General features: G+C 42.9%; 2 protein-coding genes across 2 annotated transcripts; both read right to left on the minus strand.

Annotated features, from left to right (window-relative positions):
- Window positions 1-1,821: 1,821 nt before the first annotated feature.
- Window positions 1,822-33,375, minus strand: ZC2HC1A (zinc finger C2HC-type containing 1A). Its single transcript, XM_056854347.1, has 9 exons — window positions 33,336-33,375; window positions 22,047-22,123; window positions 21,616-21,732; window positions 19,444-19,585; window positions 16,813-16,961; window positions 16,291-16,366; window positions 15,363-15,471; window positions 12,731-12,841; window positions 1,822-2,007 (listed from the first exon to the last, which is right to left on the minus strand). Exons 1-9 carry the CDS (start codon window positions 33,349-33,351, stop codon window positions 1,833-1,835), a joined length of 972 nt encoding a protein of 323 aa, XP_056710325.1. The 5' UTR covers window positions 33,352-33,375; the 3' UTR covers window positions 1,822-1,832.
- Window positions 33,376-52,573: 19,198 nt separating this feature from the next.
- Window positions 52,574-107,526, minus strand: PKIA (cAMP-dependent protein kinase inhibitor alpha). Its single transcript, XM_056854461.1, has 3 exons — window positions 107,487-107,526; window positions 58,781-58,958; window positions 52,574-53,072 (listed from the first exon to the last, which is right to left on the minus strand). Exons 2-3 carry the CDS (start codon window positions 58,929-58,931, stop codon window positions 52,993-52,995), a joined length of 231 nt encoding a protein of 76 aa, XP_056710439.1. The 5' UTR covers window positions 58,932-58,958; window positions 107,487-107,526; the 3' UTR covers window positions 52,574-52,992.
- Between the last annotated feature and the right edge of the window lie 36,653 nt (window positions 107,527-144,179).

Consider the following 144,179-nt stretch of genomic DNA (forward strand, 5'->3'; position numbering starts at 1 on the left):
TGCTACAAAACGGTGAAATTTAGAGTATTTCTGAACTACATTTTTTATATTGCAAATAGACGACGTTTGCTCAGAAGTGAATGCTGCTTACTTTACTATATGCATAGATTAACATACAACCATTGTTACACACAGAACCCCCAAATGCCGCAATAAAACTTTTACAATGAAGTTTTAGAATACATCTGGAAGGATTGCATGAAAGAGAGTTGCAGGATAATGCAAACAATACAGAATGGTGAGAAATGAGCAAAATTCTATACATTTGGTCCCTTCCTACCAGAACTGGTTACGTTCCACCACATCTAGCCACTGCAACACATTGCAATTAAAACTTACCTACTAAATACTACAGTAATCATTTTCTAGAATTAAAACTGGGTCATCTTCACAATGGGGCACTGCAGCTTTTAGAAAAACCTAGGAAATCCACATCAATGAGCTGGTTAATTCTAGGGACCTGCAATTTACCAGCAACCACCTTTATAGAAAGCAGGGAAGAAAAGAATGATCTTGATCTACTAAGTGCATACCAAGTATATATGCAGTTACTATTAGCTACAGTGTATTTGTAATGGGTTTTGAAAATGAAAATGAAATTTTAAGATTGTATTAATAATCATCCAATGGCAGACCGAAATGACTCTTTAAGAGATCAAAAAATTGGTATCCTTGACAATGGATAAGAGGTAAGAAATTGAAACAAATTATCAAAATCATTTTGGGAAAGGCACAATTAAGTAACATTTTCATAGCTTAAATTATTGAAAGAAAAAACCGATGAAGGTTACGGACTTCAGTGGCCCACTCTAATTTTGAAGGCAAGTGAATTTTGGTTTGATCAAAACCAATGCTATAACCAAAAACGTGTTATCTTTTGAAACTCACCTGCTCCATAACCAGTGCAAAAAGAAAAGCATGATTTCTACTACTGTATCTTACTATCTGTGTAAAATGACTTCAGGGCTCTCTATAAGGGCAAGATATTTTTTTTTTTAGAAATTAGTTGAGAACACACTGAACAAACAGTTCAGCCTATGTTTATGATTTTCTTTTTCGGACTAAGGAAGGAGCAGGGATGTACAACAATGGGAAATAACATTATAGGGCAAGGCAGATAGTGAACAAAATGCACTAAGTTCTTACACATGTTCTATTCAATTCCTTGAGGCTCTTATGGGCAGCAGTGAGTTGGTGGATGGGTCTCACAGATGCCTGAAGGAAGGTGAGTTACTTTGAAAAACCATAGATGAATCTAAAAGAAAAAGTGGTTCATTTAAAAAAAATGAATTAAGGATATGTGAAAAACACCAAGGAAAAATATTTTATTTATACACAAAAGAAGTACCTACTCATAAAGACTTCTGCATGCAGATCTAGGAAAAATGCCAATAAGCCAGGAGAACAATTGTTACAAGATTTAGAATGAACTGCTCCAACAAGTAATGTACTGATTTAACATTTTAGCACAAGGAATTCTTTATTCAACATTTCCTTCAGATAAAATTATTTAGGGCTAGTACTTCCGGGGTGTGACAAGAAAGTATGAGTATAATATATAACAGGATTACAAAAGCCCTACTATTTCTTAATATTTTGCTCCATTAAAGAAATTTCCATCAGTGTCTCAGGAGTATCTCCTTGAATGGCACAATTTTAGGTACTTATCATTTATATACAGTATATTTAGATCTATTTATATATAAATTACTTTGCAATGAAAAAGAAGCTCTTGGAAAATGACTATGGTGCTTCAGCATGAGTTCTGATGAGAAGGTATAGATTTCTGTGCAGCCACAGCGATGAAAGAGCTGGTTATCTTTTGAACACACTCACACCACCATTCGCCGAACTCCACATTCGCAGCAGAATTTTGCAGATTCAACTGGGTATTTGGCTCCGCATTCGTAACAGAATTTTGGTAACTGTGCAGGTGAATTTCCCTCACTGCTTTTAGAGCTTCCTCCGTTGATAGAAGATGAACAGTCTCCGCTCTCATATCCAGTCCTTCATCAAGCATTAAAATTCAAAATGAACCATATTACAAGTTTATCTAAACTAGTATGAATAGTTTTAAAACAATTAACAAGGTATTTATACTAATTTTTCTTCATGGACTAGGTTTTCAACAACAATTATTCTAAAAATGTTGACTTCTTACATAAACCAAAACCAAGCTACTTAGCAATAACTAATGTACCACACATTGGGGAATATAAGGCCAACAGACTGAAGTTGGTTTTCCGTGTATTCTTATCTGTTCTACCAGAAGTGAACATGGCTGGAGCCCAATTAGCAGGCACTGTCCCCACACCAAAGAGGATGAAATCTAAGAGTAGGCTTGACTTTCACAAGTCACCTGAGAAGTAGGTTGCAAATGAATATGCAGAGGAAAGGGGCATGATGATGATCACAAAAGCAAAGCCAGAAAATACTAGCTGAATTCTAGATACACCTCAACAGAGTAGGATTCCCATTTCATCAGATGGTGGACCAAGGCAGCTTATTGTTAAAGGACAAATACATGCTGCTTCTACATCAAGGAGGCAGGGTAGGGAAAAGATCCTCCTTTCTCTTCCTGCTTTTCCTCCCTCTGTCTCTGGGAAAGGAACAAATCTGTCTCTGGGAAAGGAACAAATCCTGTGTGCCACACACACCGAGAGGTACATATGTGCCTGACACTAAGATTCATGAAGACTGTACCAAATTGAATACAGCCTAACAACTATGAAGAACATAGAAACAAGGAAATAAGGTAGGTAAATTGAGATCTTAACTCAGTTCAATTAATATTTTGTGGAGGGGAAACTTGGAGAATTGTTTACTTTGTAGGTAGTGAGCCCTTCCACTCAGCGCTTACCTGCAATATCCTCTTACCCAACGACATTAATTCCCTGACTTACAAATGCCCAAGTTGCAAACACCCCAGGCCATACATACAAATGCAGCAGATACCAGGAAGTCAGCTTAGAAGGCAGCGCACAGCTTCCCCCCATGCCATCCCAAGTATTAGGCAGCTTGTGAGGAGGAGCATGGAAGCACCTCTTCCCCCTCCATCTAGTCTTTGGACTCCCATCAGGTGAGGAGCAGAGTCTTTCCCAGGGATATCTGGGCATTTCAATCGGAAAAACAGTGTTTCACTTACCTGTAACTGTTGTTCGAGTGTCTTTGTGCAGGAACACATGGGATCTGCGCAAGCGCAAAGCCAGCCACGGAGAATTTTTTTCCTAGCTTCTAGAAGCCTCAGCTCTGAAGAGCGCTCCTCCCCCCACTCAGCCAGTGCTGTAGTTTCTCACCCAGTCACCTGACCAAGGGGGAGGGGGCGCTCTTCCTCTCAGTTCTCCAACCTGCCGCTGCGGAGACAAAAGGTTAAAACAAAGACACGTCCCACAGCGGGGAAGGAGGGAGGGATGTGTGCCTGCACGAAGACACTCGATGAACAACAGTTACAGGTAAGTGAAACACCGTTTTTCATCGTCGTGTCTTCAGTGCAGTCCCACATGGGAGAATAGCAAGCTCGCTTACCCAGGAGGAGGGTGTGGGACCCCTCTCAACGGAATAACGAATGGAGCACTACTTTCCCCACTGCAGCGTCCCTGCCAGAATCCACATCCATCGCATAGTGTTTGATGAAAGTGAAAGAACTCGACCAAGTCGCTGCTCTGCAGACATCAAGGATGTTCAATCTCGAAGAAAACGCAGCAGAAGCAGCTGGAGCCCTGGTGGAATGGGCTGTAACTTTCAAGGGACAAGGACGTTTCGCCTTTTGGTAGGCCAACGTGACAGCTGAGACAATCCATCGGGATATGGTCTGGGAAGACACTGCTTTGCCCTTATTAGGGCCTTTGAAACAAATAAACAGATTATCTTGACGTCTAAGGTCTATTGTCCTGTTTAAATAAAATAATAAAGCTCTGCGTACATCCAATGTATGGAGAGTCCTGTCCGAATCCGATTGGGGGTTTGGGAAAAACACGGGCAGAACAATGTCCTAAGAAAGGTGGAAGGTAGATACCACCTTAGGGAGTAAATCAAGACTGGGAAGCAGGACAACTCTGTCGGCATGAAATTTGGTGAAGGGGGGGGTCGAATCTTCATGCAGCTACGTTGCTAACCCTCCTTGCAGAGGTGATGGCCAACATAAATGCTGTCTTAAAGGACAAGTAGGAAAGGTCACACGTGGCCAACGGTTCAAAGGGGGAGCCCATTAGCTTACTGAGCACCAACAAAAGGCTCCACTGTGGAACAGGGGTGGAAACTGGAGGGAAAGTATTATTCAACCCTTTCAGGAACCATTTTGAAAACGTATGAGAAAAAAGTGTCTTAGACTCAAACCCAACGTGGAACGAGGATGGCAACCAAATAAACTTTAATAGATGAGTTAGATAAACCCAAATCTTTTAGGACAGTAAAAATTGAAAAACATCAGGAAGGGGGCATGATGTAGGCATAATACCCCTAGCAGTAGCCCACCCAGAAAACCTCCGCCATTTGGCAGCATATGATTTTCTAGTCGAGGGTTTCCTCGAAGACAACAAAACATCTAAAACCCTTTGCGGCCATAGCGTTAAGGCCGGATTCTCCACACTGCCAGGTACATCGATTGTACCTCTGGGTGAACCCACGGGCCCTGAAGGAGGAGATCGTGGGTGGGTCGTAGAAGAGACACGTTCCCCTTGGCCAGTGAAGCCACCAAGGGAAACCAGGGCCGATGTGCCCAAAACGGGGCAATCAATATGCAGTCGGTCCCCTCGTCCCTCAACTTGGCGACCACCCTGCTCGACAGGGGGAATGGTGGGAAGAGGTAAAACAGTGTCCCTTGCCAGGTTAGTTGAAAGGCGTCCCCTAAGGACTTCTGGCCTGCGGCTCCCCTGGAGCAAAATTGAGGGCACATGGCGTTTTTGGCTGTGGAGAAGAGATCTATGGTGGGCATGCCCCACTGGGCAAATATGTCCCGCTGGTAGACCAGGTTCAGGGACCATTCGTGCGGGTCGGGGGACGGCTGCTTAGGGCATCGGCAATAGTCTTAGCAGTGCCTGCGATGTGTATTGAAGTGAGGTATGTGCCGCGTTGAATGGCCCAATGCCAGATCCTGGAAGCTTCTGCAGAGAGGGCCATGGATCCGGTGCCGCCCTGCTTTGCAATATAGAATTTTGCAACCATGTTGTTGGTGGCTATCTGCACCACCCTGCCAGTGACAAGATCTGGAAAAGAAAGCAGAGCTTGCCAAATTGCTTTAAGCTCCAACAGGCTGATATGGAGACGAGATTGGGGCAATGACCAAAGCCCGCTTGCAATAAGGTTGCCATACAAAGCCCCCCAACTGGACAATGATGCATCAGTAGTGATGTACCGTATTTTTCGCTCCATAAGATGCACCTGACCATAAGACGCACCTAGTTTTTAGAGGAGGAAAACAAGAAAAAAATATTCTGAAACAAGTGGTGTACTAAACTATTTAATAAGCTATTAGAATAATATTTCAACCATGTAAAGTGAACAGCAGTCAACAGTGGAATTAAGAACCATCATCACTGTCATTAACAAATGAAGACAGACTTTAAGGTTCGAGTATTCTTCTAGTCTTCTGTGAACCCCAAGAACTCATCATCACTAGAGTCAGAATTTAGGAAGCTCAGTTGCTCACAATCACTGTCATCACTTTCGTCGCTATCTTCATATAAGATATCATCTTCGTGACCATCCAAAGCATTGCTAATGCCACATTTTTTGAATGAGTGGACAACGATTTCCTCCTTCACCGAGTGCCATGATGTTTTCACCCGTTCACAAACTTGAGTGATAGTGGGCCTCTTCATTCGTCCAGTACGTGTCAGATCATGATTACCAGCAGCCATCCATTTGTTCCACTCTTCTCTCATGAAGACCGTAAATGGTTTGTTGAGGGAAATGTTGAGAGGTTGCAACTGGCTGGTAAGACCTCCAGGAATTACAGCTAGATGAGTCTTCACTTCTCTAAAGCACTTTTTTGTAGTTTCACTAATATGTGCCCTAAACTGGTCTAGTACTAATAAGGCAGGTTTTTTCAGAAGCCCTCCAGGACGTCTGGACCACACTTTTTCAACCCATACTCTCATTCCATTTTCGTCCATCCATCCTTTCTCATGAACATGTACAACTCCTCCTCTTGGAATCACTTCTTTTGGAAATGTTTTCCTTTTGAAAATTAGCATGGGTGGCAATTTGGTGCTATCTGCACAGCAAGACAACACAACTGTGTAATGGGTTTTCTCATGTCCGGAGGTTTTCACTGTGATAGTTTTGGCACCTTTCAGATCAACAGTCCTATTAGATGGCACATCAAAGGTTAGCGGGACTTCATCCATATTCCCAATCTGGCCAATTTCAAACCCATATTTCTTCCTAGCATCAATTACAAATTTATGAAAAGACAGAATCTTAGATTCATATTCTTTTGGCATTTTTTGCGCAATTCTGGTTTTGGTGAGCATAGCAAGGCCACATCGCCTCATAAATCTGTAGCACCACGATGGTGATCCAGTAAAATCGTGAATGCCTTTTTCTAAAGCAATGCGTTTGGCTTCATATGTTATCATTTTTGTAGAGACTGAGAGGCCATTATTCCAGTGATGTGTGATCCATTCTTTCATGGCCACGTCTAACTGTGGCCACTTTGCAGCATTTCCACGAAGAGTGTGCTTACTTTTATCTGCTTTTTGCAGCTTATTCTCCTGTTTCCTCCACTCTCTTATCATTTTTTCAGTTGGAGGTGGCCCAAAATGTCTCTCTTCTACTCTGTTTCCATGCTCCTTAGCATATTTTACGACTTCTAGTTTAAAAGGAATCTTATATGCTAATCTCTTCTGCTTTATCATCCTTGTATGTAGAATGGGGGAGGTTTTCTGCAAGAAAATACAGTAATGAAGGAACTGTCAGTAATGTACCGGTATCTCCAATGTTTACCACTGAGTGCTGACCATGGTTTTCAATCAGAAAACACACTCTGGTGGCACAAAGAAAACAAAGAAGCCCCTCTTGCTAAAAGGCAGTGTGTGCTTTCTCTGTGAACAACAGACAGCCCTGCGCATCATGGGAAGAATCCCCCCGGTCCGAGGAATGAGCAGCATGGAAATTCCAGATGCTGTTCCAGATTGACAGAGATGAAATGCCAGATTTCAAAATTTAGAATTTCAAACACAGACAAAATCCTAACTGTTGGAAGACCTGATGGGAGGGAGAGAGAGCGGGTACAGAGCTCAGAGGTTGTCCTCGTCTACTGCCTGTTTCAAACTAGCAATTGGGTTAATAAATCTCAAAATAGTCATAGTGCTTGGCATTTACAGAATGCTCTGAAGAAATGGTCCACATCTACCATGGAACGGAGTATTGTGAAAGATTCTGGGAAGTATTCTCACATAGTTGTTCCAAGTTAGCTGAGAACTGCGCCCAAAGCCTCCCTGCCACAGCAGGTTGTGGGAGCAGATCAGATGGGATGAGCCAACTCTCTTTCAGGAGGTCTCTCCCATTGGAATTGACCTTAACGTTGAGGAATGCTTGATAAGGCAAACCTGGAGTGTTTCAAGTGCTTCCTGTACATTCGCTGTCATTGGTGCAACACCCCTGCAAGGTGCAGTGAGCATGTGGGGGGGGGGGGCAGAGGTGTCCAGGCTAAGATAACAGCGATTTCATAGAATCATAGAGTTGGACAGGACCACCAGGGTCATCTAGTCCAACCCCTTGCACAATGCAGGAAATTCTCAACTACCTCCCCCATACACCCCCAGTGACCCCTACTCCATGCCCAGAAGATGGTTTGTCTAAGGCCTTGTAGTAGGCTTACCATTTTCCCACTGGGGACAGAGTAACCCCTAGCTCCTATTGCCCGCTGCCACTGAGCTGGCCAGCAAGAGGAAATGCCTGGAGAAATGTGGGGGGGGGCACATCCCTAGGCCACCATCCTTTGTGTGTATAATACAGGCAAAATACAGAAATAATAATGCTGCAAAACACCCCCCCCCCAATATTTCTCTTCCCCTTTTCTTTTGCAAGCGCCCCATGAAATCCTTGCCAGAGTTTCAGTGATGCCTTCAAAGTTTCAGGTTGTTAGCGCTCGCGACCTGCTCTACCTGCACGAGGGGGGGGGACGGAGGCGACTTTTCCTTGCACGACCGTCTTCCCCAGCAAAAGCTTTCCTTGCACGACCGTCTTTCCCCACCACGTGCCCCTTGCTGCGCGTGCATTGAGAAACGACAGCCTCCTTCCTGCTCCTCCCAAACCACCCTTTTTCCACGGCTCGGCTCCCTGAGGCGCCTGCGTGTCACGCTCACCCCCTCCCGGCCGCGGGTTTTGCCAGCTGGCTGGCGGAGTCTTGGCCGGCTCCTGGGGCGACCCGGCCCCGCTGCTCTCGGCGGCTGGGAGGGAGGGTCTTGGCTGGCTCCCGGGGCAGCCTGGCCCCGCTGTGCTCGGCGGCTGGGAGGGAGGGTCTTTGCCGGCTCTTGAGGCAACCCGGCCCCGCTGCTCTCGGTGGCTGGGAGAGTCTTGGCTGGCTCCCGGGGCAGCCCAGCCCCGCTGCGCTCAGCAGCGCAGAGGGAGGGTCTTGACCGGTTCCCGGGGCAGCCCGGCCCCACTGCTCTCGGGTGCTGGGAGGGAGGGTCTTGGCTGGCTCCCGGGGTGGCTTGGCGGCTCACAGGGGCCTCCCGCCCCCAGCTGGCTGGCAGTGCCGGGGCGGCCTGGCCCTGCTGCCGCTGTGCTGGGCAGCTGGGAGGGGCCTCCCGCCCCCCAGCTGGCTGGCAGCTTCCTAGCCGGCTCCTGGGTGCGCCAGCTCTGCGCTGGTCTGCCACGGCCGGGCCTCTCCGCAGCTTTGCCCTTCTCCCCGGGGGCCGGATTCCCCCACATTCACTCCATAAGACGCACAGAGATTTCCCCTCACTTTTGAGGAGGAAAAAAGTGCATCTTATGGAGCGAAAAATACGGTACATTTGAGGGGAGGAGATACCAAAGGGAACACCCTCAGACAAGTTAGAAGGGGAGTTCCACCACAGCAGGGACCTCACCATCTGTCTAGGGACTGAAAATTTCTTGGATTGATGACCAAGAAGGGGCCTAAATTTCCTTAAAAACCAATTTTGGAGAGGCCTCATGTGCAGCCTAGCTGTAGAAACTACAGGAATCGTAGATGCCATGAATCCCAACAGTTGTTGTATGTGTAGGCCAGACTGAAACCAGTTAGACTGAAAAAGGTGCACAAGGCGCCGTATGGGCCGGACCCTTTTGGAGGGAAGGAACCCTCTCCCGATAACAGAATCCAGTATCCCTCCAATAAATTCCAACCTTTGGGCAGGCTGAAGGGTGGATTTAGCATAATTGACCACCAACCTAAATCATTTAAGGTGTGAAGGGCAAAGGAGACATGTGCAGACAGCACATCCGGGGAGTCCCCCACAAACAACCAGTCGTCTAGATAGGGGTAGACGATGCAGCCGTGGACAGCCAAGTATTCCACCACCACCGCCAGGCGAGAAAACTCGAGGGGCAGTAGAAAGCCCGAACGGAAGAACATTGAACTGATAACGTTGGTGGCCACATACAAAATGCAGGTATTTTCTACAATCTGTGAATAGGTATGTGAAAGTAGGCGTCTTTCAAATCGACAATACAAAACCAGTTAACAACACGTAGGAGACCTAAGGTGTCAACCAGGGAAACCATTCTGAACTTGTTCACCCGAAGGAACTTATTAAGACCTCTTAGGTTTAAAATCGGCCTTTTACCACCATCGTTTTTGCTTACTAGGAAGTAGCGTGAGTAGTAACACACCCCTTCTCGGCCTCAGGTACCAAAGATATGGCACCTTTCCGGATGAGGGTGGAAACCTCATCGCGCAACACTTGAGGAACGACATGGGAGGTCGTTGGAGGGGGTACATGCGGAGGCAATGATGTGAATTCTAAGAAATAACCAACTTTTATTATTTTCAACACCCATTTGTCACCAAACAGCGAACACCAAACATGGTAAAACTGAGATAACCGGTCTTGGAACATAATACCCTCAATAGGTTGGACTAGTCAGGCATTCTTGCCCTTGTTGAACCTGCCAGGGGACGCCTGAGAACCTTTCTTCCCACGAAACTTAGGTGGGAACCATCTCTCTTGTTGAGGTGGGTTGTAATGGGAACGAAACTGCCCCTGGTTTTGGGACTGGCCTTGGAACCTATAAGGCCTATTAAAGGCCTGGGTGGGTCAGAGAAAATATTTGGGTTTATAGGACGAAGTTTGGGAAGCCGTAATCCCTAGGGATTTTGAGCTGGTTTTTGTTTTCCGGAGTCTGTCTAAAACGACATCCATCTGTTCGCTAAAGAGTTGGGATCCTACAAACAGTAGATCTTCAATGCGAACTTTGGTGTCGTAAGGAAGTGCCGAGGCGCGAAGCCAGGAGTGTCTCCTGATCGCTACTGAGGTAGACATGGCTCTACTTATGCTGTCGGCCACATGCCTGGAACCCATGAGCAGGCTTCTCCCAATGGCCATCCCGTTGGACTGGATAGTTCCAGCTAAGGGTTTAGTAATGTCATCCAAGAGACCAATGTATGGGGACATCTTGTCCCATAGGAAATACTGGTACCGGCTCATAACCGCAATGAAATTTATTATTTTAGCCGACTGTATTGTGGCAGTGTAAATCTTCCTCCCCATCAAATCTAACTTTCTACCTTCCCTGTCCTGAGGGGAGGTATGGGAGCCTGTCTGGAATCATCTCGACATCGAGGGGACTTGCGACGCGGAGAGCGGTCGGAACGATGCCTGGTAGAGGCGGGTCTATCCGCGGCTCTCAACGTCGACGGGATGTCGCCGGAGAAGCGTGACGCCGGGAGGCAGGCGAATACCTTCGTCGTGACGAAGTAGTCGACGTTGAACGACCACGATGTCAACCGCAGCCACAATCATAGCCGCGATAGCGAGAATCTTGAGAAGTATGGTCACGGCGATAGCAGCCTCGGGAACGGGCCGAAGAACAGGACCTTGATCGACGTCGAGGTGACCGTTGTGCCTTAGACCGTGTGCGACGTCGAGATGCAACATCTCGCCCGGGGGAGCGGCTTCGATGCGGCGAAGCATCCACGCACGGGGAGGGTGAATGACACCGAGTGGGTGTAGGCTCGTGCCGAGATGAGTCGTCCCCAGCCAGGAAGGCAGAACAGCTGCAAGGGGGTGTACTGTGGCTGACGGAGACCATACTAGACCCCGAACTGAATGGAACGGACACCCAGCTAAGCACCGAAGGAGACCGAGAGACTGGTGCAGTCGTATGAGTGATCTGCTCTGAAGTCAGCGCGACGTCGTGCTTAGGCGTCGAGTGTCGAGGCGAAGGGGTTCAACGTCGAAGGGGCTCATCTCGACGTGGAGACGGCCCTAAAGGGAGCTGTGTCGACCCCGATGCGGATTGAGATATGACCGACTTCAATCACTTGGAAGACGCTCCTTCAACCGTTCCCGTAGATTTTATCTTGGCCTTCTTCGCACCCCCGGGAGGAAGGGAAGAGGCCTTTCCATGCGAAGACGTCGAGGAAGAACGGGTGCAGAAAGCGGGGCCGAAGCGACCGAAGGGGGTTTAGCAGAGTCAGACGACCCGATCTGGGGCTGTAAGGACTGCTTCCAAAGTGCAGCATTAAGCCTGGTAGCCCACTCTTCACGAGACCGCTTTGGCATTCGGGCACATTCCCAACAGGAAGAAGGGATATGGCCCTCACCAAGGCAAAGGACACACTTGGCATGGCCGTCCTTTTTTGCCATTTTAGATTTGCACTTGGCACACTTTTTGAAGGGGGCCCCAACAGACTTAACTTTGTCCTTCGACTTCTTCCCGTTAGACTTCAGTGGACGTTGAATCCTTCATTTTTACCTCAGAAAGTTATAGAAACCTCTGAGGAAAAACAGAGCTGAAGCTCAACAGGTCCTCTCTCCGTGGCAGCAGAAAGAGAACTGAGGGGAAGAGCGCCCCCTCCCCCTTGGTCAGGTGACTGTTTGGGCAGGAAACTACAGCACTGGCTGAGTGGGGGGAGGAGCGCTCTTCAGAGCTGAGGCTTCTAGAAGCTAGGAAAAAAATTCTCCGTGGCTGGCTTTGTGCTTGCGCAGATCCCATGTGGGACTGCACTGAAGACAGGACGATGAACCTGTCCTTTTTAAGTGTGCCCCCCCCCCCCCCCGCCAGTTAGCTGCTATTCAAAGAATCCAAAAATTGGAAAAACTTTGGTTGGAGTATGAGTTAAAGAAATCTGTGCCCCCCCCTTGTCCCAAAGTGTGATCTTTGGTAAACGTTTTCAGTCTTCTTTAACTAAACGCAAGCCAGCACTAGAATTCAAGGAAAATATTTCTTTAAAATCTTATTCTACTCTTTTCTCTATCTTGTATAAGTACAGCAAACTACTGTATTGTTTTTCTATGTTTCCTATTATAAGCATGCAGTATTTTAGCAGCATTATGGGTTAAATGGGCTTCTCTGAGCTAAAGTGGGAACCAAAATCTATTGCACGGTATCTCTATGGGAAAAATGTTCTACGTTTCAAACATCCACTTTGCAAACAAACTTTTGAAACACGACCTGTTTGAAGCAGGGGACTTACTGTACTCTGCCAAATAATGCAGACATTTCCAAACCCTACCCCATTCATGCAGTTCTAAGTATTCACATTTCCCAAAAACCCAGCATCTTTTTTTAAAAAATTGGGATTATAAGAATTGTTATCCACCTGTTAGAGTTGCTTTCAGTACCATAAGATTTTCTTTTGTTTGCCATTATGCCCATGCCAGTGTTTCGTGCCATACCGGTAGGTGCTCCTGTCCGTGGTTTCATGGGGCCTCTACAAAATAGTATTAATTCAGTAAATTAAAAGGAACAAGCGGGAACCCAAAAAGACTTGCGGGAGGCATATCATTTCCTCCTCCCTATTTCTCCTCTGAAAGCCCTCATAGCTGATCCTTTTTCCTGTGTCCTTTTCTCCTTCCCATCCAACAACCAATCTACCTTTATCAGCCCTTTGTCTTTAGCTTTCCTTCTCCTCCTTCCCAGCAGCCTCTACCTAGGAAAACTATGGCTCGATTGTGTGGTGCCAGCCACTAGGCCAAGACCCTCTTGCATGGTAGAGAACCCGCAAGGACTTGTGGGGTGGCACCTCATTTTCCACAACATCTCCAGGTATTTTACAACCTGGAACTGGCAACCCTAGTCAGGCCTGGCCCCCAAGAGTCCTCCCTCAAAGGCCAAAATAGGCCTGGAAAGGACCCTGCTCTCTCCCCGCCCCCCGTTATATCTTGGATAGACTGTTCATTTGGTCCTTCAAAAGCAGCATCAAGTACTGCATCAGCAGCCTGATGCAGGTAAACCTATGCAGATCTGCAAGGGTGGATCTCTGCCTCCAGAACCCACCCATCGAGACAGAGAGCTATTGATTGCAGTTCTGAACAGAGAAGGCATGAGTGTGAATGTACATGTGGGCCACTCTTGAAGCACAAATGGGGCAGCAACTTTGTTTCTTTAGCAATGGTACCGCATACAGTAATACATACTCATAAACAGCAGCCTTCTCTGAAACAGAAAGTAGCACACACATTTTCAATTATACAAGCAACCTTTTAGCAGCCTCTCTGGCAATGTACTCCAGGTAAGATAACCCAAAGCAACGTTTCATCCATGTTTTCAAACAGCAGCTTTGTGCCCTGTGTGTAAATTCCTCATCTATCAGACATTCCATAATGTAGAGGGTACATGTATCATACTACTGATGGCAAGGGTCAGAAATTCGTTCTGTACACAACTTCTCTTGGCACAGAAGTATCATATCTCAAATGGGATTACACGGGGCATTCGAACCATTGCAGCACCAGTTGCTTTGGCTCAGATACAGAGTTCTAGAGGAGCTCAGATGTGTATTCAAGCTGCCAACTATTACAGGGGTTCTTCATTCATTTGAATGAAAGCCAGTCCAAACATATCGCTCCCTCTCTAGCAGAGCTAGGTCTGTACAGAACCAAACAAAGAAAAACTTGAAAGCATGGTCTCGGACCTGTGTACTTGGTGCTGTCGTATGCATGCTGCGAGCAGGTTGTACTTTGGAATTATGTGTTTCAGTCAGATAACTAGAAATCTATAGTCTCCTCCTTTTCCTTACAGAGATAATACTGGTCCTCTTCTTATTTCCGGGATTTCTGCTTAAAATGACTCTAGTTTCAGTAGCTTCACAGAAACACCTCTATTTTAGATTTGTTTCCCTTTCCCCGTATAAAATGAGAAAATGGCCTTTTATCTGCCCCCATCCATTAAAAGAAATTCAAAATACACAAGCAACACATACATATATTATGGTAGCAATAAAATGTCTTTGATCACAGAATCAGCAATTGTATATTTCCCCCCCCCCACCCCGAATTTTATTTTTAAAAATAAGTTTTATAAAGCCCCAGCGGCTAATTGGTTCCCATGTAGAGTTAAATATTGCCACCTAGAGGGCAAACTGAAAAATATTCTAACTTAAAAAAACCATACTATTTTAGGAGTTAGTTTTGACTACCCATAACAAGATATTCCAGTTGACATCTAGAAGTAAGAGAGCCATGGCAATCAAATCAAGATGTCTCCCTATAACTGCTATGTTTCAAGGGTCATCTTTGCAGTCAGACTAATGCACTTTGCACCTGCACAAAGTTTCAAAACTTCTAGAGGTGAGGTGCACAACATGTGGCCCAGTGGAGCTCTGGATGTCCAGCCGAGCTAGGGCATCCTGTCCCTTTAACAGAAGCTTAATGGGATGTTATTTATCACCATGCCACCATGAAAAGCTTCAACTGCCCATCTGTACATATTAAGCCACTAATGAAGGGGCAGAACATTTTTTTTCTCCTCACTGTTGGCAACTCTAGGCAAGACCCATGGTAACTACTGAAACAAAAAAAAAAAAACACCCTCTTTTTAAAAGGAAAAAAACCCCTGAACTGGTCCCCTAGGTAAAATGGATCAAGGTATATAGGGTATTGGCAACTACATCTATATCCCCAGATTTCAGAATCTGCTTTGAAATTAACAGAGAACCAGTATGGTTGACAACAACCTAGAGAAAGAAAAGTTTTTAGTCCCTTTAACAGAGGCTTAATGTGTGCAAATGGGCAGGTGAAGCTTTTCATACCATGCTTGTAAGTAACATCACCTGGTAAACAGCATCCTATTAAGCCTCAATTAAAGTGAGTTTGTCTCCAAGCAACTCTAAGACCCTGGTTGAAGTGGTTAGTGTTGGGCTAGGGGAGAGCGTACAAAATGAGACCAATGAAGCATATTTGTTAATTATCTAACAATCCACTCACCATACACAGAACTAATTGTGCACTTACCCTGTCTGTGGGCTTGTTGTCCTTACTGAGTTTTTCTGAGCTAGAGATGAACTCTGGATTTTGCTTCCCACAGGCCCACTGGTCGGCAACATTTTGTTTGCAGGTGTACCTTTTGACGCAAGAATGAAAAGATTTTCTGTGTCTAGTAGGTATCTTTTTTTAAAAAAAAAACGTTTTTCACAGATGAACAACTGAGACTTAAATAAATGAAGCACAAGTCATGCATAAGAGAAATTCCATTAAGTGACCCTGGAAATAGTCTCTTGTGCCCTGGATCACCTAGAAGGACTCATGGCTGACTGAGAATTTAAACCCAGGTTTCCCCTCACCTAAGACCCACACTCTAGCAACTGAGCCACACTGGCTCTTATTCTGGAAACTTTCATAGTTTTGAAATTTAATAGTTTTGAAAGGCAACAACACATTTAAGTTAGACTTTCAAAATTTAAAAATCCATTTATTCACATTTCTGCCCCAACAGCTTCTGGTTTCTCTCCTACCACTGTGATATCTTGTTTCCTGTGACACAAACAGAGAAACCCCTTCTTTATTCTGTATCCTTAAATGACAAAGAGAAACAGCCACTGAGGGTTGCACACAGGGAGGCCTGAGAGGCAGTGCATATAGCTGCAATAACACAAAACTTTTTCTAGTCTGATACTCATTTTGGACAAAGAATACTGACAAAGAACACAGCTAGAGCCTCCACCTTGTGGTGAGCCCCACCTGCACCCCACTCACAAAGGGTCCTAACTGAATCAGTTGAAACTTGCAATTTTACAGAAGTGACACGAAAGCCTAAAATTACCAGGATGTCATATGAGTGTTTTAACAACAATGGGCCTTATGAGAACTGCCCCGTGTTGCTATTCATGCATTCCTCTTAAGTAACATCAAATCACATCTGTGATAATTTTATTGATATTACTTGGCTGCGGCAAACGTGATGAGGCTGGCGATGTTATCCCCGTGGAAGGCATCTTCTTTACAGATGGCGACTTGTACTAAAATAAACATAAAACCAAATCAAATAACTCTTTAAATACTTAAGACTCAAACTAGAAAGATAAAGGGGGAAATGAGATGCCCCCTGCAAATCCTTGCTGTTCCCTGCTTGTAGAAAAGTATTTGCTAGCAATTACTGTGCTGATTCAGTCCTTGGACTTGCCCCATACTTTAGGAGCACAAATAGCTTCTTATACATATATTACTCATTTGTAAATACCAACCTTCAAAGCTCTTAAGTAAAACAATAATGCAGTCAAAACTCATAAAATTGTTATTTGTCTGTGTCTCTGTATTCTGTTTTAATTTTTTCTTTTTTAATGTCTTGAGAAACAAAAGTCTAAAGTTAAGTTACTCAGCTGCAAGAAGGTTTTTGACTTCAAAACCTGTTATTGACAAAATGGGTAGGAAAAAACTTTTAGGTTTAGATGGTAGCATAATTTACCTGGGATCTAGTAGGAAGCTTCCCTTTAGCCTCAGTAACCACTTTCCCTTTATTAGCAATACGAGCTGCCTGTTCTTTACAGAAATTTATGTGTCGATCAGCTGCACTTTCACTAAATCTTCTCTGGCAATAAGGGCACTGGATGTAATCTGAATTCAACAACAATCAATGAAACACAAACAAAAAAATAAAGTCAATAAATTAATTTGTGTTGCAGTCTGACTTTTGGTCTGGACTAGATCCAATGGAACAGTTTACAATAAAAACCACATACAAACAATATATCTACTAAAACCACCAGAAATAATATACCCTGAACGTACATGCTAGTAGTGAGGGGTTTGGCAGATCCTGTTGAAGGGAGTGCCTAAGGATGGGTGCTATGATGAAAAATATTTGGTCTCCATAGTCATTAGCTTACTTAACCATGGTTAAGGAACCTGGAAAGGAGAGCCAGCATGGTGTAGCGGTTAAGAGCAGTGGACTCTGATCTGGAGAACCGGGTTTGATTCCCCACTCCTCCACATGAGCGGCGGAAGCTAACCTGGTGAACTGGATTTGTTTCCCCACTCCTACACACGAAGCCAGCTGGGTGACCTTGGGCAAGTCACACTCTCTCAGCCCCACCTAACTCACAGGGTGTCTGTTGTGGGGAGGGGAAGGGAAGGTGACTATAAGCCGGGTTGAGTCTCCCTTAATTGGTAGAGAAAGTAAGCATATAAAAACCAACTCTTCTTCTGAACTGGGTTGGTTTCCCCACTCCTACACATGAAGCCAGCTGGGTGACCTTGGGCTAGTCACAGCACTCTTAAGAGTTCTCAAAGCCCCACCTACCTCACAGGGAGGTAGTTGTCTGTTGTGGGGAGGGGAAGGTGATTGTAAGCTGGTTTAATTCTTCCTTAAGTGGTAGAGAAAGTCAGCATATAAAAGCCAACTGCTGTTCTTCTGAAGATAATGGAATCACATGGAGTGTCTCCTGGAAGTAAACCGGCCTCCAGACCATTTGGAGGTTTAAAGGTAAGAGCCACCACTTTTAATGGTGTCAACCAATGAAATGATTGGAGCAATTTGACCTTAGCAGATATTATAGCAGAACAGTGGCCAGATCACAGTTCCTCAGGATTGGCCCCCATTGGCAAATCAGCTGAAGCAATGGAAAAGGCCGTCCTGGGATGCCACCATCTTGTGCTGCCACGCTGGATCCAAGGGCACCCTTTACTCTTTCAAGGGGAGTGTGAATCCCAGAATAAGCAACCCATCTGATCCTAGTGAGTGACTGAACTGTCAACTATTTCTCTTTGTGTGAATTGAGCCAAGGATTATTAACCCTCAATAAATCCATTACTATCTACATAAAACGATTCAAAGGATAAACTACACAGCTACATGAAACAGAAAAGAGAAGGCAAGAGAAGACTGTCGTCATCATCCTAAAACAACGTACCCAAACTCTTCTCACAATTAGTAGCCCCAGTACCCCCAAACTATGCAGATGAACTTACCCAACCACTACTGTCATCTTCCAAGGCCCTGCTTCAAGTGCCCCTGCCTTCCGAGATTAGGTAGGTGGCTACCAAGGAGAGGGCCTTTTCGGTTATAGCACCAAAACTTTAGAACTCTCTCCCAGAGAAACTCACCGGTCCCCTCTGTTGCCATCTTCTACTAGCATGTGATGATTTTTTTTTTGTTTCATTTGGTGTTCTTTCAGTGATCCCTCCTTCCTGTCTCTTATTTGGTGGTTTTTATGTACGTGTATTTTATTGTATTATACGTGTATTTTAGCCTGGTTTTAAGTGTTTTTGCATGGTTTTAAAGATGTTTTTATTATGTATGTTTTTAATGTTTCCTCTGTGTGTGTAAAGTGCTGTCAAGTCACAGCTGAGTTATGGTAACCCAGTAGGGTTCGCAAAGAAACAGACTAACAGAGGTGGTTTGCTATTGCCTTCTTCTGCATAGTAAAGGTCCCCTGTGCAAGCACCGGGTCATTCCTGACCCATGGGATGACGTCACAACCCAACGTTTACTAGGCAGTGTTTACAGGGTGGTTTGCCAGTGCCTTCCCCAGTCATCTTCCCTTTACCCCCATCGACCTCGGAAGGATGGAAGGCTGAGTCAACCTTGAGCCGGCTACCTGAAACCAACTTCTGTCAGGATTGAACTCCGGTCGTGAACAGAGCTTGGACTGCAGTACAGCAGCTTACCACTCTGCGCCGTGGGGCTCCTCTGCACAACAACCCTGCTATTCCTTGGCAGTCTCCCATCCAAATACTAATCAGGGCTGACCCTGCTTAGCTTCTGAGATCTGACGAGGTTGGGCTAGCCTGGGCCATCCTCTACAGCTCTACTAATCCAAGACATACACACTACTCTAGATGGCATCAGTTGCTAATGAAACAGCTTACAATTTTAAAAGAAGTGCAAAGAAAGCACAAAAATGTACTGTTGATTTGTCTTGGACTGCATGTTATTCAAGTCATACTCAGTCCAGACTTGTGAGACTTTGAAAGGAAGAGTGGATATGTCAGGATATTATCCAAAATAATATTGTTTGGCTAACTAGATTTTGCAGTTCTTGAAAAGTATTTATGAAATAGTTTTTATCTTTTTCACCAAGCATCTCACGTTACTTACCTGGATCATAAGAAGGTGGCGGTGGTGGTGGCAGCTTCCCTCCTTCTTTAAGAACCTGATCAACTCCTTTGGCTGCTCTTATTGCTGCTATGAGCTCCTGATGTTTTCGTCTCCAGTTTGATGGCTTCTTGGGTGGATCTGGCTTAAGAAGCCAATAAGGGAAACACACACATTTGTGTTTTGATACAAATGCATTTCTCAGCTCTGTAACCAACGCTAAACTAGAACCACTAAATATATAATTCTGTTATGTCCTTCCTCAGAAAGAGGATAATAGTTATAAAACCTATATTTAATATGGATGCTCAAACACCTGTTGGCGGCAACTGGTAAGCTTATTTACCCATAGGCTGTTTGGTTGTTTGCAGTCTGTTTTGGTCTATTTGCAGGTATAGGATACTTATTTATTTACATTATTTATAGTCTGCCTTTCTCACTGGGACTCAAGGCAAATTACACAGAGTGAATCAATACAATCAACAAGATGGGACATTCAATAAACAATGAAGTAGGATCCCGGTTGTAATACCAACCAGAAGTCTAAAACACAGAACTGACGCAAAGCATAACATTCACCAGATGCAAATTACACAACAGGATCCAAACCTCAGCAAAGTATACACAGTAGTACAGACCACAGTCCCCAATAACTTATCCAAGTTACCCTGGGAAGCCCTCTCCCATAATACTAGAACACGGGGTCATCTGCTGAAGCTGGAGGGTGAGAGATTCAAAGCAGATAAATGGAACTATTTCTTCACACAAGACATAGTTAAATTGTGGAACTCCCTGCCCCAGGATGTGGTGATGGCTGCCAACTTGGAAGGCTTTAAGAGGGGAGTGGACATGTTCATGGAGAGGGCTATCCATGGCTACTAGTTAAAATGGATACTGGTCATGATGCATAACTATTCTCTCCAGGATCAGATGAGCATGCCTATTATATTAGGTGCTCTGGAACACAGGCAGGATGGTGCTGCTGCAGTTGTCTTGTTTGGGCTTCCTAGAGGCACCTGGTTGGCCACTGTGCATACAGACTGCTGGACTTGATGACCTTTCTTATGTTCTTATGATCTCTACCTCCAAACTTCTCAGTAGATCCCTGCAAGGCCTGAGGCTCAGGAAGATGTTTGGGAGGCTGCTTCTGTTTGGCGTCCATTTGCAGTGTAACAGGTTGGGTGAACAGCTCAGCAGTGTTTGGGACAGCTCATTACGCTCACCACAAGATTCACTGCATTCCTAATATTTAGCTCCTAGGTAGGGGAAGTTACCACATGCCAGATTAATGACCACACTCTCCCTGTCTACCTGCCTTATCATCCTGCTGTTGTTAGGATTGGGGATGCCCAGTCTCTGGGAACTATTCCTGAGCTTTCAGTCATAATTTGATATGTAGTTAGATGTTATTTAGCAACAGCTAGATAATCCATCATATGAAATCTACCCTTGTGGGCATAAGAGTAAACAAGCTTCCGACCATTACTATAAAAATAAGCCATTTTCTGTGCAACCTGAAAACTTCTACATTATCAGAAATTGGTTCAATTTAAGCTTAGTTCTTCTGTGTTTTGTAAACCCTTTCTTGCAAAAGGACAAGTAATCTTCTGGGTAGCAACATGAGTTAGAATCACACATATTTTTTCTCTTCACTGTATTTCAGAAGTTTCCTTGCCACAGAATATGGGTTCAACAGCAAATGTCAAATATAGTAAATATTCACAGTATTACGCTTGATCTTAGCCAAAAGGCTGAGAAGCGATAATATCCACATTAATACATGGCCCTGCATAGAAATTAGCTACTACTATTTAAGGAAAAAAGGCCCTTCAGTATGTGCTTCTGTAGAGTCTCATGTAGTATAAACAGCACTACTTAAATTCAACTATAACTTAATAATCCTAAGGATGTACTACTGAAAAAGAAGTAAAGCTCATGGAAATCAATGGGAATTACTTTTGTGTAAATATGCTTAACATCAGACTGGCAATTTTTTTCTCCTATATTTCGTTTATTTCAAAAATAACATTTTTTGTCAGTTAGTAAATTTGTTCAAGATATATTTCATGACTGACTACACAAATAAACTTTCACCAAAGCCATAACATGCATGTAACTCAACTACATTATCCATGCCTGCCAAAAATTGTCATATTCTAGCATTCCTGTACCTACCCGTGGTTTCAGAGGTTTTACTATGGAAATATCAGTTCCCTCTGCTCTCTGTCTGCTGGAGTCAAACGTTTTCCTTTTCTTAGCAGCAGTTTTTTGGCAAATTGGAACATGTTTTTTCTATTAGTGGGAGGAAAAAGAAATGCAAGTTTGGAATTAGAACAAGATCCCCCCCCCCCCATCACCGCTCTCAAATTACTAGCTATCGATATCATGAAAAATGGTCAAGGAAAATCTGGCAGATTAAATCTTCTATATTTGTTCACTTTATTCTGAATAAGCAAGTCTAAAAAATTAAGAATAAATAAAAGCATCAACATTTAAGTGTATGACTCTACAGAGTGCAAGGAATTGGAAACAACGTGGTATTAACAATTTCCACTTTTAAAAATACATGCTTGCTCTTGATTAAAATCAAACAATTTTCTACTCACTAGTGCATTTGGGAAAAAAGTCCTCCCACAGATCTTGCATGGTAACAAATGTTCAGTTTGCACTGTACTTCCATTACCTTAAAAGAAACATAGACTCAAAATTACCCCACAGATTAGGGCAAAACAATTTCACCATTCATCACTTAACCAGGGACATTATTAATCGACATTCTTGTTCAGTATACCTATAAATGAGAGTACAACAAACTCATGTAATTCATGAAGTGGCTTATAGAGAGAGCATGACACTTTGTCATCCCATAGTCACTTGAGAGAAACCTGTGAAACCACAGTCCTTGGGAATCTAAGTATTGGTTGGGTTCCTGCCCGATTCTATGGCTGTACATGGGGTTCTAACATGAATAATCGAAGAATGTGCACTGTTATGTAAACATGATTTGGAGTTGAAGGATGAAATTTCCTACATCTTGGGACAATCCCTCCCCCAAAATCCCAGCCATTGCAAGGAACCATCTCCTAGTGTACCCAAAATATTAATTACATTAATTCCAAACATATCCAGAATTACTACATCTATTTTCAAAACTTCCAATTCTAATCCTGATTTATAGGCTAACCTAGGAATAGAAAGAAGTCAATGACTTTTTTTATCTAGAACAAGGCCGTATTATATGACCTTTTCCTGTGTTCAAAAGAACAGACTTACCTTGTCAGAATTCAGATCTTTTTAAAAAATCCTTTTAAATACAGCTTAGGAAATTAACTATATGGCCAACACAAAATGCTCAAGTTCTTTGTCTGCAAGCAAATGTCCAAATATTGTCATTCTTATACACTGACTGACACTTAACCACATAATACATTTTCCCAAAGTAAATACCAAGCAAGGGAGGGTGATATGTTCTGGGAGTCTATTCCTCCCAGGAATACGGGGGGTCAATTTGGTGCATGGGTAGAGAATGCTTAATGATTAATGATAAGACAACCGTGGGGGGGGGCATTATTTGTCCCATTGTGCTCCATGTGTACTTTTCAGGTTGGAAAAACAGCTGACATCATCCTTGGGTGCCTCCTGGGTGTCGGGTCCACTTGTCTGCCTGCTGCAGATGGCTTCAGGGGGAAAGAAAACCGGTCCCACCAGGTGTGGGGCTGTCACCATGGCATGTGGTTTGGTCTTAGTAGATTCATTTGGGTAGTGGCTGAGGCACAACAATAAGCTTGAGTATTTGGCGCATTTGATTAACTGGCAACCTTCACTCCCCCTCAGTGCCAAACAACAAAGCTTGGGGAAAAATGTATCATATGGTAGGCCTCAAGACCGAATAAATGGTGGGGGGGGGAAGCTCATGAGGCTTTATTCAAATTTAAGTGACTGGCAAAAGGTATATTATGAAGTATTAAAGCAGCATCACTGAATAGTTCTGTTCCATGTCCTTCCAACTCTATTAAGAGAAACGCAAGGAACATGGAACATAGCCTCACCAGATGTGAGTGAAGAATAGAAGGTAAACTCCAGTCTACCAATGTGTTGCTGGGAATCTTGCAAATGCTGCTCAACTGGAAGGATGTTCAGTGACACATTTGTATTCTTCAGGAAGAGAAAGACTCATGATGAAATGTAAGGCCAAAACTAGTTTACATTTACAAGCTGGTAAACCATAGGAATTCTAAGAAAATAAGGAAAGCAAAACAGGCCCAAACAATATATAAATCAGCATAGCCCTGGTGAAAGAGAAGAGGCTCACACAGGAATGCGTCAGGGAGAAATGCTAACTCAAGAAGGTAGGCCTCCTCAGATCAAGCCACCACTATCAATCCACTATAATCCAGACTAGAAGAAGAAGAGTTGGTTTTTATGTGCCAACTTTCTCTACCACTTAAGGAAGAATCAGACAGGCTTACAATAATCTTCCCTTCCCCTCCCCACAACATACACTGTTAGGTAGGTGAGGCTGAGAGAGCTCTAAGAGAGCTGTGACTAGCCCAAAGTCACCCAGCTGGCTTCATGTGTAGGAGTGAGGATTCACCAGATTAGTTCACCAGATTAGCCTCCACCACTCATGTGGAATAGTGGGGAATCAAACCCACTCCAGATTAGAGTCCACCGCTCTTAACCACTACATCATGCTGGCTCTCCATGGACAGCATCTCACAAACACAATAATCTTTTGATTAAAATTAAACTGAAACAGAATTTTTAAAAAAGGTTAAATGAGGCCTCAAGACAATAATAAGTAGGCTGGCCCCACCCTTTAAATAACCAAGCTCCCCGGAAGACATGCTTCCTAGTATCCTACTGTATGATCAGTAGAACAGCTTAGTAGGTGTGTGCATTTGGATACACAAACACACATTGGAATTTGGGAATATTGATATTTTTTGGGTCCAATATACCCAAATCTGAAAAATACTGGGTTTTTTTGTGCGCATCCCTATGGCTTAGTTTGCTTAACTAGTTGGTTAATTTTCAAAGAATGTGTTAGTAAATAATTTCCCATAAACAGATGCTTCATAGTATTAACACTGATATAAATAAGAAATGTCATCCTTTCAAAAGTTTAATGAATGCTAGTGCCTCTCAGCTGATTAGAGGCACTTGTTATGCACTCATGGAAGAATGGTAATAGACAGTATTGTAGGATACACAACGATTACCTATTGTTAGAACCATAGCAGCACTATATTTCCTTTCAGTGTTCCTATCCTTCCACTATTGATCTGGGCAGATGCCCAGCTGACTGCAATTGTACTTGCCGAAAACAAATAATCACGTTGGAAACTGAATATTTCCCTCTGCATTTCAATTTAACCACTGGGTAGGGGGGAGAGAGAGAGAGTCCTGTTCTTCTTCCAATACTTTTCCCATTACTGATAAAAGATGTGTGCTCTTGAACAAAAAATCTGAACAATGACTTTATGCCCGCAAATATCTTTTCTTTTAACTCAAGGATATAGCAGGAAAACTCTAAACTCTAGTACCTGAAATAATAGTTTTAAGAAATAGTCTTCACTTCAGTTTCCTTCATCAAGTAGTTTCTGTAATGAATATGAAGTAGAAGATCTGAGTCCCCATCTCTAGTAAGAGTATGACTTCCTCTTCTAAGTGCAATATTACCTTCAGGTAATACATTTTACATAATTCAAAACTACATTTCTTATTTAGCCCTTTAAATAACTATTCCAAACTGGAGAAAAACATGGAAGCAGTGCAAGAAATTCGCTTCAGTAATCAGAGGAATAGCAGAACTCAGCTTAGCACCCATCCAATTCACCACTGGGAAATTTTTATATTAAATGTCATTTAAATTAGATTTTGATACCTACAATGTACTTTGAAAGCCAGTGTGGTATAGTGGTTATGTGTGAGACTAGGACCTGGGAAATCCAGGTTCAAATCCCCACTCGTGCCATGGAAGCTTGCTGGGTGACCTTGGGCCAGTCACATTCTCTCAGCCCTAACCCTGGCTAGTAACTGGATGAGAGAACTCCAAGAAATACTAGGGTCATGATGTGGAGGCAGGCAATGGCAAACCACCTCCGAATGTCTCTTGAAAACCCTACGGGGTCGCCATAAGTCAGCTGTGACTTGGCGGCAAAAAAAAGTGCTTTTGGTCTGAAAACAGAATTAAAACTGAAATCCAGGATGTTCGTAGTAACCTCATATGGACATCAGAAGACATAGTTTGTGATATACAATCTTCGCTGGCTTCCACCTGTTCCATGTACAGCTCCCTGATCACATCTGAAAAGGTCACACTTAAGTGGCAGAGCAAATATTCTGCTTGCCTGAAGTCACAAGATTAATCCCAGATATTTCTAAATACTCCAAGAAGCAGGACTGGGAAAGCCTCCTGCTAAAATCTTGGACAGCTGTGTCAATACTAGCATACACTGGACAGCTGAATCAATGCAAAACATATTCTGACTTCCTTACCTGGCTGCCCATTGTTCCTCCTACGCCACCCCAGTCATTTTGTCCAGCATTCCAAGATCTCCCTTTGTCCCACCCTTGCCTGTTATTTTATCTGCCTGTGTGTGGCTGATTTATTTTAGGTGGATGCTTAACCAGCATGTTTTTTCTTTATTCCTGCACAGCATATATTTGGCCCAGATTCTCAAGCCACTTAGGGTCTAACTAAATGAGACTCTGAAAAATATTTTTAAAAGAAATAGCAGGTATACAAGGCCACCATTTTAATTAAGTCATGCAGAACGGGAGTAACCCTTTAACCACCAATGCCACCTACTGAAACTGCCTGTTCCTTATTATTAGCCTTGAAAGGAGAAGATGGGCACCTTTTTTCTTTCTAAGGCTAACCACTTGGTTTCTACTGGCAAAACCAGTAGAGCTTGGGGAGTTACTCCACACTTCCCCAATTCAAATCAGGGTGTCATGTGACTACTACTGCTTTTTTAAAAAACAAAATGCTGGGACATCTAATAATGGAATTCCCTGCATCTAATCTAGCTTGCCCTCAACAATAAATCATTACTGATAACTCAAATCCCCAGTTCGGAGTGGACCTTTGTGAATTCATCAAGCATGTGTTCCAAAGATGGAGCTCAGTGAATGGAAGCAGAGACGAATACGGAAGTATTATTATTCATATTATTATTTAAATAATGTATATACCATACTACCATCAATGTATATAAGTGTTTTATGAAATAATTTAAGCAAAAAAGATAGACCCCTGCCTCAAGGAGCTTTAACCTGAACTACCAGGGTGAAACAGCTGCGCTGCTCAAGGAATGTATCGGTTACTGGAAGTGGTAATCTGTGCCAGCAAGGTGCTCCATAGTCTGCTGCTGTACTAGTACTTAGGCTCTGGATGAATGGCGTGCTTCAGTTCAAACACTTAATGAATGCCTTCCTGTGGAGGGAGACAGGATACAGGTTAATTATGCAGGCCACTGGCTTGTAGCTGGAGTAAGGCCAAGTGTAGAGCCAAGGTTTGTGAGTGTGAATGTTTCAAATTGGTGTCCTGTTCTCTTCCCCACAATGTTCAGCCCCACCACTCCCCTTCCTCACACAGCATACACACACTCACTTGGTGTGCTCCACAAACAGTTCAGCTTCTGAGAGATGGCTGGATGTACATCTCTTGTGAGCTTTCTTGTTCATCTGCTGCATGTTAGTTGGCTGAAAATCTGATAAAAAGATCAACACAGATGTAAGTGCCTGATGGTTACTGATCCTTATTAAGGAACAGTAATACTGAAATGCATGGCTTCCCACTTCCCCTCACTTACCTTTACAGGACCTTCCCTTGTACCACTTCTATAGCTGCAGATTGGAAGTCCCCAGTGGTGTGTATCCAGAAGCGTTAGACAGCGTTCTTCTGGAAAAATCTTAGAATGAAAATATGCAGCTGCCTTTCTTTTCTGTTGTTGTATGAATCCTCTTTTCAGTTTGATTCTTTTTGTACTGTAGATACCCCTTTTGTGTATATGAGTATGTGCACTGTAGTACAAACTACAATCCTATGCTAGACTGTGTGATCTCAGGCTATGATATGACCATATTTAGCGCTGTGGTTACTGCTCATTCTGCTGAACTATTGCTGGCTGTGTTGCTGGACCCCTTAATGTAGATTGGGAATGCCACAATAAAGGACAGAGTCCAATGTTCTGGTATGATGGGTGCTATTATACGTCTGTCAATGTGTCTTCAAATTGCTCAGTGTGTAATATACTTCGTAGTATTTTTCCCTTCTTTGTCCTTTTGGAATCTCAATCCCTTTTCCTAACCTTCTTAGGGTGATGGAACCCTGAACAGATATGTTGACTAGGTGGAATCAGTCATATTGTTGGTCTTATCTATATAATTATGCAGTCTACATTTCCAATGAAATTCAGCATCTATTACTGTAGGGAATATTAACATTGATATTGTATACATGTAGCCTTACATCAGTGTGAAATCCCTCTTAAGCCAAGTAATGTCTTACATAATAGATCTACTACACCATGGATGTCACCACTGCAAGGCCTTGACAAATTTCTGCAATTTTTTTTTTTGGGGGGGGGGATGCTTTATCTACCTATGGAATGCTTACTCTCTTATTAAGTCTACCCCTATTTTACTGTGTTAGCAACATAAATTTCATCATTTATGCAAGTTATAACTCAGTTAGAATATAAAATTGACTATTTGGTATATTTACAAAATTCAAATGTATAAATACCTTAATTTTCTACAAGCAAAATTGCAAATACTGAAGGAAGAGCAAGAGCTGCAAACTGCTGTACCGTTAGCACCCATATCTTTGTTTTTGCTATCTGAGAGGCAGTAAAAAATGAAAAATGAAAATAGAAAACAAAGAATTTTGTAGTGAACAAATGTAAAGATGTTATTTGGACACTGTTTCATACAGTCACTACTGGACTGGTAGCATATTTGGATAGCAAGTTAAACTTGGTAACACTGTTATTCAATGGCATACTACCATCATATGCATTTCTGTAGTAGTCTTCAACCTATGGGTTATGGATCCTCTACAGAACCACCACATTTTTCCTGGGTTTTGGAAGAATTTCCTGCTAGGTGTGCACGTACAGAGAACAAGGACACCACACTGCCTTCTCCTAGTTGCACGCTTGCTTGAGAGAAGCAGCATGACAAAGCAAATACACTCAACAGTGGAGAGAATTCCCTTTTAGCACAGACAGGTTCAGAGGCCACCACCACCCCACCCTCCCTGCACTGCAGAGCCTGGCCTGACCCCAACACACTCTGCCAGCCAGTCCTCTGATGCTTTGCACACACATGCAGAATGGGACCCACTTCTATTTGAGTTTGCAGATTAGTGGGTCTTATAGCGCCGCCTGAATATTAAAGACAAGTCATGGGCCTGGAAATGTTGAAAATCACTGAACTACAGGCAGCTGACACAAATGTCTGAGATAATCAAGTGCCAAGGTCTGCAGCATCCAAGGGCAAAACTCAGACCATCACAGCGCAGGCAAATGATGGGGTGGAGAAGAATCAGGCCACCACTGTCTATGCAAGTATTCAGGGCAAGGCCCTCCGGCTCCAAGCTCTGAGCAGTCAAGTTGCACACCACCCAAGGATCCTCCTTGCCAAGCATTTACTGATGCTTGAGAGAAGTATGTATGTCCCTTCTCCCTAGCTGCAAGGCCTATGGGTCAGGGATAATAGCAGCCCTAAAGGGGTTCCAGTTTCAGGAAGACATCACATTGCCCCTTCACCCTATTATTGAAGCCTCAGAGGGCTCACCTACACTTTAGTCGTACAAATCAACTGCCATCCATGAACATAAAACCTCAGGCTACTGGCCCACACAGCACCTCGACAGGTCCACTCCCGCAATCTTGGAAGTACTGTAGGTGACCCCCACCCCCAAAGCTTGAAGCCAATTGTGTGAGAGCACAAAAAATCCCTGGCTGACCCCAAAACAGGAAATCAGCTCAAGCTCACTCTGAAATGTTGGTGAGGGGTGGGGGTGCCATTGGAGAGGGTCAGCAAAAGGCCAATGGAAGCCAGCAATCCTTGGAAAAGCTAGAAGAAACAACTTTTCTGAACTCTTCAATTATTTTTCTCTCTCAGTATAGTTTCTAAAACTGTTGATTTTAGTCTTGCTAATACAAAAGGACAAGCTGAGCAACTTCCTAATATGAATGTTATGAACATATATATATGCCATCAAGTCGCAGCTGACTCACAGCCACCCCATAGGGTTTTCAAGACCAGAGACATTCAGAAATGGTTGGCATTGCCTGCCTCTGCATAGCAACCCTGCTATTCCTTTGTGGTCTCCCAACTAAACACCAATCAGGGCTGACCCTGCTTAGCTTCCGAGATCTGATCTGATGAAATCAGGTCAGGTAAGAAAATATTATATGGGAAAAATCCAGGATCTTTTTTACAATTGACTCCTAGAAAACTGAAAATTCTACTGTACTATATACACCCTTACTTCAGAAAAGTATGTAGCTTTAACACATACACTCAGCGATTTCACTGCTTTGTACCATTATTTATTTTGAAGGTTTTCTGGGGCACTTCCCTTCTTCTTTTCATATAAACAGTCTATTACTGATCCTAGATCACAGCCACAGTGAATGGATCTACATTGTCTATTCATGAGAAGAGACATTATTTGCCTAGGCACCAAGCAACCCTTACAACAACAAAAGTAATACAAACAATAGCTGTAAAATGAATCTTATAAGACCAATATAAAATAATGCTTCATAGTGATATATACAAATAACAGACATAGCTACTGATGTTGGTATACAGATTACTCCTAAATGTTTTTGAAGGAGAGACTATAAGTAGTTCCCATTTGTAAAATGGTTAATTACGTGTATGCAGGATGTGCGTAAATTAGAAATAATTTGAAATCTGAAACTGGGCTAATCTGCTTGGGTTATGATCCTTAAGTTCTTGCTTTGTGCTTATAACACAGCTGAAGTCTAAGTGATATTAGGCCATTCTGCATTGGCCTGATATCAAATATGTACAGCCCACTTAATGGCAAGTGATTTGCAAACACATGGGCTGAATTCATGACAGCATGAGTGCAAATCCTGCACTCATGGTTCATTGTGCTTCTAACACATCAGTGTTTCTTATTAAATATTTGTATTCTGATTCAAAGTCTATACTTTTTATTAAGGTTGGGTTCCATACCGACTTTAAAATCCAGCTTCTGTTCCAGTTTAGGGAGAAAGACGTATTGGTTTGACTTCCTTCATAAACTGGTATTGAAACAACCATGAATAATTTTTTGGAGTAGCTGCAAATAGACTTGGGGCGAAAACGCATGGGAGGTTTTGCCTTGGATTTACTGCTCTCTAGATGCACATTTTCCCCATCGGAATTCTCAAAACTCTGCGTGGGGTCTTATTGGCTGGGGAAAATGTGCATGTACAGAGCAGCAAATCCAAGGCAAAGCCTCCCGTCCGTTTTTGCTCTTGAAAGAGAATACCCCATTCTGCATATTACCCTCAGCATAGATGGGGCTAAATCTGACTATACAAAGATCAAAGAAAAAAATAACTAGTTTTTCTCTGAAGCATTTAAAGTAAAACCACATTCAGTTACTGAAAAGCACTAAGGGGCTGACCCATCAAAATCAGTTTTACCTTTGTTCAAAATCAACTTTGGGGGTTACCACACTTTGTATTCCCAGCGATGTATTAGGAGTTTGAAAATGTTGTAAAAAAACATCGCTTTAAAAGGGTTTTTGGATACCACGGTTGATAAATGGTTGGAAGACATCTTCACAGCTAAAGGGGCCAAACAAAGTGCGAACAGTATTTTTTATAACATTTTCAAACTCTTAATACATCAGTGGGAATACAAGTGCAGTAACCTCCTTTGTCTTGAGATTTATAGTGCTCTAAGCTTCTTGGGCCTCACCTTGCTTGCAGAGTATTAACATAAAACATCTACAAGCCTTTCGGAAAATCAACTAGCCCAAAATTACTCAAAAAGGCAATAGGGAGGTGGTCATTAGTGTTGCAAAAACCTAAATCATAACGCATATAACACTAAGGGTCACACAAAGGAAGTGAAAAGCGAGCCAAATCTGAACAAAATTTGCATATTTACTAATTGCCATCAAGGAAAATGGTTTTGCAGCATATTAGCCCAATGTATCACTGACAGGTTTCAAAACCAGATTGCCAGAGCAGCTGCAGCTTTTGAGAGTCAAATCCTTCAACTTGAATTAATTATTTTAAATTCATTATAAAGTATATTGCAAATTATTTCAAAAACTTTACTAGATCCTTATTCTTTAGATTATTGCCATCATACAGACTGGCAATTGAAGACCAATTGTTCATACTCAACTCTTCACAAGAGCATCCTGAAAAAAACTGCAGCTTGAGTTGGACTACAAGATATAAAGTAGGCAGTATGCTGTTGAGACATGGCCTACTTAAAAGTTGTTAACTGTCACAGTCACTACTTTTCTTGCTTTTATTCCTAGGAAAATATAAATAATGTATTCTTTAAAAGTCCGTTTTTATTTGCAAGACACGTCTAAATAAGAAGAATCCAGATTTTTTGTTTTTCATAAGTATACATGCATATAAATTATTTTCGTATAATTTTAAACAAGGAGGTACTTGCAGAAGCACTTAAAGGACATCGACTTCAACCCTTTAGGGTATACTCATATAATTAGGGATTTACACAGCCCTCCAGAATTGCCACTCCAGTAGTCCTAAAAGGACACAAGAGTAATTTTCATCCCCCTACCACTGGTCACGTGGTTTAGCTTTTGTAATGTCAAAGTATTTAATATTACATATACATAGTGCATAAGAATGCAAAAATACTGACAAGAAAGTAAGGCGAACTACTAAGCAACTTTAATTTTTATATACCAAAATTAAGTACAAGAAAGCAAAGAACTCTAAATCTGAACAGCCAAGGTTAGCCATAAAAGGTCATTGGTCTGGAATGAAAGAATGCTGCCATGCCAAGGCAGCCTGGCCAAACCCCACTCCTTCAAGGGGGTTAGATATCCGAAGCCAGCTATGGTCACATTCCAAGACTAAAAGGTTTAGGCCTTTTCCCGCAAATGACCCTGAAGTCGTTTTTCCTTTGCTTGCTTTCCTTTGCATTTTCCACTTCTGTAATTGAAATATAAAACCTATACTGGCTAGCGCATTTGCTTTAAAAAAAAAAAAAAACAGGTTCTCTCATCCTTTCCAATCCAATAGTCACAGATGCGTTCCAGACTTTAAAAAGAAAAAGAAATGAAATGATGAAAATCCCAGCATCACCCTTGAAAGTCTAATCAGGTATAGGAAGATGAATAATAATTTTTTTTTAAAAAAAGTTCTGCAGCTGTCTTAAGTGACACCCGCCCAGCCAAACGAACAGCCTGTCGCCGGACTCCCTACCCATCCCTTCCCTCCACCCTATGCATTGCATTCTAACGCATTTCACTCCTGCAACCCCCCCCCCCCGACAGTCGCATTTCACTCCTGCAACTCCCGCCCCCGCCTCCTGGCCACGCGCTTTGGTAACAGGGAGCGACCCAGGGAGGAGGGGAGGTGACGTCGAACCCAGAGAGGCACCCCACCCCACCCCACCCCACCCCGAACAAAGGGCGAGAGATGGAGAGGGGCGTTTTTGCAAAGGCTGGGCGTGAGGCGGACCCCGCCCCTCCCCAGCCCTTTCCAGCTCGCCCGTCTTGCAGCGACTCCCCCCGCTTTCCCCTCGTCCTCGCCCTCGCCGCCCCTCCCTCCAACCTCGACACAAAGGCTCGGCCGGCTCGGCTGCGTCCGGCAGACGGCCCTTCTTCCGAGGGCCGCCTGCCTCCCCTCTCTCGCCATCCTTACCGTCCAGCCCCTCCATGGCGCGCCGCGGACACCCTCCTGCTGCCGCCCGGCCGCCCAGGCGAGTGCGGCCTCTCGCGGTTAGCAACGCCGCCGCCTCCCCGCCGCTAACATCCCCCGCGCCCATTGGCTCCTGAACGCGGGGAGGGGCGGAGGGGAGGGGCCGGGCCGCGTTCCTCGCACCTCCCACCCGGCTTGTGAAGCGGGGGGGGGGGGGACTCAGGGCCCGATTTAGGCTTCATGAGGCCCTAAGCTGTTGAAGGCCATGGGGCCCTTTCTGTATCCAGCTGTCCTTGGCCAACAACACATTGTCGCTGTCTTTAAGTAGAGGAGAGTGAATTCAGACAAGCATTAGTATGTAAATGTTAACAGTATGTCAATGTGAATAGCAGGCGTGATGGGATGAGGTGTGGTATGCAGAAGAGTCTGTGATGTCCAGGGGAGAGATGGGTGTGGAGAAATCAGCATTGGTAATGAGCCCTGAATGCAAGGTCTGTATTCAGCCCAGGTAAATGCATTGACTTTAGTTTGAATATCAACTGTAATTCAGCAGTTTCTCTTTCCAATCTCCCTTTGAAATTCCTTTGTAAGAGAACTGTTACTCTTAAATCTGCAACAGAATGTCCTGGAAGGTTGAAATGTTCTCCCACTGCTATATGGTAATTTAGGGACCTAATAGGTATCTAAAGCCATTTGCACATAACAAAATATGTATTTTATCAAAGTAATTTTATCAAAGTAATTGTTGAATATATGCTATATGGTAATTTATGGACCTAATAGGTATCTAAAGCCATTTGCACATAACAAAATATGTATTTTATCAAAGTAATTTTATCAAAGTAATTGTGTTGAATATATGCTAAATTTTGGGGGGGGGGTGCCCAAGAGAGTGGGTCCCTAAGCTGTAGCTTGTTTAGCTTATACATAAATCCGGCACTGGGGTGTGTGGTATGGTCAAGCTCTTTCGGGCCCTTGCATCGACTACGGGACGCCTTCTAAGCCGATATTTTGCAGTCTTTTTTTTTTTTTTTGGCAGCCCTCCCCTCTTTCTCCAGAGCCTGGCATTGCCAGCATTCTTTTTTTTTTTCCCCTTGGCAAAGCTTTAACAGCAGCATGACCAGCAGAAATTAAAGGTGGAGTTTTCCTGTCCTGCATAGGCAGTGGTGGGGAAAGCTTCACCTGTTGAATGAATACTGAACACATATAGGGTTGCCAACCTCCAGATACTTAAAGGAAGCAAAAACACAACGATTGTGCTGCACAAGGAGAGCTAAGCAAAACTCACAGCAGCTATGAGACATGAACACATGAAGCTGCCTTATACTGAATCAGACCCTTGGTCCATCAAAGTCAGTATCATCTACTCAGACCAGCAGCGGCTCTCCAGGGACTCAGGCAGGGGTCTTTCACATTACCTACCTCCCTAGTCCCTTTAACTGGAGATGCCAGGGACTGAACCTGGGAACCTTCTGCATGCCAAGCAGATGCTCTGCCACTGAGCCACAGCCAATGACCATAACAATACCAAAAAAAGGGGACACAAAAGCTTTAATGTACATTTGTGTTCCCTTTTTTTAGTATTGTGATGGTCAAAGATGCTGTGATTTTTGATTAACCTTCAGGTACTAGCTGGAGATCTCCTGCTATTACAACTGATCTTCAGGCAATAGAGATCAGTTCACCCTCCCTCCCCTCCACAAACCCCACCCTCCTCAAGCTCCACCCCAGCAACCCCCCACCAGTTGAGAAGAGGGACCTGGCAACCCTAGGAAGTTAAGGGCACAGGATTGGTGCTGGAAACAAAACAAATGGGCTATCCCTAAATAGGGTTCCTTGCAATAGCTGCCTGCTAGGCTTACAAGGAGGCCTAAAGATCATGCCCCAGAGATCTCCTTCCTGCCACTCCACTGGAAAGTATAAAATTGAATAAAACAAGCAGGAGGCCTAAGGACCTCTCGTTTGTTCCTTCTCCACTATTTCCTCTTTCCTTTCCCTGAAAGTCCCATTGCTTCTCCTCTCCGCTTTTCCTGCGTCCTTTCCTTTTCACCCACATCCAACCTGCCTTTATCTACCCTCCTGCCTTTCAGTGTTTCCTCCTTCCATCCCCCTGGCAACCTGTGCCAGGGAAAACTATAGGCCAGTTGCATGGTGCCAACTAATGAGCCCTCTTTCTTAACCAATGTCTTTGTGGTTCGTATTTTAGCTGTTTTGTATATATTTAATTCTTTGTTTGAACTCTTTTAAAAATTGTTGTAATGATGTATGTCTGGGAGGGGATTGATTTTAATTGTTTTTTTTATTTATATATATATTTTCATGTATGTTTTAAATTGAATCTGGGGCCTTCTGCATACAAAGCAGATGCCCTACCATAGAGCAACAGCTCCTCCCCAAAGTTCTAGCTTTGCCAGAAAATAAGTGACAAATGAGAACCCACTTCTGGTAAGAGTCACAAAAACATCGCTTGGAAAAGAGCTGTAAAAAGAGGATGAAATGTATGGGAGCATTTTCTGAAACTAAAAGCAGCCCTAAGGGCAAAAACGCATGTTCGCTTTAGCCTCCTTTCAGCCATGATTCAGCCAGGATCAAACGCATGTTCGGCAAAACGTATGTGTTCGATCCTGGCTGAATCCTGGCTGAAACGGAATAAAGGAGGCTAAAGCGACCATGCGTTTTCGCCCTTATACAGCACCTCTTGTCCTCTCTGTGGATTCACAATTTCTGAATTACAATTCTTGAAGACAAATGATACTACTAGTAGTGTAGCTGTGCAGCCACAAAAAGAGGTGAAATTGCACATTTTATCACAAAAAGTCTTAGAATCATAGAGTTGGAAGGGACCACCAGGGTCATCTAGTCCAACCCCCTGCACAATGCAAGGAAATTAACAACTACCTCCCCCCACATCCCCAGTGACCCCAACCCTCCCCCCGCCATGCAGGATCCCACAATCAAAGCACACCCATATATCATCTCTTTAACCTGAGGTGATGTATTACTGCCACTTGATAATGCAGTTTGTGTGGTTCTGTCACAAGTTGTGGAGTAGAACAGCATGCTTTTCACATGCTGTATCATATGGATGATATTGCTCACACATTCAGAGAGGGCAGTCAGTTGTACTAGGATCTTGACTTCCACGATCTTTGGCAGCCTCAGTCAGTGTCAACATCTATGTGTTCAATGATTTCTTTGTAATGAATCTGGAGCAAAGCAAGATGTATGCAGGCAGGTGGTTGTGCCAAAACATAAACACCGACTGTTTCAATATTAAGTTTCTCAGAGACTAATTTAAAAACTTCAAACAATCACTTTACAGCTAATGCTATGGATTCCAATTAATGAAAGGGTAAACTATTAAAAAGAGTGCTTTTTAAAATAATGACAAGAAAGCTCCAAGAAGTTTATTAAATTGTTCTACAGCAATGCCACATATTTAATGTAAAGGAAAGCCATTGTAGTTTGCTATTTGATCATTGTAAAAAAAAATGCTACCGGGTTAGTGATCTTTACATTGATGTAAAAATATGCATATGTGACCTACAGAACCAGAGTTATTCCATAATTTCAAACTATCCCAACTAGTTACAAAATAAGCCACCATTCTGAATTTTAAGAATATTGAGAATGCCTATCTTAATTTGTACTTCATAGGGAATCTTGATCCACCCCTTAAGGTGCAAGGATCGTATGCATTGCACATCCATACTTACAGGCCTATGCGTGAACCATCTGGTTTACCCATCAGCTTATAATACAGGGAAGAAGCCCCCACTCCTCCATAGTGCAGGCAATCCTTGCCAAGTGAATGCATGAACTGCTTTTTATTCTAGGTGTCTGAATTTGTGGCTCTCTGCTTGAAAATAGTGGATTTTATATTAGACACTTTCTCTCTTTTCTTGCAGCTAAATTGCTCCCCAAAAGGTTTGTGTAATCATACACAATTCCATATGTAATGTGTATATGCAAAGAGCTGTCGCCATGAGTTGGAAGCGACTTGACGGCACTTCACACACAAAGTGCTGTGAAGTCACAGCTAACTTATGGTGACCCCATAGGGTTTACAAGGCAAGAGACTAACAGAGGTGGCTTTCTAGTGTTTTCTGCAGAGCTAGGCTCTGAGCGACATGTGTCTTGGTGGCCTCCCATCGAAATACTAACCAGAGCTGACCCTGTTTAGCTTCCAAGATCTGAAAAAGCCTTGAGTCCTTTAAATGTTATAATCCAGTGTTAGTACTCCCCCTACTGGTTTGGGAAAATGAATTAATGCAGCAAGCTTTTCCTTTGTACCAATTCTTTCCAGAAAAACACATTTTCATATAGCATAATATGTTCAAAATCAGTGCGCTTCCAAGACCCATTGATTTCAGTAGGTAGGTTAGAGCACTTATTTATATCCTCTCCCAATGAAGACAACGGAATATCAAAGTGCTTGGCTTTGTATGGAAAATACTCTTAGCATTTCAAGCTATGAAATTAGTTATCTTTTAACTTCTACGTGTTATTATGTTGTGTATACAAAGTTCATATTTCCAGTGTTTTCTAACTGATGTTGCCAGGTCCAGAGATTCATAGTAATAGTCATTTGTGCAATCTGCCCAGAGCAGTAGCAACAGCAGTGGTAACAACTGAATGACTGTGGATAAGATTCTGAAGTTACGCCTTTTACACCAGCGGAAGAGCTTCTTGAGTCAGGGTAAGATTCCTTCAGCTGGAGGAACATACTGCAGAATAGATCCTTGGAATCCAACCAGACATATTTGTAGACATATAATTATTACTTATATAAAACTAACAATAACCCCCATCCCAATGTATCATGACTTTATGAGACCCTGCATTGTGCAGGGGGTTGGACTACATGACCCTGGTGATCCCTTACAACTCTGTGATTTTATGATTCTATTATCAAGTCAGGGTGAAACAGAAGTAAAGGTTTTTAAATTATGGACCTGGGCATGCCTAGAAAATTACATATAAATAAATGAGGATGTAAAATCAAAAGTTGGTCTCTCTCTTGCATATGCACACACAATTTTTGAAGCCAATTTTCTTTTCTTATATGTGAAATTTAGGTGAGTTTTCTTTATTTACACACACACACACACACACACACAAACATTACAATGAATTTAAGACACAATAACATATATATCACATAAGAATTACAGCAATTGTTCCATCCAAATTATTATACTTTTCCAAATTTGTGGGGGGTTTTGCAATACAAATAATTTAACATGTAAATAAAAAAGACTTACGTTTGTCTATGAATGTTGTGTGTTGGAGTCTTTTTTAACCTTCCAAACTTTAGCTAGCTCTGTTCTAGCAGCTGAAATAATATATAGTGAAGGCGCCCAGGTTTTTTAGGAAGAGATTCAGCATAATTTAATAGAAGTAATTATGGAGAAAGTACAACTACATATTGAAGACTGCTTGTCAACATAATTGTCACCATAAACCAATAACTTCTTGCCCGAAAACAGGTCTACCACACGTGGAAGTAATATGCCTTTAATTCTTCACAGTACCAACACTTACAAGAAATAAATTTATAAAATTCTTGCAAGTCTTGCCAGAAAAAGATTCCATTGATGCAACATCTTGAGCATGTTTTCACGCAAAATGAAACTGACCAAGAAAGATAGACCAGGTGAAAAAGGAAACAGCATGATATATATATTTAATTCAGAGCCTAAAGCCTTCTGCCATGTGTTTGAATATGATTGTCCTCTGCGCCAGATAATATTTCACAGCTGTTTATTAGTTAGAAAGTGAATATTTATGCTTTGCAACAGAGCAGCTCAAAAGAGATTAATTCCCTTTCTAACATTTGTTTACGTAGCCTATTTGGGTGAGTTTTCTATTACACCATAAAATTTAGGCCATAGGGTCACAGAACATTTTATGTGTATGCTAAATAAAGCCACTAGCTGGCTATCTCTGGCATAAAGGTTAGATTCATACATCTTTACTTTCCCTGTCTGATGCTGCAATGAATAACATCCATGCGAGGAACGAAGAAAATGTAGGTACTTTAATTTCAGCTATAGAGCAAGACTACCAGTTTGTCTGGCAGAGGCCTACAGTAAACGGAGAACAGTGTAAAGACTACAAGTTGAGAATAATGTCTTATAATATTTACTTATACCAACCTCAGCTAATCATTAAATATCCAATACCTCTTATATTTTTCTCCTTTTTTTAAACTTTATTTAATTTTAATAAAGGGATACAGAAGGAAAACAAGAAGGGGAAAATATTAAAATATCTGTCATGCAGTTAATAAACTGAAAAGTAGCAGTTACAGTGCAGACCAGGCAATCAACATTACTTTGCATTTATATTGTTGGGCAAGATATATGAGTAACATAATCATCTATAGCGGTTTAGTGTTTCCTCACACCACATAATTGTCTAAATATAGAGTTAAAACTACAATGTTATACCACTAAGTGCTGTCTAATTTCTCAGTTAAAGTTTATTAATCATGAGCCTCAACATAGTTATAGAATAATTCCCATTTCTCATGATGTTGCTCAAAGCTCATATCATGACTTACATTTATCATATTGGTAATTCTTGCCAAGATAGCATATTCCATTAATTTGTCTTTCCATTCTATATCTGGGAGGAGCGATAGGTTCCATTTCCTTGGTGAGACCACCCTTGCAGCAGTTGTAGCATATTTAAATAACTCCTTGAGTTGTGGATGGAGTTCTGATGGTATAATGCCTAACAGCATGTTTTATGCATCAAGGGGAAATTTTTGCTGGAACATCTTTTGGAATTCTTGATGTATATTTCTCCAGGTCTGTAGTCTCAGACAAGTCCACCATACATGATAGAAAGAACCATCTGGTTCGTTACATTTCCAGCCGGCCATCTTATCTCTTTTGTTCATCTTCTTTATCATATTGGGAGTAAGGTACCATCTGTAATACATTTTATACCAGTTTTCCCAAACTTCCTGATTTCTCCATTGCTATCATTTTCTCCATTGCTATACATTTTATACCAGTTTTCCCAAACTTCCTGATTTCTCCATTGCTATCATTTCTCAAAAGTTCTGCATCAATTTAATTATGTTGGTCTTTACTTGTTCAGTTTGTTTTATATCTTAATAACAATTTGTAAATCCTCCCAAGTAGATGGTCTTGATGTTTGAATATCATAGTTTCAAATTCTGTTTGTGATCTCAAGCTACCGGTTTTTAGGCAGTCTAGATTTCAGCTGGAGATATGTCAGCCAATTTAGGTCTTTATTCTCCATTTTCATAACAGACATTTGTTTGATTTCTCCTGAATCATCGATCATATCCTTATACGTTAAATATCCGCAACTTTTCGCGATAGATACATCCCAGTAGGCTTTATATTTTTCTCCTGACCCTTCCTCCAAGGAGCTCTTTCCCCATTTTATCCCCATAACAATCCCATCAGGTAGGCTGAGAGAGAGTGACCAGCCCAAGGTTGCTCAGTGAAGTTCATAGCTATGTGAAGATGTGTACTCAGATCTCCCAGGTCCTTGTCTAATACTGTATCCACTACACCATAGCTGCATAAGTGTTTTAGATATTTGGACACCTCATCAGCACCTAGGTTTCATATACCCTTCCTGGTCTCTATCCGTTTTAGTTACAGTCAGAAAAGTAAGGGGTGATGAACTGAACCCGTAAACCCAGCAACCACAATATTCATTTCTGCAGCACAGCCAACAAAACAGCTGATGGTGTGAAAGGGCAGAAAGCGCAAAATGAGAAATGGGAGCATCTGTCAGGTGGCCTCATAGTTCCATAGAAGTCTGGAGAATGTGCACAAATACCCCTTGGAACCAAGACTGCAAGATGTAAATATTTCCCATTCATTTCTAAGGTGAAAAATTGTTTCCTTTCCACTGACTTCAATTGGTCTTAAATAAGATTTGGAACAATAACAGTGTAATCCTAAACAGAGTTAAGCCTTCTAAGCCCATTGACTTTAATGCAATACTACACTTTCCTGTGAGTAAGCCCCATTGAATAGATCTGATTAGGGTTCTGCGTAGACCTGCTGCACTGGAGAGTTGAAATCTTCATGATAATAAACCGGTGTTTGCATCTATATCACAGAAGGCTTAAATGTCTGTAGCAAAAAGAACAAAAACATACCAGTGATTGGCAAAAGTACATGAGTGTGCAAATAGCCTCTGTGGGTTCTGATGGGTTAGGGAAGGAAGCAAACATTTCTATAGCAAAGGAGATTACACTGGCAGAAAGGGATTAAGCTAGCATTTCACTTTGTGGAGCATCTACGTCATCAGCCTGTGTATTGCACATTTGTATTCTTGAAAGGTACAGTTTCACTGTGTAGATTATACGGTAAAGGGAAAATAGTTCTGCTGGGGATGGAGAGCACAAAAAGCTTTCAAGATCAAATTGTTGGCTTGCTGTCACAGTCTGCAAAACATTAGCATAGCAGCATAATGCCTCCCATATCTAAACGACGGCAGTTTATTACATACTCTTTGGGTTAAAACAGACACATATTTATACTTCCAAAAAGTAACATAAAAATATAGTTTAAGATCATCTGACATACTGTCAATATCTGGTAGCATAATTGGGAAAAGGATATCCTTCCTCCTGCATTTTGTATATTTTGAATTTTAAATCCTAAAGACTGGATCTATTGTTTTCAAGTGTTTTGTGACTCTGCTCAGATCACTGGGCAAGTGGTGAGCTCTGATTCTGCCATTCAATAGTTACCTAATTGCTTCACCAAAGAACACTTATAAGTATTCAAAACATTTCATGTACTTTATAGTCTTTACCACAGAGATTTGGGGGATTCCTAAAGCATCACCTGGAAGTGGTGTCACACAATTCCTTCCCTTAACTTTCTTTTGTAATATTGGGCCAGCTGGCTCAGGGTATGCTTGGGCCAACCTGTGGGGGGTGGTACAGGCTGGCCCTGTGGCCTTGGTCCCATATGCCTACAGGATCATCTCACCTGCTATGCATCACCACATTAGCTTCGCTTATCTAAGGTAATCCTTCTGAAGATGCCACTGTGCACATGGGTGAGATTGGCCTATTCACATGCATTCTCTGAGCGGCTCTCACCTTGCGTAATGGCTCACCTGAGGAGGCCAGGAAGGCCCCCACCCTCCTATCATTTCACAGAATGTGTGAAAACAGAAATGCTCAGAAGGGTATTTTTTATAAAGGGCTTAGAACTGTAGTATAACAGAACAGCTCAGGAGGTATCTTTATCAGGGTCATAGCCTGTGGCTATGTTTGTTGCATGGACCAACTTCCTTTTACTGCATTGCGTTATACTTTTATAACCTGCTGTCTGCATTATGGCATATCATGCTTAGACAGTTTTTCCTCCTTTGTCTCATTGTTGGCTTTGTTGTTTGCATTGTATTCCAGTTCTGTGACCCCAGTCATACTGCTTTGTTTTTAAGAGGTACTTGCTGTCTGATTTGAACTGTTTTTTAAAGTTTGTAATTCCCTTTGAGTCTCAGTGAGAAAGGTGGGGTATAAATGAAGTAAATATAATATAATCTTAGACACAACTGGTAAATGTTTTATAAGTGGTGTTTTTAAAACACTGTGTATTGAGTCAAATGACTAGAAGATTAGAAAGCTTCTACTATATTGCCAATACTCCACTCAGCCAAAAAGGCAAAAGCGATCATCAGTAACCTACAAGCTTTGCAGCAGGCACTTTACCCTGAAGTATTTTTAGAGGTGGATAATAATGTACCAGAAAACTAGCTAAATATTTTATGGAGACAGCCCACACATGCAGAGCAAAGAGGCTGTGAGTGCCTGGGATGATTCTCCAGAGTGCTTTGAATGAAATAATGTCAGCTACAGGCCTAAGTTAAAGGACATGGGCGTTTGGTTCAAACTGAAGAGTTAAAATCTGTTTCTAGGCTAAATGACTACAGACTGCAGGTAAGGTTCATGATGAATCCTCCTCTATTGGGAAAAAAATTATTCCAGAAAACTAGAACTAGAAAATTCATTTTCTATATGCAGGATATATTTTCAGGAGCATTGAATCAGGTGAGTGCCCACCTACAGTGATGTAGCCCAGTGGTCACCTCTTGCCTTGAAAACTCCATGAGATGGAACTACATGGGGTTGTCATGAGTTGGTTGCAGTTTGATGGCATACCTTACCTGATAGAAGTAGGCCAAGGACAAGCAAAGAATTTCAAGGCAAATGGAGATTATATTTCTTATATACTGCTCAAAATCGGGTGTGAGGGTGAATGCGTATGGAGAGAACATGATTTTCTATGGCAAATATCAGAGCAGATAAGAATAAACATAATCAAGAATAATATGTTGTATGTAGAGGTTAGATGTTTATCCAGTATAATTAAGAGATTATTAAAATTATAATTGTGTGACTAATGAAATCTATACATTTTATGTAATGAATAAGATTTCATAAATTAGTTAAAATATTTAGAATGTATCAACATATAGGATTAAACATAGAAATATAGAATATATAAGGTATTATTATTTTTAGAAATATTAATCTATTTTAAAACGTACCTGGAGTGATTCAAGTTATGTAAAGGTTTAGAGTAAACAAATGTATGAAAGTAGTTATAGTATTTTAGGTTAAAAGTGTATCTTGTAGCAAACTCAGGTTATTAATATTTAACACTTGTTATTAATCTGTATTACGTTTTCTATTCTGTATTTTCGTGCGGTTTTTATTATTATATAATTAAACAGAAAAGAAAAAAAGAACTAGGCCAAGGACCACTCCAAATATATGGATGATCTACCTTCCTTGTCAATGTTAAATACAGCAAGAAGGACAGGATAGAATGTGCCCCATATCAGGGCCAGCTCAAGGGGTTTCAACACCCTAGGCCAGCTGCTAGCTGGGCGCCTCCCGCACGCTATGGCCTAAATGCACAGAGAACCTCCATGCCCCAAGTGGTACTGCCTCACCCTGATCCATGTAAACATCCTTATGCTTTTCATGGCCAAATGGGACTATTTCTCCACAAGTGAGTAAATGGTCACAAATTAGACATCTGAAATGAAACACTCAGAATCCTGTGGGAGAACATTCTAACCTCCTTAACATTCATTTAAATTTTGCAGCACTTCAATAGTAGAGATTCAAAGGGAGACTCAAGCCAGAAGCTGCTATTTATGCATGGGTGGGTTATAACTCTGCATGAAGGCTTATTTTTTGAGTGTTGAGAATTGTGATGGGGAAAATGTGCACCTAGAGAGCAGCAAATCCAAGGCAAAACCTCCCATGCATAAATGGCAAATGTGTAGGTTCAGTGTTATCAGTCTTGGACTCCATAGGGAGATGTTTAGCTTATTACTCAATATCATTGTCCTTCCTTACAGACTTTGGGAGTAGTCCACAGCCACTCTAAGTAGTTTGTTGTTTGGTTAAATCTTGTTTTCATCTGCAGTATAATATCACACACTTATGTCCTGAGAAACTGGACCTTCTGGTTTCTCTGTGAGAGGTAACACTTTGTGTATCTGATGAAGTTAACCCTATTTACCTCCCCAGGGTGGGAATTACCAGCCTTCAGCCCCAATTTTCTGGCTCCGAGGAACTGAAAAGCTGGGGGGGAATGTTCTCCATATCATGATGCTCTAGGGATTTTGAGGGATAAAGACCATAGAGGCTAGGGGAGGCAACCTACAGCATCACTTGGAAGTGACATCACATCCTTCTCAGACTCCTGACTCCCAAGGCACCACCCCCAAAATCTGGCATTTACTGAGGCAGTGTTGGGAACTCTAGATGAAGGGGCTCTATTAAATGAAAGCTTATGCCATAATACATGTGTTATCCTTTAAAATGCTATGAGACTCTACGGCTGCTGCAGACTAACATGGCTACCCCTTTGGAGTTTATCATACAAACATGAGATAACACAGGCTCACTGTGTGGAATGAGGAAGAAGCAAGTCAAAAAGCTAATTTTGTCAATGTTTTTTAAATCCTCAACTGACTTCACCTCAATCTATACAAGCAAATTAGTAGTTAATTTATCTTCTGATGTTATCCAGAAGAAATGGCCATGTAAATAATTCATATAATAGTTACTGTTAAATGTGTTTGGATAGCAAAATGACACTGCACTTGTGAATTATCATGTGTAGTCTTTTAAAACTTAAAATAGTAATGCTGCCATAAGTGTGACATGCTGTAGTTACTTGGAGCCCTTCATCGTATGAATCAAAATGAGGTAAAGGGACAGTAGAGAAGAGGTTCTGTTATTCGCAATAAAAAGGACAGCCAGTCCCTGAAGGTAAGAATAATTTGTTCCCATTGAATAAGAAACCATCAGTTGTAAATGTCAGAGGAATATAAGAAGAACCTTACTACAGTCTCAGCTGCTCATACCTTCAACGCTGTTGTGGTTCATTTTTTTTTATCTCAAATTGCTGAGTCATGCCTAGCATGATGGACAGACCAGAAATCTTGGCTGGCACCCACCAGGTGAGTCACATATGAAGGAAGGTAGCACCAGGTCTTTTACATGTTCTCTCCAGATGACCAAGTAAGGATGGAATCCCTCTTTAAGAACGGAGACATTTCTGCTGGTCTGTTGTCAGACATCTCTTCTCCCTTCTCTGCTTTACACCTGGTTTGGAAGTATGTCCTGGGGAAGCCAGATTCCAGCACTGATTCCCTTTGCTGAGGTCATTATTTTGCCACTTTCTCTTTGGAAACATAGCCGCTAAGCATACAATCAAGTTCTAACAAGAGTCTAAATCAGTGGTTCCCAAAGTGGGCAGTACCTCCCCCTGGGGGGCGATGGGATTACCTAGGTGGGTTCTAAGAGACAAAGGGGCAGCAGGGGGCGCTAGAGGTGGGCCCCTTCAACTGTGTTATTCACTAATTTACAATAGATCCAGCTATGACAGCATATTGGCAAGTTTGGTGGAAACTATCAGAATTTTTTTTCCAGACTTTGAAGAGCTGGTATCACTGGATCAAGATAATCAGTTGTGTTGAATAAATTTCATCGAAAAAGTTTTAATTTGATTTTGAATAGATGTGCAATTAATTGTTACTGTTTTGAAATTATATTCGTTATTATCTTCTTTGTGTTGGGGTTTATTTGGCTGGCAGACTTATGTCAATGTTATAATCTCTTTGTCCGAAGAAGGAAATTGACAACTCCTTTTTTCCCTTTCTTTTAATGTATAGACTTCTAAAGCCACTTTAAAATCAGCCTTTATACAGAGCTCAACAGGTTTTCCATGCAGAGGGAGGGAGAGAAAAGTTAGACAATACTGTCTTCTCATTGCAGGGGAAGAGGAAGATAATTTGATGCTTTTTTTTTGCATCAAAAGTGCAATGCAACTAATGAAAGTGAATGCAACTAATAGCTATCTGCATGTGACTGTGATGGAAAATGGAAAAGGCAGATTGATGTAGTGATTTTAACTTTCTTATGGATACTCAGTAGAATACTTGACAAAAAGATAACCACCAGGGGGCATTTGTATGCTGTCAGTTAGTAGCACTACTTTCCAGTTTATCAAAAATCAGCATCTACAAAAGGAGGATCACAAATGAGACTTGCACCCTTAATTGCTTGACTTTTTCTTTAAAATAAATGTCTGCACTGAATTCTCATGCACTCTGCTCTTATGCATGTCTACTTCGAAACAAATTCTGTTGAATCCTATGGGACAACCCAAGGTATATATGCATAGGGTTGTGGGTCTCTATTATGGTTTCATGATTTTGCCAGATGTCCAATAGTGTGTGTCAGTGTGGTGGGGGTTGAGCCAGTATGGTGCAATAATCCTCTGCCAGAATAGAACTAGAGAAACCTGGATTCAAATCCCCACTCTTCTTAGAAGGTACAAATATAGGAAGAGGCATGTCCCCATTGAGGGTTTGCTCTAGCTTTTCTGCTGTTCCTTCAGTTACAATACCCTCCCCATCTGGCAACTAGCCAGAAAGGGGGGGAAACCTGATCACATCAGTGAAAAACTGGTAAACTGGCAACACTGGGGGGGAAAGAGACCTTACATCCTCTCTGGAGGTATCAGCTGTTAGGATGGATTAAATTTTGCAACAGTATCTGGCAGAGGATTATTGAAAGCTGTTGGTAAACTTCCCACTAATTTATGTGCACAATAAAATAACCATTGAACAAAAGGTAAAACTCATTTAAAGCCAAACTAGCAAGGATACAGTACATGCCACAAGAGAGTGGAAAGTATGTTAATACATATTTATTCTCATATGTCTGCTTTCTGTGAGGTCTTTAACCTTGGTTAAATTAATGTAATTTCACAGTATGCTCACAAACATTTTAACTGGTGAGGAAGGAAAAAAGGCCAGATCCTAGAATATTGGCAAAGTTTAGCTTTACTTGAGGACGTGGAAAGGATTATTTCATCAAAAGAATAGAACACTCCCCTCACCATTAGACACATGGTTGTTGTTTGTACGAATTATGAGGAAAGTGAGAGAGACACACAAACCCAGAGGCAACATAACTGACTGGGAAGCTGAAGGACTACGTGTGCTACAGGTAAGTGCATGTAATAAAAGTCTAATGCTAGCTTTAGAAAAGTGCCAAGGATCAGAACATGAGGAAGATGTGTTTGACCCTCTCTGCTACCTAAAGCATCTCTACTTCTGATTGCCACAGGGCTTCTTCCCTTCAGAACATGGGTAAACACACGTTTTGAACCTCACAGAATATAAGGCTGCATGGGACAAAGAAACGGCAGTGAGGTTCATTCCCCCTTTCCTTTCTCCTCCGCTCCTTAAGATTTACAGCTGTTTAAAAAAGAGGGAAAGCTGTCCTCAAAGGCTCTGCTACATCTCTTTGCCCATGATAATGCAGTTAGGCTCTAAGCAAGGAACCAGGATGTAGGAAAGAAGGGACAGGAAAACCACACACCATTTACGACGGGGCTGGGGCAGACAACCTCTGGAGGCAGAATTTCATGTGTTTCTGAACTAAGCTGTCATTGACAGCCGCTCAGTATAGAATATGATATCAGGTTGTTCAGCACCAGCTGGATTTCCAGTACTTGAACATGATTGTTTGAACTTGGCACTGCCCAGCTGCTTATTGTTACACTCTGATAATGGTTCAGTCTACTCATTTGCAAATAAAGATGGCTATTTTAAAACTAAGACATTATTGACAGCTAGCATAGTGAACTGGTATAGTGTCGGACTAGAGCTGAAGAGAGTCACACACCCTCACAGGTCTGTTGTCAGGATAAAATGCAGGAGAGGAGAGTGAGGATAAAATGGAGGAGAGGAGAATGATGTAATCTGCTTTGGGTCTCCACTGGGGAGAAAGATGGTATAAATGAAGCGAGAAAATAAATAAAGCCATTTAATGAAAGGAGCATATAACGATGGCTGTCATAAAACTGCTACTACTTATGTACAGAATTCAGTGTGGTGCAGTGGGTTAAGAGCAGCAGACTCTAATCTGAAGAACCAGGTTCAATTCCCCACTCCACATGAAGTCTGCTGGGTGACCTTGGGCCAGTCTCTCAGAACTCTCTCAGCCCACCCGGAGGCAGGCAATGGCAAACCACCTCCGAACGTATCTTGCCTTTTATACCCTATGTGGTTGCCATAAATCAGCTGTGACTTGACGGCACAGACACACATATACAGAAGACAGAAAGCTTGTACTTTTCCCCTGAACACCTGGTTAATGCTGCCCTCTGACTTCCATGGAGAAAATTCTTCAGGGATGTTTTCCTTCAGGAGCTCCACTAAAGACTTTTGTGTCCTTTTATGGCAAGAAGAAAGAAGCCCATTTTCATCATGGGTTCACATACTATTGAAACACCTTTTGAGAAAAGCAAGCAGCTTGCTTCATTTCTTTTTTGTTAAAGCCTGAAAGCCCTCAGGACCTCATAACCACATCAGGAGGACACCTGAGGATTGTGGTAGACAGCACCTTCTGTTGTTTACATGGAGTTTTATGATGAAAAAATAAAATAGACCACAAAGCACAAACACACACTAAAAAGAAGTTTGTCTTGTGTTTGGTCAAAACTAGCTTGTAACAACTCTTTATAGCAATCCTGTTCTGCCAAAGGGGGAAAGAATACTAGTATTGTGTATGTGCCGTGGGTGGGGGGCTATGACAAAGCCCCAGTTAGAAGAAAGGTTACTGGCTTCCTGGTGAAGAATGGGTGGCCAGAAGTCTCAATGGGGTTCCACCCAGTGGTAGTTTTTGGCCTTGAGTGGGCCCTGAAAGGGAAAAACTTAAGCTCATCTAGGAGGTAGACTATTACCTGGTGTGCAGCCTTGGTCCCGACCTAGCTACCCACAATTTTAGCAGACCCCCATCCCCACCTTGCTATGCACTTAACCAGTGGAGTCTTCATGACACAACCTGTAATGATAAGAACAGGGTTTAGCCACTGCTGTTCTGGTTGGCTCCTCTCCTTGGCCTGCCCTTTCCTTCCTTCCTTGAAATCCACCTTCCCCTTCATGTGGTTCCGTCCCTTGCTTGCTGTCTCTGTTCAAGCTCTTCAAAATGTTACCCCCCCTCCAGATAAAGAGCTATTTACAAGACTCAGCACAACCCTGGTTTTTACATCGTTTTAATATTTTAGGAGCCTTTCTCTGAAACAATTGCTCCAAGGTCCCCTCTACCAACTTAATCTGTCCCCGACTACTGCTAAATAAAAAGTCAGGAGAGCAATTCTTGTCTTAAAAATGTTTATATCCAAAGCGGTAAAAGTGGAAAGTGTAAATTTTAGAAGGAAACATAATCCATATCCTGTTAATAGTGGAAAGCTTATGAATAGCATAATATTGAAAGCAAACTATGTTGACTTGCAAAGATGTGAGGTTACAGAAGGTACGGTTCATTGTGTATATGGGAAAAAATGGCAAAAATTCATTGGATGAAACTTTGTTGGTGGAGCCTATCCACATTTTCTCAGAAGCAAGTCAACTAACTTTAATGTAGCTTGCTCCCAAATGATTCTGCACAGAGTTTCAGCCCAGATCTACTTAGCCCAAGCTAGTCAACTCACCTGAGATCAGCAAAGCAGCCCAACTAACTTGAACTCAATAACTGAAGTTCAGGTCTTCAGCTTTATGACTATGTCCAAACCTAATGACCTTACCTAGGGATTCTATTTTTGTTTCACTGTTGCTCACTGTAAAATCTTGGAACAGTGTGTACGGGAATACATTTGTTTCAATTAGCATCTAATGAAACAGAAATGGAAAAAATATATTAAAACATTTCTGCTCTCTCTATCTGTCTTTGTTTCCACTGCTTCATTCTATTTAGATTTGACAACAGAAAACAAATAATGAAGGGGTGGGTGTAATTGGTATCAGTTTTGCAAGCATCCAGGTTTAAGTAAAAGCCCAACCATGGTGAAAGTTCATTCACACATGGTTTTTGATTTGATTAAGGTTTCCTGACCACATTGTGCTTCGATCCAGATTCCTTACATTCCATACCAAATGGAGCAAAGTGTGAGGTGTTTACAGCACACATTACCAACTACTGTATCAGTTTTCAACTTCTCAGAGACACCAGCTGTAATTGTGTCAGTGCATGGTGAGAAATGTTGTACAGCTGGAATTCTCTCTTCTACGGAGTTGTACAAAGACACCAGAGCATATCCATCAGCTCTCAATAATCAAAGCTAATATACCCTAAGTGATCCTGTATAGACACTTTCTTAAGAACATAAGTACTACTTTGCTTAAATAGATGAAAGCCCAAACTAGTTCAGAAATCTTTGCAAGAATTCCAGTAGCTAGGAGGTACTAGGTAGTCCTCCCAAAACTGGCAGACCAAGGTCTTCCTATATACACCCTGCCTTACACAATAGGAAAACAAATAGAATTCAATCTTCTCTGAAGGAAGCTTTCAAGACCAAATTGGTTAATTAGATAATTAGACTTGATCATCTTCTTCATCCATCTGAGTAACTACGACTGACAGTAATTTTTTTTTTTTGGAGTGTGCATGTAGGTGGGAGAGACAACTTCAGAAGAAGAAAAATAAATGAAGGGCATAGGAATGTAACAGGAACTTCATTTTTTACTTTAAGTGCGAATATCTGGAAAAAAAAACCTTTGCCTAGGAATGGATTATACTTCAATCAAAATAAGAGTTTAATCAAGTCCCAAGAGCTCCCATACATCCAAAGGTATGAAGGCAGCAAGCTGTGCTCACGAGTCATAAACATACTGCGAGTTTGTTATTTATTAACAATAATAACTGAACTCAATACTGATCCAGAGGGTTTACATATCTCACAAAAAAAGTCTGTGACAACTAACCACAATACATATTATATTGTAGAAACAACAGCCGTGGCCACAACGATAAAGGATTAACCAACGTTCCAATTTACTAGAAAGCAAAATTACACTAATCCTTCAGTAAAGTTTACAAACATTTAAAAAGTGTATAACATTTGAAACAAAAGTGATATCACTTTCTTTTTAATGAAGCAAACATTAGGGCTTTAAAAAACACACACACACACACAACTTTGTGATAGGTGTCCATGTGACTGCCACAGGAGTTTTCAATTTTCTCAGCAATTTCAGCCACTGTGAAGTGAGAATCCCCCAGTTTTCAACACTTCATTTAAGGGGGAAAAAAGTGTATTCACCAGCATTCTAGTGTTTCTCCCTTCCTGTCTTCTCCCCACCCCACAAAAACACTCCCATATTTCTCCCTTTAAATTACACTGATAAATTTACTCTTTAAACAGCAGTCAGAGTAAGATGATTTTTTAAAACAGAGAAACGATAATTCTTTGAATTATGAGGTTAAAGGAAAAAATGAAAAGATTCAAACAGAATCTTGGATTTCCAATGAGCAACAAGTAAAATGATCTAACGTTACTGAGAAAACACAAGACACAACAGAGGATACACTAATTACACTGTGTGTTCACCTTGAAATGAAAAAAAAATGCAGATGAATCTTCAGTTTCAGCAATTTCATCAGTTAGCAGCTGACATAATCTATCATGTGCACATCACCATGCTATGCAAAGGGAGGGGGAGAGAAACCAACAACCCTAGCCCTTTCCAAACAAGTGGTAGAAAAAAAGTCACAGTCACAGAAGTTGCCTTCATAAGCATTTTGAAAAGGGGGCAGTGTGGAGCATCTAAATTGTACAATATAAAACATTGTAAGTAACAGAGCTGAAAACACAGAAGCAGAGTTCTTAAAAAACAAAAAACAAAACCAGTGCTTCCCTTACAGGTATTTTTTTTAAGTGAACACTTTAGCCAGACAACCTCTGAATATCACAGAAGCCATTCTCATACAACGCACGTCAAGCCTCTGGTGAGGTGAAGGCCATTTGCTACAAAATCTAGCTTGCTCTACTTCCTACGGGCATTTCCTCAAGTGGTCATTGTGACGAGATCCATCAGACAAAGAGTCTCGAGATCAGCAATAAAAAGTCTCACCCATTGCTAACCGAGGTAGAGAAAGTCCTATTTGCTGCTATAATCTGCTTTCCCATTTTAAACATTGCACTGTGCAGGTTCCAGTAACGAGACACACCCATTTTTGCATTTATCAGCTTGCTTACACAAGACACGTTTTTTCCAACAGGCTCCTGCAGTTGGAAAGCATCCCACAGTTGCCTCTGCCAGTCAACGAGAGATGTCAGCTTTCTTGTTTTGCTGCTTCCCCCTGGGCTTCTCCAGTTTGCTCGGTGGGATTTCTTTGTGCATCTCCTTCACTTTCTGCAAGAGACAAAAGAAAATGAACTGTAGTGAAATACTCATTAGGCTGCCTGCCTTACCTAAAAGCGGTCAGCAAATCCATTGCATTTAAGCTCAGGGTGGTAAAGTGGGTAAGAGTAATTGGTTTGGCTTTAGGCAAGTCACTGTCTCTCAGACTAACCCAACAGGAGGTTGCTGAAAGACAGTATACAAATTGCAAAGGTGCTTTGTTCACTGAAGTAGTACAAAAGTGACAGTACAACAAAGTATTTTGCATAGTTTATAGAACATCTGATGTGCCTTATTATGCTAAACAAATGATTTGGCAGTAAGGAACCTTATCATTGTCTCCACCCACATAATTCCTGGAGTCAGAAGCAGAATGAAAAGATGCCTTGTGGAGATGGCTCTTATATGGCAGCTGTAACATGCAAGTTACCACCTAAAATGGACACAAAGCATGAAGTAATTTTGCCGACAGAAACAGAGGCTAAAAGAACACTCTTAATGGGGAATGGTTACCAGAATAAAACTAATTGCATAGATGTCGTAATTTAAAAAAATTGCTTCATTTCTATAAAAATGAACATGAACAAATGTATTTAGAAAACTAAGGTTTCTTTTCCATTAAGAGTTCAAAAAGCAACTTCCAAAAATAAATACCAAAATTAAACACACATGAAACAATAAATGCAACCACAAAAATAATACACTGAGATAGCAAAGGCCATTTATGCTTGGTAATTAGCAGCGCGTTCCAGGCTGAATTGCCCCGCATATTTTTTGAATTTTACATGCTGAACCGTCATTCTGGAAGTGACTGCGAAGCCGGCGCATACCAGGAAGAATCCTTCTCAAAGAACCATGCAAAACAACAGTGGCGCATTAGCTATACACATGCTAATGACTCTGCAATCAGGAACAAAGCAGCAGGCGAGTGGTGGGTGTGGAATTTCTCATTTTACATCAGGACCGTGAATAGGCATTTTTAAAGTCGCATTTTAAAAAAGAGTTTTGAGTGAGCATCAAAATTGACCATGAATAAATGGCCTTAAAATCAGATGAAAGCAGAACACCTAAGAATTAATAAAACCATAAAAGCCCTTGTAAAGAAAAGAGGTCTAACCTGGTACTTCAAATAGACTGTGGGTAGTGGTTTGTGAATCTAGGGAGAGCATTCCATCACTGTAGTACTACCACTGAGAAGGCCCTCGCTCTGATCATCACCTGCTTGATCTCAGATGGTGACAAGATCTGGAGAAAGGCCTCCAACACATACCTCAAAGACTGAGTTAGTTTAGATGATAAAATATAGTCCTTCAAGTACCATGTTCTAAAGCTGTTTAGGGCTTCAGAAGTCAAACAAGCATCCTAAACTGTGCCCAGATATTTACTGACAGTAACTAGATTTGAGTCCAGAGGCAGCTTTGAGTCCCAAATCTTGTTGGTCTCTAAGGTGCCACTGGTCTTGAATCTAGCTGTTCTACTGCAGACCAACATGACTACTCTTTGAAACTTATTGACAGCAAGTTATTCACTGGTTTAGTTCCTAGGTTGTGTATGCACTAGGATGTCACTGGATTTCTCTATACAAGGTCACTGGAAAGCTTTGAGTATGAAATGGATATGGAAGCTTTATTTTTGATGGCTCAGTTAAACATGCGTCATGTGTCAACCAGTCTACTGGCTAACTACTATGTTTTCATGCATGGCAGACTTATATGAGAGAAAAATAGACTAATCTTCTTTCAGTACCATTGTAACAATGATTAGCAAGGTAGCATTTAGAGTCCTAGAGACAGATGAGGCTTTACAAGTCAACTAATCTAACAGCTTACACAATGCTGGATATCCAAAACTAGAGCATTCCAATTTTTCTGCTTGAAGACTGCTCTTGAAGACCCTAAGCAAGAGAAAGACTACCTGATGTCCAGTCCCTAGGTAACTGGTTCCATTGCCAAACCAGCTTCATGTATATGTTGACATTGTCTCTTCAACTTACAACTGCATTGTCTCACAATGGCACATGCATATCTCTTCCACATAATAATGAGGGGGCATCCCTTTGCCCTGGTCCCTGGGGATTAATACAACAGTCTTGCTATCCCAGTTCCCCTCATATTCTCCCTCATCCAATATTTAATAATATACAGCTTTGCAAAGGAGACATGGAGGCAGGAGGAAAGAGACTGATTTTGTTTCCTGAAAAGGTCTCATAAGGAGGCCCCATCTACATGGGGCCGGTGGACAGACTGACCTCAGTGGTCATTGTCTCTACCACTGCTATGAAGCCACTCCACTCTGCCTTCCCAGCAGATCCCCAGCTTTCCTACTGAGCTTCTATGAAGACAAACCTAGTGGTCCTCACTGCTACCATGGAAGTATGAAAGTTCATATCTACTATAAGAGTGGTGAGAATTTTACTACATATCTTCCTTACACCAGAAGATTTTTGTTTGCTGCATTGTACTATTTTGCAGAGAGCCAGTATGATGTAGTGGTTAAGAATGGCAGACTCTAGTCTGGAGAACTGAGTTCGATTCCCCACTCTGTTGCACCAAATAGAGGGGTCTTCTTTTATTGGGGGAAATTAGCTAGGAGACTGGTAGAGCTTTGTGAGAAGTTGGTGTCGGGTATCTTTCAGACCTATTTGTATGGGGATGAGCACATCAGTGGAAAAGGTTCCCAATAATGAAGCTTTTTATGAATTTTAAGGGTTTTATTAAAATTTATCAAATGTGTATACACACTCACAACAAAACACACAAATCCCGATACATTCAAGAACTAGGAAATAATAGGCGAGAGGGGGTGGACACAAGGATGAGAGGATCCCAGGGGAAATTATAGTTACCAATCAGAGGCATCTGCATGGAGCGAGGAACAACCAGAGTCTCTCGCAAGGAAAGTGACAAAACTGTACACGTATAGGAACTGTACAGGGTCATGTTTTGGATCCAAGAAAACACTCACACTTTGCCATGGCAAAAGGGGAGATATTTATACCTGAAATATATCCTGGGGCAGTATGAAGTCACCGGTAAGTAAACATCACTGGTGGACAAAGGATTGAATGCTCTTTGATTAGCTTAAGAGTTTTAGTTAGAAAAGGCAGGAGATGGGAACAGTACTTAAGTTCCTCGTGATTAAGTTCTGCTATAGATTTCTAGATGAGGGGAGATGTTTCTCAGGAAGGAGGGGATGATTCAGAGAGGTTTGGTTCCTGGCTATTTTGCAACGTGATGGGGTTTTTTTTTGGGGGGGGGGGGGTCATCTGGCTGTGTGAAGTAAAGATTCCAGGTTCCCTGAATGGGGTTTAATTATTTGAGGAGATTACTAGGGTTTTATCAGCAGCAGGAGAAATTAAACATATGCAGAAAAACATATGTGTTTCTGTCTTATTGTTGCTGTCCAAGGGCTATTGGGCTGAGAACTGAATATATAAGTTAGTACTACTCATCTTTAATAAACGTATAACAATTTTATTAACAAAGAACAGTATTTTTATTGGAAAAACATTTTTCATATTGGAAAAATATGGCCACAACTAAAATTAATGGCAACAGTGTTATTGACGCATTGGCGAAGCATGGGAAGGCTGGATGGGGGCATCAGCCGTCCCGTTGCGAACTGATGCAGGCCTGAGGATGACGGTATGTGGGATACACATGGGCTTGCGCCACTTGGTGTTCCCCCGTCACTCAGGTAGAGGCCAAACCTGCCGCCCCCTATGTGGCAACTCAACCCCTTGGCCTCCCCCAAAACCCTTTATTGGGGTCCCCCAGTTGGAGGAAGGGGCACGCAGGCCGCTTCCCCCCATCAAAACCCATCCAGCCCCATGCGTAAACCGCCTTAGTTATGACAAATATAGCATAACATCAACACCTAAAGCCCTTAGGGAGGGAGGGTGGGCCAAAGCCGGCGACAGACTGAGGCAACGGGCGGGAGCAACCGGGACATGCGCAGAGCAGTGGGGGAGGGAGCCGAGCCAAGCCTCCCCTGCCTCACGACAGCCTCCCGGCCCCGTCCGACTGGTCGGGAGCAATCGGCTTCCTAGACCAATCAGGTGAGACCCCCGAGAGGGGGGGGCAATACCGGGAGAGCAAAGCAACTCCGCCGCTCTCCACCCCCGCCCCGGACACCAAAGCTGGCTCCGGGTAATTCTGGAACCTTTTGATTCTAGTCTGCACCTGGCATAGCCCAAGGGGAGGCAGGCAGACAAGCCTAGAAACATGCCCGGTTGATTCTGGAGTGTGCAACACAGATGGCTGCCAGAAAAGTTCCATTTTGTCTCTGGCTGCACAGCAGTGCCCTCTCCTGGTGCGATCACTCCTGTCCTGTACACCTCACTGGGGGTACCTGGCAGCCTAGGGTGTCCTGGTGGGGTAACAATTCCTCCCCATGAAGCCTGCTGAGTAACCTTGGGCCAGTCACAGTTCTCTCAGAACTCTCTCAGCCCATGCAGAGGCAGGCAATGGCACACCACCTGTGAACGTATCTTGCCTTGAAAACTCTACAGGGGTCGTCATAATTCAGCTGTGACTTGACGGCACTTTCCACCACCACTGTTTTGCATGTTCAACAAAGAAGAGTTATTGTTCTAATTCAGGGATGGATACCTTATGATCCATCAAGTCAGACAAAGCTCAGCAGCCATATAACAGAAGCTCGATATACTTACTTTTGCTGCCTGGGACTACATAAATAAAAAGATTGTCAAGAATCTGGCAAGTGGGTCACAAATTGTACAGGCTTGTTCTAATTCAAGCAGCAGAGAAGAATTTGTCTTCAAATGGAAGAGCATTCAGTGAACTTTACCTATTTTGCAACTGCTTACAACTGACAACAGTTTGCACCTCTAGCAAATTGCTGGTTGCGACAGATGGCAGCTGAAGCTGAAACAAATTGAAAAAATGCCAGTGGGAAATTCCATAAATATAGAAGCAAATTGGACTCTGAATATCTCAGATGAAGCCATTTTGGTTTCTAAACTTTAGATTCTAAACACTGGGTTTTGTGATATCGAATTCAAATTCCAAATACCTTTATTGGCATATGTTTTGTGATATAGAACATGGAGCTGTTTCATAGAGGATCTGTCTACCCCGACCTCTACCAAACCAGTCTTTCCAAGCCCCACAACTAAAAAATAATTTTAACTGGAACGATCAGAACTATGATCGCATTGATACACATATTTATATTAATAATATTGAAATCTATCAGCTGCAAACTGAACAAGTTCCAGGAAAGTATTCCTATACCTTCTTCCTCCCCACTGCCCTCCATACCTGTAAAGCCCTCCCCCCGAGAAGCAGGGGAATACCAAGTATAATGGAGAATAAGGCAGTGGGGACTGCAGCCACAAGAGGAAGCCAACAGAAATAGGCTCACCCCCACATCTTACCTGAGTCACAGAAGAGCATGCACAAAGGGTGTGTGGGAGAGGCATTTCTATAGATTTCTATGCATTTCATCCCATGTTATGCTTAAGAGTCCCCCAACCCTTAATAGAATTTTGGGGGAAGGAGAGAGCAGCTGAAAAATCCCTTCTACAAACTTGCTGCCTTTCATGGATTTATATTCCAATCTATTTTATTTATACATATCAATTAGTCAGATAAAAAGTAAATCTGAATAGACGTCAAAGCCCTTACCGCTAATAATATTTAACACCAATGGTTTATTCTACAATTTATTTTCTTTTTTTAAAAAAGTTGAGTACTTACCAGTTTTGTTTATATCAAGTTCCGATAACTTTAGGGATAGTTCACTAGAATTCCCACTTGTAGAGGATACAAGGATATCATGAAGTGCATTTCGCCTCCCAGTTCTTCCAGAAGCAATGAAATCTGCATATGTCGATTCCACATCAGTCATTGCTAACAGGTATCCACATAGCAATACCTAAGGAAGCCAAACAAAAAGCAAAACTATTTTAAGGACACATATGCCGGAAGGAGCTGGAGGCAAATATTAAAACATTGATACTTCCCGATAAACACACCTGACAAGGTCTCATTATGAACTAAGCATAAGGAAAGCTAACAAAATGTTCAAGTACTGATTTGTCATTAACTGTATTGCTACATTTGAAAAAGACTGCAATTATTTGAAAGAGGTCATACAGGAGACAGTCCTTAAATCAAGTAAGCTGCATGCAAAGAAATCAAAAACCTTGACTGATGCGATCTGTGGCATGCAGTGTTTACACTTGAACCACTTAGTATGTATTTTGTATATTTCACTTGGCTACTGTATATATTCCTAGCATACCGAAGAATATTGCACAAGTGCTGATAGCAGCTTATTTAAAGAATTTCCACCACAGAGTGATATTAACCAAATAACTAAGTTAGACCTGTTCACAACTTACAGTGAACACACATACAACAAACATACAGGGGTTGCCCAACTTTTTCTTTAATGAGAGCTACTTCTATGTAATGAATTATTAAAACTTATATATTTAAAATTCTCCATTAATATATAAAACTTGCATCCTACTCCCAGCATGTTACCAGGTTTCGTTCCATTGTAGAAACAAAACATGGGCCTAGAAGAGCTGAGCGTGTGACTTAAAGGCCACATTTGTCCAGGCAGTGATCCCTGCTTTCATTTGTAAAATGAATGTGCATTGGCTCTTCCTTACAAACAGGTGTATACACTGAGGCTCCATTGCTTGAATATGTAAAATTGCGGGGAAAGGGAAATGTCAGCAGCTTGCAAAGCAGAGAGGACAATTAGAAATGGGAGGCTACCGGTTTGTCCTCTTGGGAGCAAGTGGTTTGCTGGTTTTGCGACGGTGATCTTTATTTTTTACCAACACCCCTGCTACTGGAAATGCTCTGCTTTCAATCCAATGTTGTATGGGTCATTATTTGAGCTTTAGCATTGGGTTTACCATGGCATAAGGATTGTTTTCTCTTTCTTAGCAACATGCTATAACATGTTAATCTATATTTTTATGGGCTCTTCTGAGCCCACACTCTGTTTCTAGAACAGAACAAAACTTGGTAACATGCCAGGAGTGGGACACAAGTTTTAAATATGAACAGGGAATTTTAAATATGTAAGCTTTAATAATTCAAGATACCTTTCATTACTCTGAAGCAGCTCTCATTAAGTAAAAGGTCCCTGTACTAGCTGTTTCATTGCCATTGCCCAGAGAAAATGTGAGGCAAATTGTGCAAAAATCCTGTAAGTGTGACTTAGTTAAAGCAGGAAGCTAGGCATCAATCCCTCTATCCACAGTACCTCATTCCAGTCTTCCTAATGATGCTTAGCACCACTACCCACCAAGAATGAGTTATTTATTTTATTTATATAGTTACAAAATTTGTATCCTGCCTTTCTGCCCTTAGAAGGGCCACCAAGGCAGCTAACAATTTTAAACATACATGATAAAATTACACTTTAAAACCATTAAAATCAACCCACCCAACATACATCAATAAAACAATTAAAATACATACAAAACAACCCCCCCTCTCAGCAATTAAAACATTGGTCAAGAAGGGATCATTGAGGGAATGCCAAATGAAATAAAAGGTGGGGACACATAAATCACCCTGGGGAGAGAGTTCCAGAGCATTAGTGCCATGACTGAGAAGGCTTTCTCCCAGGTTGCTACCTATCTAATCTCAGAAGGCACAGACACGTGAAGAAGGGCCTCTGAAGATGACTGCAGTGGTTGGGCTGGTTCATAATGGAGTAGGCAGTCAATGTCTTTTAAATAAGGGTTTTTTAACAGATCTATTAGATTGTAAGGTAAGGCAGACCTCTACTGAGAAAGAGTCCCACAAGGTGCCATCACTGAGAAGTCTTTGCTGTTTGCCTCACAGATTCCACTTGGCAGGTACACGCCACTTGAAAAAGGGTTCACCCTCAAATTATGTTATTGAGTTTGTGTATGTCATATGGGATGCAAAATCAGTATATTTCTCAAAGTGGCCAAATCTGTGGATACTTTAACCCAGTGAATGGAGCCCTGAACACACAAGAAAGGTATTTCTACATACCCCCCTAATAATAGAAACACCACCTGCGGCAATTGCTAGGCAGCCACACAGCATTGCCAGGCTTCAAATTGTGTTTTCTGTCAGTAAAAGGTAGGGCTCTTTTAAGGGCTGTTTTGGGCTCCAAGGGAGGCATCATTGTGCTCAGGTCCAGCAGCAACCACTGGGCAACCTGCGTGCAGCCACCCCAAGAAAACCAGCGTGGGGTAGTGGTTAGAGTTTCATGATAGGATCTGGGAGACCGAGGTTTGAATCCCTATTCTGCCACTGAAGCTCACTGGGTGACTTTGGGTCAGTGACATATTCTCAACCTAACCTACCTCACAAGGTTGTTGTGAGGACAATGGAGGAGGAGAGGAGAAATATGTAAGCTGCTTTGGGTCCCCATTGTGAAGAAAGGCAGGGTACAAATGAAGTAAATATCAGTATAGCCAAGATGGGGGTGCACGATAAAAGGTAAGTTGGTTAGTGGGTGAGAAGGAGAGAAAGAAGCAGGGAAAGGTGAGAATTTTGAGGGAGCCAGAAGAAGAGAAAGAAGAAATAGTGTGGGGAGGGGGATACAAGGGACAGTGAGGTGCCTCTTGTAAGTCCTTCCAGGTTCCCCACTGTGCAACTCAGCCCAGCAGGCGCCACTACACAAATGGGCCACAGTTTCCTGTGTAGAGGCTGAAAAACGGTGGGAAGGAGGGCAATCTGAAGATAGAGGGGCAGAGAAAGGTAGGCTGGCTGGTGGGTGGGAAGAAGAGAAGGAAGCAGAAAAGAAGTGTTCAGGCTTTGGGAGCTACTAGGGAACAGAAAGAAGAAAAGGTTAAATTAGATGCCCCCCACAAGTCTTTGGGGGTCCTCTGCTTGTTCCTTTTAAAATTTCCAGAACTCTAAATCACACTTCAGACTAAATAGGCAGCCAGAAAAGCTCACGCAGTATCAATCTAATGTGTTGTAAACCCAATCTTTAAAAAAAGATCATTGGAGGCAGCAACATTTCATACGAGATGAAATATAATCATTTTAAAGAGGCTGGTCGGCACAAAGGACTTTAGTCAGCCCTCAGTTAATAATGGGATCCAAAATGCACATCCAAGTCCACTACTCTCTCACCTGACCACCCTGGCTCCCCCAGTCCCCATCTCCCCATTGTTTTCATAGAAGCACACTTTTTGACCAAAAAAAAAAAAAATGCTCCCAACAAGCTTTTGTCTATTTTTGTTCTCTTTATTTGTGTCCTCCCTCCTACTCCAGTCTTTCTTTCCCTCACTCTCAGCACAGCTCAGAGACAAAATGAGCCTTCCTGGAGCCGACGACACTGTTATTTGAGAAGCAGGCGGAAGGGGATTAGGTAGAACATTTAATACGGACTAAATATAGCCATACTGAATGTCTCAGGAGCAACTTATCCACACAGTAGTTTGGACTTATGAAACTTTTGAGAATGGCAGGTGACAGGGCCATCAGCCCAAACACCGACAAACTAATTTTAAGGTTGTGAACGGTATCTAAAATGGATCTCAGGAGTTACTTGCTGCTTTCTTTCAAGAGAAAGAGGCATTTTCTCAAGAACACACCTTGATAATCAGTGAAATCTTTGCCAGCAATACATATCTGACAAGCCTCACAAGAATTGCTTCATATATGCTTAAATCCTTTGAATCCCTCTGTCAGGAAGTCAACGTGATATCCTTTGCAAAGCAGGAAACGCAAGGAGGGAGAAAGCCCTGGGCCTCTTCATACCTAACTCTTTCCCCAGGTTTGATAAGAAGAGAGAGTAGGCAGAGACAAATGAAAGAAATGCTACCTGGGGCATGTCAGATTTCAGCCTCTTCCCTGATCCCTCAGAACTGCCCTGCTGCTTAAATCTATTATTTAGTGAGTTATAGTTACATTCTCTTTTTCAACTACAAAGTTCTTCAAGCAGTTAGCAACATTTTAAAATATAGCTTTAATTTGTTTCCCACATTCCATACTTCACAATACCTCAGCTCTGGCTAGGGGACACCATTATCCACTTAGCCTCAAAACTTTACTCCCAACCAGAGCGGTGCATTCCCAAGCAGTCATATCGAAAGCACAGAGGAACCAGGCACTGTTCTGCCCCTGCTGCAATTTCAGTTGGTGGCTCAGAAAGGCAGTTTCTTGGATGGTGCACTCCATAGCCCATCCCTTTCTGGACTAGAGATCTCTTAATGTGAGGCCAGAATCAGACACAGAGCAACCTGTAGGGATACCTGTTTTTCATTGCCTAAGCTCGGCTCCATATAGTCAGAGCCAAATTTTAACCACACCAGTGCAAAACTGAAAAGAAAAAAAACACCAGGTACTCAATATGTGGGATTACAATTCATCCATCCCATCACTCTCCCACCATAGGGAGCCTATACGTGCAGCAATTTTTAAAGTAGATAACAATGCAGAGGAGAGAAGCAGGGTAAAAAAAGTCTAACGTAAGTATGTTCTTTGGGCCTTCGAGGGCTGCCAGTCCAATTGGTCTCTTTTCCGTGCAAAAAACGGGGTGGAGCCAGAGGCTCTTTCAGAAAGAGAGAATGAATTCTCAGGAATGGGGCCGACAGCTGCCCTAGATTTGGGCTGAGATTCTGCTTCCCTTTCTGTTGCCTGGATATGGCCTGAGGTACAAGCCTTGTAGTGCGAGCCAAAGCGCTCTTGGCCAATGGACCGGAACCAATGGCCTTGAACGAGCCAGCCCAGTGGACTAGATCAAGTTTTGGTTTACTAATCTGCCCTACTGTATTTTGTTTTGTTTTTTGTAAGCGGCACTAATGCCCCTTGGGAAACAGGGCAAAAATAACTAAATAAATAAATGTGGAAAGTGGAGTGCTAAGATCCGGTATATAGATCAATTGCCTAGCTATTGTTCCTAAATGAAACAACTACTGTAGCAGAACCTATCATAGGCACCTAGAGGCACCTGGTTGGCCACTGTGCGAACAGACTGCTTGACTTGATGGACCTTGGTCTGATCCAGCATGGCCTTTCTTATGTCCTTATCTTCTTATCCTCTTTGATCTCTGGTTGAGGTTTTGAGTTGTATCTAGACAGGAAGATGAAGGTGGATAGTACTTTTAAATGGCCCAAGATCTCTACAGTACACTTATGTCAGGCTTTACATTTTTTGTAAATAATCCGGCCAGATGAGAAAGTGACAGGTCATGTGGGAGATGCATGAAAGGTCGCCACAGAAGACAGGGGCAGGGATAGTTGATCAACGGTGGTATAATAGGCCTCTGTCTCACTGGAAGACAGACAAGGCAATATTTCAAAGGTTAAGAGTATAAACTGAATTTTAAATTAAAATTTCACTCTGATAAAATGGAAGAGGCCTTGCAAATTAAGCAGGAACACAGTCTCTAGTTGATACAGTATTCGAAATAATTGTCTTAAAATTGATTGTCAGGCAGAACATTTCCTGCATGAAAATTCTGCAATTTTATGGCTTCTCAGTATGTGTCAAACAGGGTTCTGCTGGCGAAGTCCTGTTTGTCTGATCCCTTGATCCAGGGCAGATTTCTGAGGCTAAGTGCAAAGCCGCTGGGTAATTGGGCAAATGATCAGCTGCAACAAGCCTCTCTTCAAAAACAAATAACCGGGCCCTTGATGCTAATTTAGTATCAATCCTAAATAACACACTAATTATTCCCTGCCAGGCTACCAACTCACAGCAATCTGTTAATGAACCTCATTGTCACAAGGCCTGTTCTCGTTCCTTGCAGAAAATTAAATCTTGTTCTGCTGGTTGCAGTGGGTTTTCCAAGAAACAGAACGAGCCTTGGATACTCACTGTGAAGGCTCCTTCTGCTCTGGAATACGGAGGTCATCTGTAAAGTGGGTGTTTCCGTTCCTCTTGCTTCTGGGAGGCAGGACTAAAACTTTGACTTCCTGTCTCTGAGGAAACGCCCCCTCATTTCCAGTTTGAAACTTTACGAGCTATAGGGCACAAGAACGGCTAAATTCCTTTTTTTTAAGGACAGGAAGGTTTAAATAGAAGGAACAACAGTAACTGTGAGAAGAAAACAATAAGTGTTAGTAACAGCAACTCAACTAAGAGCCGTGGCTCCATTGTGGAAAAGGCAGGAAGTTGCTAGATCCCCAAACGAACTAGCTAATCCTGAACAAAATGCTAAATTCCTGAGAGGTGGGCCAGATGACCTCCGTATTCCAGAGCAGAAGGAGCCTTCACAGTGAGTATCCAAGGCTCGTTCTCGCTCTGGAAGAGGAGGTCATCTGTAAAGTGGGACTTACAAGAGCTGTCCCTGGCCCGGGTGGGTTAAGAATTTTGCAAAACGCTCTGAAGGACTCTGCGGCCAAAGGCCGCATCCGCAGAAGCGAACAGATTCAATTTATAATGACAGACAAAAGTGGAGACGGACGACCAGGTCGCCGCCTTGCAGATTTCCTCTAGGGAAGCCTGTCGATGGAGGGCAGCTGTGGTAGCGGCACTCCTGACAGAATGGGCCGTGATGCCTTGTGGCACGGCCAACTTGTTGGAGCTATAGGCCTGGGAAATGCAAGATCTGATGGTGCGGCTTATTGCCGTGTGAGACATGGGTTTGCCTTTATTTGGGGCTGATAAATTGATAAACAAGGATTCAGAGGTCCTGATGCCCTCAGTGCGTGAGATGTAGATCTTGAGTGCCCTCCTGAGGTCTAAAGTGTGCCATTCTCTCTCTTTGGGATGTTGGGGGTTGGGGCAGAAGGAGGGCAGCACTAATTCCTGGTCCCTATGGAATTTGGTGTTAACCTTAGGGAGGAAGGACGGGTCTGGGCGAAGGACCACCTTATCCCTGTGAAAGGTACATAACTCTGGTCCAACCGAAAGAGCCCCCAACTCTGAGACCCTTCGAGCCGAGGTAACGGCCGTTAGGAACAAAACCTTCATTCTCAGGTGTCTTAGGTCGGTAGAATGTAAAGGTTCGAAAGGTGCCTTGGAGAGGGCGGATAAAACCGTATGGAGACTCCATGTGGGAAATCTATGGCCACTGCTGGGGAGGAGAGACTGACCCCTCTAAGGAAGGCCCTTACATGAGGATGTTTAGTTATCTGGATGCCTGAGATCTTGGGAACTAAGGTGGCTATTGCGGCAAGTTGTCGGCGAAGGGTGGCTGGCTTGAGACCCTTGATTCGTCCATCTTGGAGAAAGGACAGCAGGTGAGAAACTTGGGGTTTTAAGGGGTTCACGTGCTTGCGGGTGCACCACCTAACGAAGGTCTTCCAGGTCGTGCAATAGATGCGACGCGTGGATGGACGCCGGGACGCAACGATGGTGTCCGCAATTTCTGGATTGTAGCCTAAGGCTAAGAGCCGGTCCCTTTCAACAGCCATGCGGTCAAGCGGTACCACCCCGGGTCTGGGTGGCATATGGGACCCTGGGAGTCTCCAGGGATTGTAGATTGACATCTCCACGAGGGTTGGAAACCAGGGACGTCACGGCCAAAATGGTGCGATTAGAATGATTGACGCTTTCAGAATCCTTACCCGTCGCAGGAGTCTGGGGATAAGTGGAAGAGGAGGGAAGGCGTAGAGAAGAACTTTCGGCCACGGAGACAGCAAGGCATCCGTCATTTCCGCCTGAGGATGTTAGTAGCGGGTAAAGAATCTTGGGAGCAGGTGGTTTGTAGCTGACGCGAAAAGGTCTACCTGCGGGAAGCCTAGGTGCTGGGAGAGGAGAAGGAAGGTTTCCGGATGTAGGGACCACTCTGACTCGTCCAGATTCCGTCTGCTCAGCCAGTTCGCTTGTGTGTTGAGTGTCCCCTGGATATGTTCCGCTGAAATGGAGGTGAGATGGATCTCTGCCCAGGATAGGATGAGCTTGGCCTCTCTGTGCAGGTTCAAGGACCGAGAGCCCCCCTGTTTGTTTATGTGCGCTTTCGCTGCCACATTGTCGGTCCTGATGAGAACGTGTTGGTTTTTGACCTGAGCATGAAAGTGTTGTAGGGCCATCCGGATGGCTCTGATTTCCAGGGCGTTGATGTTCATAAGTCGTTCCTTCAAGTTCCAGAGGCCCTGCGCTGGTTGGTTGAGAAGGGAGGCTCCCCAACCCGAGAGGGATGCGTCGGTGAACAACTGGATAGGAGGAGGAGTGATATATTGAAGACCCTGAGAGAGGTTGCTGGGACAGGCCCACCATTGGAGGCTCGACTTGACAGCTTTGGGTATAATCAAGCGTTTGCGAGACCTGAGGGAGATCTCCCTCTGATACAGGCGAAGGAACCACTGCAAGGTCCTGGCATGAAGTCTGGCCCACTGTACTGCTGGAATGGTGGAGATCATAAGGCCCTGGAGTTTTGCTAGGTTGATGATCTGAGCTGACTTGGAGAGAAGAGTGAACTTGGCTAAGGAGGAGATCTTGGTTACCTTGTCCTCTGGCAGTGACAGAGTGTTGAAGACTGTGTCTATGTGGACGCCCAAGTGAAGCAGATGCTGGGAAGGGGAAAGATGACTCTTTTCCTTGTTTATCAGGAAACCATGGACTTCCAAAAGCTCAATGACTATCCTGGTGTGGTTGAGGCACAGATCCCTTGATGACACACAGATCAGAATGTCGTCTAAGTAGGGGTGCAGTCGGATCCCCTTCTCCTGTGCCCGGGCTATCAAGGTTACAAGAACCTTCGTGAAGACCCGGGGGGCGGATGACAAGCCGAAGGGGAACGCCTGGAACTGGTAGTGTCTCAGATGAAAGTGGAAACGGAGGAATTTTCGATGGAGGGAATGGATTATGACGTGTAGGTAGGCTTCCTTTAAGTCGATGGATGTGACTCCTGTGGTCGTAGACCCTCTGTGATTGAACGCAGTTTCCATCCTGAAGCGTCTTCTGAGGATGTGTCTGTTGAGGAACTTGAGGTCGAGGATAGCCCTCCAATCTCCGTTTCTCTTTGGCACTGTGAAGAAATAGGAGTAGACTCCCGATGAGTGCTCCTGTGGATTGACTGGTTCGATGGCTTGGATGTCGAGTAGATGACGGACGGCTTCTGCTGTTCTGAGTTGCTTTTCTCTGTTTGAGGTGCGAGTCGATGCTACCAGACGGTCTGGAGGAGTGGAAACCAGTTCCAGCTGGTAGCCCTGATGGATGACGTTGAATACCCAGGCATCTGGGTGGGAGGTTTTCCACCGGTGACGGAATTGGGTCACTCTGCCCCCCACAGGCTGAATGGGAGCGTCATTGTTTTGATGGACGAAAGAATTTGTCGTTCCTTTCTCCCTGGAAGTTGGTAAAGCGTTAGGGTTTGGAAAAGCGGCCCCCCCTCCGAAAGGAACCCCTGGAGGAGCTCCACTGACTTCTTCTTTGTTCTGATCTGTACCTAGACAGGGTGTGGGAGGTACGAAAGGAACCCTGGGAGGAAAAGCTTTTTTGTACTTTACTGAAGACCTTGGGTAAGGCCTTCTTCTTATCCTTGGTTTCAACCAATATCTCTTCCTGCTTTTCCCCGAAAAGCTTCTTTCCCTGAAAGGGGAACCCCATTAAAACTGTTTTGGATCTGTGTTGTACTTGCCAAGGGCGGCTCCATAATGCCCTAGCTGCCGCCGTGGTTGCCATGACTCTAGCCGCGAAGGCCATCGTGTCTAAGGAGGAGTCTGCTAGAAAAGGACACGGCTTTTAGAATCCTAGAGGCCCCCTCCAAGGCATTCCTGTCGTCCTCTGGGATAAGTTGACTCAGTTTTCTGGCCCAGACTATTGCCGCACGAGAGACAAGGGCTGAAGTGATGGAAGCTTGGATGGCCCAGGCTGCTGCATTGTGGGACTTTTTGCAAGCCAAGTCGGCTTTTCGGTCGACAGGGTCCCTAATAAGGCCCTGGCCCTCCTCTGTGACTAGGTCAGAGGTATGGAGAGCACTGACTGCGGGTTCCACTAGGGGGACCTTGAATAAATCAGCAGAGTTACTGGCTATGTTATAAAGCTTCTTAACCACTGCTGGAGGTTGGCGAGAAGCCAGGGGTTTATCCCACTCTGCATTGATAAGGGTTAAGAAATAATCAGGGACAGGGGCTACATGTGGAGTAGCATGGTGCATATGGAAGAACTCTTTGGCCCCTAACTGTTTCTCTTGAGGCTGGGAGTCAGAAGCTGCATTTAAGTCAAGGGCTGCTAGGGTCTTGGAAAGTAGGGATTGATAGTCATCGGGGCTAAATAATCTGAGTTGCTTTTCCTCGGTAGCAAGGTCCTCTCCTTCGGAGGAGAACTCGCCTTCTTCCCTCTCATCGTCAGAAGAGGCAGGGGAAAAAGTGACTGTGGTGGTGGCTGATTTGGTCGGAGGAGTCTTAAGGGCTGCTTTGGTAAGCCACTGGCTCCCTCCCTCCCTTTGGGGTGGTTGGGAACTGGGGCCCTCCCCCGGGTCACTAACAGAGAGTTCGGAGGAGTCACGGACGGAGGAGGTAGGGGAAGCGAGCTGCACTGCTCTGATGCCTTCTGCAAAGGCCTCCTTAATTAGGGCCGAGAGTTCCGCCTTAAGGGACAGCAGTCCCGTCGCCTCTATGGTGGCTAGGAGAGGGAGCGCGTTACCCTCCGAGGAGGAAGTTGGCGCCTTACCGGCTGGAGCGTTCTCTGAGGTTGCGGCGTGTGGCACAGCTGGGGCCATCGGGTTCTCTGGCCTCATCACCACGGAGGAGAGCCTGCGCGGCGCGGCCGCAGCAAGAGAGCGGGGGACAGTAGTTGCACGAGCTCTTTTGTTACTTTTAACATGAGCCGCATCGGTTCCTTTCCTTTTAATGGAACCGTCTCCCCGCTTCTTCTTGCTCTTCCCCTTAGAACCACCGGAGTGGCTGCCAGGGGTTTTTTGTTGGACTTGCTGGGCTGGGACAAGCAAGCCGGGGTCCAAATCTTCCTGTGCGATAAAGGCGTCAGGAGGAGCGTCAGCCATTTTGATTTGGCGGGAAAGCCAAAAACCTGACTAAAAAGGCCTATACTGTGCAGCAGGAAGACAGAAAAAGAAACAGTACAGATTAGAAAATAGACCTCTAAGAGGAGGAAGAAAGAAAATTTAAGAAAAGTAGACTTCTAAGAAGAATTAGTAGAGAGCTGCTGATAGAGCCTGCTCTCCCGATGCGAGGCAGGAAAGAACTGGAAATGAGGGGGCGTTTCCTCAGAGACAGGAAGTCAAAGTTTTAGTCCTGCCTCCCAGAAGCAAGAGGAACGGAAACACCCACTTTACAGATGACCTCCTCTTCCAGAGCGAGAATGAACAAGCTACACCAATTTTTCAATTAAAATATTCTTATCTGTATTTCATACTAGATGCAAAGTTAGTTCCTTAACACCCACACCAACACTGTGAAAATGTTTTAAATTGCATGCTTTGTAGACATTTCACCTTCCTTCACTGAAGAAAGAACAGTGCCATAGTTACAAGCCAAGGGCCCAGATAATTCTATCCAGACAAAGAACATAATTTCAGCATAGTATAGTGGTAGCACCCTCACCTGGACAGATCAGGCTAGCCTGATCTCATCAGATCTCAGAAGCTAAGCAGGGTCAACCCTGGTTAGTTCTTGGATGGCAGACTACCATGGAAGTACAGAGTTGCTATGCAGAGGCAGGCAATGGCAAACCACCTCTGTTTGTCTTTTGCCTAGAAAAACGTAAGGAGGTTGCCATAAGTTGGTCCCATCTTGACGGCACTTCCCACCACCATAGTGGTAGCAGCAAAGTTAATGGTTTAAGCCTCACTTCAGCTTAGGGTTGCCAGGCCTGGCCACCAGAATGTGACAGGATGTGACAGGGATATGGTGGGGAGCAGCCATCAGTGATGGAGTGATATCAACTCTGGGTTTTCCTCAGAAGTAACATCAGACCTTTCTAGGAATTGCCAAAAATTCTATGGTTTTCCCGAACAATTTACCAGCTATCCCTAGTTCATCACTTCCTGTTTTTTCCAGAAGTGATGGCACACTAGCACTGATTTTTTAAAAATCTTTCTCTCACCAACTTCTGGAGTGCTGATGGGCATGGCCCACTGAGGACAGGGGATCTCTCACTCCCAGAGGCCACACTGCAATCCTACTTCAGCCCCAAACTCTCTCCCAGAAGTAATGGTTGTCATGGAGCTGTATTCTGACAAACTGGCTCAATTAAGATATCACAACAATCTCCGACTAACGGCATTATTTTGTCTTACTAGGAATCTTTGATGTTAAGATTTGAATGTTATCATATCTTCTAATCTTCTCACTGATTACCTGATGTTAAAATATTTTGTAATCTACTTACTGATTGAAAGGTTTTTTTTTTATCATAATTGTAATCCATCTTGGGTCCCAGTGAGACAGGCAAACTATAAATGAAAATACTAACAACTAGTTCTCTCAAGACAGGCCCAGACTTGGTTAATTGCGAGGCCAACATGCATCCTTGTCTCCCTACCCCCTTCCTCACTGAGGGGGCAGAGCAGGGATCGCCAACCTTTTTCAGTCTGAGGGCACCTTTGGAATTCCGACACCCTGTGATGGGCACAGCAGCAAAATGGCTGCCACAAAATGCAGAGCCAGTCACAAAATGGCTACCTCAGCTTACCTTCAGTCAAACAGTGAAGACTCTTGTGCTGTGGTGATAGCTGCTCCCATAGCAATGTTTTTAAAATATCTTCACAGCCAATCAAATCTCCAAAAGCCAATCAGAAGCCCTACGAGGCAAAAGCTCCACCTGGCCCCACCCACTGTCTAAAAACACTTGGCAGATGCCAGGGAAGGTGGGCAGCACATTGGGGACTTCTGGGGCAAAGGCTGAAGGTGATACCGGGATTCTTAGCAATAATTTGATCCCAGTTAAGAAACAAACCCTTGCTCTCCGGGCAGTTTCCTCCCACTCTTGGCAAAACCGACAAAGAAAGGGCACAGGATGTTCCACACGGACACAGCTCTGGTCTCCAAAATGTTGACCATGTGCCTTGAATTTACCAACACCGATGTAGTGGACACGTTAGGTTTTGCCTGTCTCTAAGAGCAACTAACAGGAGCGGACAGAACGTTGGTGAGGAGGACAGTTGAAAACAGCCGTTAGTTCAGCTGAGTGACAGTCAGACTGGCTGAGTGAAGCCAGTGGCAGAAGGGCAGCCTACCCTGACTGGAAGAACAGCAGCTTGCAACCAAGAATCCTGAATGCCTGAATAAGCCTATGGTTCAAGGGCTCAGCTCTAAAGAAACGTCATGATCTCTACCTGATTCACTCCAACGTTGTGTTCAAACCACAAAGAAAAGTTAACTCCTTGTTCATTTAACCCTGGGGGTTAGGGAAAGAACCCTGTACGGGCTTAGGGAAAGAAGCGTACACACAAATAAAGTTCTTGGTTTTTATAAATACATTTTAGGATGCGATTAAATGGTGGCAACCAATGACTGAAGCAGTGGTTGAATCCCAATACACAACAGCTCTGTGCAGTGACTGAGTGAGGGGTGTTTGTTAAGGGGACTGGGCTACCCTGTCTGATGGTGTCTCTGTGATTGAAAGACAGGGGGACCTTGTGTGAAAGGGTCACGGCCCTCTCTATATTTTAAAAGAGGCAAGATGGGTGGCAAACTGTGCCTGCCTCACCTACCTGAAACCCTGAACCTGTGTGACAGAGGTTGTGGAGGGTGGTAGGGTTTCTAAGAGAGAGTGAAAACAGGTGTCACAACTGGGACATTAGTTCTCCACACATCCCATTTTTTGAAGGCGTATAAATGGATTCCACGAAACGAAGATTTCATTTCTCACAGAACTGCATTAACCTGATCACCTGGATTAAAAACAACAACAAATAAGTGAATCATTTCCAAGGGTTTTCTAAAAGCCTTTTCCACTAGATTATATACAAGGTAATTGTGTAACTGAAAAAGATGTGCTTTTAAAAAAAGCACATTAAACATTTAATGTTTGGTATTAACAATCTGCAGCATCTTCACCACTTTAGATTACATTTTTATGTAATCAGCTACTGCTACCTCAAATTCAGAATTACATCCTTCAGAATTTAAAAGCCTGGTGACCCCCCAGTGCAGCCACATTAGCTTTATACTATTAAGGATAAAATGCAACATTTCGTTTTGCTGCCTGTCTCTGGAAAATTATACCGGGGAATCCTTATAAAAATAAGGAGTTCAGCACAGAACTCAAAGGAGTTCAGCACAGTTTCAATTGTGCTTTATTTATTTATTTTACCACACCTTTCTCCCCAAGGTTGACTCAAAGAGGTTCACATCATTCTCATCTCCTCCACTTTATCTTCACAAGAACCCTGTGAGGAAAGTTAATTGTTTACAAAATGTATACCTCATCTTTTTGCCCCCATCAGGGCCACCAAACATGGCTACCAGATTAAATACGTGCATAATAAAAACACATCTTAAAAACCATTAAAACTAAACAAAAGCACATCATTCAAACAATTAAAACCAAGGTAAAATACACATAAAATAAAATACACTCATTAAAAACAGGGCAGGAAAGAAGGATCACTGAGGGAATGGCAGACAAAACAAAAAGGTCTCTAGAGAAATATAGTCCCAAGGTCACCCAGCAAGTTTTCATGGTAGAGTGCGGATTTGAACATGGATGTCCCACATCCTAGTCCAATACTCAAACCCCTATACCACACTGGCAATTTTTTAAAAATGGGGCCCAGGGGAAAATCTCAATTACAATCAGAACTGCCATCAGCAAAAAAAATTACCCTAATAGATGCTTTCCCATTAACTAATATTTCATCTCCCAATATATGTCAGATTGACAGTGCAAGTTATTGGGCAAAAAAGACCGCCTTTTCTATTTCTGAAATACTATTGGCTGCTTTTAGATAAGTCAAGCAAACCATCACGTATGTTTGCATAATCAAGCAATGTCACATTATTGCAGCATGTGACAGTGTTTAGATTACACTATTAAAAAAAACCCTACTGATGTTTTAGCACTATCCTAGGATAAACTTATGCCCACAACCACAGCAATTTTTGAGAGGCCAAAAAAAATCACCTCCAATATAGTCCATATATTGGTCATAGTCTCACTGTTAGCTTCAACAATGGCACTCTTTTGCACTGTGGAAGCATTTCACAATCAGCCAGAAGCAGAATTTACCTTTAGTTACACACAGTTCTTAATTAGATCCTTCTCTAGTTTTTATATGGTATTGTATGCATTGTATGGTTTTAAATGATGTAGATGTCATATGATGTAACCTGCCCTGAGCTCACCGTGAGCTCACCGTGGTGGGGAAAGGGCGGGATAGAAGTCTAATGAAATAAATAAAATACTGTAAGTGTCCAGGCAGTTTTACACTAGGCAAAGAAAAATGATTTTAAAATACCATATTTATATTTCAAAACCAACAGTTTAAATTTGTTATTTAGAAAATGTAGATACCACCTCTCCAGACCTACTCAAGGCAGCTCACAACCCAAACAATAAAACAAGTCAATAAAATGAATAAATCAAAGTTGCTAATGACAAGATAAACCAATAAAAACAAGCCAGGTTATAAAAGCATATAAGCATAGCAGTCTAAAATGACAGTGATAGAACAGTCCGCACACTAGAAGCGGGACTTAAAATTGGACCTCTAAATGACAATGAACATATGAAATGGTCATATAGCAAGCCAAATAAACCAAATGCACTTCCAGAATCCCACCCATGAACAATTACATTGCCATCCTAAACTTATTAATTTCAAGGGTATGGTATTGCAATGTTAGTGCTGCAGTGCCATTCTATAGTTATAAACGAGATCTCAAGAGAGATGGGAGACCAACATAGAACAGAGGCAAATGCAGCAGGTCGGCAGCAACATCCTCCAACTTCTCTGTAACAATCAAATGAACAATATTCATGCCAGAGGAAGTGGCTAGTGTGGGGGCAGCCATTGACTGCTATCTTTCTGAAGTGGGCCATTTCCCAGAATTGTGGGTCATGGCTACTAATCAAAGGACGTACTCCAGCTTCCCCAGCAATAATTGCTTCATGCTGCAGTTCAATATGACCTACCAGTGCCTAAAGCATTTTCTCCAATATCTTGAGGGTACCTGGAACCCAACTACATCATGAATTTCTGCAGGTTGTCCTCAGTGATGACAAAGATTTTATAGCTGTCTCATAAAATCTGGCAGCAAGATAGAGAAAGTTATGCTGCATGCCAAAGAATGAGCTGGTAAGTATGTATGACAGAAAAGTTCAGGAGCCTGAAACTTAGAAAGTACAGCATTGTATGTGATGTATGAATTAAAAGTCTTTGAAACATCTCGCGTACCACTCATAACACTAATAGTTACAGAGAGCCAGTGTACTGTACTGTGTGGAGTGTCAGACTAGGCTCTGGAAGAACAAGATTTGAATGTCCACTCTGCCATGGAAGCTCGCTGGTACACACTCTCAGCCCAACCCACCTCTTAGAATTGTTGTGAGGATAAAATGGAGAACAATGTAAGCCACTTTGGGTCCCTGTTGGGCACGGAAGCTAGGGTATAAATGAATAAAAAAAATGTACAACAGCTTTTGCTATGTTCCAACATTGCCCTTGAACTGTCTGGATAAGGCCATGGAAATTATCTTGTGTACAACTGTTACCTTTGAGAGTTAGGGCACAATGAAACCCACTCTGGTGTAGTAGCTCGAGTTTGAATCTCCATTCTGCCACGGAAGCTTGCTAGTCAACCTTGGGGTAGTCACTCTCTCTGCCACTCTAATCTACCTCTCAGAGTTGAAGTGATGATAAAATGAAGGATGGGAGAATTCCTGCCCATATTAATTTCTTAACCTTCACATGCCTGGTACTCCTAGCCTCCCCTACCTCTGCATCAGATTCTGGGCTTGTGGGACTGCAAAATGCAGTAAGCAGGACACAGTCTTAGGCTCTGATTATGTAAGCTTGGGAATGCAAATACCAGCTTGTGGGCAAAACAGCAGGTTCAGACTTCAACATTACCTTCAGGAGATATCTTGAAGGCAAAGACTATTTAGGAAAGCCGAGTGATGTTCAGTGCACAAGGCGCTGAGGTCAGAGTCATGCCTACTCTTCATCTTCAGGCAAGACAGCTTTCTTATAGTGCCACATCCCTGCAAATTATTGGCAGCGTTACTTAAGGATATGGGCAATTGAGACTCCTTCGAGCCAGACTTCAGCTACGACATTGGAGCAATTTCTCTACACACAGAACATAAGGAGGTAACACACACTGGACATCTTGTAAGTAACATTGTTAAAAAACCTTCAGCATTATCTTCTCCTGGAAATATATTGGCTGAAGGCATTGCAAGTTGTGAACATGCTGTGTGTGTGTGTGTGGGGGGGATGGGTCGACTTACATTTTAGAGGAATGATCCAGAGCAGGGCAAGCAATAGCACTCTAGGAATGTAATATAAGAAACTCTCCATATGTCTGCACATTACTACGCACCTCCCAGTTCAGATGACATTTGCTCTGGGCACAAAGAGATGGAAAGATTCACTTTTAAAAAGAAATATGAAGACTTCACTGGACTGGAATGTATTTTGATAATCCACAGCTAGAAAAAGGATAGTTGATAGTTCAGCATCCACCTGATGTGCCTCATGACATCAGGGTTCATAAGGGAGTAACAGGCTTTAGGCTGTATGCTGACTCATTAGGTTGAGGCCTACTCGACAGCATTTCCATCTTCCTGGGGATCCACACACTGTTCCATAGATCAAACTTTACTTCAGCCAAATTTGGGGGGGGGGGTAGAGATCCCCAGCACTACTTTCTCTTAGTGTAGACCATGTCATTATAGGCCTCAAAAGCAAGGTGAATCATATATTGTCAAAGATCACTACAGCAGACCAGCAGCGTTAATATTCATGCTGTGCTCCTTCACCGCCAGCCGATCTATCTGTGCACATCTTACTCAATCACTTTTAAAATAGTAATTGCAGCCATCCAATTTAGTTGCTCTCTTTACGGAAATAGCCCCTGAACAGATCTGGAATACATATAACCGGGGAAGCTATGTGCCCATTCCTTCCCTGCATCAACACACTCCAGCTGGTAGTTGGGTCTTAATGGCCCCAGCTGAGGTATTACAGTCAGGCTGCAAAAGAAAGCAGCTGCATTTTCAGATATTGATGTTTCTGTTCAGCAGGAAGTCTTGTGCCAGGACCATCTTTCAAACAAGCTATAAAGAGCTGAGAGTCCATTTCAAAAGGAAAATTAAAACAGTGAGTGAAAGCCTGAAAGTTTCCTGTTTTCCAGAAAATGTTTTCCAATTATTTTCAGAGGTCATCCTAGCTGAACTATAAAGCAGATAGTAAGGCAAGTGCATGATTTGGTGATCCTGGCCTTGTAATTATTTGCCAAGTTAGTATTTAGGTTTCTCATGCAGTAGTTTCAAGCACTGCCTGCAAAGGGTAGTTTGACTGCAAGAAATCTGCTGTAGAAGAGGACGCAACTGACTTATGGCAGCCTTGCACGGTTTTCAAGGGAAGAGACATTCAAAAGTGGTTTGCTATTGCCTTCCTCTGCATAGCAACTTTGGACTTTCTTGATGGGTCTCCCATCCAAGTACTAACCAGGGCCAACCCTGCTTAGCTTCCAAGATCAGTTGAGATAGGGCTAGCCTGGAGCATCCTAAATATAGTACTTGTTTAATAAAAGACAAGGTAAAGAGACAAAACAAGTATTAACTATTGCTTTAACTGGCCCTGGGAATAAGATTTAGATACTTTTATTTTTATTTATTTAATTCATTTGTACCCTGCCTTTCTCCCCAGGGGAGATCCAAAGTGACTTACAGCATTCTTTTCTCCTCCATTTTATCCTCACAACAACCCTGAAAGACTGAAAGAGTGTGACTGGCCCAAAGTCACCCAGCGAATGTCCATGGAATGAGTGGGGACTCGAACCCAGGTCTCACAGACTCTAGTCCAAGCAAACAAGTTCTTTCTACAAACCTGAAAATGGCCCCAGGTTTGCAGAAAAATGTGAAATCTAAAAAATATATATATTTGGGGTTATTACAAAAATGAAAATGATAAAAGGAGCACCTGTTGCTTGAAGCAGCAGATTCCCTCAGTGACTGTTGCTAGGCAACCACAGTATTTCAAGCTTGGTTCTGTCAGTAAAAGGCAGAGGGAGGGGGCAGGGCCCTTTCCAGGCTTTTTTTTTTTTGGCCTTTGAGGGAGGACTGGATACTGGTCATGCTGCATACCTATTCTCTCTAGTATCAGAGGACCATGCCTATTATTTTGGGTGCGGTGGAACACAGGCAGGATGGTGCTGCTGCGGTCGTCTTGTTTGGGGGCTTCCTAGAGGCATCTGGTTGGCCACTGTGTGAACAGACTGCTGGACTTGATGGGCCTTGGTCTGATCCAGCAGGGCCTTTCTTATGTTCTTATGACTCATCATGGCCAGGCCTGGCAGCAACCACTGGATGACCCAATAGCACCCAACTGTTGAACAGTAAACACTATTAAAACACTGTAGTTAAAGCTTCAGAGTAGAGTATGGGAGACCCAGGTTTAAATCACCACTCTGCCACGGAGGCTCACTAGGTGAGGTTATGCCCATCACATGTTTTCAACCTAACTTACCTCACAGGGTTGTTGTTGTAATGATGAAAAGGAGGCAAGGAGAATGATATAAGCTGTTTTGGTCCCCACTATGGAGAAAGTTGGGGTATAAATGAAGTAAACAAATAATAAATAAAGCTGAAGATGGGAGGCAGATAAAAAGTAGGTAGGTTGGTGAATGACCAAGGAGGAGAGAATGGGGCTGGGAAAGGGGAGAGGATATGGGAGTTGCCAGAAGGAAGGGAAAGGCGAATAATGCGGAGAGAAAGATACAGGGGAAAGGGATGTGCCCCTCTCACAAGTCCTTGAGGGTTCCCTACCATGCAAGTGGGCCTGGATCAGTGGCTGGTACCACACAACTGTGCCATAATTTTCCTATGCAGATGCTGCTGGGGGGGAGGGAAGGCTGAAGACATAAAGTCAGTTAAAGGTAGGTTTGCTGTTTGGTTAGAAGGAGGCAGCAAATGGGGAGAGGCTATGGGGGCTTTCAGGGATGGGAAAGAAGAAATAGCGGGGGAAGGGGAAATGAGATGCCCCCACAAGTCCTTGTGGGTTCCCACTTGTACCGTGTAATACCTATGTAGCCTGAGATTTTAAGTTGTTTTTCTTTCCCTTATACATGCAGCCCATAGGGTTAAACAAAAACAAGAAGTTAATGTTTATTTATGGTATTAACATAACTCTGAAGAAAGTAAGGTCGAAGTTACAAAGTTTTCTCTTCGCTTTAACTTTTGAACTGTGGTCCTAATTCCTGCAACTGGGATCCTTTGGTTACAAATTGGATATTCTGATCCCGTTCTAAGCTCTTCTGCACAGTTTCACTCAGTAAGACATCCTCCTTTCCCCTCTCAACTCCCCACCTCCTGTTCTTAACTGCTGTTCCCCAACCAACAACTCACCAACATTCCTTCAGCTTTCACTGGTTGCTTTCACACTGAGTGAGCTTGAGCCAGTCTCACACTCTAAGCCTAACCAACCTTACAGGGCTGTTGTGAGGATAAAATGGGGAGAGAAGAATGCTGTAAGCCACTTTGGGTCCCCATTGGGGAGAAAGGCAGGATATAAATAAAGAAGTAAACAAGCGAAGAAAGCAACAGTTATATTTAAGATGTATTCCTAGCTTACCAATGACCGAATAGCACTAATATTGCTTAAAAGCAGATTGTTAAACTAGAACAAGCAGTAGGGGAAATTTGTGTGTGTGCATTTTAAATTTGTGTATTTGCAATAACTAAGTCCAAAGAAAAATAAAATATTCCCATTCAAGGTATTTTAGAACAATTGACAATCCAAGGAATATTCATTAAATGTATCTTACATTTCACTGCTCAGTCCAGGAGCAGTAGAACATCAAGTCACTAAATATTTTAGTGTCCCAAATGGCATGCAAAGTGCCAATATTTCTCATTGGCTTAAAATGTCAATAAATCAAAGATGGGAAATTAGGAAAGAGAGGTAAACACTTTTCCTTTCTTTAAATGTTTGCCATTTTAAGCTGGAAATAACATAGCTGGAACCTGCCATGTCTAATATTTCAAAACAGTCTTTGGCACTATTGATCGGATATGGTACAATAAAAGCCAAAACTGATGAAAATCCTTTTATTAGACACCTATTGGAAATTCTACTAGTGATTCTGATCTAAAGGCTATATAATGAGCCCCCTCCTAAGTGTGATTTAAATTAAGCAATGGTAATTTACCAGTATGGTCCCTTACAGATGACAACGAAGAAGAAGAGTTGGTTTTTATATGCTGACTTTCTCTACCTTTTTAAGGACAATCAAACCGGTTTACAATCTCCTTCCCTTCCTCTCCCTGCAACAGACACCTTGTGAGGTAGGTGGAGCTGAGAGAATTCAGAGAACTGTGACTAGCCCAAGGTCACCCAGCTGGTTTCATGTACAGGAGTGGGGAAACCAATTTTGGTTCACCAGAGTCCACCTCTCATGTGGAGGAGTGGGTAATCAAACCCAGTTCTCCAGATTAGAGTCCACCGCTCTTAACCACTACATCACGCTGGCTTTCATACAGTGAAGAATTCCTGCTCTTTTACTTCCTGTGCCGTCATACCACTTTACCTGTTATTTAGAAAAGAAAACCTTAATAGGATGAAACCAAAACAAAAAAATTGTATCATCCAAAAGCTTTTCAAAACAGGGTTACCAGCCCTGAGTTGGGAAATTCTGAGAGATTTGGGGCAGAGCCTAGAAAGGGTTGGGTTTGGAGAGGGAGCTCAGTGGGGAATAAAGCCATATAATTCACCTTCCAAAGCAGCCATTTTCTCTAGGGGAATTGATCTCAGGATATCAGCTGTACTTCCAAGAGATATCTAGAACTCACCTGGAGGTTAGAAACCCTATTTTGAAAAGACACTATAATGCAAAATAGATGTATTTCTCTGTAATGGGGCATTGTTGGGATTTGGGGGCTGGGATTAGCACTCATACGCCTTGGCTTCCTTTCTTCCTGCATACAGCTGCTTCTATTTTTACAACAGAAAGCAGGTCACAGACCAACCAGGAGAAGGGCTGGAGACAAATGCCTCAGGAGACAAGGAAAGCCACACAGGACAGTCCAACTATTCTAGTACTGCCACCATTTCCCCAGATGTTTCCAGTGTTCCATAAGGTATCACTGAATCTGAGATCTTAGCATATATAAAGCCCTGAGCTTTACCTTGTTGCTTTCTTCTGTTACACCAATCAATGCAAGCATCTCTCCTACTGGAGAACTCCAGTCCTTTCACTGAAGGCAGCCCTTGAGGCTCAGATAAAACCTTTGCCATTTCACTCATCTCAGGAACAATACATGTGGACAAGAACAGTGGCAGAGGCCTTTTTACCCAGGGCTTGTAATTGCCATCCGTTTAAAAATCAGAAACACAAAGAGGATCTTATCCCAGGGAAACAGATACAGATCATGAATGGTGATCATGAAACAGAACATGAATGGTGGTTGCATTTGGGAAGCAACTTAACCACTAATTATTTTAATTGTGTCTCGTTAGCATATGAGCCGTCATTTTAAAGTGTGGGGCCCGGCTGTAATTGCACTGCAGTACTTATAGCTGAAGAGGAAGCTATGCAGAGGGGGGTGGGCCTTGCTGATAAAACGGGAGGAGTCACACTATACCCATTTGGAGGTCATCTGCATTTTCAGCAAGAAGCTCCACCTGCATGGGAAAATACCAGGACCAGTCTGCCTAAGCAAGTTTGGTGCAATTTCCAGTAAGAAATGTCCTAGTGAATTTTTTGTGTATATCTATGAGGAGAAGAATGGGGGAGGGGTGAAAAGATTATTCAACTACAAACTGGACTAAATTAAGATTATAGAGGAGATTGTGAAATTAATCCGCAAAACACCGATCATTAGGTTATCTTTCATGTGATATATTCATGCACTGTAAATTCTCACTCATTTTCTTGTAACTGAAGACTACATTTCGAAGGCTTTCATTGCATTTGGTGTTTTCTCCCCCCACCAGCTGTGGTAAAGCTTAAATCTGTCTTCTGTTGCTATGCAACGGCATAGCCTAGTTAAGACTATTATTTCATCAGGAAGTTCTGAATGTGCCTTTTAGCTTTGTTTCCAGCAGGAACGTTTTTACCGTTTCATTATTATGGATTATTAAAATCCTCGCCACAACACTGTACTGGCCATCCTGGAAATATGTGTGCAATTTTCGAAAGGAAACTGGAAGATTTAAGGCAGTTTCCTTTCTTAGCACAGTTTGTCTTCCCCGTGTTCTAACTGTAACTGTCCAGAATACTGCAAATTTCTACTAGTTTTTCACCAGTCATCAGTCAGGGCGTTCCTCAAAAGAGTTCTAGAAACGGCTGTTTGTCAAGGCTCTCTTTGAGACTCTTAGCCTCCTCACAGACAACTACAGTTCCCAGATCTCCCCTGGGAGAAGAAATGGCTGATGCATCAATACAATTCCGTAGTGTAGAATAAGATATGCTGAAGACTCTGCACTGCACAAAGTCAACATGCTTTTTTTGGCTATCTGACAACAGCAGCATGCCAACAGTTTTGCAGCTGCGCAGCAATTGTAGTTGCTAACTTCTGTTAGGCCACATTTGTTAGAAAGGTGAGGCAGACATTTTCGAAACAACCTTTATAAATGCTGCCATCTAAGACCCCCACATGTCTTCCTGTGACCCTGGCATGACCCAAATGAATACAATTTTTTTCCATTCCACACAACAGCAGCTTGTATGAATTACACCTTGTTCAGTGTACACATGTAATCAGAATGGTGCCTGCCCAGTGACAAGGCTAACCAGTCTGTTGATTTAGAACGTTTTTATTTATTTTCTTTCAAACTTCAAATGGATGACAATAGTAATACAACATGACTGGCAGCCACTCTCTAGGACTGTGATGGCTAACCTTTTAGAGACCGAGTGCCCAAACTGCAACCCAAAACCCACTTATTTATCGCCAAGTGCCAATATGGCAATTTAACCTGAATACTGAGGTTTTAGTTTAGAAAAAACAACTCATGCATTCACATATGTTGATTGATATTCCCTTCTTGGCAATCCCGGAAATAAAGCTTAAATACCCCTTTACTGGTATGGGTATTTGGCTTATTCCAGGTTTACAAAAAAAAAATCGGGCCCAATAAACCTGAAATTTACCGATTTTTTTGCATGACCTTAGTCCTCCCTTTTATCTTCAGTTAAATTTACTATTTTACTTCATTTATACCCCCTTTTGTCCTCAAAGGGGACACAAAGCAGCATACCTCATTCTCCTCACCTTTCTTTTATCTTTACAATAACCTTTTGAGGTAAGTCAGGCTGAGTATGTGTAACTGACCCAAAGTCACCCAGTGAGCTTCCACAACTGAGTAGTAATTCGAACCTGAGTCTGCCAAATCCTAATCTGAAACTCTAACCATATTTGGAAGATTTTAACTCCCACCCCAAATGTCTGTGTTTTTTTTTTTTTTAGATTTCAGATTTTTTTGTAAACCTGGGGCTTTTCTCAGGTTTGTAGAAAGATCTATCTAGTCTGTTCATGGCACCAGGCTCTGGTTTGAGTGTCCACAGATGGAATCATGTTTAGATATTAGATATACTGATAGCAATATTTTCATGATCTCCTAATTAACAGGCGCAGTATACCAATTTCCCCCTAACTCTGTAATGAGAAATGAAAGCCAGAAACTACAGGACTGTGACAGAAGTTCACTACAATGTTACTACAATGTTATAATGACCTAGCAAATCCCACTTAAGAAAAAAATAAAAAGCCCAAAGAAGGAGAGGAATTGGTACTTCAGGCAAGGAATACACAGGCAAAATCTGCTGTGTAGACACTCCACTGCTGATGCGAATGCCTTTGCCTTCACAGGATCAATGAGTCCTGTACAGAGAATGATCTCCACGTGGGAACATCCCTTAGTGATTCCTAATAAAAAGATTACATTACTGTTGTAAACCAGAAAGCATCTCTCAAAATGGTTGTGATCCAATTACTCAGCAGAATGAAAATGTTTGAAAATTTTAAGGACTTCAGAGACTAGAACCATCCTTACTTTCAAAAGATATTGTTACAGTAATCTGCTTGTTGACCACTAGAACAATTAATTTCTTCCCTTTGTTCCTGTACAATGTATCTTTAAAGGACCAACACCTTTACAGTTTATGACATCTATCAAGATCCATCACACAACTTTTAATTGTCCATGTAGTTTCTGTGAGCAAGAATAGGAGCGCTACACTGAAAGTGCAGAAACCCAAGCAGCAAATTTCCAGGCATGGGCTTTTTAAATACCATGTGTGTAAATTTAGTTATGGTATATCTTTGTAAGACACTTTGGGCCCTCATTGAGAAGCAAAGCAGGATGAAATTATACTAAAAATACTGAATAAATAAATAAACCCCACAATATCAAACATTCCAGATACAATTGTATATCTGTTCCATGATATTACAAGGAGTCCGGCTATTATTTAAACTTTTTTAAAAAAAGAAATTAATTAGAAAGTGGAAGATATATGCTATCCAGGGCAGCACTTAGATGCTACTATGTAACAAATTTAATTCAAATTACAGTTCAGGCAGCCCATTCCTAAAGCCGGGGTAGATCCAAGGCAGCCTGGTGTGGTGGAGCCACGCCGCCTCCTCTAAGGCTTCCTGGCAGCTGCAGAGGGAAAAAAGGGTATTTAAAAAATTAAAAAAAGAAAAATTGGGGGAAATGCCCCATTGAAAAAGCAAGGCTGCACCACCAAAAAATGTGGCACAGCCCCACTGCCGCTCAAGAGGGCATTCCTGAGGAGAACAAGGTTAGGAAGCTGCCCAAAAGCAGCTCTGCCTCCAGGAACGCCACGGGAATGCCTCCCCCATGCAAGTGCAGCCGTTCTCTTCTGGGATTTTGTTCCCGGAGTGGCTTCTCTGAAGGCGGGAGCCAGCTGAGCTCCATCGTTCCTGGATGCTGATGTATTTACCACTGCACAGGCGTGTTTGCCACTTTATCCCGTGGCCCCTAAGGAGATTTGGCCCTCTCCCTAGGATTGCAGCCTTAGACAGCAATCCTAAGAAGGTCTACTCATTAGGGCTTACTCCCAGGAAAGTAGTTTTTTTTAGGATGGCTGTTAGTGTCTTTAGTTTCTCAGCACTGCTTGAGAGATATGTAATATTATGCACTATGTTTAGGGTTGCCACCCTCTAGTTCTCCAAGAATTATCTCCAGACTTCACAGAGCTGGGAACTTCAGAAGGGCAAACTGTATGGTGAAATCCATTCTCAAATGCCCACCTCCATACCCCCCACAATTGCTAGGAACTTCACAGGTGGGAGCTGGCATCACTAGGATACCTCACTTCTAATCTGAAATTATCTAGAATCTATGTATGTGTAGTGTTACTCTATAGAAAATGTTAACTATTTAGATGGGCAAAATTCCAACATAATAAATAGCAGGGATGGTGAAAGGGCAGATATTACAAAGCAGTTACTTATAAACTGATGCTTGGGGATACAACCTTCAGGCACCCTCTAATACATCTTTCTCAGCTTCTACTCCCTTCCTCCCCCTATCTCAAAATAATAATTTGGCAGGAAGGAAGAGGGATGAATTTTCTTGAGTATGTTTGGAACATACAATTTTGCTTTAATCATCACTAAAATGATCATCACAGATGTATGCAAATTATGTATGTTTATGCACATTTACTTAATTTAGGTCAACATTACAACCAATTGCTGCCAATTTACATAATAACTTCATAACTTGTGACCTATCAAGATTGTGAGAAAACTGAAACCATATACACAAATTAGTTTCCAGCCCAGAATAGCAAATAATTTGTCTTTGCTGTTTATCTACTTGACAACAAGGAGGAATTTACAGAATGCAGTACTATTCCTTAATAGGCCAAAAGAGACTACCATCTATGTATCCAATTCCCAGTGTGCCCCCTGCCTGTGGATACTTAAATTCGCAGATAGGGGGCACAATCACCCCAACAGGTTTTTCTGCAGACTGTGGGGACCTCCTACGTCTGCAGAAAAACCTGAAATTTAAAAAACAAACAAACTTTGGGGGTTTAAATTCCCCCCAAACTAAAGAAAGCATTATCTGTGCATGCACAGAGAACACACCTACCAGTGTCCCCCATCAGCCCAAAGGCAGCTGCTTCGGACTGGCGAGGTGGCTGACAGCCACCTAGAGATCAGGACTGGGGGAGTGGCTTTGTCAGGCTTGACAGCCAAGATTAGGACGGAGGTGGTGGCTTGGTTGGTTAATTTGGGGGGGGGTGGCTTTGTTGGCTGTTGAGCCCGCTGCGAGCTCACCAGTCAAGAATGGGATGGGGGGGTGGCCTCAGCGTGCTCACCAGTGGGGAGGAGGATTCCCCCTGCAAGTTTTACATGCCCCCACTTGCGGGAATCTAATTTCAGAGCCCAGTTATATATGGGCAATGAGGATTTTGTTCTAGATGGATAAAACAATTCAGTTTATGCACCAAAAAGTTCTTGTACAACACTGCTAACCATTAAAGGCCAAACTGTTATAGAAAGAAGTAGGAAAGGTATCCACCTTTCCCTGTGTGCTAAAAAACCAGTATCAAATGTCCGAAACATTACTATTGTTATGTGCTTCCCTTCTCTAATTTGGTTTTGTTCAGATGTATGAAGTGTTGGGACAGAATATTACTCACTTGCTCAATAAATTGGGGAAAGAAACACTGCAGGTGTTGCAGACTTGAATATCAGTCTTGAATAATAATGAGGAACTTATTTATACATCTCTCTTGGGGCGTTCATGTACATTCACAGAGCCAAAGTGCATGTTATTTTAGGTATTCATGACTGAACTCCTGACATGCTTCAGCCTCAGCTGCAGCTGTGTGGTGGCCAATCTGGCTAAGGGTGACAGCACCATGATGGAAAACCTTTCCCTATGCCATTCCTTCCCTCAAAGCTGCTGTTATCCCTATTATGCAAAAATGCCACTTCAGCAAAACCTTCTGAAGGTGCCACCCTGCAAAGGGGTAAAATCAACAGCTGCCCAAACCTCAGTATTCTCTACTGCAGCTCTCACTTGGTGGAATGGCCTGTATGAGGGAGGGGGTCAGGAGGACTCCCATATTTCTGTCGTTCAGCAGAATCATCATCTATATACTATTTCTTAAGTGTGGCCCCCATCTGCAGAGATCTAAATCTGCAGATCGGGGCCACACTTACCCAAAACAGATGTTCCTGCAAACTTGGGGGACTCCCTTGATTTGCAGGAAAAAAACTGACTTCTTAAAATATATACATTGGGGAGTTTAAATTCCCCCCAAAATAAAAGAGGGTTTTCTGCGCAAACACAGAGAATGCACCTATCACTGGTGGTCATGGGTGGCATTGGAGGAGCCCGGGAGCCCTGCTGGGCCTGGTGTTGGCAGTGGAGGAGCCCAGGAGCAGTGATGAGGGGAGGGGGAGGTTGACAGGTAAGGGGAGAGGCATCTAACTCTTGTTTTTACCCTCAAAAACACTGAAAATTGCTCCCAATTTCTCCCTGGTGACTGTGGTAGTCTTATTAACATGTAGAGTACAAAACTCTCATTTATTTTCCTGTGGCCCCAACAGATGAGGAGAGGGAAATGTCATATTAAATGACCACAGATATTTCAGTGGTTTCAGAGAAGGCTTGTGAGAATCAAAGGGCCTCGCTACTACAAAACCTCTGACATAGGGCTTGGTTAAAAAAAAAAAAATCCCCAATAGAGGACACCTTGCCAGAAGCCACATTATCTTTAACCAGGGAACTACATCCATTCCACTGTCTGGTTGTGACAGGATGGAGTGATCAAAGGCTTGAGGCTTTTTCCAATACAAGCAGAGCTGAAATCAATTGGGACAGCCACTGAAAACTCAATCTGGAAGTCAGTTAATAAACAGCTGAAATGGATCTCACTCCAAATGTCACATTGCATTTATGACTGAGGCAAAAACACTCTCATTTATTAGATGTTCTTAAAATGGTTACCGTTCTGATATATGTTCAACAGTGGTGCCAGAGTGAATTTCTTCTGCTCAGAGATCATCAAAGATAAACATGATGCAATAGTTTTGCAAAGCTATCGTGATTCACCTAGCTAGAGATTAGAGTCCCAGATCAAAGACAACCATTTCAACAGCTTTCTAGAATTGCTGTGCAACAGTTACCTTTCATCTCAGAAATAGAACCCTGTAACTGAAATACCAGTACAAGCATTTTTCACTCTTTCATAAAATAATACAAACATTTACATAAAAATAATAAATGCCCAAAATAGGAAAACTTAAAATAAAAAATGGTTATTGTGCTTGCTCTCTAGGCACAAATATTTTGACACCCAGAGTTTTTAAACATCTGTACTTTCTTCAAAATAATCTAACATAGGTCTGCACATCTTGTAGCCATAAACTGTGATTTGACAGTCATGACCTGTTCTTCCACAGCCAGCCAGGCAACAACAAAAGTTGGTTTAATCAAGCCTTTATTGGTCTGCCTGACATGTTTGGTACACTGCATACAACTAGATGCATCACAGATTGCCAAGGTGCGAGATACTCTAAACTTGTACCACCTACTCCCTGTCCAATCTGACACAAAGTCTTTCCCATCTTATCTCTTGTCACTGTTGCAGGTTTAGAGTCCAGACCATATGGTCTTTTCAAAATTCCACATTCTATCTACCATTCTCAAATTCTCTCTGTCTGTCCATCACAAGGACAGACAGGGAGAGTTTCCCAACATTTATAACAGAATTAGTACACCCCCAATTAATTTTTTTAAGGACAATATTTTTAACTAAGGAAGGCCTGAAGGGTAGGAACTAGGGATGTACACTCGGATATATCCGGTCTGAATATATACTGCAAAAACACTTTACTGGCACTATTCAGGTATAATCAGGAATCCAGATGGTATTTGAATTTTTTTGGGATACCAATTAACCTGGTTCTGAAAAATCCAGAAATATTTGGGGATACCTGGAGAACCTATTTTAAGGCTCCCAGAGCTATTTGCCTTCAAATTGACAGAACTCTCCCAGGCAGTGGGATCAGACCTTAGGGGGTGCATGATCTGCTTAGCCTACCACACAGGATTGCTGTTGAGAGGATTAAAATAGAGCAGGGGAGAACAATGTGTTAAGCCACTTTGGGTCTGAACTGGGGGGAAAGGCAGGGTATAAATATCTTATAAATATTTCTTGCTTGCTCTCTTAACCAATTACTTTCATACAACTTCTGTATCTTGTCACTACCATCACTGCGATGCTTAGCCTAACACCAACTTCCTGCTACAACATCCTTAACAACATGTACCATGTCACGTAGTTTTGACATTGTTCTGTTTTCATCGCATATCTTGGACTTTTTTATGCCACTCATACTGCTTTCACATCCTGCATGCCCAGACTGATGACATTTCTCCATGAACAAAATATTCCTATGATAGGTCACAGCAAAGCATGAGGCAGAAAACCAGATCGCTGTATTTTTGTTGAGTTTCCTACCATTATCTTCTCTGTCCATCCAAATAAATTCACTGCTAGAACTTGCCTCCACACAATGTAAAACAAAGGGGAATTACTTAAAATTCTGAACCTAAGCTTACCATTGATTCAGTTTTTCCCCATGTGTATTCTGAACCACTTTTAGAGAGACCAGAATTTTCACATGCTCCGAGTCTTTTATGAATTAATCAGTCTTGCCCTATTTTCTCTTTAGATCTTGCCAAGATTCACCCACAAAGTGACTCACATTTAACAACTGCACTAAGACAAGGCCAAAGAGACAAAATAACCCCCCTTCTCAAAGCCACACTCTTACCAGTCTAATCATTCTTCTACATTCTTTCTATCTGATAGAATCTGCATGGCTTTCGCAAAGTATTTTAGAATTGAGAGCATCAGTAAATAGTGGCATTAAGTGAATGCCTCTTAATTAGAGCCTTGGCTGGGGAGAGCGGGGTAGAAAGTTGAAATAATAATATATATATATATTAGGCTAAGATTCAGTGTGTCCTGGAAATTATACCTACTCAGCCATTTCTGAGCATAGTATTCAGACTACTGCCTTTGGATGCCACACTAGTGCATCAAGAGAACAGGTACATCACCACAAGAGTCCTCCTGAAGACTCAGGTTGTTTATGCATGGGTACATGTCTGTCTCAGTTGTTTCTTGGAGTTATGCATGAGTTTTCTGTCCATTAGAGATGACCTCGCTGCCAGCCCTCACAAATCCCGGGACTTCCCATCCCGATTCTTCCATCTCCCCTGAGATCAGTCTGCTTGAAATCCCCATGCATAAGGCAAAGCACGGGACAACAAAGCTTGGTGGGAGGACGTTTCTCTCACAGAAAGAACTACAGCCAATTAAAAAGCATGTCAGGAGGCGGGGATTCAACTGCTTCCTGGGAGTTCTTTATGAGCTGAAGAGAGGCATTTCGAAATGAGGCTTGGGTTTCTCTCCCTCCCCATTCCTTTTGTGTGTGTGTGTTAAGTACCGTCAAGTTGCTTCCGACTCATGGCGACCCTATGAATGAAAGTCCTTTTAGGGAGCTCCATTTTGTTTTTGGTTTTTAAAATGCTTTTTGACCCGGCACTTGGGTTTCTGGGGAACGACGACTTCTAAGCACTACAGTCAATTATAAAGCAGCATTTCAAGGGGCGGGAACTCACAAGCTTCTTGTTTGGAGTTTGGAGACTGCTGGTGCATAGCTTTGTGAGAAGAAAGTGTGGGTCTAGCAAACAACGAGCCTCAGGTAAAACTCCCATGCATAAGCAATCAATTAAAATTAGCTCATGCAACTTTAGAGATTATCCAGCAAATGGTTACAGGAAATAACTCTTAAATGTCAAGAAGTTAAGTGATAGTCTTTTTCTTCTTCCTTCAGATAAGCACCAAATATACACTATATATGAAGGGTTATAACTGAGATTTTAATGAAACTGAGAGGTTACCAATATCAGAATGTAGTGTAACACTACTTTCATTACAGCTAACCTGTGCTATCACTTATGCACATAGCTCTTAAACACGACATGTGGTGACAAAACTTACTGCAAGATACTCATGTATACTGATATATATCCGGGGACTATGAAGGAACCTATAGCATGGGTGGTACAAAGATTATATCTTACAGCAGTTGCTGAATATCTGAGTTAATATTTCTCAAGTTACCTTCTTCCTGCCTATCTCCACCAGTTGTCATGCTAATAGATGCATCCTTTAAAACCCTAAAAATTCAAGGGTACTTCCTCACAATTGCACTGACTTCCAATTCTGACATGCACAAGATCTGACTGCCCATCCAAATATAAGAGACTTGTATCCCTGAGTAATTCTATGAGTTCCATTATTGTGGTTACATAATTACATTGCATTTAAGAGTATAGCTCATAATTACAAACTAACAATAAAAACCGGGAATGCAAAGCAAAGTCATCAAAGAATTGGGGATGACAGTTCTACAAGAGCCATCTCAAGATAAGTACATAGAGGAAAGCCACTATATATCCCCAAGAGATTGCTTACACAGCGAGTTATTCTGAACTGACAATCCCTTGAGCAACTTCAACTTTGTTAACATGGGATGAATCAAAAGCTAATGTGAAATGAAATTAAGCATCTACTGGTAAGCTCTGAGTTCCTAGACTTACCTCTTTCTTCTAGGGATAAGCAAACTAGAGTTAGAAACAAATACAGGCAGACACACTTTGCTTCCAAATGTTCCCCTATAACAACTAATCTACAAGCAAGCTGCAACTAGTAGTACAGACATTAGGGGTATGGAGAAATTGCCCTTTCATTATATTACAGTTCCTAGTTAATTATGGGATCTCTAACAGCCCCAAGCTATAGCTTATTTCACTCTTCTTAAATGCAAGGTACTCTCCAGCTAGTAACAACACTGAAACTGTCCAGTGCACATCAAGTATTTTGCAGCATCATCCATTCTAACAGTACTTAGCCTACATTCTACTCAGTACTGGCCACCACCTTTTGTTTGTCAGCAGTAGGGCTGTCAATTCGGTTCGGCCCGAACTGAAAATCAGCCGAATTTCCCTTGATTCGGCGGTTTTTAGTTCGGGAGGAACCGAACTCAAAACTGGCGGGCAACGGGGGGCCGAATTCAGCGAGTTCGGGAGTTCGCGAATAAATTCGGCCAATTCGGGGCCGTCAGTAAGCAGCATAACCTTCAGTAAGCAGCATTCTCCTCCCCCGGCCAATCGGTGGCCAAGCTGGGTCTTCTTCTGGCCAATCAGTCAGGATTGAGTACTGGAGGAATCAGCTGATGTGCGGCCGGCCGGGGAAAGAGAGAGAGAGAGGGAAATCCTCATGTGTGTGTGAGGGGGTGCTTGTGCACATTCGCTCCTTTCTGTGGCTGCAGGGGGCACATTTTTTGGGGTACAGACCCCAACCTTTCAGGGGATATTCAGACAGGTTTTCTTAAGAGACCACCCAAGTTTTGTAAACATTGGGTCAGGGGGTCCTGAGATATGGGCTCCCCCCCCTTTTTTCTTTCCATGGCTGCAGAGGGCGCATTTTTGGGTGTGCCGACCCCAAACTTTCAGCGGAGCATCATACAAGGCTTCTTAAGATACCCCCCAAGTTTTGTAAACATTGGGTCAGGGCCCCCCGAGATATGGGCTCCACCCCTTTTTCCTCTCCCCCCTTTTCCATTTTCGTGGCTGCAGGGGGCGCTTTTTTGGGGGTGCAGCCCCCAAACTTTTATCATAGCTTCAGAGAATCCCTCTTAAGAGACCACCCAAGTTTTGTAAAGATGGGTTCAGTGGGGGCTGAAATATCGGCTCCCCCCCTTTTCTCTTTCCGTGGCTGCAGGGGGCGCATTTTTGGGTGTGCCGACCCCAGACTTTCAGCGGAGCTTCAGTCAAGGCTTTTTAAGAGACCACCCAAGTTTTGTAAACATTGGGTCAGGGCCCCCCGAGATATGGGCTTTCCCCTTTTCCCTATTGGGATGAATGGATCACCCTCGAGAGATGCATACATTGTATCTTATATTGGATACAAATGGAATCATATTGGATTACCCAGCCTCCCAGCCCCTCCTGCTGGAACAGAAGACAGCCACAGTAAGACCCCTTTGGGGGCTTTAATCTATATTTTTTCTTTTCTGTGTGTGTGTGTGAGGGAAAGCAGAGTCTGTGTGTGTGTGTGTGGGGAGGGAGCAGTTTCTGTGGGGGGGGGAGCCAAAGGGGGCTTTTGCCGGTTCTGCCTGGGGTGTGTGTTCCCCCTCCAGTCTCTCTCTCCCTGGTTTGAGGGGGGGCTTCATTTTTATTCTTCAGGTTTTTCCTCATTCATAAGATCAGTTAGGTTATTTTGATTCTTGCTCAAAACTGGTTTTCAAATGGTGACTTAAAGAATGCATCTGCCTGGTCCCAAGTCCAATGCAAAAGGAGAAATTCCACCCCCTCCTGCTCATTATGCATAGCTAGCTGCCTCTGTCCCTTTCCATGGTATGCAAACTTCCAGGTGTCAGGTGTTGCTTTGCACTGTTGCAAAGGTGTTGCATTGCGTGCTTGTGTTGCTTTGCAGTTGTATTGTTTTGCAAAATTCTTCACACCTGCCCCGCCCTTTGCATGTTTGCAAAGGTGTTGCTTTTCAGTTGTGTTGCTTTGCAAAGTTCTTAGCACCTGCCCCGCCCTTGCTCTCATCAGCTGTTTGTCGGGCCGGGAGCTTTGTGTGTGGGCGCCAAGCTCTGCTGAGAGATACACATTAAGGGTGGGGGGACCCCTTTCAGGGCCCATATCTCAGCCCCCCCTGACCCAATCTTTACAAAACTTGGGGAGTCTTTCAATATACGTCCTTTGAAGCTCTGCTGAAAGTTTGGGACCTCTAAGCCCAAAAATGCCCCCCCCCAGAGCCGCGGAAAGGCGCGATTGTGTTTTTAATGGCTTTATTCGGCCGAATTTTTTTCCCGAACTTTGAATTCCCGCCGAATTGAACGGATCCGAAGTGGGGGAGTTCGGACTTCGGCACGTACCGAACCCACAAGGGCCAAATTCGGCCGAATCCGAACTGTACCGAATTTTTTTTTTTGACAGCCCTAGTCAGCAGTTCGCAAAGTTTCCAAAGGAAAATTCTACTCTTCCATTTTTACCTTGGATCTCTTTCTTCATTTCTATACTGTGTGTGTGTGTGAGAGAGAGAGAGAGAAGTGCCGTCAAGTCGCAGCTGACTTATGGCGACCCCTTTTGGGGGTTTCATGGCAAGAGACTAACAGAGGTGGTTTGCCAGTGCCTTCCTCTGCCACTTCTATACTATAGCTTTTAAAATGCTCAATTTAATTCTGCCTTGAAACCCCAAGGATTCAAATGGGGTTTCATCATAGAGCTTGGCTGTAGAAAATGAATCACATAGTTTGCTCTGGATGGTAACTGGAAATGTGTTGGTGTACAGAGCAGTCGTGATGGTTATTCACTCTGCATATTTTGTTACTTCTATCAAAACTGTGATGTCAGCAGTCTCAGGTTTCAAGAGAAGCTGGCAGAACTCGTGTTGAGAGAGGTTCATTACCCTATATGATCCACTTGGCTGTACCCCTGTATGATGGTGGGATATTGTTTTATAGTGTATTTAACCACAGAGAAGCACATTAACAAAAACCCTTTCCTTATCCAGTTCGCTGTTGGAAAAACCTGGACATGCTCCGATAAGAATCTACAGGGATATGCAACATTAGAAGTGGGAAGGAGGGCTTTGGTGGGCCTTACATTGCAATAATAGAAGTCTGGGTTAACAGCTCCGATGGATAAAGTTCATGATTCCCTAGTAAATCTAGTGAACAACACTCATTTATGTATGCAAAGGCATACAGGCATGAAAATGGGAATTTCACATCTTTATCAGCCAGATGTTTCTTTCAGTTTAGGGGCCCTTCATACACTATGTGTTTTACTTGCAAAATATTATGGGTGTACACATAAAAATGGAGATGTGCAAATCTATATAGGTGAACATGCCATTATCTACATCTCCTCACTGTGTGCAGTCATCCATTTGCAGCCATGTAGCACATGAACCAAGCCTGAAAACAGATATGCACTCTTCAGGCTGCTAAATATTGGGGGGGGGGGGAGAGAGATGACACAGATTTATTTTAAGAAGCCGTTATCATTTCTTGCCCTGATTGCTAACACCAAATGTAAACACAGGAGAAGTCTACTTTATAGAAAATTCTAATGAAATTTTTGTGCATGCATCATGGATTTTAATATAATGCAATATTTGTAAATAACTGAAATGCCTTTCTGAAATATATCATTTACATTTATATTTTAATCTCCCACTCCCCACTTCCCATTTTGGATATGTTCTTCAAAACAATACAGGAGTGTACTCTTTCCCTACTGGCAAATGCATGTTTAAAATGAGTATAATTTAAGAAAAGCATGCTATTATACTGTAACATGACATCCTTCTCTGAAATGTAACAACAGTTAAAATTAATAGCTAGAATTATTAAAAACCAGAACAATGATAACTGCCATATTCTAAAATCTCAAATATAATGAACATATTGGCTAGCTGGCTGAAATATACAGATGCAATAAAACCTTTCTATGTTCAAGGGCGTTTTAGTACTCTTTTACTATTCAGAAATTGAGTGCACAGAAGAGTATTTAATCTCATACTCAATTTACATACAGCATCCCCACTACAGAATTCCAGGACAAAGTAGCTCCCCATCTAAAGCAGAGTTGCTTCCCACACCCTTGTATGTTAAGATCTGAAATCTTCCTCAAAGCTCAAATTGAATAAAGGCTCTCCTGGACCAAACTTTTTTTAAAAAAAATTCCAGTCTTAAGATTGAAACATATAAAGCACCTTTGCTTACAGGCAAGTAGCATACAAAATACCATTTTCTCACTACTAAAGGATGGTTTATGGGCTTAGAGAAGACAAGAGTCACTGGACAATCATGATAGGAAAAGTTGAGGGCAGCAGGAAAAGAGGAAGACCCAACAAGAGATGGATGGACTCAATAAAGGAAGCCACAGTCCTCAATTTGCAAGACCCGAGCAAGGCTGTCAAAGATAGGACATTTTGGAGGACATTGATTCATAGGGTCGCCATGAGTCGGAAGCGACTTGACGGCACTTAACACACACATGGGCTTAGCACTGATTGTGTATACCGTAATTGTATGTCCCAGGTCACTGATAAGTACAATAACTTGTTTATCATACAGCATGCGGATGTGGCTCAGTGGAAGAGCAGCTGAATTGCTTTCAGAAGGTCCCATGTTCAGTTCTCAGCATCTGCAGTTTGAAAGGCTCACGTTTATCATATAGGAATTCTTATGTTTGTCACATTCAATACGATGGCAGCCTTAGATCCTGATTAATGATGAGAATGAACCATAGCTTTTCATCGTTCATTCCCTCTCCCCTCCCACAAGCCACAAAACTTGCCCAGCTTGGAGATACTGCTGTTCGTTGTTGCGATGAATTCAGTGAAACAACCTCTTGATTGCAAAGGAGGATTCTAAATCAAGATTTGCAGGCAAAACAAACCAGTTTGCCATTTCAACCAATTTGGACGTTGCAGCAGAGTGCAGTTTGTTCCAAACTAGGCAGCCTTCACCAGGGCTCCACGATGAGAGGGAACGTATAAGCCTGAGAACTTCCAGGCTCATTTTCATCATGAGCAAACCTTGTTCAAGATGTCTGAATGCAACCTTATATTTTTTTCAAAAGCATACTCTTTAAAAACTGTAATGCATGAACAAACTGTCCATAACTACAACCAATCCTTATAAATCCAGAAGTAGGAATAAGAGCTTACCAGCTACACTTGTATCCAAATAATTCACAGTGGGTAGCCGTGTTAGTCTGTTTGCAGTAGTCAAAAAGGGCAAGAGTCCAGTAGCACCTTAAAGACTAACAAAAATATTTTCTGGTAGGGTATGAGCTTTCGTGAGCCACAGCTCACTTCTTCAGATACAGCTAGACTGCTATTCACATTCAGATACAGCTAGACTGCTATTCAAGCCTGCTATTCACATTTACATACTGTTCCTCTACTTAAATACCGATGGATTCACATTCTAGCTGTATGTGAAGAAGTGAGCTGTGGCTCACGAAAGCTCATACCCTACCAGAAAATATTTTTGTTAGTCTTTAAGGTGCTACTGGACTCTTGCCCTTTTTGTATCCAAATAGATGGAATCAAGGTCTGCTTGCCATCAGCAAACACAGGATTGCTCTTAACTGGAGTTATTAATCTGAAACATCCCCCAGTCTGTATTTTCAACCAGTAACGTGCACGACTCTAATCATGATGTTGGACTCTAATCTGAAGAACTGGGTTCAATTCTCCCCTCTTCCACATGAAGCCGGCTGGGTGACCTTGGGCCAGTCACAGTTCTCTCAGAACTCTCTCAGCCCATGCAGAGGCAGGCAATGGCAAACCACCTCTGAACAGCTCTTGCCTTGAAAACCCTATGGGGTCGTCATAAATCATCTGTGACTTGATGGTGCTTTACACACACACACAATGTGCATGAAAATCACAACACTGCACAATCACACATCTACCTTCCCACCACCTCTTTTGCTATTCCAAACTTGCTTATACAAAAAGGTAAGAAATCTCCATTAAGCCATCTGCGCTGCAGGCCCTCTCTCCTCAACTGTCCTATTGTTCTAGCTGTTAGTTAAGCACTGCTGTGAAATATCACTTCCCTTTCTCAAGAAAGTACAAACAGCTTATTGACTGCACAACTGCTGTATCGACAGAAGCACCTACTTATACCATCCTACACAACAAAAATAAGGAGGCAGGGTATTGCAGCAATGTATTTTGCTCAGCAGAAAAAGAGACTAATTATGCAAAACAAGTGAACCAGCAAACGGAAGAGAAAGAGACATTATTCAAATTCTCCTCTTTGGCTAGCTGAAAAAGCTTTAGAATCATCTTGGACTGAGATCACCAAATTCGAAATGTCAGAACTCAAGGATTGCATTAGACATTAAAAATCTCAGAAAGGGTACAAGAAGTGGAAAAGAACAAGCCTTTACTAATCCAGATTTTTTTGGGGGGGGCTGTTATTAAAATAAATGCATACTAACAGGGTGCAGAACTGTGGTTAGACAGTAAAACATCTTTGGTCAAGATCATACAGACTCCATAATAAAGTCATTATAAACTTGGAAGGCTTTAAGCGGGGAGTGGACATGTTCATGGAGGAGGGGTATTCATGGCTACTAGTAAAAATGGATTCTAGTCATGACGCCTATTATCTTAGGTGCTGTGGAACACAGGCAGGATAATGCTGCTGCAGTCGTCTTGTTTGGGGGCTTCCTAGAGGCACCTGGTTGGCCACTGTGCGAACAGACTGCTGGACTTGATGGACCTTGGTCTGATCCAGCATGGCTTTTATGTTATGTATTAAATCAAAGCTAAAATGAAATCGGAAATCAGATTGCTTTTGTTACCATATATCGGGGTCCCCTACAAGAAGTCCATGGGCACCATGGCACCCATCACCTTTTCTGGTGTCTGTCAAAACCTTCTCTGTTGCCTGCTAAGGGTTTTTGGACAGTGGGTGGGGCTTTTGCCCAGCAAGGCTTCTGATTGGCTGTGCAGATTTTTTTTTAATGTTGCTTTGGCAGCAGCTGCCACCACAGCACAAGGATCTTCACTATGTGACTGAAGGTAAGATTTGGGAGCCATGTTGTGGTTATCTCTGCCTCCTGTGACAGCCATTTTGTGGCTGAACCCAACATGCTGTGTCAGAATTTCAAAGGTGCCAGCAGGCTCAAAAAGCTTGGGTACTTCTGCCATATAGCATGTGCTGCTGGCAGCAAAGAATCTTAGTGTACTTTCAGCCCTATTGAAATAAGCAACTAAAACAGGGTTCTAGCTTCCAAGAGCCTTCAGATATAATCAGAGAAAATAGAAGATATATAAAGATGAATCCCAGAGGTGAGGCAGTTGGTGGCAACCAGAGATAGGGCTTTTTCCGTGGTGGCACCTCACCTTTGGGATTTCTTCACCCTTGAGGTTCACTTAGAGCCTACCTTACTGCCCTCTAGGTTCCAGGCCACATTTCTTTGGACTAGGGCTGCCCCTCCCCACATCCCCAGCCCCAACTTGCCTGCCATTTGCCAGGCAGGGCCCGGCAACCCTACTCTTTAACCAGGCTTTTAGCTGAGAGGTTTTAAAAGCTGTTGTTATGATCTGCTTCTAGCCTGACAACAATTTTATGAATACCCTTTTGAAGTTACTGGAAGTTGTTTTGTGCTGGTTTTATGCCCTTGACTTGCTTTTATGGCTTGTTTGATTATGAACGTTGTGGCTCTTATAATTTTATTGCATTGTTTATACTTTGTGAGCTGCCTTGGTCAGGTTTCTGGAGCGCTGGAACCCAAAATAGCTTGCCTTATTGCTATCATCTCTTCTATTTTATCCTCACAACAACCCTGTGAGGTAAGTTAGGTCGAGAGTATATAATTGGCCCAAGGTTCACCCAGCAAGCTTCCACAGAAGAATGGGGATTCAAACCTGGGTCTCCCAGATCCTAGTCTGACACTCTCAGTACACCACACTGGATTACTATACTGCCTCTAAGGCCTGCATCATATATTTGTAAAATCATTGTAAACCACTTGCATGCAAGGGGAATCTAGAAGCTATGGCTCATGGGGGGGAAACCTATCACTGGAGCTCTGCACTACATACAGGAATGGCTTTAGGTTCACTTGATGCCCAATGAAATGTGGAAGGGGTTTGGTATCCCAGATCCCATGTTCTTACCCACTACGTGTCACTGCAAGATCCAGCTACTGTGATATTCATAGAAAGCTTTGGAGTGTTCAGAGTGCTTCAAATATATGACTTCAGCAGCCAACACAACTCTGTAATGGTAAAGTCAGTATTATTTTCCCTGTATGGAGAATGGAGGATGCAAGAAGATTGGCCTGCATAAGGCCAAGACAAACTGTGAACTTTACCATCCACACTCTCAGCCACTATACTATACAAAGTAACAGTAAAAAGCAAGCAAGCAAGACAACAATGTGTAGATTCCTGCCTTTCAGGCTCACACCACTAAAGACAGCTTTGTCTTAGTCATCATGGGTCATGTCTGAAATGAGTATTACAACACAGGCCCTCACTTTTTCTTACTGGCCACATTCACAGGATGACAGAAAGGGTCAAGGCTGAAAGGAATGAGGACAATCTGCCCCATATACACACTTAAGTCTGCAAAGTGTGTGTGTGTGTGGGGGGGGGGAGGAGAGACAGAAAAGAGGAAAAACTTTTGTCAGATCTTAGGCAAAAGTAGTCACTTGTGCAAGCACTGGGTCATTACTGACCCATGGGGTGACATCACAACACGATGTTTACTAGGCAGACTTAACGCCCAGCAAGCTGGGTGCTCATTTTAGCAACCTCAGAAGGATGGAAGGCTGAGATGTCAGCTCTTAGCCAGATCTTATTTGCCTAATCTGGGAGATGCGGTGTAGGTGGATGACGACACAATGAAGGGAAGCAGAGAACGAAGGGAACAACCTCTACCCAGGATGTAGAGCTGAACCAGACTGCCTTTTCACTTCAACATTAACAGAAGCAGACATACAGTAGTAGCTAAGGCCTTACGTTGCTCTCTTGCTGCACTTAATTAATGCCTTCTTCTTTCCATGCAAGCTGACTTTGCCTCTTTGTCCTCCCACAACACCTCTATATTTTCCTCCTCCTCACTTTGTGAAGTAGTTTCTCCATATCGTCGATAATTGCCTCCCACGCGAACATCTGCTTCAGAGAGACAACCCTGCTCCCTGAGGAAAGCCAGGTTGTGGGAACATGATTAGGAGAACATTATTAGGAGATCAGTGCCCCAAATGGATAGGTGATTGAGTTTGTTTCCCCTTTTCACAAAATGCAGCCACTGAAGCTGCAGTTTAAAGCAGGACTTGGGACGGGAAGAGGGTGTCGCCCTAACTCGTCTCTGTTCAGTGTGTTCTCTCTGCTAAAAACTGCCTTGTTTCCAACAAGAGTGCAAATAGCTTGTCCATTTTAGGGTGCATGTTCCCTAGCATAGGGGGGAAGGCAGCTCCGTCTCATCAGATCTCAGAAGGTCGGTTCTTGAAAGGGGGACCACCCAGGAGGATTCTGCAGAGGAAGGCAATGGCAAAACACCTCCGCTTCTCACTTGCCTTGAAAGCCCCTTGCTGGGGTCAGCTGCAACCTGAAGGCACTTTACATACACATTCCCTAGCATATTCTCAGCACCCAAACTGTTTAGACAAACTACACATTCACACAGATAAATACGGCAGGACCTCAGTAACCTGTTCCTCAACATTAAGAAGAACTTCCACCAGTCTTCACAAGAAACTGTCTTAACAGGGAAACAATGCAATTGCCATCTATAAACCACTTTATTCTGGATGGCAACTGGCCTTGGATACCACCGAGCATACCACCAAACCCACTCTTTATGGTCGAGCGTATATTTACTCTAGTTGCTCAGGCCTGGTCCAGACATGCAGCAGAAAGAAGTGATAATAAGACAGTCCTGAGATGACAGAATGGACTCAACCACTTCAGACTGCAGGGGAGAGATTAGACTTTTGCTAATTCACCCACAGTAATTATTCCTTTTGAGGAGAAAACCTGCACAGCATGTGAAGAGTTAAGCTCCCTGGTATGCATTTGAGGAGATGGCAGGAAATTGAACTGTGATACTGAACCTACCTTCTTAAATTGTATAGCCCCATGGTTCTCAACCCGGGGCCATCTGACCCCCCAGGATATTCCAAAGGGGCCACAAGTGAAAATTGAGTAAATGGGGGGCCACAGCACAAGACTAGGGGGGCGAAGAAAACAGAAACACATGAAAACCTAACACATGACTTTCTTCATTGCACTTCTATGCATCGTTTGCAACTGTGGATGTTTGTATCGCTGTAATCTTGTGCAACAGTGGTAGAGGCTTTGTTCTCCCTTGTATGTGAACATTGTTGTTTATTAGCATGTTGTATTCACTTTTTGTGGGGTATTTTTTGTAAATTTCAGTTTCCCAATAAGAACTGCATGTGTGCATTTTGTGTGGCTGTTTATGCTTCTTTGTTCCTTGGCTATTTACAAACAAAACATTTAAATAGCTACCTTTCTACTGGTAGGACAGGGGAGCCACAGGAAGGAAAGAAGGTTGGAAGGGAGCCACGTTCGGAAAAAGGTTGAGAACCGCTGGTATAGCCCATTCCACCACCTCAGAATTCTATCACATTCAGCTGCCTGTGAAGACCAGACTTTCGACAGGGACATACTGACAACCTTAGATCTATGGCTGCCACTTTTTCATCTTGCCAAGGCGTCTACACAATGAGTAGGTGCATGACAGGCAGATATTTAACCAATGCAGCTCTTCCCAGCATGAAAACATAGACATCTCAAATGTTCATGCCCATGCAGCCACACGTGCAGCCATTGCTGTTGGCACAGCCATTCCAAGCACAATCCTACAGGCATTGCTTAACTTTCAATATCAGACCAGTCGAGTGACCAGCTGCAACATATGACCAGGCCCTTGTACAGTGCTTAAATTATCACAAGAAAGGCCAGGGAGCCCTTAACAAACTCCACAAACCCACTCCTTGGTGCTCCTCAATTTTAGAGTCTCCCTCTGGTGTTTCTGCCCTGACCTGGATGGCCCAGGCTAACCTGATTTTGTCAGATCTCAGAAGCTAAGCAGGGTCAGTCCTTGCTAGTACTTGGATGGGAGACCACCCAGGAATGCCAGGGTTGCCATGCAGAGGCTGGCAATGGCAAACTACCTGTGTTAGTTTCTTGCCTTGAAACCCCTACTGGGTTGCCATAAGTCAGCTGTGACTTGACAACACTTTACACACACACACTGGTGTTTAGAAACTACCACTCCACCTCACTCTGTTCCTACAAGTTGATATGTAGATTATTCATACAGAATACATTCTATTATGGCAAAAAGGGGGGGGGGAGACATTTTGTGAAGAAGAAGAAAAAGCTTTATATTTTACAACAGGAGGCAAAGCTCTCCTTTTAAACAAGCCTCTATTCCCAGCACTGGCATGTAATCTTATGAACTAATTTTGTGGTCTTGGCAGCAGTATCTCAACTACATTTCCAAAGGCTGGTGCATCTTTTGCAGCCGGATTGGTGTGATAAAAGTCTTGAAGAGGAGGCCAGTTCAGCTGGAGACATTCAATCTGGTGCTGCTGAGGGTTCTGGGCTATTTCTGCAGTCTGTCGCAATCAGTTTCAGGAAGAAGAAACCCCTTTTGCAGTCAGCTGATGTCACTGGCTACGTGGTTGCTGCAGCAGATAGTGTCAAATAATTCCTCTTTTGGCTCTTTACCATAAAATAGGAACCAACTGCAACTCTTAGAGGGTGAAAAGAGACTCTGGCAAGAAAGAGTTATCTGCCTAAAACAAGTGCATGGGGGTGAGTGGGGGAGAGCAGCAGCAAGCCTAAGAGACAACCAACCTGGGATTATAACAGGGGTGGATCTGGATACAGAACACAAAGCAATGCAGAGCAGACTAGATCACCCTCCTCTGCCAGGTATGTAGTTGCCAAGAGACATGGTGAAGAAATACAGGCAAGAGGAGCCATGGGGTTCTTTAATAAAGGAGTTCCTTTGCAGCCTTCTAAACTGGCAGCTAAGGAGACTCACCAGAAAAGTGAGGGCACCAGGGAGGACGGAAACCTTGGCAGTCCAAACACTCTTTCTGTACCTTTAAGAGTTGCATCAAAGCAGTTTCTGTACCTTTAAGAGTTGCAACAAAGTACAAATTTCAGCAGGTGTGGCTTCAATCATCCTGTCAGCAGACTGATACACTGACAAGCCTGTCCAGTCAAAATTCTCTCTTTTACAGACCGATTAAAAGGTACAGGAGTCCTGCTCACTGAGTCTGCTCACCACAAGCAGACTAACAAGGCCAAGCTGGAACCAGCAAAACAGACTACCGCGCAGTCTCAGAAATGAGAGTAGAACTCTCTGTGATGGCATACTGCTCCTAGCTAAAGTTCTCAGCTACCTACAACTGATTCAGGGAGACTGACTTCTTTAACCCAAAACCACCTTGGCTTAAAGATGGGAACATCACCTGAATCAGCTACTCAACAGCAGTGGTAGACCATTTCACAAAAGGATTTAAGGCCTGTATCCGCTTCCCACTGCCAGCTTGCTTTTTCTTGCAAATCTGTTATCAGACTTAAGAGCATTAGATGCACTTTCAAGCAGATGCTCATTCAATGCTCCTTAACACTATCACCTAAAATTTATATAGGCCTAACAGGATAGCTGCTACATGGGAGAACGAATGGATGTAAAGTATTTTCTCATCACTGCCTGTAGAGCTATATTTAAGGGAAATAATTTCCAAGGACAAACACAGTGAATAGTGAGAGATCGAATTTATTGGAAAAAAACAATACTATGTTCCTCAGGCATTAAAAAAACCCTATGTATATGAACAAGTAGCATCACTTGATGACTGTTATAGCCATGATATGTTTTGTGTTCCATAAACAGGCATATTTTATACTGCCATCCTTTTTAGCTTTCCCTTGTTATCTTGATTTATTTTGGTACCCTCAACCTCTTTATGTGTGTGTGCAGTGCATTTAGTACAGCAAACATTCGTGAGTCCCAGATTCTCTGACAACCCAAATTGTCAGAACACTGAGGTAGAGCCCTAGAATTAGATACATAGAGTCTAAGACACTCCGATTATTAGAAAATCTGAAAATTGGACACTTGTACACCTTTCCCTCAAAACAGAAGACTTCAAAGTATACTTTCAACGGGTTGATACTTCCAGAAACCTGGAATCTGGTATGTGTATATATGGATTCAACAGGTTTTCTATTGGCGAAAAGGGAGACCACCTGATAGGAAACATGGTATCGATGAAGCTGCATTTTTTATTTTGCATATCACACACCAGGTACAGAACTCCTTCCAGAAAACAGGAGGCAATCTTAAATGCAGGTTCTAGTTTTCTGAATGTTTCTTGCTGAACTAGTCTTTGTGGCTCAGCAAATGTACTTTGAATACCACATTTACTATAATCTGAATGTACTGTGTGTTCCCTCTCCCACCTCTTCCCTCAAATGCAATCCTTTGTAAAAAAAAAAAAAAAAAAAAACTGCTTTGGTACCATGTTGATCATCCAAACGTTATGGCCATATCCAGACCACTCAGATAACAGAGGCTCTAGGTATGAGTTGAAGAACACAGAATAAATTAGCCACTTAGCCTAGGTATGCCAAATACACCATTTAAATCCTTCTTTTCTTGAATACATTCTCCATGGCTCAGACAAAGGAGATATGTACCAAGCAATGCTAAAGAATAGTCTTTGGGAAGAATAGACTGTGAAATACCCTAGTCCCAGGAAACGCTCGTTTTGGTACCCAACAAACAGGGAAGGGCAGGAAGTAGTGTACCAATTCTAGGAGTACTTTGACACATATCATTTCTAACTTAATCAAAGCAAAGATACATAGTTGATAAGCAGTTCTCATTCGTGAACAATGAGAAGGAAAAGCAGTGATGAATCTATAGGTGTCATCCAAAATAGTGAAATGTGGAGGCAGAACCAGGAATGGCTCCCAGTAAGCATTTCCCTTTTTTCTACATTTGCTAAACAGAATGAATTGCCCACCACTGACTCCTGGAGAGCTGCTTTTAACAGATATACAAGGAAGCTTATTTGGTGTTAAGCAGACTATTGGCATAACATATTGCATATTCTGGCACAAAATCCATGTTTTGGGCAGAAAAGATTTTCCATTGCTAGAGAGAAATGATAGATTTTTGAGACAGCTTTTGGAGACAGCCATGAATTTGTGGGTTTACGCCAAATGCTTCAAACAGTGAAAGCATCCAACAGCAAACGTGGGGGCTGTTGCCTGGCATCTTATCTGTGGCATGGATGAGATTCAAGAGCCCATAAACATACACTAAAAATAGGTGGTGGGGAACCCCATCCATTAAGGATTTCATGAGACAGACAAATCCATTCATATTACACACTGTACGTCTTTCCATTAGATCTAAATCGGTCCAAATCAGACCAATAAGTAGTCTCACAGCCAAATTCCAGAGCATGTTTCCAAAACAGGTCCTGGAATTTACACTGCCCCACAGCTACTCTTTTGATATTGCCATTTTTAAACCACTAGCACTGCAAGATACCATGCATGTCATTCAAATGACTACTGTGCCAAAAACAAACATGGCGGCACCCTTCAGGAGCCCCTCCAAATCCAGCGGCAACCCCCCCAGTGGATAAACCCTGCAGGCCACAATACTGCCCCCAGGATCCCAGAAGCGGTAAATTCCCCCTCCACGGAAAACTCCCAAAGCCGTCCTCACTCTCAGCATGCTGCTCTAGTATCCTGCATGCTGGGAGTAAGGTGAACTAGAATAAAGACCTTGCATTCAGGGCTCATGACCAATGCTGATTTCTCCACACCCATCTCTCTCCTGCATACCACACCTCATCCCATCACGCCTGCTATTCACATTGACATACTGTTACCATTTGCATACTAATGCTTGTGAGAATTCACTCGCCTCTACCTAAAGACAGATGGATTCACATTCTAGCTGTATCTGAAGAAGGGAGCTGTGGCTCACGAAAGCTCATAACCCTGCCAGGAAATCTTTTTGTTAGTTTTCAAGGTGCTCCTGGACTCTTGCCCTTTTCTACTGCTGCAGACAGACTAACACGGCGACCCACTGCGAACGAGCCGTGTGGGGGAGGGCGTTCCCACGTCCCAGGATGGCGGTCTAGCACTTATCCCACCGCAACGGGGCTGATTGATGGGTTGGCCCGGCGCTGTTCCAGGATGGTGGACTCAAGACCAGCTTCGCTTCTCGCCGGGCTCCCTTCCTCCCAAAGCAGCCAGAAGGCGGGCAGCCCGCGCCGGCGCCCCCTCTCCCCCCGCCCGCACTCGCGAGGCTATTTTTAGGACACGGAGGAAAAATAAGCGCTGCCCTGGCGGGGCCGCATCTCCTCGGGCGTCCTCTCGCCGGGCCCGGCTCCTCAAGCGGGCTCTTCCCGGCGACCCTGGCCGCTCGATCCCCCAGAGCGGCTCGGGCTGGCGGCGGCACGTGGGGTCGGCCGGCGGGGGAACAGATCCAGCCCCCCCCACACACACACACACGCCGGTCGCCTACACCACGAGGCGGAAAGGGGAGGCCGGTGGGGGATCCCTGCTCGGCTGCCAGCAGAAAAACCTCCCCCCCCGCCCATGGGGAAAAGCAGCCCCCGCCTCCCCCACCCCCAGCTACGCAGTTGCAGCTCCGGCTAGCAAACGCCCGCCGGGGGACGCACGTGTTGCAGCCAGGCTCCTGCGGAGCGGAGCGGTGGGGGGACTGGGGTCCGGGGCCCCGACCCACCTTCCGGACGGCCGACTCAACGCATCTTCCTCGCCGCCTCTGCTGCTCGGCGAGCCCCGGCGAGCCTCTGCGGGGCGGGGGCGGGTGGGGGCGCGCTGGGCAGACGCCCGGCGGCAGCGCTGCCCGTCATTCACCCCCCACCCTTCCCAGCTGCAGCCGCCCAGCCCAAAGCCGCGGCGCTCCGGCTGCATGAAGTCATCCCCGGCCCGCCTCCCTTTGCCCCCACCGCCGCATTCGGCTCCTGCGCGCGGAGGGAGAAGGATGCGCGCGGGGGGGGGGGGGAGAAGAGGCCAGGGCTTCTCTGCCCTGCGGAAGGACGCCTCGCACGGGGCTCTTCCCGAGGATGGCGGGACGCGTCGCGTTTGCGCGCCTGGGGGGCTTTTCCCGGGAGCGGGGTTCGTTCCCGCGCCGGAGGAGGCCGCTCCCCCCCCCTCCTGCTCCCACCCCCGATTTTAGTGCTAAATGGGCTCTTCCATTCCCCGCCGCAACTCCGCTCTCGAGTCCCTGCGAGGGGGGAGGGAGCGGGAGGGGAGGTCGGTCGCGCTCGGATATGGCTCCAGCGTCTCTAGGGATCGCCCCTGCGACCTGAACGCGCACCGAACATCCAGCAGAATGGACGGGGAGCGCATCTTTTGTCCTGTGAAGTGCGTTCGCCAGTTGAGAGATGGGAACAGTGGCCAAAAATTGATTCCCCCCCCCCTTGAAAGTTTTAAAGGAAAAGACTACCTTGGGTCTCCAGCATGATTGCTGTAGGGCTTTCTATACTCTGAGTTTCAGCAGCTTTTAGCCATAACCTTTTTTAAAAAAAAATATTTTGGATAATTTAATTCTTCCCCCCAAGATGAATTTTGCTTCACGCATAATGAGTAACTTTTGTCTATGAAATATTTTGTCAGATGGCAAGTATTTTCAGTCATCTCATCAGGATGCTTCCCTGTTTCAGGACGCTGTTTTCCAATCGCAGAGGTACATGAGAGGAATAAACTTATCTAGTGATTAAAAGGATTTTCCTTTCCCCAAAGAATAACCATAATACCTTCCACACCTGGAAACAAAAGGAAGGACTTGGGAGTGGGGGAGGATTACCGTACCGTCCAGAAATTAAGCACTGAAATTCACAAGGTCATTCTTTTCTGTTGGTTGTTAGGGTGATTCAGGTAGCACTCCTACTCCGAAATGCATCCACTTCACATGGATTATGTTCCACAGCCATTTGTACCCTTTTCAGATGACAGTGTAGAATGAATTGCATCCATGAATTGCAAGGGAGGAGAAGCTGGATCCTGACCTACGAGGGTTTAGTGGAAGACCTGTGTAAACACCGTGCAATAAAACTGTATCCTCATAGGGCTCCCTCCATGCATCGGGAACGTAGTTTTGGGGATGGGGTTGCCAGGTAAGGTGAATCATATGACAATACAGAGAATCGCTTGCATGGTGTTCATGTCTTCATGTGTGTGAGTGTAAAGTGCGGTCAAGTTGCGCCAACTTATGGTGACCCCAGCAAGGGGCCTTGCAAGGCAAGTGAGAAGCAGAGGTGGCTTCCCATTGCCTTCCTCTGCAGAGTCTTCCTTGGTGGTCTCCCTTCAAAGTATCAACCCTGCTTACCTTCTGAGATTGGACTGTACCATGCTGCCTTCCCTCCCGTAGACCTCATGTGGACCATTAAATGAATGTGCATAGGTTGGTTGGCACCTTCTGTGATCATCCTGCTCTCTCTCCCTGTATGCATTCTATCAACACTGCATGTTAGCTGAAATGGGACTATTGACTCTTCTAGTGGTCACACACTATGTTCATTTGTTATGTATTTACCACAGTTCTATACAATCTATATACATGCAGTTTAGATGTAGTGAAGCAATTAAAATTTAGTATATATAAATGTTTTAATAATGTGATTCAAAAGCAAAGCAACACTAAAGAGCAAAGCCACACTAAAACACTAAAAAAAGGTCTTATAGAATAAAAAAAAAGTTTCCAGTTGTTTTCAAAATGAGTCTAAGGAGGAATATAGTTGGGTTTTTCTACGCCATTTGTTCCATAACTCCATACCACAACTGAAAAGGCCTTGCTCCTTGTAAAAACTAGACAGTCAGTGTGGTGTAGTGTTTAAAGTGATGAGCTTGGATCTGACATATCTGTGCTCAGCTATGAAGCTTGTCCAAGTGATCATCTCGGGCCAACCTACCTCACAAGGTTGTTACATTAATGAAATGGAAAAGAGGGGGAGGTTTATGCATACTTTCCACAGCTGCTTAGACAAAGGGTAGGATGAAATGTGAATTACCACATATAGTAGTCAGACTATAAGCTGAAATTTCTGGATAAGGCTGTAAATCTTCCTAAAGCTAATAAGACTTTAGTATGCTGATTTTGAATGTGATTTTTAATTGCAATGGTGTGATTAATTTTGCAATAATATTTATGTCAACTTCATACCTGTCTGGTATGGTGGGGTTTCAGGATATCAGACCCCAAGATATCAGACCCTGTTGTGAACAACAGAATGTGAAGAGCCGCAAGCTGACAAACCTGCTATTTTGATAGTTATTTATTGAATTTTACATTATTACTGTGTCAATACAAAATGGAGATCCTGCCAAAAAGGTTTTGTGGATTTCCTCAGCGAGATAACTGTAGCTGTGTCTGCAGAGACCACTCAATCAAAATGTGTGTGTTTGTGTGTGTGTGTGTGTGTGTGTAGAGAACATCTACAGAAAGCCAATTACAAGTCACACTTTTCAAACACATACGATGTCTGTGCTGTTGGTGATATTGAATACATGTAACTGACTGGTCCATTGGAACCCCAGGTATTATGAATGCATCATTTTACATCATAGCAGTAAATAATGCTATCTCCATCTGAGCTAGGGTTGCCAGGTCCCTCTTCGCTACCAGCGGGAGGTTTTTGGGGCAGAGCCTGAGGAGGGTGGGGTTTGGGGAGGGGAAGGACTTCAATGCCATAGAGTCCAATTGCCAAAGCGGCCATTTTCTCTGGGTGAACTGACCTCTGTCAGCTGGAGATCAGTTGTAATAGCAGGGGGTCTCCAGCTAGTACCTGGAGGTTGGCAACCCTAAACTGCAACCATTAAGGATTGGAGTAAGAAAAGAACATAGCTAGAAATGCAGGCTTTGCTGGGATTGTATGCATAGGAACAGGAAGGGGAACTGTCAGCTAGCATTAATGACCCCACAGCAAAAATAGAAGCAAGAGCTCTTTGCTGGTTCCTTTTTAATCCAGAAGGTGGAACATGAAATTTTCTACACCTATGAACACACATACTTTTTAAAGCTGTTACTGATGCTGTAAATCTGTTTTACTGAGGGCAGTTCTGGGTCTTCCATTTAAGCAGTTCCAAAAGAGCATTTGAATGATACTTTGCTCCCCCCATGGGGTGTGCTAAGCATGTGGAATCATATCGTATGTGGGATCCATCTAGATCTACTTCTCTTTTAACGTTTGAACTGAATCGGCTGCAATAATTGTTGGCCTTGGTACTGAGTAAAATAAGGCAGTGTCCAGGATTCAGCTTCAGTAGTGGGAGTTTTATCACAGGGTCACTTAACTACCTTAAAATCTGGCATGCAGGATTGTTGCAACACACTGGTCATATGTGAGAGCTGCTCTTGAAAATGCAGGTATCAATGATGGAGCACAGGTCTAAGTGCAGTCCAGGAACTTAGATGAGATTCAATGGAACCTCAGTAAAGCCACTGTGGGTCTGAGAGCTGCAGTGGGTTATATTTTGTAAAATTTATTTATACCCCCACGTAACTCCCCCATGGTGATCCAAAGTGGCTTACATCATTCTCCTCTCCTCCATTTTATCCTCACAACAACCCTGTGAGGTAGGGTTAGGCTAAAAGTATGTGACTAGTGTAAGGCCAGCTAGCAGGCTTTCATGGCAGAGTGGAGATCTGAACCAAGGGCTCCCAGATACTAGTCCAACACTCTAACCACACTGGGTCTCAACAGTCTGAAAAAGAGAATGCTTTAGCAGCCTGTAAAAAAAATTTTTTTCCCACTTGAAAACTCTTGAGGGATGCAGCCTAGGACCTCAAGTAAGCCAAATTACTGGAAGTTAATCACTACTCTAATGTTAACTTTCCTTGTAAGAGGAGGAGATAAGATTCTGAGGAACCCAACAAAACGGGTTCTTTTCCTATGTACAGAGTAAGAGTAAGAACAAGGACAAGATAAGCCCATTGCGTGGACTGGAAAGTGAAATTGTAACGGGAGATGAAGAGAACAGAACTCAATTCCTACTTTTCCTCAGGTTTTTTTTTTGTGTGTGTGAGGGAAGTGGTGCTCAACATGGCATAAACAGAACATGTGATGAGGGAAGGGATTTGCAGCCTAGAATTGGCATTGGGATAGTGCACAAACACCTGGTTTCTTTAAATGAAACAAAATCAGATGAATTGCACCCAAGGGTACAAAGAACTTGCAGATGTAATTTCGGAACCTCTGTCCATTATTTTTGAAAAGTCTTGGCAAACAGGTGAGGTGCCAGTTGATTGGAGGCGGGCAAACGTTGTCCCCATCTTCAAGAAGGGGAAAAAGGAGGATCCAGGTAACTACCGACCCATCAGCTTGACTTCTATACCAGGAAAAGTGTTCGAACAAATCATCAAACAGTTCGTCCTTGAGCATTTAGAAAGGATGGATCTGATCACTAAGAGCCAGCATGGGTTTCTCAAGAATAAGTCATGTCAGACTAATCTTATCTCCTTTTTTGAGAAAGTTACTACCTTGCTGGATCAGGGGAATGCTGTACACATAGTTTATCTAGATTTCAGTAAGGCTAGATACTAGATACGGTTCCACATAGTATTCTAGTTGACAAATTGGGAAAATGTGGGTTAGATCCTATTATTGTTAGATGGATCTGCAACTGGTTGACAGATCGTACCCAAAGAGTGCTAGTTAATGGTTCCTTGTCCACTTGGAGAGAAGTGACTAGTGGAGTTCCTCAGGGATCTGTGCTGGGCCCTGTGTTGTTCAACATCTTTATAAATGATTTGGATGAAGGAATAGAGGGGATGCTTATTAAATTTGCAGATGATACTAAATTGGGAGGGGTAGCAAATATGGCAGAAGACAGAGCCAAGATGCAGGATAATCTTGACAGGCTGGAGAAATGGGCTAGAAAATGCACTTCAACAAAGACAAATGTAAAGTTCTGCATTTAGGTAGGAAAAATCAAATGCATAATTATAGGATGGGGAAGACTTGTTTGAGCAGTAGTGTGTGTGAAAAGGATCTTGGGGTCTTAGTAGACCAAACACTGAACATGAGTCAGCAGTGTGATGCTGTAACTAAAAAGGCAAACGCAGTCTTGGGCTGCATCAACAGAAGTATAGTGTCCAGATCACGCAAAGTGATGGTATTGCTTTACTCTGCTCTGGTTAGACCTCAACTAGAGTACTGTGTTCTAGGGCTGTTGAAAAAAAAAATCGGTATATTTCGGATTCGGCCGAATTCGGTCCGTCTGGATTCGGGATATGTGGAAGTCCGAACTCCCCCGCTTCGGGTCCATGCAATTCAGCGCGAATTCAAAGTTCGGGGAAAAAATTCGGTCGAATAAAGCCATTAAAAACACAACCGCTCCTTTCTGCGGCTCTGGGGGGGCATTTTTGGGGGTAGAGGTCCCAAACTTTCAGAGGAGCTTCGAAGGACCCTTCTTGCAAGACCCTCCCAAGATTTGTAAAGATTGGGTCAGGAGGGACTGAGATATGGGCCCCGAAAGGGGTCCCTCCCACCCTTAATGTGCATCTCTGAGCAGAGCTTGCCGCGCACTCACAAAGCTCCCAGCCCCGACAAACAGCTGAGCTGCGGGGAGCAAGGGCGGGGCAGGTGCGAAGAAGTTTGCAAAGCAACACAACTGCAAAGCAACACAACTGCAAAGCAACACAACTGCAAAGCAACACAACCATGCAAAGCAACATGTTTGCAACCATGCAAAGCAACACCTGACACCTGGGAGTTTGCAAACCATGGAAAGGGACAGAGGCAGCTAGCTATGCATAATGAGCAGGAGGGGGTGGAATTTCCCCTTTTACATCGGACTCGAGTCGGGACCCGGCAAATGCATTCTTTAAGTCACCATTTGAAAACCAGTTTTGAGCAAGCATCAAAATAGACCTAACTGATCTTATGAATGAGGGAAAACCTGAGGACACACAACTGAAGCCCCCCCCCTCAAACCAGGGAGAGAGAGACTCGAGGGGGCACCCCCCCCAGGCAGAACGGGCGAAAGCCCCCTTTGGCTCCCCCCCCACAGAAACTGCTCCCTCCCCCCACACACACAGACTCTGCTTTCCCCCCCCACACACACACACAGGAGAAAAATGATAGATTAAAGCCCCCAAAGGGGTCTTACTGTGGCTGTCTTCTGTTCCATCAGGAGGGGCTGGGAGGACTGGGTAATCCAATACGATTCTATTTAAGCATGCGAGGTTTTGCCTTGGATTTGCCGCTCTGGAGATGCATACAGGATCGGGTGATCCATTCATCCCAATAGGGAAAAGCCCATATCTCGGGACCCCCTGACCTAATGTTTACAAAGCTTGGGGGGTCTCTTAAGAAGGCTTGTCTGAAGCTATGCTGAAAGTTTGGGGGCTGCACCCCCAAAAAAGTGCCCCCTGCAGCCACAGAAATGGAAAAGGGGGGAGGGGAAAGGGGGGAGCCCATATCTCGGAACCCCCTGACCCAACGTTTACAAAACTTGGGGGGTCTCTTAAGAAGGCTCGTCTGAAGCGCCGCTGAAAGTTTGGGATCTCTTCCCCCAAAAATGCGCCCCCTGCAGCCACGGAAAGGAGTGAATGTGCACACCCACCCCCCACGAGGATTTCTCTCTCTTTCTCTCCCCGGCCGGGCCGCGCAGCAGCTGATTCCTCCAGTACTCAATCCTGACTGATTGGCCAGAAGAAGACCCAGCTTGGCCACCGATTGGCCGGGGGAGAATGCTACTTACTGACGGTTATGCTGCTGCGCCCCGAATTTGCCAAATTTATTCGTGAACTCCCGAACTCGCTGAATTCGGCTCCCCCGTTTTCCCACCATTTTTGAGTTCGGTTCGTCCCGAACTAAAAACCGCCGAATCAGAGGAAATTCGGCTGTTTTTCTGGTTTGGGCCGAACCAAATCGACAGCCCTAATGTGTTCAGTTTCGGGCACCACAATTTAAGAAAGATGTAGACAAGCTGGAACGTGTCCAGAGAAGGGCAACAAAGAAGGTGAGGGGTCTGGAGACCAAGTCCTATGAGGAAAGGATGAAGGAGCTGGGTATGTTTAGCCTGAAGAGGAGAAGTCGGAGAGGGGATATGATAACCATGTTCAAGTACTTGAAGGGCTGTCATATAGAGGAGGGTGCCGAGTTGTTTTCTGTTGCTCAAGAAGGTTGGACCAGAACCAATGGGTTGAAATTAAATCAAAAGAGTTTCCTTCTAGACATCAGGAAGAATTTTCTAACACTTAGAGCGGTTCCTCAGTGGAACAGGCTTCCTTGGGAGGTGGTAAGCTCTCCTTCCCTGGAGGTTTTTAAGAAGAGGTTAGATGGCCATCTGTTGGCAATGCTGATTCTGTGACCTTAGGCAGATGATGAGAGGGAGGGCATCTTGGCCATCTTCTGGTCACTAGGGGTGTGGAGGGGGGAGGTAGTTGTGAATTTCCTGCATTGTGCAGGGGGTTGGACTTGATGGCCCTGGTGGTCCCTTCCAACTCTATGATTCTATGAATGGCCAGCCACTGTCTAGACAAGTCTGTTAAGAAACTGCTTACAGAACCAGTGTGGTGTAGTGGTTAAGAGCGGTGGTTTGGAGTGGTTGACTCTAATCTGGAGAACAGGGTTTGAATCCCCACTCTTCCACATGAGTGGTGGACACTAATCTGGTGAACTGGGACACACTCCTACACATGAAGCCTGCTGGATGACCTTGGGCTAGTCACAGCTCTCTTAGAGCTCTCTCAGCCCCACCTACCTCACAGAGTGTCTGTTGTGGGGAGCGGAAGGTGATTGTAAGCCGGTTTGATTCTTTCTTAAGTGATAAAGTCGACATATAAAAACCAACTGTTCTTTTTCTTCTTCTTACTTTTGGTGGCTGTTCAGATCTGCAAGGGGGAAATAATCTTCAGTGGACTTTCGCCTCTTCCAATTAACTGTGTTATTTAGTGTGTGTGTGTGTGTGTGTGTATACACACACACACACACACACACTATAAATAACACAGTTATATATATATATTTAATGCAGAGGATTCATTTTACTTAACATTTTCACTGTTCCTTTATATTGCTGTATATCATCCATAAGTGCTGTTGTCAGCTTTTTCATATGAATTGCTTTCATTGATTCTGCTTTCCACAAAAAGAGATGCCAGAATTCCCCATTCAGACTTCTGAGCCAGAAAAGTAAATGTGCAAATCGTTTGCATTTGCTTTTTTCATAATGTCCAAGGCCCCTTTTAGATTTGTGCCACTGATATGGGCATTGTCAGGTTTTAGGGTTGGTTTTAGAACCAGAAGCTTTTGTGTTAAATTAATGTCAAACCATTAATATGTATTTTTGAAGTATAATGTTTTATGATGATGTAACCCGCTCTGAGCCCTGCTTTGGCAGGGATAGAGCAGGATATAAATCCAAAAACAAACAAACAATGCCAAACTCTATGACCAAAAAAGTGACTTGAAAAATTAAAGCATCATATTAGTTAAATATGCCACTCTATGCCCTTCTCGGGGGGGAAACCCTTGGCAAGCAAATAGGTATGGGCAATGGCAATGCCCTAAGGGATGTACACATAAAGCTGCCTTGTACTGAATCAGACCCTTGGTCCATCAAAGTCAGTATTGTCTACTCAGACCAGCAGCGGCTCTCCAGAGTCTCAGGCTGAGGTCTTTCACATCACCTACTTGCCTGGTCCCTTTAACTGGAGATGCCGGGGATTGAACCTGGGACCGTCTGCATGCCACGCAGATGCTCTACCACTGAGCCATGCTTAGTACATGTGTGGAGTACATATATGATGCATCCATGCTTTAGTTACTAGGTGTGTGGGAATCCCAAAACCATCTTTGGTGTAACAACACAACACAATTTAATAGAAGGGTGTAATAACAAGTTCTATCTCATTTAAAAAAAAATCAAGTTGTATGTTATTAACTTAATATTTTGTTATTCTAGTATTTTTTTCCCCTTCTTACTGGGAACAATGCACCTCTCCCCCCCCCTCCCGGCCCCGATTGGGTCTTCTCCCAGGAAGGCCAACCAGGTACAGGATAAGCCAGGTACTTCACAGTCACATGGTAAATTAATCTCTGTCCTCAACTACCTTTATTTCTTGTCTTGGTGCTTTCCTTTCTTCCATACCTGGGAAATATGGAAACAGAATTGAAGCAGGTGTTATGGGACATTTACAATTCAAACCTATGCAGAGCTACTCCAGTCTAAGCCCATTTAATTTTTTTTATTTATGTTATTTATGGTTCACCTTTCTCAATTGGACTCAAGGCAGATTACACAGAGTGAGTCAATACACTTGGCAGATAGGACATTCAATAAACAATGCAATAGCATTAGGGTCATAGAACCAACCAGAAGTCTAAAAACAAAACTGAGGCAAAGCTACTTTACATGACACATTAAATGATGTAAAATTTACAGTAGGGTCCTAGTTTCAGCAAGCAATACACAGCAGTGTAGACCTAAGTCCCTAATAATTTTTCCAGGTTGCTTTGTGAAACATTTAGTACTGTGCAACTCTATTGCCTGTGTAGAAAAGCCCTCTTGAGTAACACAGTTTTGCATAGCTTGCGGAAAGCCAGGAGAGTGGGAGCCTGCCTGACTTCCTCAGGCAGGACGTTTCACAAGGTGGGGGCCACAATGAAGAAGGCATGTGTAAGGGCCTGCAGAAGACCCTGCTCCACACTGGCTCTCAACCCTTAAGCATTCTTTCCAGTAGAGTTGGGGCAGTGGCTTGCCAGGCTGCCTCATGGGGTTTGGCTTTGGTTTTGTTCCTCCTTCCCCTCTAGTATCATCAGCTTAGACTCTAACCCTTAGTTTATCATTTGCGTCGCCTTCCATGTGTCGGGCAGGATACATGACAAAACCATATCATGTTGCTCAGGCATTTCCTTTTAAAAGGGTTTTTAGAGCTCTGTTTTTCCTCTCTCTTGTTTTCTTTACAATGAATTTATTGTTAGCGTAGTGACAATATAATGAATGCTGAGACAGTCCCTGTATTGTCTGGACCCGTGCTTCTCCACTGTGTACTGCTGTGAACGATTTGTGCTAGAATATATATTTTGTATTACCAGTTCATTATGGATCAGCTCATTAAAATGAAGGTGCTCTTCCCAGATGCAAAAGTCAATGGTGTTCTGCTGATCTGACCAAACACACAAGAATGTGACAACATTGTTAAGAGCAGGAGGGGTGGGGGATGTTAAATATGGTTTTTATATGCCCTAAAAAGTTAGATCAAGACAATGTTCACACTAAGGCACTTTTGCTCTGTTCAGTCATTCCCGTTCTCCAATCAGGTACAAGTGGGATTGAAACTGGGTTACCACATGGCCCTTTGCATCAATATATCTAATTCTTCACATGGCCAAATCTTCAGATACTTAAATCAAGAGACTGGGACAATGAACAGACACAACATATTTTTCTACAAAGATAAATATACCCAGGTTTGCAAAAACAAACAAAAAACAAAAACAAAAAAAAACAAAAACAAAAAAAACACCCACCCACCCATTGGGGCGTTAACTACCCCTAAAATAACAGAGGCAGCACCAGTAGCTTTAAGAAACAAATGCCTCTCAGTGGCTATTGTGGGGGTTGCTGAGCAACCACAACCATATTGCCTGCCTTCAAACCATGGTTTCAGTCAGTAAAAAGGGGGGAATGGCCCTTTCCAGGGCTGTTTTTGGTCTTTTAAGGAGGACTCATTGTGGCCAGCCCAGCAGCAACCACCAGGCAACTTGCTACCACCTGACTTGCATGAGTCACCCAAGCTTGGCTGCTTGCTCCTGTTCAATAGCATTCACCCAACAAAAACCAGTGTTTCCCAAACTTTTTGAGTCATGGAGCTCTTTTCAGGAGAGAAATTCATCACGGAGCACTAATTTTCACCTAGCACCTATATACGAAACTGAATGACAGTATTTTTCTTTCCAATCTCTTCATGGAGCACTAGGAGATGTTTCGCAGAGCACCAAGTGCTGCTTGGAGCACAGTTTGGGAACCTCTGGGTTAGAACTTTAGACTAGGATCTGAGAGACTAGGTTCAAACCATTGAGGAATCTCACTGGGTGACACATTTTTAGACTAATCTACTTCACAGGGTTGTTTTGAGGATAAAATGGAGGAGAATGCTATAAGTTGCTTTGAATCCCCATTATGAAGAAAGAAACTTGATAAATGTAGCTGAAGATGTGGGGGGCAGATAAAAGGTAGGTTGGTTGATGGATGGGAAGGAAAGCAGGGAAAGGTGAGGATATGGGGTTTGCTCAGAAGGGAGAAAGAAGAAATAGCTGTAGAAACCCTGAACCAGTGCTTGAAGGCAAATTCAAGTGGACGTGGGCTAATAAATTGACGCTTAATTCCAACAAGATGGAAGGGTTACTGGTGAGTGGAAGGTCTGACCTGGGATTTAAGGTGTCACCCATTCTGTATGTTCATTCTTGAATGAACATGTCCATAGTTTGGGGGTTCTCTTGGACCCCAGCCTACTGCTGGATAAAAAAAATCTGGCCATTGTGATACATGCTCTGGTTATATCTAGATTAAAGAAAGCAGTGCACTGGCTTGGGACCTACATACCTGAAGGACCGCCTACTCCATTTTTGGACCTACTCAACCACTGTGGTCATCTTCAGAGCTTCTGTCTTAATGAGATTAGACTGGTGACAACCCAGGAATGGGCCTTCTCAGTCATGGCACAAAAACTCTGAAACACTCTCCCCAGGGAGACTCATCTGTCTCCTCTGTTGCTGTCTTCTGCCAGTAGGTGAAGACTTTTTGTCTTCCAGCCATATGTTTTAATTTTTTTTTTGTGTGTGTGTGTTTTTGTATATGTATTTTAGCTTAATTTTTAATTGTTCTAATGATGTTTTTTTTCTTGTTGGTTGATTTTAATGGTTTTTAAGACATGACTTTATTGTCTGTTTTTAATTTATTAGGTGCCTTGGTGGTCCTAATGAGGGCAAAAAGGCAGGTATCCTTTTTCTAGATTTAACAGCCATTGGCTATTCATCTGCAATTTCACATTTTTAAAAAAGGAGGAAATGGAGATTAATTTTTCTTGACACCATAAAGAGAAAAGTTGCCACATGTCTCATGCGATTCACCAATCTACTTGATAGAAGATAGTGCAGCATCTGCTTCTCAGAAAATGTCATTAGCTGTTTTATCCAGGGAGCGATATACATTTAAAATGCAATATTATTATGTGAACAAGCTAAAACAATGTGGGCAAGGGAGCCTACTTGATCCAGGCAAAATGGGCATTTGTGTTCTTCTGCAATAATTTTATTGTATCTCCCTTGTGTCTTGGCTGAGTCTAAGGCATTATACCTTGCCAATAAAAAAGCTCATATTAAAAACGTGTGTATAAATTTTGTAAATAAATAAGCAAATAAATACATAAGGAGAAAAGGAAGAAGAAAAAGGGGAGAGGCTGTGGAGGCTTTCGGGGAAAGGAAAGAAGAAATAGTGGAGGAGGAAGAAATGAATTGCCCTTCGCAAGTCCTTGCAGGTTTACCACTTTTATTGCTAAATTCCCCATAAATCCAGCAATGTTCATCCACATGGACAAGATCCATCTATATCTTCACTCAGAATTAATTATCATTCAGCAAAGGTCCCATTTTCCCCTGCAAATTCCCTTTGGTTCCTTTGTTTTACAGGCCATTTATTTTAAAGATTGTGACCAAAAGGTTTACCAAGTGCTTTCTAAATAAAATCCAACAGTTTATTAAATTGTCAGCACTAAAAACATAGGCAATAACAATCCAAACACGTCTGTTAGTAAAACCAGCATGCGCAAGAGAAACAAAGTTATTTTTTCATGTTTACTTTGAAATTTCTCATTCTCAAATCAAGAGAAAGTTGCCTTCAGCATACACTTTGTACATTCTTGTTTTCTTCCTCACTTGAGAAAAAAGACTGGAAGAGATTGCTGTTGGGGAGGCCATCAAAAGCGACAGAGATGTGAGAGAACTGCATACGCAGCAGAAGACTAGTCAAAGATGTGGGGGCTCCTCTTAAATTGGTTCTTGTAGGTTATCCGGGCTGTGTAACCGTGGTCTTGGTATTTTCTTTCCTGACGTTTCGCCAGCAGCTGTGGCAGGCATCTTCAGAGGAGTGACACTGAAGGACAGTGTCTCTCAGCGTCAAGTGCGTAGGAAGAGTAATATATAGTCAGAAAGGGGTTGGGTTGAGCTGAATCAAAGCAAAAAGTATCAAAGTATAGAGACACTGTCTCTTCAGTGTTACTCCTCTGAAGATGCCTGCCACAGCTGCTGGCGAAACGTCAGGAAAGAAAATACCAAGACCATGGTTACACAGCCCGGATAACCTACAAGAACCAATGAACTCTGACCGTGAAAGCCTTCGACAATATTTTGCTCCTCTTAAAGATTTGTGCCATGGGGCGAGTCATTTTTTGGGAACAAATTGCCAGATAATTTGCCACGGAAGTGTTTTCTGTTAGGACCTTTTAATGCACATAGATTGTTTTTGGATATTGCTGCCATGATCCTGATCTCAGTCCATATGCACTCATTTTTCAGACTTTGGACATGTGAAAAGGGCTCTGAAGTAGAGCATCCAGATCCTGGAAAGGTGCTGACAGTTTAATCAGAAAATACCCAGTTGGATGCATCACAGTTTGACTAAGTATAAGGTTGATTTATATACTAACAGCTTGTTGGATCTTCCCCTGCTACCTATCCATGGATAGGTGCAACCTGGATTCATCTGCATCCAGTGAAAGCTATTTTGCATACTAAAATTTCAGTAACAGTCATATAACTTTCATTTTGTCCCCACAAAGCTAACCTTGCACACTGAATGAGTCTAGACAAAAAGTTTATGTGGCTTCTGGATAATGTACATAAAAAAGAAGAAAGAAAAAAGAAAGAAAGAAAATAAATGAAAACAGCAGTGTAAAACAACTGTACTCCTCTTTGCCCCTTTCTTTTTAAACCATTGTTGAGTCTACTGACTTCAAATTTGACTCATTGCACATTCAAGACAACTTACTTTTTTCATTGCTTCAGATCAGGAGATTTGTCTGTATGTTTCAATGCCATTTTTGCATCTTGTGTGCTGATGATGCCTAAGCAGAGTTGTGTGTGTGTAAAGTGCTGTCAAGTCGCAGCCGACTAATGGCGACCCCTTTTGGGGTTTTCATGGCAAGAGACTAATAGAGGTGGTTTGCCAGTGCCTTCCTCTGCACAGCAACCCTGGTCTTCCTTGGTGGTCTCCCATCCAAATACTAACCAGGGCTGACCCTGCTTAGCTTCTGAGATCTGACGAGATCAGGCTAGCCTGGGCCATCCAGGTCAGGGCTAGGCAGAATTACAGCCTTTCTAAGCCCATTGAAATAGGCTATGTGCACACAGAATTTTAAAAGATGATTTCTAAAAACCTTCAAGTTCTAATAAGATATTCACAGTTCAAGTTTAAGTAGAGTTACATCTAAACCCACAGACTCTAGATTGCACTATGAATATCATATTATAACCTGAGGAATCAAAAACAACAATGTATATATTTTTAAAAAAATACTGTGCGCACATAGTGTATTTCAAAGGGCTTAGAAGGGTGTGTGTTTTCAAAGGTACTGAAAAGAAAAAAAATATTTTAAATGAAGATGCTGAAAGGCTGCCCTCATGTGGTGAAATGCTATCTTTAAAATGTGATTTTTTAAAATTATGTAAGAGCTTTATGATTAATCACAAAGAAATAACTTACTAGCAACAAAGATATTGTGCTTTGCATGCCTAAGAACACTTTGCTGGGAGTAAGCTCCATTGAATAGACTTGAGTAGCATTTTGAGTATATTTGCTTAGGACTGCTGTCCTGAAGGCACAACGGAACCTGGGATCTTCAGCATACAAAGCATATGTGTTAGAACTGAGCTGGGGCCCTTCCTCATAAGTGGAAGGATAAGGTGTCACAAACCTGTCCTGGGTCTGTGTGTTCTCACATGCCTATTGTGTGTTTGCCCGCATGTAAAAGTGTGTTTCTCTTTGTGCCACCACTCCAAGTTATAAAACCCAGCCTGCCACGTAACCAGTGTCTTGGGGTACCTTGGAAAGGCTGCTTCTGAGCAAATCCAGAGGGCAGAATGTTCCAATTATTTTAGCCCCCCTGTGCATGTGTGTTCTTAGCATGTTGGAGCAGTCTAGGCATGTGGGTCGGATTTGAATCACAGTCTGCTTTTCTTAAACAGGAAATAATTATTATTACTAGAGATTAAGCTAGAACACATACATGGGAAAAAGCTGTCATTCCTAGTGAGTGCAGATCCAAGGAAAATAAAATAAACATAAGTGTAGCTAAGTTACAATACAAGACAGTTACCTTTGGTGGAGCAAACACATCCCTAGACCCCCTACTGTGCCCTTTGCAGAGAAGCCTGAGTCCCAGCATCTGTGCAACGCATGTGAACAAAGAACAAAGGAAGATTCCACCTTTTAAACCTTCCCCAATCCAGACTTAGGGCTTCTGCCCTGGTGGGAGATACCTCAAAACTCTTCCTCAATCCAGTTAGGTGTCATGTACAACACACTCCATATCCCAGATCATAGCTGTAAAACAGTCATCCATCCTCCCTTGCTTGGCAGGTAAACTAACTCTGAGCTGAAATCCACTTCCTGCTCTCTGTGACCCTCTGGCACATTTTATTGCCTTTCTCTTGTGGAAATAAACAGCTGTCACAGTTTCAGGGATTCTTCCATGCGCTCCAAAGCACCCTATATCTCTGAATCCACAACATATGGTATATTGTACTGTTAGTTCAAGGGAAATGTAATAAAAAATTTAAAATAACACAAAATAACAAAATGTAAACATATGTGATACATGATTAAAATGTTTTTTTAAAAAAATATTTAGAAAGATTGTACATAGGACAATTCACTGAGCATATACAGAGTGCTATATCTAATTACATCTTAATATTGAGAAAATTAAATAAACAACAATATATACTTTGTATTGTGAATTTAAAAAGAAATAACACTTTAAATTAAGATTAATTAGTACTGACTTTTCAGATTCTTTTTAGTAACATCCCCATGCATGCATTAAAGCAAAAGTCCCAGCTGGTACTAGTTTTTATCTACACAAGCTTCTGCCAAGAAATGTTCTCAATTAACCCCTTAGGGTGCAATTTTTTAAACCTCAAAATCCATTCAGCTTCTTTCTTCAACAGAATTCTGTTATCCTGTCTATCTCATTTTATATGACCTAAAATAAGAAGGCTGTAGGTTTATGCTTATATTCTAAGAAATGTTCCACCAGAGGACAACCAGCCCTTTTATGAGTTATGTTACTCTTATGTTCAGAGAGATGGGCAGCCCATTCCTGAAGGGAGAGGGAAACTCCTTTGGAGCCGGTGTGGCCCCACGCCGGCATAGGTGCCACCTTATAATGGAATAACACACTGGCGTCCGGGCACCGCTGCCATTGCAGCCATGCCGGCAGGACTTTCCTGGGAGGGAAAGCCTGCGCCGGCATGGGGGAAGCATTCCCGGGATGTTCTCGGGGGGGGGGGGGTGGAACTGCCTTTAGGCAGCTCCCGCAGGCCTTTCACCCCTTGAGTAATGGCAGGGCTGCATCACCTTTTTGGTGGTGCAGCCTCACTGTTTTCAATGGGGCATTTCCCCCTTTTTTCCTATTTTAGTATTGAAAAATCCTACCCCCCTTTTGCTCTTAATTTTAGAGATCTACTTGTCTTACCAATATACATTTTTCCACATCCACATTGCATAAACCACATGATCACTACTACACATTGTAAATTGTTGGAGACTGTATTGTTTACTATCAACTGGATTAGTAAAACATTTCATAGATTTAGTATTTTTACAAAAACAGTAGTGCCCATATGCATGATGACCTGTGGGTGAACTACATCCTGACAAGACAGATAGTGGGTTCTTTGGGTGATGGGTGTTGCTGTGTACTAGAAAGTCTTTCAAACTAGCTGTTTTTTTTAATAAGCGACAATGGGTTTATTACTACACATTGGAATGTCATCCAATATGTTCCAATTCTTGTAAATGCTTTTTTTTAAAGCTACACTTGCAGAATTGTAAATCAGGCTACATACAAGTCTTTCCAAGTCACTTTTTTTCTTACCTGACAGAATCTCACTTCCGTCTTTAACAGTATCCTTGGTAAAAGATGTTTTCAAAATCTGCTGTGGATATCCTTTGTCTGCCAAGTTTCTTTGTAATATTGATGCCTCCCTTTGAAAATCCTGTAATCTTGTGCAATTTCTCCTAATTCTAAGAAACTGACTGAAAAGCAAATTGTTTCTCATGTGTAGTGGTGGTGGGGGGGTTGTATCTAAGAAGAGAATTTTTATCAGGTTTTTTTTTTGTATAAACTTTTAAAAATTTGGTTATTGTCCCTAAAAAGGATGGCATCTAAGAAATTGATCTGGTTTTTTGTCCTCATGTAATTCAAATTTTAAATTCATGTCTCTATTATCAAGCCAACTGTGGAATGTTATTAATTGGCCCAAGGTTCCTCTCATAGTACAAAAACATCATCAATGTAATGCCACCAATATACTGCATGTCTCTGAAATGGATCATCTGAAGAGTATACGTTTTAATCTTCAAAATTACTCATAAATTTGCCACCACTGGAACCATGGGAGACCCCATGGCTATACCTTTAATTTGCCAATAAGAACATAATAACATAAGAAAAGCCCTGCTGGATCAGACCAAGTCCCATCAAGTCCAGCAGTCTGTTCACACAGTGGCCAACCAGGTGCCTCTAGGAAGCTTCCAAACAAGACGATCCCAAACAAGACGATCTTCCCATTAAATTTGAAATAATTTTTCTTGAGTACAATTTCTGACAAGGCTATTAAAAATGAAGTGGGGAGGGGGAATAATTGTTTCCCTTACTCTTGATCATAAAAGCAAATTGAAACGGAAAAGGGAGTGGTTGAAGAAGAAAAGAGAGGGGCCAAATGGAAGGGGTGTGATTGGTGGAAAAAGGGGCCCAAAGGGGAAAGGGCCCCCGATTATACTCCTTTGCCCAGGGCTCACATAATCCTGAAACTGGCCCTGATGCCATTGTTACTCTCTTTCACTGCTCACTGCAGCCTCCTTGCACACATCTGACTGAGATGGTGTTTCCAAGAAATGAGCATGCATAAATGAGCTCACTGTATGGATGGATATGCATACTTCATGTACCAGGATGCCAAATTACCTGGGAAAACACATATATATTGCAGCTTTCACACAGAAATAGTGTCAGTGGAACCTTTCATTTTAACAGCGGGTTAAAATCACATTATATTTGTGGAAAGTGCTTAATGCAGGGTTTCCCAATGTGGTGCCCATAGACATCTTTCCTGGTGCTTACCAAGTGTTTTTAGAAAGTGGTTGTAGCCAGGTTGGACTTTTGCCCAGCAGAACATCCGATTGGCCATTGGAGAGCTGATTGGTTGCGCAGATTTTGCTTTGGCAACAGCTGCCACCACAGCATAAGGATCTTCACTATATAACTGAAGATATGATGTGTGTATGCCAGAACATATTTTTAAACAATATGCTCATTTTGAAAGGCATCCTGTTAAACAGATCCTCTGCCTGAAATGCTGAACAGTTACTATTAGAGTTATGCATGACCTCACTTCCTGACTCCACCTCTTGTGGCAGCCATTTTGTGGTTGAGCGTGTCACCCTGTGTCAGAATTCCAAAGGTGCGCACATAGGGTTGCCAACCTCCAGGTAATAGCAGAAGATCTCCTGCTATTACAACTGTTCTCCAGCCGATAGAGAACAGTTCACTTGGAGAAAATGGCTGCTTTGGCAACTGCACTCTATGGCATTGAAGTCCCTCCCCTCCCCAAACCCCACCCTCCTCATGTCCTGCCCCAAAAATTCTCCAAGTATTTCCCAACCCAGAACTGGCAACCCTATGCCTACAGGCTACAAAAGGTTGGGGACCCCTGTCTTAACGCAAACAGTGTCATATGTGATTTTGCTTCCATATGATTTGGGATCTTGGCATTGGGTTACCAGGTCCCTCTTCGCCACCGGCGGGAGATTTTTGGGGCGGAGCCTGAGGAGGGCAGGGTTTGGGAGGGGAGAGACTTCAATGCCATAGAGTTCAATTGCCAAAGCGGCCATTTTTCTCCAGGTGATCTGATCTCTATTGGCTGGAGATCAGTTGAATTAGCAGGAGATCTCCTGCTACTACCTGGCAGTTATTTTAAAGAGCATGTGCTGTTATTAAGCTGAGCAAAAGGAGGTATTGGTATAACAAGCACACAAGCCACAAATAATGAGAATTAGCAATGTCTATGTCAATTTAAATTACCTGGCAGTTGGCAACCCTGTCTTGGCAACAGTAATTGACAGGAACCTGAAAATTGGAGCTCAATTATTTGTGTCTAGGGTGCTTAGAAAGGGTGTCATGTTTATTGTTGGTCATATCATAGTTGTAGGATATTATTCCTTTGCAAAGGGAATTGTTAAAATAACTGGCCTGTTAGATCTCACAGCTCTGTGTGAGATTTTGCATGTGTGAGAGATGCATCTTAGATGCATTGCACTGTAGTAGAATTTGAACCTCTAGGAAATGCTTAGGGGGTACCTGCAACATTATTACATAAAATTTGTCTGTGTGCTTTCTGTGATGAATTTCAATACCTTTTAGTGATACTGATCGATGTTTTTCTTGAAATTCATATAACATTGGAAATGAGGTAGCATATAAAAAAGAATAATTAGCCTTGCTGGTTTCATTATCATTATCATTTCCTTTTTCAGTTTCAGATATGTCCTTTAACCACAGTATGTGAGTGATTCACTTTATAATAACACTATTTGTGAAGTTTAATACAGTATTTTATGGGGCATATTTTTGATAGTCACTTTTAGTGATTTCTGTTCACACAGCTGATTCTACAGCTTCTTTTAAACAAGGGTAAGTATTAAATGGGTTGCACTAAAGGATTCTATCACAAAGTAAACCATTTCTGAGCATCTGTTGAAGTTTCCTGTGTTCTCCTCCCCCATGTGATTATGGGAAACTAAGCCTCCATGTGTTAGTCTCATTGCTGCTGCACTATTCCAGCTCAGCCATTGGTTAACTTGGGATCAAAGCAGACAGTTCCTAATTGTAATCCTTCTAATTCTTTTCCTCTGTCCTAGGGTTGTCAGGAGGGCACAGTAACCGGCGAGAGGGCTGTGGGCAGGGATATGGCGGGGGGCACAACAGTGGCTGTGGCATCACATCTCTCTTCTTTACCCCTGTAGTGCTTTCTCAATCCCTTGCAGCCTTTGGAATACAGAATGAGATAATTCAGTTTGAGGGGAATTGGCAGAAACCTCCCTGTCCCCTCTTGTGCTTGACCTTTTCCATGAACAAACTAATGCTCACACAAGTGTTATGTAGGTCTGTGAGCATTAGCTTGTTCCACTGTTAATGGCCAACTTCGATTCTTGTTTTTTGCAAGGAATTTTAGCCCTTAATAGTGGATTGTCCGCCTTGGCCTGGATGGCCTAGGTAGAGTTGAGATCTCCTGGAATTACAACCAATCTCCAGACTACAGATCAGTTCCCCTAGAGAAAATGGCTGTTTTGTAGGATGGACTCTACTCCGCTGAAGTCTTTTCCCTCCCCAAATCCCACCCTCCTCAGGGTCCACGCACAAATCTCCAGAAATTTCCCAATACAGAGTTGGCAACCCTGGGCCCAGGCTAGCTCGATCTCGTCAGATATCAGAACTAAGCAGGGCTGGCTAATTAGTGCAGTACTTGTATGGGAGACCACCAAGGAAGTCCAGGGTTGCTATGCAGAGGCAGGAAATGGCAAACCACCTCTGTTTGTCTCCTGCCATGAACACCCTACAGGATCGCCATAAGTTGGCTACAACTTTATGTCACTTGAGACACACAATGGATTGTCCCCAGGTAGGCAGATTGAAGGGGGGCATTTTGGACATCATTAAATGCAAAACCTGCAGTGGAATCCTTGAGGTGGATCCAACCATCCTCCAAGGGGCCTTCCTTCAGCCTAAGGAGCCTTCCTCTAACTTAAAGTGGCTCATCCTCTAACAGAGCAGCCACTTAAGTTAGAGGAAGTCTCCTTAGATTGGAGGAAGGCTTCAAACCTGAGCCGAAAAAAGGTGGGATATAAATATTTTAATAACATTTTTTAAAAAAGAAATCACCACCGCTCAGCGAAGTGCTAGGCTCAATCCCCTTGTTTCCCATTCCCCTTGAAACTTTCAGGCGTCACCTAAGGAATCCTTTCTGCCTGCAGATTCCAGGTCAATAGGAGAAACCTTTTGCTGTATTTGTAGACCTTGATCCTCTCACAGAGGAGTGAAAAGGTGATTTCTACTCATTCTACTATCTTGCTGCACCCCCACCCAGTGCTAGGGTTGCCAACTGCCTCAAGAAAAATGTTCTGTCCCTTAAATAGAGGTTCAATGGGATGTTATTTACCTGCTGTGAAAAGCTTCTGCTTCCCCTTTCCACACATTTTTCTCCAGATCTATTGGCAACCTTACCCCCCATGCCACATTCCATATTGGTCCTGATGGGCCCCTGTGTTCAGAAGGAGCTATTTGTGGGATGTAGGGGTGTATTGAGAAGGGAGAGGTAGAAAAGTTCCCTTCTAAGAACTTACTCCAATTATGAAATAGGTTTTTTTTAACCAGCAATAGGATATTCCAAAAGAACAGATGTACATGAGAGGGAGGGCAGGAAGGTTTGCATCAGTGTTTGGCTCTCATGGCCCTTTCTTGCATGCCCAGGGTAGTGCCAATCGCCACTTTGGGGTCAGGAAGCAATTTTCCTCCAGGTCAGATTGGCCAGGGATCCTGGAGGTTTTTTTTTTTTTTGTCATCTTCTGGGCAAGGAGTAGGGGTCACTGGGTGTGTGTGTGGGGGAGGGGTGGTAGTTGCAAATTTCCTGCATTGTGCAAGGGGTTGGACTAGATGACCCTGGTGGTCCCTTCCAACTCTATGATTCTATGATTCTGTTCTATGAGAAGATTGTGTCATGAATGTTTTGAAATCAATGATAAGTTACTAATAGAATTCTATGGTGCAAATGATTCTAAAAGAAAAAACAAGTTATCTGGGGAAAGTGTTCATTCCCAACTAAGCCTCAAGAAAACTTTGCCAACCTTACTGTTTTAACTGGCCTGACTGTAGGGTTGCCAGGTCCCTCTTCACCAATGGTGGGAGGTTTTTGGGGCAAAGCCTGAGGAGGGCAGGGTTTGGGGAGGGAAAAGACATCAGTGCCATAGAGTCCAATTGCTAAAGTGGCCATTTTCTCCATTTTCTCTAGTGGCTGGAGATTAGATGTAATAGCAGGAGATCTCCAGCTAGTACCTGACTGCTAGTATGTTACTGTCAGAATCTGGAAGAAAACATTATGTGAAAATATGAATGAAAATATGAGACTTTATTTGGCTGGCTGTGGGTCAATGTTACAGTGTAAGGAGACCACACTGTCTGACACTCTTTGTCCCGTCTTGCACATCACTTAAAACTCTTTCATGAATTTATAATGAAATGTAAACAAAACCTTATTAATGGGAAACAATAAGCGTACTTGGTCTCACCATGTTTTATTGCCTTATATTACTTCGTTGAATCCCACAAAGGCTTTTTTTCGTGTGTGTCCAGACTAATTCACCTAAATGACTAGCTTGGATGAGCATCACTGCCTTGATTCCTAGGAGATACAGCAGGATAGAAATGCTTTAAATAAATAAATAAATAAATAAATAGCTTTAAGCCTAATCATGTTTGCTGGTATACCTCACTTTGCTGTGGTATTCTTCCAAGTAAATAAGCTTAAGTTTGCAGACTGTTAATGCAACTTTAAGACTATAAAACTCATTATTAATTATGACTGTGAGCAAAATTGCATGCACATGATTATCCAGGGTCTGAATTAGAGCAAAGAAATCAAAATAACTCAAAATGAACTAAAATCCCCATTAAACCAGTTCATTTTCCACTCATGCAATGGATTTCTGTGGATATCCATTGGTATAGAGGGAGGAGGAAAATAGAATTAACAGTAGAATCACTCCAGTTGTATTCACACTATAGCTACCTCACAGGGATTTTGTGAAGATATATGATATGAGATTTGTAATTGAACTCTTCAGTACATTGAAAAGGGCAGCAGAAATTAATACATTTCTAAATAGGTCATGATATGCCTGACTGGAGAATTCTAGAATCTGATTTGGGAATCAGATCCCCCAAATCTGTTCTGCATATGCACTACTTTTGGCTTCTTCATTATTTGACCACACATTTCCAGATGTGCCCAAGGTTCAGAATAATGTACCATATGTATTGAACCAGACAACAAAAACCACAAATATTTTTTTTTTATATTTGTGTGCACTTTTATAGTCCAGCCTCATGGTGGCATAGCAAGCTAAGAAATCACCAATACAACGGCAAGCCTTAATATAGAATATCAGTATGTTTTATGTGTGGGAACAGAGACACAGAAAAAGCACTAGACTGATAGTTCCTTTGTCTGCAGATTGGATATCCTGCTTATGGCTTTCTCTTGTTAGGATGCTAACAATGACAGGTATTCATGGGAGACAACAGAACAATCCAGGACTTTGTATTGCAGTGATTTGGTGTTCTAATGTAAAAACAAAGACAAAAGTTCATATATTTTTAAAAACAATTTTGTTTTGTTTTGGAAAAATCTGATATATTTTTTTAATTTTAAGTTTTTTTTTAAAGTGCCCTGAAAATGCTTCCTGCACTAACAGGAGAGAAATAAACTGTTCAGTATTACTGCGTCAAACATGTAGGTGTTAAGACGCAGAGAGAATGGCTTTATATTTGCACAGAGTTATGGGCCCAGAGTATCTGACAGACCTTCTCTCATACAAACCTTCCTGTCCACTCAAATCTTCCAAAAATGACCTTGCCTAAATTTCCTGCCTCCAGAGATGAGACAGAGAGTGTCCAGAGGTAAAGTATTTGCTATTGTGTAACTGAACTGTTGAAATATCTTTCCTAGAGAGGTCCACCTTCATTATCCTTATTCACATACCAGACAGGAAAGACCCTTTTGTTTTCTTGTGTACTTGATTTTGTTCTGCTCAAGTTGATGGTTATTCGGCTTCTCCATCCTGAAAAGTATTGTTGTATCATAAAACCAATATATTTGATTTGCATTGTGATCATTTCATAATAAACTGCTCTGAGTATATTATCTTAGAAAACTAGGATAACAACCCCCATCACCCCATTTGTAAGTTGGAAGGGGGGTTGACTTGTAAATTACTTACATACCTTTCTTATATAATGTACCTCTGTAATATAAATCAGTTTACAGTTATCTCCATATGGGGGTGGGGTGGGTGGGGAGATACTGACCCAAGATGCTGTTTATACTTCCATATTGTAGAGCTAAAATCCCCACATTTCAAATGGGAGCTGAAGTTGATAGATAGCAGCTTACAACAATTCTCTAACAAAGGCTTTAAGAACTGTTGCCCACTTGTGTGTGTGTGTTAAGTGTCATCAAGTTGCTTCTGACTTTTGGCAACTTTATGAATTAATGACCCCAGAAACATCCTATCTTTATCAGGTCTTGAAAACTGAGGGTTGTGGCTTCCTTTATTGAGTCATTCCATCTCATGCTGGGTCTTCCTCTTCACCTGCTGCATTAAACGTTTCCTAGCATTATTGTCTTTTCCAGTGATTCAGGCTTGGTTTGATCTAGAACCTATTTATTTGTCTTTTGGGCAGTTCACAGTTATCTGTAAAACTCATCTCCAATACCACATGTCAAATGAACCAACTTTCTTCTCGTCAGCTTTCTTCATTGTCCATCTCTCATCATAGGGTTTTCAAGGTAAGAGATATCAGAAGTGATTTACCATTGCCTTCTTCTGCGCAGTACTAACCAGGGTTAGCTGAAGTGGCACTGCTGTTGTCTATGATGGATCCTCTGCCAATGCCACTTCCACTATGGCTGCTGCCCAGTAGCTACCCTTCAAGGATTCTTCTGCCCCATCACTGCTGGAACTGTTTGACAGAGTCTAAACTCCTTATGGCATTGCTTTCAGCTTTTCTGGCACGCACAACTCCCCTCACCACATTAAAGTGTGCATCCAAGACGGGGGTTACCCACTTAATCTTTACTAATAAAGTGCAAAATTACAGGCACAGGTATTCAGTGCAATGCTGGCTCAGGTCTTATCTATAGCGCACAACACCTTCAGTCAATGTCATCTGGTGTACCAGCTGTAGCCCTTTCTGGGAAGGTTTGATCTGGTTATTTATATGTGCTTCAATCACAACTAGGTTAGATTAGTTGATATGTACTAACCACGCGAAGCAAGATGTTGTAGGTGTCAATGCAAAGAACCTGACACAATACATCATATTCTCTTGTACTGTCCACTTTTCACACAGCTTCGATGCAGCTTGATTAGTTCTCTTCCACAATTTATTACTGCAATGACTACTGGAAACATAGCCCATTTATTGGATGACCAAAGCTTCAAAGTTACCACTCAGGTAGCAGAGTTCCTGGCCAACATCCTAAAGGAGGGAGAAAGAAGGAGGGGAACCCCCACTTAATTGTTTATTATAAAATTTACTGATGAACTGTGTATTCATTCGTTTTTTTAGATCCATATCTAGCTGCTTTACCTTGTTTGTTTTGTTACTGTACATGCCAATAAAGGTTCTGTTTTCTGTCTGATATGTACTAGGTGTAAAGTTGCCAGTCCTCTAATGGGAGAGAACCTCCCCCAGATCTTGTTTCCCAAACATAGTGGCAGCAAGAAAAAAAAAAAAAAGGCTAATGGGCTGATGGCATGACATCATTTCTGGGGGAAACCTGTAAGTGATGTCACACCTCTGTAGTAATCACTGGGAGCTCTATGGTAAAACCATAGAGTTTTCAGTGAGTCCTAGTGAAGGCTGACATCACTTCTGGGTTTTCCCCAGAAGTGACATCACGCTGTCGGTAATGGCTGTCTGCCATACCCGCCCGCTAGTCTCCTGCTGGCTGGACTTGGTAACCTTAGGATCATTTGAACCCTGTTTAGAAACTGCAATTGCTTTCAAATTCTGTGGCAAGATTGCTTGCTTGTGTAAGTTACCTAGAACACATTTCACCAGTTTTGGAAGAACGTTCTGTTAATCTGTTGTTAGCCTTAATGCAAAGCGTTGTTTTCTACCTTTACATTCATGAAGGGAATGGCTACTTGACCAACCACCTGCTTTTATAGCAACCATGCATGTAAGGGAAGAACTTCACTAGCCCAGCTTTGCATGCCTTCACCTTTTGTTGTTAAAGTTGGTGATTCTGAGGTACAATTGGTGATTAGGAGCAACAAGGCCTTCTGTGTCATGGTGCCTTAACTCTGGAATCAGCCCCACTTGTTTTCTTAGTGTAAAGCTCATCTCTTTATTTATTTAAAATATTTCTAGACTGTCATTCCACACCAAGGTGGATTCAAGGTAGTTTACAATGTAGCATAAACCATCAAAACACATTATATCCACCAACCATTACTGAGTTGTTGGTTCCAGAAAAATAATGTTATCAATACCTATGGGTCCCAGAGCATGATGCATTATCAACAGCAGAAAGAATTCACCAGGATGCTAGGGCTCAAAACCAAAGTAACTAGGTAGCACCATCTCCAGCAGCAATTCCAGGAGGTAGAGAGACGACTACCCAGGACCATGTCCGCACTTCGTGTTTGCAGCTCCGATTTCTACGGGGTTTCCTTGCACGTTCACGCTTTATCTCTTCCGAAGGATTCCGGAGACATCTCCAGAGCACAATTTCTCCGTGTTAAGAGCATTCGCTTATGCGGCCAATTAATAGAAATTAAACGTTTTCCTCACCCGGAGCCTGAAGTGCGAACATAAAATCTGTCTTCAATCCACTTCCTGCTGCCAGCCCACCATCCACTCCCCCCGCCTAACTGCCCACACTGGACCAATCGCCGTCCTTGTTTCAAGCACCGAGTGGGCATGCGCGGCAGGCTACCACCTCAGCCACACAATGCTCCTTCAAGCTGGCACATGAATGCTGCTCTGAAGGGAAAACATACGGATTTTATCTAATACAGCGGAGGAAGGCGTCGCGGTGGGAACAGAAATTTTAAGTCGTGTTGGATGCTTGAGTACTGGACACATTTATATTGTGAGGTAAGTTGCTAGTGCGTTCACGGGCCAGAAGAGGGCGGCCTCGGACCAATCTCTTTGTTCCCGGGCAGCAGGTGTGCCTCCTCTTCTACTGGCGGAGGGACTATCACTCACAGCTCCCAACAGAGCAGCAGCTGATAGACACCAGGTGAAAAACTTATATAATTATCCCAGACATTCTGTTACTCTTTTTTGTGTGTTTTGTCCCAATAAGCCAGCTCTCTTTTCTATTTCTATTTCTGATTTTATCGTCAGTTCCTTTTTATTATTGCTCTGTGATATCTACGATATTATGGTCATAGTTGGTTTTGATATTTTATTTATTTGCTTTTATCTGCTGGTTTATATTTTTGGACTTGTATTGGGGGGAAAAGTGTTTCTTTTTAATTGTCTTAATGCTTGTGAGTCACCTCGGGAGGTTTTAGCCCTGAAAGTGTGGAATAGAAATATTTTAAATCAAGAAACATGGCACATCATATTCTTAGGATGCAGGCAGATAGTAGAAAAGTTCTGCGTAAGGTACGCAGAACTTTTAAAATGGACTCACGACACTAAAAAACTGTGTTTCAGCGAGCTGAAGCCACCAGAAAGTCTTGTTGAAAACAGTGCAGGAAAAGATAACCTACAGAAAGCACACCTCAGCGTCTAGAAAAAGTTAATCTAGTTAAATTCCTCCTTAACTCATAGCTTGTGTCCAACACATGTTGCGTGATCCATTTACTAGCATGTGCACGCACGCGCGCGCACACACACACACTGTACCATTCTAATTGTTAAACTGGAGATCCCAAATAAAACAGTCAGTGAGGAGGCCTGTTCTACTGTAGTCCTGGCAGTCCAGCCAGCTTTCTTTTGTTCGCAGACCTGAAAATATTCCAGGGTGTTTTACTTGTTGTTTTAAGATGGTTTTAGCCTTAGTAACAGAGCAAATGTCTGACCAAAATAAATTCACTGGCCCCATTTTATGTTACAGAGAAACTGTAATGACAGGGATGAATTATGCTTTGGGTGGAGCTAATGAGGAGAAAAGCTGAAGTTCGGAGCAAGTCTAAGGAGGGAGCCAAAACTTTGTTTTGCTTCTGTCCTACATAAGAATTTTGATGTATGAGATATGTGAGATAATTGATACGTTACACAAAATGTTCCTTTAACTGAGCGCAGTTTCAGTTTTGGCTGCAAACTGCAACATGGACGAAAAAACAAGGAGTGCATTCTTGTCATGCAGAGGCAAATATTAAATTGATTTTTCTTTTGGCTCTGTTGTATAAAATTGTGGCTGCAATCCAACGTATACTTACTTGGGAGTAACTCCTATTCCACTCAGTGGAACATGCTTCTAAGTATGGTTGCCAGCCTCCAAGTGGGGTCTGGAGTTCTCCCAGAATTAAAATGGATCTCGAGACTACAGAGATCAGTTCCCCTTCAGAGGGGTGGACTCTGTGTAGCATTAGTTCCCTCATGAGGTCCCTTCCTGCCCAAAGCTGTGCCCTCCTTAGGCTTCACATCCAGATCTCCAGGAATTTCTCAACCTGGATTTGACAACCCTACTTCTAAGTAAATTAAGTGGAACATAAGCTGGCTGCAGTTTCCTTGGCCAGCCTCAGAGCATGAGTCAGTACATGTGGATGGCATTAGTTTACCAGGCATCTGTGACCCAACTCATTTAGAGCTCATTTAGGCGCTTTGTATTGTGCGCAGAAGCACACTGGCAGCTAATGTAATTGGCACAAGATTCGCACTTGATTTTTATATTACTTGATGATGTAAAGGCACCATGAGGTAAAGGCACCATGAGGTTTTATCATCCAGTTTTGCATGATGGTTATACGTATGGTTGAAGCAGGCATTTGCAAAACAGAGGCAAATCACTAAATACCAGAGATAGATCTGGTATTTATTTATTTTATTTATATATTTATACCCTGTTTTTCTCCCCAATGAGGGCCCAAAGCAGCTTTCAACACTGTGTAGTGGTTAAGAGCAGTGCTTTGGAACGGTGGACTCTAATCTGGAGAACCGGGTTTGATTCCCCACTCTTCCACGTGAGCGGCGGACGCTAATCTGGTGAACTGGGTTGGTTTCCCTACTCCTCCACATGAAGCCAGCTGGGTGACCTTGGGCTAGTCACAGGTCTCTTAGAGCACTCTCAGCCCCACCAACCTCACAGCGTGTCTGTTGTGGGGAGGGGAAGGTGATTATAAGCTGGTTTGATTCTCCCTTAAGTGGTAGAGGAAAGTCAGCATATAAAAACCAACTCTTCTTCTTCTATCCTCTATTTTATCCAGTTTTATCCTCACATCAGCAACCCTGTCAGGTTAGGTAGACTGATAAAGTGAACGGCCCAAGCTTACCCAGCAAGGTCCCATGGCACAGTGGGGAATTGAATCTGGATGCGGACATGCTGCCAGACTCAGGACCAGACCTTCAACTGTTGCTATGGGAGACACAGCTCCCAGCGGCCCCACCTCCACCAACAGAGCCTGGGAAGACCCACCTGCTTCGCCTAGCAAGATGGCTGAGGGCTGGCATACAGAGTTGGAAAGGGGAAAGGCTCATACTGGATCTCCCATATTCTACCCTGACACTGTTACCACTGTACTACACTAGCTCTCTCTCTTTTTTTTGCCATCAAGTCACATCTGACTTATGGTGACCCCGAGTGGAGTTTTCAAGACAAGAGATATTCACAGGGTGTTTGCCATTGCCTGGCTCTGTGTCACAACCCTTGTATTCCTTGGAGGTCTCCCATCCAAATACTTGCCAGGGTTAACTCTGCTTAGCTTCTGAGATCAGGCTAGCCTGGGCTATCCTAGTGAGGGCACTAGCTCACATACTGGCCAGTTTTTCAACACATGAGAGCTCATTGAATCAAAATAGTCAAATAGTGAACAGACACGTTTTTTTTGTCAGTTTGGTTCATGAATCAACTATTTATGTTAATTACCAAACGTGCACCATATGTATGTTGTTTTAGCCACTTTGATTAAAAAAAGGCTTTCTTATCGACAACTGCAGTAAGTTGCAGAATTGTGAAGAGAACAGCTGTCTTCATCTGGCTCTTTCCTCCCCAGTTTAATTAATCCCCCCCCTCGGGGATGATGAGAATATATCCACATCCCTAAAGAAAGTCGCACAATATCTAATGAGTAGAATGTTTCAAACAAGTGTTATTGTAGTTCAGTGAAATAAAACACTCCCACCCTACATATACTATCTGCTGGAAGACATAACCCAAATCTAGATTTACGAGACCCTGTATCAGATGTAATATAATGAAAATTGTTTTGTTTATAGTTTGCTTTCTGATTCCAGGTAGCAAAAAGGTCCCATCTCATTATGCTGTAAAATGAGTATTTTTATATACCGTAGGTATTCTAGTCCATTAAATCCCTAGGCGTTGCGCACAAAAGACAGCAAAGGTGTGGCTGTTGGTCCATTTGCATACAACTCTTGCATTGGGTGATATTCACTCAACTCATATAAAAACCCTTAAAAACCCTGAACGTGAAATGTTCAATCAAAACATGTAGAGGGTATTTCTCCTAATGCCCCCAACTGTCATTGCCTCTCAGTTATTTGAATCTGCCAACAGGAGAGAGTGCTCTACAAAACCCATATTGCAGTCTCAGTAACTGTAGGGAAATGCAAATAAAGTTACAATGGAGATTTTTTTTTTAAAAAAAGAACATCACCCCACCCTTTCAGAAGAAAGCATCTTTTAATTCATTCTATTTCAATTTTGCATTCGCCGCTTCCCTTTAAACCAAATTAATTTCTTCCTGCTATTGCAAGGGAATAATGTCACACTGTCACTGAAATCCAGGCAGTCCCTTCCTTATCAGTCAACAACTGTCCCCAGACAGAGCATTTTAATTTTGAAAGGGGGTGGGGGTGGGGGGGAATGGAGCAGCAATACATTTTCATTGACAGCTAGGCAGCAAAACAGCCTCCATTCTATAATAACTTTTCGAGGGTGGTTTTTTTATTATTATTTATAGATGCTCCTTCTTGTCTTATAGAGCTGAATTTTTATATCCGCCCTTTCTTTTCCCTCCCCCGCTTTGTTTAAAGAGGAATGTTGTCAGCCTCTATGATAACTTAAAACTCATTATTTTTGCAGGTTTCTTGTCTTTATGAAGCGGCTCCTTGTTTGCTGTGTTCCTGTTGTCCAAGCAGCAGGAATGCCATTGTAACCAGACTGGTGTGCTCGGCATCCCTGCTGCTTCCTTCTTTAATTGCCTTTATTAGGTTTGTCCCTCAAGCTGGATAACTGCTAAGTGAGGAAAGGCTCCAGTTAGAGACTGTGCACCCTCATGTTTGAATGCATTTTTTTTGTATTATGTGCAATAATAAGTCCATTTAGAAGGCTTAAAAAAAGCTATAAAATTCTCCAGAACTGATTTTTAGTTACCTATTAACATTCAGAATAAGCAGGATTAACTAGAGGATTCTGGTGAAATTACTTGCTGCAAATGATTTAACCTAGATTCTAATATAAATAAAATTGTTGTTGCAAAACCAGCCGACCAACCACCCTTGTATGTTAAATCTAAAGTTGATATAGTAGAAATGTTAACATCTTATGGATGTATTGGATATACTTGGTTCTTGAAGATGTTTTTCTATGAGGTGAGTGCCTGACCGGGAAAGGCTCGAAAGTACTGCCCCTGAATATATGTAATTGCTAATGAATTGAGTCTCAAATTAGCATTTCTTCTGTTGTTCAAGAATAGGGCATTGGATATCATGCTGGCTTTCAAAGCAAAGAAATGATGGGGGGATGTGCATCTAAAGTGTTGGTGTTGGGGTGTGCATCTAAAGTGGCGGTGTTGGTTTGCATCTAAAATGTTTCTAGAGCAGTGGTCCTGAGTCAGTGAAAGAATATGTCAAGCTTAGTTTGGATGTGCAGGTTACTTTCCAGTGGCAGATGCAAAGACATGGCCCATCTCCAGACATGAGCAATGACCATAGCAGAACTGTGTCTAGTGGAAATCTCTTTAGGTCCTTTATGCATGGGTAATTTGACTCACATTCGTCCCCGGACTGACTCGGTTGTTCCTTGGAGTTATGCATGAGTTTTACATCCCTCAGAGTTGACCTCTCACCCACCTAGCACTTTTCTCAGGTTTTCCCAATGCTGTTTTGCCATTAATTTAAAGTCTGCTCTGAGATCAACTCGGTTCAAATTGTGTGCATAAGGCATCCTGGGTTTTTGCTCCTCCTCCAGCCGAGCCGCAGGGCAGGGAGGAAGCAAGTGTTAGCATAACCAGGAACCAACTTAGCTTCACTTGCATGAGCTCCATTGAAATACATTACAGCACAAAAGCAGTTGCGGAATGGATTTTCCATTAAGGTCAGTTGGCCCAGATACTCTACTCTAGCACTGGATTGACAGCCCCCAAAGTGGAATAATGGTGGAATGACACCCTCTGGGAGTAGCAGAAGTGTTCTGGGACTGGAATGACAGCCCCAGAGTGGAATGATTGTGCTCTCTGGGGGCTGTCAATCCAGTGCCAGAGTAGTCTATCTGAGCCAAGCAACCTTAATCCATTCTGCATTTTCTTTGCAATTGTTTTGTGCTGTAATGTACTTCAATGGAGTCCAGGCAAGTCAATTGGCAATTCTGGCTCCCATGATCTTCAATGGGTCTTCCAGCCTTTCCCATTGTTTCCAGTGGGCAATCCTGTTATTCCTTTTAGTACACAGCCAATTACAAAGCAGTGTTTTCAAGGGGCAGGGACTCAGATTTGTGCTGGTGATTCTGCGTTACAAAAAACTTACTCCTGATACCCCAGGACTTCCTTTGGGGCAAACAACCACATAGGATTTTGAGAATTCAGATCAGAAAAGTGTGGGTCAAGGGAGAGTCGAACCCAAGGTAAAATTCCCATGCATAAAAAACCTTATCAAGGCAGCAGAAAGATATACACTGTCCATTTCTGCTAATTGATGCAGATATTATACTTTCTGCAAACTTGTATAACCCTTTTAACTTCTGGAGACAATGTTATTTAATTTTAAATCCATGTTAAACAACAATTTGGGTCAAATATTCATATACTGAAACAGTGATGGGGCTGGGAGACATTAGGTTCTACGTATCTGTGGGATCACAGAATACGTGAGCATTACATTTAACAATAATTCAATGCATTTCTATGATTCATTGAATTCCTATGATAATCAAATCCCAACTAATCTGATAGTTTCCTCCTCAAAGGGGCCTGTACCAAGAGGAAATGGTTCAATCACACACCCGCTGAGGGCTTCCCTATAACCTCTAAATTTGGAAAGCTGAGCTAGAGACACAGAAAGAAACACAGACTATAATATCCAGCCTTCTGCCAATAATCCAACAAAACAATATGCCTGCTGGGTGCTTATCACATTTTTGGCATGACCGCCTACTCTAAAACATCTAAATAAATGTCAGGCGGATTTCTTGGAAAACAGTTCCTCTCTATTTGAAATACACTCATGTGTTAAATAGATACCAACAAGCTGGGGACCCACAAGGAGGGAGGAACCATTTGGAAAAGCTGAGCTACCCCTCGAGCATTTGAAGAGCTCTCAGAGGCACGAGCAAGCTGGCTTCTTTGTCTCCTATTTTATTTTACTGATGTTAACTGGCTCTCAGCATCCTGTGTTCTTGGAGAATGTTCAGTCCTTGTGAAACAGTCTCTTTCTCGTTTTAATTTAGAAAGTAATTTCCCCCCTTCCCTGAGCATGTAAAGACCACTATATGGTGGGGTGATTTGGTTTGGCTGCATTTGTGATGGGCATGGGGGACCAGCCATTTTCCTTGTAAATACAGAGAGAAGCTGGGGGTCTAAAAGGAATAATGGGTAATATCATTGCCGTCCTCCAGGTGAGGGCTGGAGAGCTCCTGGAATTACAACTGATCTCCAGACCACAGAGATCAGATCCCTTGGAGAAGGCTGGCTTGGAAGATGGACTCACTAAGCTCCTTCCCTTCCCCAAGCACTACCATACTCAAGCTCCACCTCTCAAAATCTCCAGGAATTTCCGATCTCTAAATTGGCAACCATAGAGGGGCACAACAGTTTGGAAATCCTCCCTTCTCTCTACAGTCTCTCCCTGCAGGATTCATTCTATAAACTGTCAGTAGTTTAAGCAAGCTAATTCCCCCCTTCCAGTTAATGGACTCTCAACTTCTCTCATCATTCCATGACTTCTGGAACATATTCTCATCAGGCATTTTTTAATGATTTTTTTCATTTAGTTGACAAAGTCATATTTCTCTGCAGACCTGGAGTCACCAAGTATGCATAAATCCACCTTGGCTATGGGTAGCCAGGTTTTCCTGCCTTTGGGATCATAAAGGTGCCAGATACTGTGCCGTTACATTTAACAAGCTGGGGGCTTGCAAGGAATTGCAGGCAAGGGAACAGTTTGGAAATCCCCCCTTTGCCCCAGAAAATCTCTACATCGGGATTCTCTAAGCCCCCCCCCCCTGGATTCAGCAGACTGACTCCCCTTTTCTTTTAAAGGACATTCAATTGCTGTCAACATGCTGCCCTTTCTTGAACATTTTTGGGTTTTGAGGTCTTTCTCCCTTTTTGGTTAATTTACAAAGTTATATTTCTCTCTATGTCTGGACAGTTCCCTGAAAAAGTAAGGACATGCAGGGAAGGAGCTGTGGCTCAGTGCTATAGCCTCTGCTTTGCATTCAGAAGGTCCCAGGTTCTAATCCCATCACCTCCAATTAAAAGGAACAGATTGGAAGTGATGTGAAAGACCTTGACCTGAGACCCTGGAGAGCTGCTGCCAGTCTGAGTAGACAGTACTGATCTTGATGGTGGGGGTGTACATTCAGCTGAAGCCAAACCAACCCCCCCAATACCTTTTTGGTATTTTTGGGGGGGATTACTGGTTAAAAAAAGGCAGCAATTAAGGGGAGCTGAAAAAGCAGATCCCAAATAATGCTGAATTTTTGGCATTATTCAGGTCCCCTTTAGCCCCACTGCCATTGTCCCCTCCCCCTCTCTTCCCCCTTATTTACTTGCTAGCTGAGTCTTCGCCGCCTGCTGCCTCTGGAATCCATGTGGACTTTGGAGGCGGCAGGTGGTGATGATCAGAATGCTGGGCCACCTCCGAAGTCCACGTGGACTTCAGAGGCGGCAGGAGGTGCACAACTGAACACTGGGCTTGGCGGAGCCCAGCATTCAGCTCTGTGCTGTGTATTTTCTGGGTTTGGATTTAATAAATCTGAAAATTTTCAATTATTCAAAAAAACTGAATCCTTATCTTCTGCTTTTTTGGCCTTTTCTAAAATTTCCAGCTTTATTAAACCCGAACTCGAAAAATACCCCCCAAGTGGTGCACAGCCCTACTTTATGGACCACTGATATGATTCATTATAAGGCAGCTTCATGTGTGCTCATATGACCCCTACCTTATCTGTGGGTGACCCATTATGTTGTAACATCCTTATCTACACTGGAGCCAGCTAGTTTACTATTAAATACAGTGATATTGTGATATCTTGGTTTTGTGTTAGGAAAAGTGAGAACAATAACAGAAGCATGTAAAACATTTGAATGCAAGGAGAGATGTATACATAAATGCACACGATAACAAGACACAACAAAAGACAGTATTTAGCTCAACATACAGATCTCAAAGATGTCCCAGAGTCCCCGTATGTCAAATCCTGACCTGCTTTAGGAGTCATGGAATGTACAGTAACTCTCTTATCCATGGTGTATGGGCAGCTTGTCCATGACAAAGTCTGCTTCACCTATGGAATTCAACACTAACAGCCATACTTTACTAAATTTCAATATGGAAGGAACTTCTGTCTTATAACTGACATATCACAAGGATTGAGGGTGTAACTGGGTACAGTCCTTCAGAGACAAGACTGCTGTATAAACACACAGTGATTTTTTAAAAATATATGCCAGATGATCACATATTACAATGTCTGTAAAAGAAATCTGGTAATGTGAGAAGTGGGCCCAATCTCAAACACAAGTAAATCAGGGAGGATGGAGCAGGTACACTTCCCCCTTTTGAACACTTTTTAACAAACAGTTTGCCAATTGCTCATAACATCCTCAGCTCTCCAGGAGATGGCACTAGCTCCCAAGATACCAAGCTTGATCTTCCCATAAGCTTGATCACATTTTCTTCCCTTGTCTGGGAACAGCTGTGGCCCAGAAGTATAACACCTTTAAGGGTGGGGTACAAGGGAACAGCCACAGAGTAGCCCCCCAAGGGTTC

This window comes from Euleptes europaea, chromosome 8 (assembly GCF_029931775.1).
Source record: "Euleptes europaea isolate rEulEur1 chromosome 8, rEulEur1.hap1, whole genome shotgun sequence".
NCBI classification, from domain to species: domain Eukaryota; kingdom Metazoa; phylum Chordata; class Lepidosauria; order Squamata; family Sphaerodactylidae; genus Euleptes; species Euleptes europaea.

Bases quoted from the DNA above. Each gene is read 5' to 3' on its own strand.
- PKIA (XM_056854461.1), bottom strand. From the start codon at position 58,931: ATGACTGATGTGGAATCGACATATGCAGATTTCATTGCTTCTGGAAGA. The intron at 53,073-58,780 runs GTAAGTACTCAA...TGTCTCTTGCAG, and splicing joins ACTTGATATAAACAAAACTG to AAAGTGAAGGAGATGCACAA.
- ZC2HC1A (XM_056854347.1), bottom strand. The intron at 19,586-21,615 runs GTAGGTACAGGA...TGGCTTCTTAAG, and splicing joins TAAAACCTCTGAAACCACGG to CCAGATCCACCCAAGAAGCC. The intron at 16,962-19,443 runs GTAAGTAACGTG...TGTTGAATTCAG, and splicing joins GCCACCTTCTTATGATCCAG to ATTACATCCAGTGCCCTTAT.